General features: G+C 42.2%; 3 protein-coding genes and 1 long non-coding RNA gene across 5 annotated transcripts; 2 read left to right on the forward strand and 2 right to left on the reverse strand.

Annotated features, from left to right (window-relative positions):
• The first annotated feature begins 3,829 nt into the window (after positions 1–3,829).
• On the forward strand, positions 3,830–15,567 carry LOC310661187. Its single transcript, XR_014503824.1, has 2 exons — positions 3,830–4,395; positions 8,501–15,567. It is a non-coding gene; the product is annotated as an uncharacterized lncRNA (long non-coding RNA).
• Positions 15,568–19,549: 3,982 nt separating this feature from the next.
• Positions 19,550–84,418, forward strand: IGF2BP3 (insulin like growth factor 2 mRNA binding protein 3). 2 transcript variants are annotated; one of them, XM_083404963.1, is made up of 15 exons: positions 19,550–20,951; positions 22,821–22,881; positions 49,191–49,239; positions 61,012–61,063; positions 61,164–61,227; positions 66,378–66,662; positions 68,486–68,620; positions 69,734–69,856; positions 73,292–73,427; positions 74,085–74,168; positions 78,042–78,161; positions 79,327–79,401; positions 80,819–80,950; positions 81,073–81,186; positions 81,767–84,418. In XM_083404963.1, exons 1-15 carry the CDS (start codon positions 20,777–20,779, stop codon positions 81,866–81,868), a joined length of 1,707 nt encoding a protein of 568 aa, XP_083261089.1. In that variant the 5' UTR covers positions 19,550–20,776; the 3' UTR covers positions 81,869–84,418. The 2 variants fall into 2 exon arrangements, with proteins under 2 accessions (XP_083261089.1, XP_083261088.1); XM_083404962.1 differs by having other exon boundaries at positions 19,556–20,951; positions 74,085–74,216.
• A 2,168-nt stretch (positions 84,419–86,586) lies between these two features.
• On the reverse strand, positions 86,587–91,978 carry MALSU1 (mitochondrial assembly of ribosomal large subunit 1). The gene is made up of 4 exons (XM_083405208.1): positions 91,602–91,978; positions 89,353–89,531; positions 88,068–88,149; positions 86,587–86,909 (listed from the first exon to the last, which is right to left on the reverse strand). The coding sequence occupies exons 1-4, from the start codon at positions 91,864–91,866 to the stop codon at positions 86,752–86,754; spliced, it is 684 nt and encodes a 227-aa protein (XP_083261334.1). The 5' UTR covers positions 91,867–91,978; the 3' UTR covers positions 86,587–86,751.
• A 2,604-nt stretch (positions 91,979–94,582) lies between these two features.
• Positions 94,583–120,827, reverse strand: GPNMB (glycoprotein nmb). Its single transcript, XM_083404975.1, has 11 exons — positions 120,626–120,827; positions 109,461–109,613; positions 107,647–107,790; positions 106,697–106,879; positions 105,302–105,460; positions 104,737–105,045; positions 103,350–103,481; positions 101,071–101,173; positions 100,157–100,359; positions 98,959–99,052; positions 94,583–97,752 (listed from the first exon to the last, which is right to left on the reverse strand). The coding sequence occupies exons 1-11, from the start codon at positions 120,702–120,704 to the stop codon at positions 97,599–97,601; spliced, it is 1,713 nt and encodes a 570-aa protein (XP_083261101.1). The 5' UTR covers positions 120,705–120,827; the 3' UTR covers positions 94,583–97,598.
• Positions 120,828–131,432: the final 10,605 nt, after the last annotated feature.

The raw sequence follows: 131,432 nt of genomic DNA on the forward strand, positions 1-131,432 counted from the left end.
TCAGAATCCTTGTGCCCAAACACACGGAGTATTTGTTGAGCAGCGGGGCTGGCTCCAAAGAGGAATGGCTTGATTTTAAACACTTTCCACAGTTCTATTTTCTCTCTCTCTTGTGAGCTGTGTGAATTGTGTGATGGTGGTGATAATAATAATAATAATTTATTATTTATACCCCGCCCATCTGGCTGGGTTTCCCCAGCCACTCTGGGCGGCTTTCAACAGAACATTAAAAACAGAATAGAAATTCAAACATTAAAAACTTCCCTAAACAGGTATATAAAGCTTATATACTAGCTTTATATGATACGCATGAACAAAGCTGCTTTTCAGAAAACCATTGCTTGCATTTTGTAGCCTTGTATACTGGAGACTCAAGAGTCACCTAGTAGCATACGTGTTTATCTCCTTGATACCGTATATCAGCAATTTACAGTAACAAACCATATTTTGATCCACTCCAAGGGACCAGCAGCACCAGAGCAACAGAGAGCCAAGGGCAGTTCAGCAACACGCGAAAGAGCAGAGCAATACATAGTGGTAATAAGGAAGCAGATAGTTCTTGGCCACAACCCAAGTGGCAGCTAAAGCATCTCACTGGCATGATTTACATCAAAGCAGTTTTGAATGGGTAGCAAGCTGAAAACAGGTCTTTGGGGTTTTTTGCCTTGCAGACCCACTTTACACCCCAGACAACTCAGTCAGTAGAACAAGAGACTTAATCTCAAGTTTGTGGATTTGAGCCCCACGTTGGGCAAAAACATTCCTGCATTACTAGGGGTTGGGCTAGATGACCCTTGTGATCCCTTCCAATTGTACGATTCTTTTCATTCCAGTACAGTATCTGAATACCAGCTCAGTGCATACACATCACCAGAGTTTTAAATTGCAAACTATAAAAGGGCATGCAGTACTCAAACTGTAAATAAAACTCAGTACAGGCAAGCCCCTTATCAACCACTGTTATCTCTAGAAAGGCTGTGTCATATGGTACACATTTCCTACTTGGAAAGCACTTTGCAGGGAGGGAAAGCATCTACCATGACACATGCTGATTATCGGATGCAATGATAACGTATGTGCCTTTTTTGAGTTTGTAGTCACGTCGGACTGTGGTTGGCCCTGGCTTTCCAAGCATGCGTTTACTGTGAGCATGCATACTGTCACATGTGGGTGATTGGCACAGGTGATGATGCATCTGGAGGTTTCATTCTAAATCCTACGCAAGAAGCCTTCCAGCCCCTCGCAAGCTGCACAGAACAATAAGCCTTTTTAGTCCTGCAATTCAACAATTGATATCACTGTAGCGAGGGCAGTGGGGAAGTATGCATAGTCAACAAATAAAAAATGAAGCTGCTAATTATTTGGCTGCCTATATAGCGAGAGACCATTAGGAGGGAGCACAGCAGGGTGGCAAAATACAGGCTTTGGATTTACAAGGTCCTAGCTTCAATGCCCGCTATCGCTAGTTTAAAGGAAGAGATAGCAACTGGTTACGAGGAGCTGCTGGTAGTCAAATGAGATAGTAAGAATCTAGACCAGTAGTTTTAAACCAGTGTGCTGTGACACACTGGGGTGCCTCGAATGATGGTCAGGGGTGCTTCAGGCGACTCTTTCCCTCTATCTGATGCACTCGTCTGCCTCCCAAAGGCTTGTGTAGCTGTTCGTTGCAGCAGGCCTGGCTACAAGCTCCCCAGGTGAGTGTTGCCTCTGGGGCTGGCCAGGGGGTGCTTCCCAGGCCCCTGTGGGGCAGTGTGAGGAGACACCTCTTTGGGGGGCAAGGGGGCAGCTCAGAGATCAGGGGCTACAGCTGCGACTGCCCAGAGGACTCCTAAGGGGAGGGGAAAGAGCGGAGGGAATACTCCACAAAGCAGAGTGTTCGAAAAAGGGTGAGAGGCTGCCAGCTCTGCAGGCAAGGGGTGACGTGACTGGGCTCCTGAGTCCCACAGGGGTGCCTCAGAAAGAACGTACAGTGGTACCTCGGGTTACATACGCTTCAGGTTACAGACTCCGCTAACCCAGAAATAGTACCTCGGGTTAAGAACCTTGCTTCAGAATGAGAACAGAAATCATGCTCTGGCGGCGCGGCAGCAGCAGGAGGCCCCATTAGCTAAAGTGGTGCTTCAGGTTAAGAACAGTTTCAGGTTAAGAACGGACCTCTGGAACGAATTAAGGTACTTAACCCGAGGTACCACTATAGTTGTGTCAAGGGAACCATGGACTCAAAAAGGTTGAAAACCTCTGGTATAGACTGACAAATGATCTAACCGGCTTCCTATAGGAAAAGGAAATTGGGGAAAGGAAATCAAATTGTAGTGTGGCCAAAATACAGTTGCAAATAGGTGTACTTGATTAAAAAGTGAGAGAATTGGAAATAAAGCTTAAGTAAAGCTTATGGTTCTGCGAATGATTGTTGTGTTTACATGAGTAAAAAGCTGTTGTGAGTGGTCCACGTAGAGCCGATGAAAAGCAGTCCCAGAGAACCTAGTTTATGAACACACACAACATGAAATAAAGCAGAACAGTTAAGCAGCTGATTAGAGTAGCCAGCTTGGATTCAGTCGTTTTGCAGCTTAGTCAGTAGGAAGGGATCTATCATACATAATTAAATAATTCCGGCATTTCCAGGGATAGTTAAAAAAGGTAAAGGACCCCTGAGAGTTAAGCCCAGTCGCAAACGACTCTGGGGTTGCATACACAGAACATCAAATATTTGCACAAAGGATGGGTACCAAATTGGGCTTGAAGATTTGGCCTTTCCTCATGCTCTATGAGGGACGCGGGTGTGCCTAAGACTTGCAGATCGTATGGTCGGCGGTTCGAATCCCTGCGGCAGGGTGCGCTCCCGTCTTTCAGTCCCAGCTCCTGCCCACCTAGCAGTTCGAAAGCACCCCTAAGTGCAAGTAGATAAATAGGTACCGCTTTATAACGGGAAGGTAAACAGCATTTCCGTGTGCTGCGCTGGTGCTGGCTTGCCAGAGCAGCTTCGTCACGCTGGCCACGTGACCTGGAAGTGTCTGCGGACAGCGCTGGCTCCCGGCCTCTTGAGCGAGATGAGTGCACAACCCTAGAGTCAGACACGACTGGCCCGTATGGGCAGGGGTACCTTTACCATGCTCTAAAGGTGGGTCAGAATTAGGCAGCATGTGTGTTTGTGGAAGCTTCCACATCCAAGTCTGCTTGTTTATTTACTTGTTAAGACCATTTGTACCCAGTTCTTCCATTGCAGTACGGAGGGCAACTTAGAAAAAATTAAGTTTTAACAGAAATTGATTCAAATAGAACAGTGTTAAGACAGAGACAGATCAGTCCACAATCCAGAATGAGGCAGCTAGACTGGTGACTGGGAGTGGCCGCCGGGACCACATAACACCGGTTCTGAGAGATCTGCATTGGCTCCCAGTACGTTTCCGAGCACAATTCAAAGTGTTGGTGCTGACCTTTAAAGCCCTAAACTGCCTCGGTCCTGTATACCTGAAGGAGCGTCTCCACCCCCATCGTTCAGCCCGGACACTGAGATCGAGTACCGAGGGCCTTCTGGCGGTTCCCCCATTGCGAGAAGTGAGGTTACAGGGAACCAGAAAGAGGGCCTTCTCGGTAGTGGCGCCCACCCTGTGGAACACTTTCCCTTCAGATGTGAAGGAAATAAGCAGCTATCCTATCTTTAAAAGACATCTGAAGGCAGCCCTGTTCAGGGACGTTTTTAATATTTAACGCTGTACTGTTTTTAACACTTGATTGGGAGCCGCCCAGAGTGGCTGGGGAAACTCAGCCAGATGGGCGGGGTATAAATATTATTATTATTGTTGTTGTTGTTGTTATTATTACAAAAAACCCTCTCAAAATACTGTTTGTCTGGAGGAGAGATATCTGAGATGATAGGATCTCCATCCACTCTGCTGAGACACCAGCTCCATCAGGATCATCCCTTAACAGTCATCAAGAAGATGTTCCACTGGGCTTCAACAGAGGAAGAAACACAGCTGGAGGGTGTCCACTGGCTCAGCAGAGAGACTATTTGGCTCCTCTCTTCAATGGTTTCCATTCCTGGTCAGGAAGGCATATGAGGCCTCTCTGCCTTACCTAATTCAGCAGCTCTGGGTTTGGTCATTGCCTGGATGGGAGACTACCCAACAACCATATTTTGGTTGTCTTGGATTTCAGGATAGGTGGGCTATGAATGGAGAAATAAAGCATCCAGCTGGCTGCTATAATTATTTTGTAAATAAGAACTAGTGCCTGAGTTTTTTCCCTCTCTCCCAATCCTTGTTTTGTGATGTCTTTTAGATTGCAAGCCTGAGGGCAGGATCTGTCATTGTCATTTCTAAGCTGTTCTTGAGTCTCTTTTCAGCTGAAGACCAGGGTAAAATACCTTGGATATATACATATCTCAGCCTGGTGAGTAAAACCTTTGGAATAAAAAATGTTTTCAGTAGGTGACGGTCAGGAGAGATGGGGCCAAATTAACCCCATGGTAGGGAGAGCCAGTGTGGTGCAATTGCAAATCCCAAATCCATGATTTAGGTTTTATTAACTGTATATCACATCCCATTAAAAGGCCCAATGATTTATAATAGTCCCTCTACAACCATTGAGCCCCAGAAGAGCCTCCCCTTCAGATCTGAATGAGCCAGTAAATTCAGATGCTAACTAAGTACAAAATTAAGAATGTGACAAAACAATCAACAATGCTGAATATAAATCATGCATCCTCCATGTGCAGACTTTAAAACACCGCAGGGTATGTGATCTCGAGGTTTGTATAGGGAAGTCAACAAATGGATGCAAGAGCCCTATGCCTCTAATCCATGTTCCTGCCATGATGTTAACATAACTCTTCTCCCATTACATTTGGCAGGCCTGGGATTGTCAATCAACTCCTATGCAGCAGAAACAATGTCAAAATTCAGATTTAAGCCCATCTGTTCACACAGGCTGTGAACACGCCATACATTTACAGCACATTGTCTCCATTCAAAGACTCCTGTAGTTCGATTTTAAAGTCTTGCCACTAGTGCCCAAAAGTTCAAGAAATGCAAGTCCGAAGTGCTCTTAGATATGTGGAACTAGCAGGGCCAGTGCAAGACATTTTGCAGGCCACAGCAAAGGACAAAACGTTGACCCTCCCCAATTCCACATACAGAAAGCTGGATTGGCATTGAATAGGACTTCAATACTTGCTGCAGGTTAGCTCTCTCAAGGGTAGCTGGCTGATTTAAAGGAAGCAGGACAGCACAGGCGGCATGCACAATTCTAAGAACATAAGAGTCCTGCAGAATTAAGCCAATAGCCCATAAAGTTCAGCATCCTGTTTTCACAATAGCCACTTGGATCTGCCTATTGGATCTGTTCTCTGTTCTCCAAGGGGACTCAGGAGGAACAGCCAGGGAACAGCCACTAACTGCTGCACCCTCCCACTCCCGCTTGAGGTTATCTCCATATGCCTAACGGTAGGGCCAGCCCTAGGAACTATTTCTGCCATTTTCTCGGCATCAGTCCCATCTTTCTGTACCCCTCCCAGAAAGAACAACACGACAGGTAACCCTGCTGCACAATCCTAAGCCAAATTTTATAGGCAGCAGGCTTTCCAAATAATGGGCCTAGTGTCCATGCGCCAGACATCGATCCAAGTGGGGCTGTGGGACTCGGCCTCAAAGCAGCACCTGTTATACCCAGACCAGCTGTGGCGGGTCATGTTCGTGCGTAGCGCTTTGCCAGGATGCTTTTTGCACAGGTGCAAAAACAGGACTGACCATCCCAGCCTGTAAAGGGTGAATATGCAGCGCACAAAGGAGACAGACTTGGGGTAAGCTACTCTGTACGTCTGGTTGCCTGAGAAAGCCCTGGAAGGGGAGCCATCAGTGTCTTTTCTTCAGAGATGGTCTCATCTGCACCATATATCCAGAGCAAATGTTAATGCATGTGGCTTCCCACAAAGAATCCTGGGAACTGTAGCTCTGAAGGGTAAACCACAGTTCCCAGAATTCTTGCAGGGTGTGGATGAGACCCCAGAAAGATGAGTATCTCACAAAATCAACTACTGCTTGAGCTCATAATTTCACTTGTCTGGGTTGTTGTTGTTATTATAAAACGGCTGATGCAAAAATGTGTCCCACATTATTTACACAAGCTCCTGACCTAACCATTTTTTCAAATATGGGCACAGAGCTCTAGCTCTGAAGCAGTGAGACCTCTTCATCACCATTTATTATCTCTCTCCCATCTCCCTTCCCTTAAGCCCAGTCCTGGCTGCTGAAGCTTGATTGGGGGAGGGATGCAGGAAGAGCCTGGTCTGATGGAGAAGGACATTTGGCAGCTGTGTGGGGGATGGGAGGGCTAAGACAGCTGGGAGAGGGGTGGGGGAAGGGCAGATGGTATATCTGCATCCCCAGAGAGCCAGGCTTGCATATCTCTGAAGGTCTCCCCTCCCCACGGTGCATTATTATAAGGTTGCTCTTAGGTTACGAGGGTTAACATTCTCATCTCATCTCAAGAATAGTTTCTTCAAGCTGAAGTTCCATGGGATTAGTTTTATGGTGCATATATATATATATATATGTATATGCTGGTTTTGAAATTAGTTAACTACAAACACAGGTTTTTTGGGAGGGTCACTCACAGTTGATTTCCAATTCCAACAACAGTTATGTACAGCACAGCTCATGGAAGGAACGTCATTTTCTTCATAAGCAATGCCTTCAAACTGACAATTCAGCCAGAAGAACAACCCTTCAGAAACAAAGTGTTAAATCACAGCTGAAAATCTTACTCCTGCTTTTGGAAATTCAGTCTAGCCCAAGGCTCCACCGCGTGCTTCTAACGCTTTAAAGGCAACCTGTGCATCGTTCCATTCCAACAATTGTGTCATATTTTGGCTTTGCTGTTTCCATCCTATCAATTGCTGGCAGGGTGATGATTTCCATATCGATCCATATATATTTACCTGGTGCTATTCCCAAGTGTTTAAAGTGCTTCATATACATTTACTCAATGGTTCTGACAGTAACCTGAAAAGTAGGTCAAAATTATTATCTTCAAGGCACTGAATCTGAGACAATAGAGATTTCCTGATGCGACCAACTGACTTTCGTGGCTGCGATGAGATTTGAAATTGAGGCTGCATACGCACCCCACATCTAAAGCACCTTCCCCAAGTGAAAAAAAGGATCCTGGGAACTCTAGTTCCCCTCCCCCAGGAGCTACAATCCGCAGCACCCTTAACACTCTACAGTTGCCAGGATTCTTAGACGGTGCGGATGTGTACTTTAAATGTATGGTGTGTATGCAGCCTGAACATTTCTGGTTCACAGCTCACACGGTTAACAGCACAATATAGGGATACAGTCTTACACCAAGGTAAGTATTCAGGATTGACATGTAAATCCTCTTCACTGTAGGACTTGCACTGTTATGCTCCACAAGCTCTCTTTCTAAAAGATTTCAAATAAAACAGGTAAGTCATCAAAAAGATTACAGTACATCCGTTTTTATTTTTATCTACTGTGGGATATATATAGATATGGAATATATATATATTAGGAAGTGAAAAGGTCTGAATTCAGTTACTTTCCAGCTCTTTTTCTGCTTATTTCAAAATTGTGAATATGAACACACTACCAATTTTTTTGTTTGGGGATACCCAAAGGACTCCTGTCTTCTAAAGCCAACTTTTGCTACCATCCTTGGATTATCTCCTGGATTGGCCCTAAAACAGTTTAACCAGTTTTATAGGCTTGTAAATGTCATTAAGCATCTTGGATCTTAGCATCCACTGCAGATCTCAATTTAGCCTCTGTTCAGGGGTTGACCAAAGTAAATCTGGAACAGAAGGGGTTGTGGATTTTACACATAAGACATTACCGCCTGCAAATACTGTATAGCGTTTGTCTAATTGTAACAACATTAGCAATCTTGCATCTCTCTCACAAGTAGGTGAGCAGCGCCTTGGTTCCAATTATGTTACTTGTTAAGTGTGATATTGAGTTCCATGAAATATACTAAGAGTAAATTAAGTCCGCTGGATAGATAACCAACTTTGACTCTAGACCCAAATTAAAAAACATTCTGCATGGGTCCATTGTGTGAGGCCACAGACCAGGTACTGTATACAACCTCCCACTCCCCATTTCTAAAGTGGGAACAAGAGTGACCTATACCTACATCAAAGGGTTCTTCTGCAACAGATAGGAAAAGCACTTTATTTGTATCATGTCAAGTTACGAAACCTGTAAACCTGCATCTAGTTACTAGAACAGTCCATATGTCTCTGTACTGGGGGTCTGAAATTCAGCCTATGTAGACCAAAATTTCCACAATGCATATTTAGGGTGGCATTATTTCACGCACTTGCCCTAGCAGTGATCAAGTCCATCAGATATTAAAATGTAATAGCTTCTATTCCATTGTGCTGCTTTTTTTCTCCTTATGGAAGAAATGCGATTGCTTGTTTGGTGGAAACGGCTAAATTTACTCCTTGCTATAGTAAATATTTATTTCCATTCAGGTTTGCCATTATGCCATTACAGAAGCTGACAATGGCAGGTACTTAAGACGTAAACCGAGCTACTTCTCAAGATCAGCCTCTCTCCTCTGCTTACTTGTTATTACTGCAGGATTAACTTGCAGGTAGCGTTGCCACCGATTATTACGACTATGAATTCTCCAGGATCACTATGGAAACGTTTTTGGGCAATAGCCAACGTTTGTCATACTCAGACCACCCATTAAAATAAATACTGGGGAACTCCCTCCCCTTGAATATTAGACAGGCAGCCTCTCCTGTCTTTTCAACACCTCCTGAAGATGTACCTCCTTCAACAAGGCTTCTTTGCAGAGATCTTTTCCAGTCTGGATTTGTACTGAATTGTTTTTAAGATGTTCTTATTGTTTTATCACTTGTTTGCTGCTCTACATTTTGGAAGAGCAGGATATGAATTTAAACAAGTCCCATTTATTTCAGTGAGCATATTATCAAGTATAATGGTTGGCCATCGCCCTTTGTTATCTTGAGGAAATGAGCGAGGGTCGTGGACTTTTGACAATTTTCAGCTCGCCACAGTATCAGTCTTGAATATATATGCCACTAAATATAATTCAGTTCTAGTTCACTGGTGTTCTGTTTTAAACATTGCAACAGAAAGAGAACATTTCTTGTCCAGCTAGAAACATAACAATGGACACAGAAAAAGAAGATAATGTTGTAATAACTTTTGAGGAAAGGCATTACGCTGGTCTATTCAGCGGGGAAACTAACCAGGGACCATAAAACAGGGGTGGTTACCATCTATTTTGAGTGGTCTACTTTAAACAGATGTATATATTTAAAGCATTTTTTAAAATTTGAAATATTTATGTACTGTCCTTCATCTTACTAGAGTTCAGAGTAGTTTAGAATGGAAATAAATATGTAACAATGCACAACCAACGTTTTAAATATTCAAACCTAGAGAGCATACTCAGCATCTCTCAGTAGTTATGACATAACTAGTTTGTGTTAAATAGCCCTGAGCACTTGCTTTAAAGAATATGAGGACTGCCTTTTCCGGATCAAGGTCCACCGAATCCAACTCTTTGAAAGAATCCGAGTGACCAGCCGGCATTTGTGGACACTGAGTTCTCCTTACGCCTTCTATAAAACACCATCTTTATTGGGGCTAACAAAAATCTTTACAGGGCTTTCTCCATTACCACCATGACATTACTTCAGGCATAGCTTGACACTGCTTCCTCTCAGCAACACATTTTTCTCCCTTTTTTCTGATAGGAAAATGCAACATTTAGTTTGTGGAAGAGGTTTTGGTAACTCAAACAAACAAACAAACAAAAACTGGTGCTAAATAAGACATCAGTTTACCCTCCTGGTATACAAGCAGTTTGAACTGCAAGATCCTCAGAGGTTAGTACTGCTATCTGAACTTTTCAAATGTATGTTTGTCATTTTGTAAAGACCTTGGAGACAACTAAACGACAACAACAGCTTCACACAGGTTGCAAAAAAAACAACACAACCCAAACCCCCATGTGTTTATATATCTCTAATGCAGGATAAAACCTCATGCATCCGATGTACAAACAGGACTCTGGCTTATAGCATGACCATCTGTTAGCCCCCAAGGTGCCACAAGACTCTTGGTTGTTTAAGACAAATCACATTTCTCTACTCTTGCTAGTCTGCATTTTACATGACGAAGTCACTGCTTAATATTTACACCGCAGTTGTGTTCTACTTGGTGAAAGCCTCTTGGTTAAATTTCAGAAAAGTAGAACGTCTCCCAAGAACTATAAAAGTTGGATGTGAGATTGTCTATTTACAGAGATAATTCTATTTGTTCCAGTACCAATAATCTGCTATCCCCTGCCACCACTCCATCGCTATAAACACATGAGCTTTGAAAACTTGACATCACTAGTTCTCTCTGGCAAAGGAAAGTGAGGGAGAAAAAATAGATGGATAATTAAAGCTGTAAACTTTTTATGAGCTTTAAAGTTACATGGGAGGTAAATACCCAACATGTGCAACTTCCTCGGTTCTTCATACTGGTAAACACTTTAAACTTTGCCTGCTTCGGATTTAAATTCTCATTCTGAGCATTGCCCAGAAAAATTAGAGAAACCTATATTTGATTTAGAAGAAACCTATATTTGATTTAGAAGCAAAACTTTGCCTAGCACATTAAATGTGCACTTTTCAAGAATATTCTCACTGATTCCTCCCTAGCTAATAATTGATGCTTGTTTTGATTTAAAATAAAATAGTAAAGGTTTTCTAGTATACCCTTGCCCCCCACACCTCGTGTCTTACATGTACTCATACCTGAAGACTGCAATAGAAATTCCACTCAAAGGTTGAGCAATCCAAAACAGAAATGTTTTAACATTTCAGCCATCTGAAATTAATAGTTTTGTTTCTTTGTATTATCTCACCTGTCCTTCTCTTCTTAAGGCTGTAAATTGAAGTCTTGATGCACTTGCAATAAACAAATTTTATTGTAGCCTTTGTAACTTTTCCTCTTGGATATTTTAACTACTGGTTTTGATTAGTCTGGAGGGGGAGGGTTCTTTTTTCACCAGTTTCAAAATCATCATTTCAGACTTCCGTCATGGGAGAGGAATGATTCTGCACTGCCAGTGTGTGTAAGTGTGTGACATGTTTTAAGACTGAAGAATGCAGCAAAAAATGCCTGCACTCAATGTTAGATACCACCCATGTGGTATGCAAACAGGATTTTTTTGGGAACAAACTTAAATTGTACAAATAAAGAAAGCAGATCTTCCTCCCAGGGATTTCTCAAAAAGTGTATTATTATTATTATTTTTCCAATGCATATGCCAGAGTTTTAGAACAAGTTAGATGCAGCAGGTAAAGTGGATATTTACTTTCCCTTAACTGCTAGTAGGATACTCTTGTTTGCTCATAGGTTGCTGCTTTTCCACAGGTCTGATGCAACAAAACTTCAGTTTCCCTCTGCCCTCAGTGACCTCTATTGGGGAACTTTGTTAACCTGCATTCTCAGAAGTTACTACCCATGTGTGTGAGAGAGAGTATTCTTCTACAATGTCCAGCTCATAACAAATGAATGCGACCACTGCTTTGTCTAGGATAGTTGAAATTTAATTTAGCTAAATCAACTACAGTACTGAAACTTATTTTCCTGCAATGTTGTGTGTTGCTACTGCTGTTTCCAGCTGTAGGCTTACTGATATTGCACTAATAATTCTTTTTTTAAAAAAAATTAAAAGCTGTGGCATGCAGCAGTAGGATTTATTTCAATTAAAAAGGTTTTCATGAAATAGATACCAGTGCCAAGGAACCTATTACATTGCCCTATAGATAATAATCTACAACAAATTTAGAACCAAAAATTGGTTGATTTGGAAACAGACCTATTGGAGGGAGCATTCATCTGTGAAATCTATCACACTGAAGTGCTATAAGATGCTTGTCAAGAATGGAGTAGTCTGAAGCTCTAGGGAGTAAAAACTTACTGACTGAAAGATACCTCCCCAACTATTATTTTTCAGGGAGTTCAAATTACTTGGGCCTGAGTTACAGCCAAGTAATATTTTACAACATGTGATAACCTAAGTAAACTGATACCTATCTGCTTAACTCTTGAATTGCCAGGTTCAAGGTTAACAGAAATGTATAATCATTACGGTTTCCACCCCAAATCCCTTACTTACTTACTTACTTGGAAGTAAACCTCACTGAATACAATAGCACTGACTTCCAAGTAGACATGGTTGGGATTGCAGCTGAAATAATCTTCCTACCCATTATTTTTATACTACTTATTTTATGTTTTGTATATGAATTGCTTCAGAACTAGCAAATGAACTAGTGGGGATGACCAAATCACAGATTTACTAGGTAAAAATAATATACCTTATACTAAACTATTTTCAAGCACGTTTCCAGGTTCTAATTTCCAGGTTCAAATGATCAAATTGAGTAGAGAACTAAATAATAAGATTTAAATTCACAAATTGCTTTGTAATTTTGCAAAGTATAAACACAGCAGCTTATAATGACGACTGAATTCATCTGACAATGTATTTAGTATAGTATTTCATGAGAGAATGTGTAGAAATGTCTGGCTACAAAAACAGATATAACACAAAAGAACCTCTTTGCTTCATATATATCAATATATTCCTGACTATCATATAGTGGTTTGGATCCACACTAAGGATCCAATCTGATACACACCAACCTAGGAGAAAGTTCCACTGGCCACATGGAACATACTTCTGAGTAGGTATGCAAAGGATTTTGCTGTAAATTAGTTGTAGCTAATTCCCAATAGGGTAGTCAGGTAAACAAAACAAAACAAAACGGCTCCTATACCTTTAATAGTTATCAAGAAGAGGGAACATCATCAGGTGTAGCTTCTATACAACTATAAAATATATTAGAGTCTTGTCCTCTTTTTTTTAACTGACCACCTTGGCTCCACTGAAATAAATGGGACTTAGTCATGACCAACTGTTCACATTAATTCAACAGCACAATCATATGCATTTCTACTCAGAAGTAAGCACTACTAAATTCAGTGGGACTTACTGAAGAGTTTATAGGATTGCATCCCTACTCTGGATCCAGATTAATGGCACAATCTTAACCATGTATGCTCAGAAGTCAGTCCTTCTGAATTCAGGGCTGTTTTACTCCCAGGTATGTGGGTTTGGTGTTGCTGCCTAAGTGGATCTTAGTCTTTTAAAGTCTTCAGTCCTAGATATACTTATTTGCAAGCATATCTCACAGAAATCAGTGGTTCTTGCTTCCAAGTAAATAAGCTTTGGGCTGCAAGAGAAAATGCCAGCATAACAAATATTAGCAAATTGTGCAACTATAAATTATTACTAAACTTCATCATTCAAGGTATTTTGTCGTTCTTATGAAATGTTTTAGAAAGGAATGTAATAGTGTTAAACTATTTTGAAATTTTAACAGAATTACTAGTATTACCTGAGTATTGCTTTGGAAACATAAGGAAGGAATCCATTTTATGCTTCTTATTCCTGAAATGTAAAAATATTTGCCGCAGGTATGTTGATTCTAAGAAAAGTGAAGCAACTGAGATGCAAACACTAAAAGTAGTTTATGAATCTAGAACAAATCCTAGCAAGTTATTAAACAAACATTTAGGCTGAATCCCCAACACATACTTACTTGGGAATAAGCCTCACTAAACACAGTGCACATAATTATATTTCACAGATGCAGTCCTAAAATTACTCACATAAAACCAGTCAATGGTATTCACTCCCATTTTTTAAAGACTGGTAGTGAGACTGTCCATCAGCTACTTATGATGCTGAATGATGTATGGAATATCAAAATAATTTAATAATAATGATTAACTACAGGGGGATTTCATACTTTGAATTAAAGCCATTGAAATCAATGAGACTTACTCCCAGTTAAACAAGAATAGGACTACAGTTTATATAATCCACCCCCTTTGCAAAACTTTTATTTTATTCAAATGATAATCAAAATCTTAAACTAAGTGAGATTAACCCAGGCATCTGGAGTGTCTGCAGCACCTATGAAAATATTAGTGGGGTGGCATTCTTAATTCACAAACACCCATCTAAATCCTACACATATTAAAAGCTATACAAAACAATTACTATTCTCATATATTTGCTGATCATCTTAATTCTTCAGAATCTAGGCTTTACATAAGTTTTACAGACACCTTGTCTACTGAAAATATAGTACAAGACATATTTTTGTTTCATACTGCAAACTGTTAACATACATTTTGCTTCAAATTTCATATACATTTATGTCACATTGCTTAATCTTTCAGGACTATTTGTTTTTCGTTTGTAGCATGTGTGAATCCAATGCAGACATGCAAACAATATTTATTTCGAACATTTTTAGCCACTTAATTGCAAAACTCAGCAGTAAATCAGTGGACAAATTGTGGATATTATTGCATGTTGTGGCTTTCCAGCTAATAGAATACAATATTCTTTACACACTTGAAAATACTGTATTAGATTATACCAATTCCTATAAATTGCTTGCAATGTTATGTTAAAAACACAGATGCTAAGCTACAATAAACCATGTAAGCAGACAAGTTAGTAATTAATTTCTATAGTGAAAAAAAATCTGGTTGCTTCTGAATTTGTTATGCTAAGGAAATTAGTTACTCCCTTTATATAACTCCAGATTAAAATAATACATGGAACAGTAGAATGCAAACAAACATCCTATATATTAGATAACAAGTGCTAACTATTCCATTGAATTTACCATGTGTTATGTTTATTTTGACCCCAACTGGTAGCACTTAAGAACCAAGCTTGTCACCTCTCTTTCTGGCAGGTTCTCTGCATGGTCTTTTTCAATACTGTGAAGACTTCCCTGATGTAGACATGCATCCAAGGGATCTTTCACCTGCTCAATTGTTTCCTTCTCATGCAGCTATTTAAATCTACAGAAGCCCTGGCTGACAAGAAAGGTGCTAGCATGTACTGCATCATCAAGCTGCTGCAGAAATTTAGCAGCAGCACACTGCTGGAGGCAACTTTTAAGCTTCCACAGCTAACGATGAGACTCTTCTTTAAATACTAATTTTTTAAAAGACTGCTGAGTAGTTTTGCCTTCTTTCCTTAGATCCTCCAGAAAACTGCAGTGCACAGGAAGAAGGAGCCGTTCACCTCTCCTGAGCCTTTAAGTGGTCTGTTGTTATTCCTTAAAGTGTTACCAACAGGCACGTTTCATGGAAGACTCTGCACCTTTAAACATTTCAGCAACAAACAGTGCAGCTTCCATTCGATAAAGTGGCAACTGTCAGTGGGGAAAAAAGACAACCATTGTGGGCGTTTCCTCGTTGCATATTAGGCAATATCCCAGGCTCCCAAACGAGTTAAGGAAAGCCATAAACCGAGCTTATAACACAATTCCCTCCCCACCCAATTCGAATACTAAAAGCGATGTACAATTCGGAATACTTAAAATACCCAACGAACCATCCAAAATTGCAAGGCGAGGCTGCCAACTTGCAAAGTGTAGGGAGAAGCGGATCTCTGTGGAAACGCGCGTGGGGGGGGGGGAGCCTTGCCAAGCCAGAAGTTACAAGTTGAGGTGAAATGGCAAAGCCCCAAGGAGGATTCCTGGAGCAGCCATTATTGCAAGGCTGAGGGGAAGGAGGCAGGAGGGAACCGCAGGAAGCCCCTGGGCTGCGAAGGCGAGTTGCGCTTCCTCCTCTTTATTTCAAGGAGCCCCCTCAGCGCAGCCAGAGGGGGAAGGAGGAGGAGGAAGGGGAAGGGGAAGGGAAGCCGAGCCGCCCTTGGCGAACAAAAGAGGTTCCCCGAGCTGCAATGGCGCGAGGCGGCGAGCCTCCTTTTCGCGCCACAAAGACAAGCGCGGCCGCGACGGCCCAAGGAGCCCGTGAATGGAGAGAAAGGCGAGCGAATCAGGGAGCCGAGGGCGCCGGCGCAAACGAGGCCGAGCGCGCTGGTAGGTGCAGCCCTCGTCCAATCGGGAGCCGGCCTTGCTTCTCTCTACACACACACACAGCCGGGGAGTCTCATCCCGGAGCTCACGCGCGGCTTACTACGATTACTACGGCTACTCCCATGCAGCGCGCGCGCGCTTGTTGCTGAATTGCAAGCTCGTCCTGCGTGATCGAGGCTGGGGGGGCAGTGGGGGGGGCGGGGAGGGCGCTTCCTTCGCAGTTTCCACGGCGCTTGGATTGGAAAACCTAAGGCCAGCTAGAAGAATGATCCCCCCCCCCCTCTCACACACCTTTCTTTTTAAAGGTTACATATATTTTAGAGTTTTTCCCCCCATCCCCCAGCTGCGGGTGGGTGGGGAGGAGAGGATCTGCGCGGTTCATACGATTATGACACACAGCGCAGGGGCAAGAAACGTGTCTTAAAAAGGGTGTTTCGCGCATGAGTCAGCTGTGGGTATGTTCCGAGCCAATTAAATCTGTGTCCATGGCATGCGAGGGGAAGCAATGCGTTATGCCAAAGGCAAAGCGAGGGGCAGGATGGGGGTGGCAAAAAAACAACCACCCCAAACCGACGTACTGCAACGCTGATCAAGGGCACTTTTTCTTAAAAATGGAATAATGCTGCTGACAGGTTTGGGAGTTAGCTGCTTCTCCCCGAGGTGCAGCCATTTCAGACATCCAGACACTCCCCCCCCCCCCAAGCGCGTTGAAAAACAGGAGCTTTCTCGACACGCGCGCTCTCTCCCAACCCCCCAAAAAACAACAGTTATAGGCAGCTCAGCTATATTCCTAAAAGCAGGGTGAATGTTCTCCATATTGCTTGCAGAGAATCCCGGGAAACCCAATAGTAAAAAATAGGTCATAGTTCATTAGATCAGGCCCAGGACTTCAAAACAGAGTAGACAAACACACAGGCTTGCTTTTCTACAGCAAGTGTACCATTATTTAGTGTTTTTATCATTTTTTAATTGAACTACTGACAGCTTAGTCTTGGCTTTCATAGATAGCCTTTCAAAACCCTTTCCAATATTTCTACTTCCAATATTACACTTCTGCTCAGCGATAAACAACTTTTTGAAACCCATTGGCCGCTTGCCATGTGACCCCATGCAAGTCTACTCAGGAGTAAGTCCCATGGAATTCAGGGGGCTTAGTACCAACTGAATATAGCATTGCAGCCTTAATTAAAAGATAAATTCCTCATTTAGGCTACTGCAACAACAAAAATCAATTTATATTTAATCAAATTGGTTTGGTCATCCAAGAATGTTTAAGATATTTTTGGTTTCTGATCCTTTTTTTAAAAAATAAAAACCAAAGACCTACAGCAAGACCTATTAACTATTCATGCTACTTACAATATTAACCTCTTCAGTCTGTTCTGATAGAAAACATTTACCAGTTAATGCAATAGAAATCTTTGGATGTTTTTATTTTATTCCCAAGTAAAGTTAAATGAACACAGCTTATTACCAGGAAGCTCCCCAAATCAACCTAACTAATACATGATAGTCTTGGAAGTATTTTGAAATACTATAAAACTAGACCACTGCATTTTCAGCATTAAATGTATAGTTATCAAATAAATTGAAACAAATTAACTTGTAGTTAACAAAACATTAGTTTAATTTTTGCAAGTCAAGCTGAAATAATTTGCTTGCAGATTGGGCTCTTAATTTTCTCTTGACATCAGAAATGCTTTTTATATACTATCAGGATTTTAATTTTATAAAACTAGCCAGTCCTTGGTCTGCTTCTCTTTTACAAAAATGAATTCAATTATTTTAAAGAAAACATTTATGGAACAATCTGATTTATTTTTTTAGAAAAGTGGCAGATTCAAAACATGTTTGTTCCAATGTAGTAAATTCTGTTGAGCTCTGTGGAACCAATTCAGTGGAACACAATGCAACTTACATCTTTGAATAAGCTTTCTTACATTTCAGTTTAATTTAGTTATTTTTAAACTAGTGAATGTAAAATAGAAGAATGTTTAAGTCAAGCAAACAATTATACATTTATAGTAAGCTGTGTTCGTACTTCATATTCAAAGAAACATAAATGCAGTTTTTGCAGAATAATTGCAGACCAAAACTCCCAACTTAATTATTGGTAAAATGAATTCTAGAAAAACCCATATTCAAAGACTTCCCCCTTTTTTATTCACAAATATTGTATCAGAGACTCAGAAACAATTGTACCAAATTATACACTTCAACACTGAACGAAGAAAGGTTAGATTTCTGAACAATGATCTAAATTATAAGATTTTTCCATAAATTAGAACTTTTGTTCTAAATTAGAATTTTGTTCTATAACAAAGTCTAATTCATCTTGTCTAAATAAATTTATGAAATAATACCTGTTCATGAAAAAAGTTGCTTCGCTATAACAATTAGTTACAGGGGCTAGTTACAACTTTTACATGGTTTAAAATACTCTACATTTCTGCATCTTGTCATTCTATTGCAAGTACTATCCTGTTTTCCATTTGCAAAGCATACATACCAAAACATTTGATCACTACTTTTGTCTGACAAAAGCACAGCTCTAACAAAGGCATTCATTAATGATACTTTTGCAGATTAAAATTACTTTTGCTTACTTTATAGTTTTAGGACTGGAGTTAGTAAGTTATAGCAAAAACAACAACAACAACCCACCCCTATATTCTCACAAAAGTATAGTGAATGTGATTGTCACTATGTAACTAATAAAAGTACTTAACTGTTTACTATACCAATTATGACCCAATTCCTCCCTCCCCAGTCTATGCAGCATAAATGAACCCTTTTACTAAAGTGAATTCTTAAACAAAACCTACTGGATTCCTATATATTAAAACAGTGTTGGCTTTCATTTCCGTATCCTTTTCTTCATCTTCAGGCAACATTTTGTTTGCTCTGGAACAAGGCTCCTCACACTCTGACCCCTCCCCCCACAAACCCACCATTGTGCTTTACAAATGTTGAAAATTATGAATGGTTCCTTGAACCAAGAGGGGAGGGGGAGGGGAGAATGGGGGTAGGTGGGTGGATTTCTCTGTGTGCTATGGTAATCCGAGGGCTATGTTGTCCAATCATCCCCATATTTTTTTCTGGGCTAGAAAAACCACCATTAACTCGGTTTAAAAGAAAAAGGGGAAGGAAACAGCTTGGGGTGGAGGTGGGGAGGGAAGGAAAGGGGGGGGGAGGATGTGTCCGGAGTAGCACGCTCATCTCTGCCCCTGCGCACTCCCACTTTTTAATCACCCTCCAACTGGCCTCCACCCCCTTTGTCCTCTCCGATTCATAACGTTTGAGCGCTAGAACCGCTGCAGCCAACGCTCATCAAAACCGCCAGGAGCATTACTATGCAGGAAGGAAAAGCGGGTGGGTGGGGGTGGGGGGTAGGAGCTGTTTCAAGGAGACCCTCGCTTCTCCCTCCCTCCCTCCCTCCCTCGGCGAGACCCCTCGCTTTTTCTCTGGCGCGCAGCCAATGGCGAGCGAGGGCGCAGGCAGCGCCACCAAACACGAAATCGCAGACAAAAAAGTGGCAGTGGAGCACATGGGTCGCCCCGACGAGGAAAGCATTGTAAGGGGGGGGGGTCCCCCCTTCCCCAATCGAGCTCGCCGGTTCCCCTCGACCACGAGCTGCAGTTGGCACCCCGCGCTAAGCGGTGGCACTTTGCGCCAGGAAAGGCACCGAGTGGCCCTTTAAGGCTGCATTTGGCCTCCTTCCTTGTTCTATCTCGCCCCCCCCCCCCCTTAACCAACCAACCCTTTCCGATTGCGTTGCGAAACGTAGAGATAGTTCCCGCAGCCCTTGCTGTATAAGGTCGCTCCTTTGCCCCCTCCTCCTCCCGGCGAAGGATTTTTTTTATTTTTTGAACGTCGGAAGCGAAGCTTTTGATATGTGTGTTTGTGCGCGTGTGGAGCAACCAAACGCCGCCGCAGAAAGTAGTAAACAGGGGGAGGGGAGAGAGACCACGCGGTCCGGGCTCCGCGCCCATCCAACCTCCCAGTCTTAAAAACTTGTCCTGGACAGCCAAAGCCAACTTCGCTTCTCCCTCCTTTGTGTGTTATGCGAGCTTAAAACCTGCAGCTATCTAATTGAGGCGTTGGGATTCCTCACGTGAGAAGTTGATTTGTAGTTTGAACACGTGGCTCATTCAAAAAGCCGGAATATTCAAGTGATTTCTCTCTCTTTCTCTCTCTCTCCTCCCCTCTCCTCCTCCCACTCTGTTTTTTTTTCTCCCTTCCCTTCCTCCCTTTTTGGGAGGGGCGGTGCCTACATTCACGTATTGTAACATTTTCATACTCCGCCTGCTGCTGCCAAAGGGGCTTGGGGGCAAGACAAAAAAAGTAGTTTCTCTGCCCCCCATCTCTCCTCCCTTTCCTATCTTTTCTTTTTTTAAACCGCCATCCTAGTTCCAAAAGCGTCGTGATTTCCACTATCGGTTCGGATAACGTTGTGAACCTTCAGTATTCGGATTTGGTCACGGGCTTCTTTCCTTTTTTTTTTTAAACTGGTGTGTGTGTGAGAGAGAGAGGGAGTGAAAGAGGGAGAGAGGGGTGGGTGGGGGACGGACGGACGGATACAAGCTGCAGTTGTGTGTGTTTGTGTGTTTTTAAAGCCCCTTGGCATTTTTATTTTACTCCCTGGATCGTTTGAGGGGGCGTTTATATATATTTTTTGCATTATTGTTACAAGACGGCGCGTGGTGGTGGCGTCGTCGCCGTCGTCGTGGTTTTTTTTTATTTTTACAAAAACATTACTACTATTAAGCAGAGCTCTATTTTTTTAATTAAAACGAGAAGATGAACAAGCTGTACATCGGGAACCTGGGCGAAAACGTAAGCCCTCTGGAGCTAGAAAGTCTCTTTAAAGAGTCCAAGATCCCTTTCACCGGCCAGTTTCTCGTGAAGACGGGATACGCGTTCGTGGACTGCCCCGATGAGAACTGGGCTATGAAGGCCATCGAGGCACTTTCAGGTGGGTCCTTCTCCTCCTCCTCCTCTTCCTCCCACCGGCGTCTCTGCTTTTGGTCCCCATTATCCATCCTCCTTTCTTCCTAGGCGCCATCCTGCCCCTTCTCCTGCTCAGACCCCGAGCTATTACTCCTACCCACCCACCCACCCCTGGGGGGCCACTCGGCTGCCCGCAACGCTTTAAATCGAAATGACCGGCCGCGCAAGGATGCCCCGGTTTGTAGCCGAGGGCAGTTGCTCGGCCAGGCGTCGCCACGCTGGGTTGAACTGAATTTATTTCGGAGGGCTTCGGCGGCGTTATAATCTGGGGCCTTGAACGAGGGGGGGGGGTGAGGCTAAGGCTGCTGGTGCTGCTGGGCCGGCCTTCTGCTCTCCTCTTCTCCCCCACCCACCCCCATTTGCAACTCTTAGACGCGCAAACTGTTGGCTTTAAGAAAACCTCGCCCCCCTCACCCCTTCCCCTAATGGGGAGCGGGAATGGGGAGCGCGCAAGGCCGCTGCGCTTGGAAGAGCTTCTTTCCCCACATTCCTAGCATGAGTATATAATCTTAAAAAAATATTGGCGGAGAGGTGTGCGCGCGCGAGGTGAAAAGAGAGCTGCGTTTGCGGGAGGAGGAGGGGGTGGGGAGCGAGGCGCGCAAAAAACATCGCCCCTTCCGCGCGCGCGGGCGGGCACGCTCCCGTTCGCTCGCCTCAGACGCATGCCAGGGCCCAGCCAGCAACCGCCAGTCTCTCCCCCCACCGCCTTGCGAGGGGTTTCTCCGTTCGCCACAAGAGCACCTCACACGCGCGCACGCGAAAACCCTCGGCCTCCCCGCGCTCTGGCGGGAGATGCCGGAGGGCAGGTGGCGGGGGAGAAAAGTGAGGGGGGTTCCCCCCCCCCACAGACACCCCGCCAAGGGCAAACGCCCTCGGTCCGCGGCGCAAAGTCCCGCCAGCCTCCCTCTCAATTAGGTGCCCTCGCTCGGCTCCCTCTGAGCGAGGGCGCGCAATCTCCCGGCTTGCTCAAAGCCTTGGCGTGTTAACACGAGACGCCAAACTTTGGACGTGTAAACGGAAAGGCCCCCTGTTTTCCCGCTCCCCACGGCGCGCTTGGGAGAAGTCGAGGCCTGGAGGCCCGGCTAGGGTGCGCGCGCGCGCCTGCACCTTGGGGGTCATTTATTTCGCTTTCGCTTTGGGCTCTCGCGCCCCTGAGTAAAGCATGTCAGTTTTTCTTAGCTTCTCTTCTACATCCTGTTTTTGTGTGTGTGCGCGCGCGAAAGGCAGCTTGGCGGGCTGAACGAGGGAGGGTTGTTTGGTTGCTTGGGCGGGCTTGTTTGGGTCTTGGTTTTTGCTCTACTCCGCTTCATGGGGGGCGATGGGGGGGCGACTTTGGCCCAGCGGGTCGTGGTAGGAGGGGGCGTATGAAAAGAGCTTAAACGGGTGCATTTCCAGGGGAAAACGCGTGGGGAGCACACTCCTTTTTCACCCAAACCACCAGTTCCTGTTTCCTCGTGACGAGTTCTTAGAGGCCTGTTAATCTCATCAGGGGAGGCGTACATATATGCATGTGTGTGTATGTACAACTGAGTTTTAACACACTGGAGGATAGTAGAGGTTAAAAGAGAATAACTTCCTGCTTGAGAGTTGCCCTGAATACATTTTCAACCATTTCTCTCGGAACTGGCTCTACTGTACGCCAGGTTCTTGGCGTGTGGCTATTTATCATTCCCACCATGCTTCAGTTGCTGCCCTGTAACTTTTGGTGAGCAAACTCTATAACATGTTGCATTTGTGTTTCCTTTGCTGTTTTACATCATCATAAATTCATATCGGGAGTAGGGGTGGGAGAGCACCCAATTAATTCTAAAACCACTTGTGTTACTGTTTGTAGGTAAAGTTGAACTGCATGGTAAACTCATAGAGGTTGAACATTCAGTTCCCAAAAGACAAAGGTACGTAATGAATTTATTTTCTTTTATCCCCCCCCCCCCTTTGCGAATGGAAATCTTCATCATTCAGAAGAAACTGGAAGCAAGTTGATCTGATGTTTAGCAGCCTAAACATCAATTATTACTTTGTGATATTAAATCACTCATTAATTTGTGATATTCAGTAATGTTGTTCTTATATTAATGATGAATGCTGTCAGGTAACTGTGGCTTTAAAAGAAAGTTGAACAGTCATAGATGGTCAAGAGTAAAACATTTGAACAATTTCATATTGTAGTTAGGAAGTAGTGGAGCATTAAGAATCGGTGTGTTGAACCGTGATATAGACAAACTACAAACATCTTGCCCATCTCGTGTTTTTGTTGAAGTTTGTATAATATTTATGTAGAGAAAGTTTTATTTGAGTCTGTAACCCCACTTACCTTGGAGTAAGCCCCATTGAGTAGACATGATTAAGATTGCACTGCAAGCTGAGGTATTTCTTTATCACCAGATATTTCTGTATGGCAGTATGGGAGCCTTTTTTTTTTTTAATGCAAGGTACAGTTGATACATAGTTAACTTTTTCTGTTTTTTGTGAAAAGAATACTTTACACTGAGTAATACAGCTTCTCTGGGCCAGGTAGATACAAAGGTTGCTTGAATCTAAATCAAAAACTTTCCTGGAGTAGTTAAATCTGCTTTCATAAATGCATAGATTATGAAGCAATCTTTATTGTGCTGGTATCTCACATTTAACAGATGCTTCTTTAAAATCTTATTCTGTACCTAGGCAAGAATACAGTCCAGATGAAAAAGCTTTTCTTAAAGAGACAGGCATTTTTAGGCCTCTAAAATACTTGTTTGGAAGTGTTAGCTGCTGATTGTTATCATTTACTTTGTGGAATTAAAATATGCAAGGCTTATTGAACGTTGTATGAAAATTTACGTTGGAACCAGAAGAGATTTGTGGACAAATACAATTAGGAAGCAACCTCTGTTAATGTATTAAGGCATATTGTATCTATTGGCATGCATTCTGGTATGCTTAATACTTGTTTGGTTTACACACACTGTCTGCATTGAAAATGGGGTAATTCAACTTCTTTACTAGTAATATGTATCTGTTTACTTAAAGGATCAATTCTTTTGTGTACCCTAGCCATTTTATAAGTATTTTCAGTATAGTATAATGTAAGGTAGTAAAGTAATGGTTGTATGTGTAAATGGAAATCTTACCTTACTCCAGAAATACTTGTAATAGTAAATTTTAATTATGTTGTCTTGTTGCTGTGGTGTAGTAATGAAAATGTGATTTTAAAATATTCACTTCCTGATTCTTACTTTTTTCTTCCTTTCCTCCTTCTTGGTGTGCAGTTAAAAATGATGTGCATTAATGCTACAAGTAGCTTTGAAGAAACATGTGAAAATTTGTTTAAAGTAATTTTGTGATGCACAAAATTTTCTTTTTTAAGATTTTTGCTATATTTTCATCCTTAATAGAGTTTTATATAATGGAGATACAAATCTTTAATGAAATATACAGACACATGTGCTTTGTAGACTTAAGCATCTTTGATATGGAACCTAATTTAAAACATAGGCTGCAATTCTAGTTATGTTTTGGAATAATTCCCATTGAACTCAGTGAGACTTGCTTCATACTGAATCATGCATTGGACTGTAAAGTATAGTCTCTGTGTTTGTGTTTTATAGCCAACATCTCAAAAGTGTGCCATTCTTCCACTTTGCATCTAAGGAATGGACTTTCTGTGCCATGGAGCTATCTTGTGTAGTGTACAGATAAATAACTGTCGTAATGTCCTACCAAAAAAATACGAAGAAATAATGTTATTTACAGATGTTTCTCTGAGTTCATATAAGACTTCCAGATCAATTGATCTGTACATCATAAGATGTATCTAGGAATTTGCTGTTTTGGAACCCTAGGTTAAATTACTTCTTCACCCTTTCATTTCTTAAACTCTCTTCTTCCCTCCCTTTTTCATTTTAAACAGAGGGTGCATGCAGCTATTACCAGTGAGTCAGGGACTTTTGGTTGGATAAATGCTTCAGTTAGAATTAAGTAGTAGTTTGATACAGAATATGGTGAAGTCCCATAAAATATATTTATTAAAATGTATTGATATTTTTCAAAAAGTTCAAAGCAGTGCACAGTAGTATATTAATCTTTATCATTGAGCACTGCTGATATGAATGTTCTCATCTATCTGGTTATAGATCTACTTCTATAGAATATATAGTTCATGCTGTGTAGTTATAGATATTCTCCCTTCATTCATTTTGGTGAAATTGTGCACTAGGGGTAGACACGGGAATATTGTTAATCCATATCCTCTCATAATAGTGTCAGGAGCTCTTACAAAACTAAATTAAATTTGAAAGGCCAGTCTCTGTAAAGCTAGCCTGGTTTGTTATTTAAAGGGAGTTTTAAGGCTCAGCAGTTGCATTCCAGCAGTTTGGACTTTTAGATTGAAAGAGGACACACCCACACTCGCAAAAGCAACCTTTATACCTGCTGTGAAAGGCTGTTTAGGACTGTGGTGTTCTAGAATGGTCGTTGAGACAGGCAAATAGGCTATATTGTGATTGAGTTGGGGTAGAGGGAATGGTCTAGATTTTAGTTGAGAGCAGAGAGAGAGAGCTGTTTGTAATATGGCTCTAGCCAGAAGCTGATTTCTGTCTTACTATGGAAACCTCAAGGGAATATGAAAGGAATGTAAAATTTTTGCATTCATAACCTCGTGGATCATAGAAAACCTCCAGATACTTGAGGGAAGCTTGGATCACTTCATTCAAAACTTGGAAACGGCATTGTAACAATGCGGGCTGCTAGTCACGTGTTACGAAAAGAATGTGGAGTATTCTTAGCTGTGATCATCAGCTACCACAAATGTTTGGGGAAAAAATTATGCAAAACAAGATAGTACATGTATATTGGAAAACTTTTGTACAAGCCCTTTAGATACTCCCTAGCTTGCCACAAGAGCAGCTGTTATCTTGGTGGGGCAATATACATACTGGAAACTGATTATTCAAATAGCACTGATGTCATTTGTTGTGTGATGGATGGTTTAGCTTGGCAGGGAGGTGGGTGGGGATCTGATACTGGCCAGCTGGGGGCTGCATATTGAGTCAGTACTTGATAAGCTTGAGTCTTGTTAAATCCTTATAGATTTCGTATTTCTGACATTTATTCACTAAAACTAGAATCCGTATTGTACTGTTTCTGCTTCAAGGTTGGATGCCAACCCATTTTTGTATCACTTTTGTTTTCCCCTGTGGGTTTCAAAACAAAATTTCATGTTTCCCTAACCACATGGGAGTGATGGTTTGGTTTTCAGAAACTGAACCACAACATAAGGTTGGGCTGTGTTGTAATCAGGATTTCTCTTATTCATTGTGAATACCGTGCCAGGTGCAATATAGAATCTATGGAATCAGCAAATTTTAAAAGCAAAAACAGCTTAGCCTTTGGATAATTTGGTGCTGAAAGTATTTAGGCCAGGAAGAAGGCTGAGGATCCAGTGATGATTTGGGGTGAGGTGGGAGCTCAGGTAGCTATTACAGTTATTACATTGAGCAGATGTTGTGCTCTATGTTCCTCTTCGTGTCTTCCATGCAGCAACACATTATTTGCTTCTTGTGCTTCATTCTACATCTGCCTTCCTATCCTATACAAAACTGGTCTTTGCAAAGCATATGAAGTTTTGGTTAGAGTCACTTCAAGCAGGCAGGTTACAAAATTCAGCTTTATAGTTTCCAAATATTTGTTTATCAAAACGTGTATCCTTCCCTTTTGGGTGAGCTAACAAAATTTTTAAAAATATAAAAAGAACAATATAAATCATAACAGTTTAAAAACAAACATAAAAATATTATCTGCCACATATACCAAAAGCCTGTCAGAATAAAACAGTTTGTTTCTACATTAGTTATTAAAAAAATTATGTTAATACCTTAAAGATCTGTTAAAATGGCGTGTCCTAAAATGGGATGGGGAATTTATGACCCTCCAAATGTTGTTGGACTCCCAACAACCCAGCCCCCACATGGTTAGTGATCGGGAATGATGGGAGCTGTAGTACATCATCATCATCTGGATAGCCACAGGACTCTGGCCCCTGGTCTGGAGAAAGTACAAATCTTTTATAAAGTGTAATTTACAGTTTGCAGTCCTTCATATCAAAGAAAAAAAAAACCTTTAATGTCTGTGGCAGCATGATAATCTTACTGTATTTTGGGCAGAGTTCTAAGTAACGTTCAATATAAATTATACTAAACATCCATAGAAAGTATATGGCTGAAACTCTTCTGACAGTTCTTGTTAATTTCTACAGTGTGACCCTTCCAAAATGGAATGTAAGGTATGGTGCTGCTGGAAAATGTCTTTTCATCAATATGTTTTCATGTTAGTAGATAAGCTTGAGGATGCTTCAGTATGATTAAAAGAATAACCATGGGGAACCACATCTAACACCTTATACCGAAGCAGGATTGTCCATTTCTAAACCATCCCAATACATAGATTTGGTTAGTAACACACAGTCAGCATTTAAATTTGTTTCCTTCCAATGTAAGCCTTTTGTATATTAGTTTAGGAAACAACACTTCTGACCCTTGTTGCTCTTATTAATTGGTATCCCATTTGCACTTTTTCCTGATCAACAAAGCAACCCTAAGTTTGTATTCATATAATGTGAATCTGCCCCAGGCTCCTTTGAATGGAAGGGCAGGGTATAAATTTTATAAATTCAAATAAATAAATCTGTCCTCTTACTTGCCGTTGCTATTCTTCTAAAAATAGTGTTTGTAAAACCCAAATCCAGGCTTAATTACATGTCTGGGTTAGAATAGGATGCTTTTTCTGAGTAGTAGAAAATGCAATTATATTTTGTTCAGAATGAATGATATTATTTCAATAATTCCTTAAAGAACTGAAATGTGGCATTGCTGAACTATTTGACTGCGCTTTGCAAGTTATAATTCAGGAGGTGATCAGTGCTTTTCTCCCCTTAAAGCCATCAGAAACGGAGGGTGCAAGGATGTGCAGCTGCTAACTCTTGCAGCTTCTTTTCTACTTTGTGGCTATAAAGTCAGATGGCAGGGGAGGGACTGACGCAGTCTTTGGTTGTATATGTTGCTGTACTAGGCTTCCTTGCTAGGAATAAATGCCGGCATGCTGTGGCTGCCCACGAACTGGGCACACTCTGTTCCTGCCAGGTCTGAGGGAGACAGCACAGACATGGCAGCCACTGTGTAATGCTGTATTTCACCAGCTGGATTAACACAGATGAACATTCTACAACATATTCTGAGGGGGCCCTCAGGCCCTATAGTTAATACTTGTAGATAATTATTACTTAAATTTATTTGTTAAAATAGCTTTTCCAAAAAAAAAGTTTTCCAAATTGGTTTATGTAACAAAATACACAGGCGCCAAACAACAAAATTATAGAAATAACAGTATAAAAACAGACGCAGGGGATAAAATTGTTACAAAAGCCTTATGGAAGAAGTGTGCTTTTTCTTTTTTGATTGGGGAGAAAGGGTCTAATTAGGTTGTGATTACTTGGAAATCAGATCTCAGGGGCATTGTAGATAGAAGGCTGAGTAAAATAAGCGGTACAGTGTGGTGTGGCAGTGAAAAATTGCAAATTAACTTGTTAGGAATTGCTGGGTAAGGAGTTGAAGCTTTTAAGTACCTGTGACAAAACGTTATTGAAGGGGAGAAGAAGGTCAAGACAAAGAGGATGAAATTGCTTTCGTCCTTTTACCATCCCATTTTCCAACACTGCCCTGCTCAATAGGTAGCTCAGGTTCTCCTCTGGTTGAGCAAAGGAGTCAGAGTAGTGGCCTTTCAGTCCCTACAATGCCATTGTTGGCTGAATGTTGTATATGTGAGCTCTCTCACTCCTGACTAAGCCTCAAAGTCATCTTAGGGGTTTGTCTTGGAAATGAACATAGCAAAGCATGCTGCCGATCTCAAAACACTCAAAACAGTGGCATAGTTAATGAAGGGGAAGATCCGTTCTCATTCCCTTTCCCCTCTGGCAACCTCCCTATTAAACCCAACTCCAAGGGAAGCAAATTTTGTGATGTGTCACTTCCTGAAGCCAGCACACCTCCCCAACATCTTTACGTTTTGAGATGGAATGGTCCCTCTCGACTTTAAAGATATTCTTTGGCACCTTAGGAGGTGCCCATTTCATGGGGCCAATTTCATTTTACCTTGTGAGATTCCTGAAGTTGAAGAATAGGTTCACTCTGGTCATTTAAAGGAGTCTGTATGTGGTGAGGTGATAGGTTTGATGAGGTGCATATTCTCCAAGGCTGCACCTCTCTTTTGCCTCAGACACGAAGGCCTGCCAGTCTCAGCTACCCTTCAGCCTTGATTCCATAGCCTTTGATTTCCACGGCTCTTTGGGTACGCTAATGTGCAGGAACAGGAGCAATCTGCTGCCCTCCTCCTATGCCTGTTAGTGTCATGTATGTATGTATGTATGTATGTAACATGCCATTTCAGTAGTATAGGATGTGATGGTTGAACCTAGAATTCCGTGTGTGATTCAGTTTCTCCCCAATCAAAAAAGGAAGACCTGGGAAAAGTATAATAAACAAAATTACAAATGCTTCCCAGGCAAAGGAAGCTTAATTAATGCTACCTGTACCTCTTGGGTGCTGAGTTGAATAATATCGAGAAGAATCTTACTTTTGATCAGCGTTACATTTAGTTATATACTCATCCTCCGTGTTGATTGTTGTAATGTGGTGAACAGAGTCTACGGTATTTGTCCTCCTGTTTTTTAAAAAGTAAATCAGAATGCTCCAAAGCAAAAGTTGATACCTGAGTGTGGCTTCTCTAGATATTGTGGACCTACTTCAGGATTTCTGATATTTACTTCTAACTTGGATTGCAATCATTTAAATGGAACCCAAAGGTTCAGGTTGCTACAAGTAAAAAGTAAAGTGCTTGCAGAACAGGTATCACTAGTTGACTGAACTGGCTGTTTTCTTTAGAAGATACAGTTGTACCTTGGAAGTTGAACGAAATCCGTTCTGGAAGTCTGTTCGACTTCCAAAACGTTTGAAAACCAAATCACGGCTTCTGATTGGCTGCAGGAAGCTCCTGCAGCGAATCAGAAGATCCGTCGGATATTCGACTTCCAAAAATAGTTTGAACAGGCACTTCCGGATTTGTGACGTTTGGGAGCCAAAACGTTTGGGAACTAAGCTGTTCGAAAACCAAGATACGACTATTCTTCGTTTAATTAATCGATACATTGACTACTTTGAATGTGTACTGACTCTTGGACCTATGCACGTCTCTCTTTAATGGAGAAGTAACAAGTACCAAAGTTGCTCTAGTCAAATGTCTGCATTAATTAGCTGATCATGTACAGTTTGCATATTAAGAGTAGTCTGCCAAAGTGATTAGTCCCTGTTTGTCTGTGAATGGCAATGGACACATTTTCCTATATCTATTAGAAAAAGAAATAAAAGAAACCACAGGCACACAGGCTATTTTGGTGATTAATATTTCTGTGCTGGCTGAGTAAACTAACATTGTCTCAGTGGGATGGTTCATTTGAGATTCCTAATGTGAAGTTTTTGGAAATGCGAGTGCTAAACCTTATTGGAACTGGACAGATGTTCTTCAGTACTTTGAGGTCTAATCAGCACAAAGGAACACGGGACGCTCCATGTGAACATTTTCTAAGTATTATACCTGTGCATTTACATTTTGCTTGAACACTTCATCAAGAATTCCTCTTTAAAGAGAGTCTGGAGAGCCTGTGTTAGTGAATGCTTTTGATTATTATTCCTTCTCCATATAATTTGTTTCTCTCCTTGGTCAAATGAAACGTGCTTCATTTAATCCTGAATAAGGTGTTCCTCTTTCTCTGGCTGTGTGCAGACACAGGGGACTCTCAGAGAAATAATGATTTGCTGCTCGTAGTTTGTGCTCTTACTCTGTCGGTGCACTTTGAGTTTATCATCCTTCGGTAGTACACAATCATCAAATGTAGATGATTCTATAAATAGTCATTCTATAAATAGGCAGGAGTAGAAGAAAGTCACAAAAAAGCTAGTTTAAATTGTGTAGAAAAAAATTACAATATGTTTTGAGAGAAGCTTTCTGATGTTCCTTTTATAAGCCATACAAATGCTATTATTTTCCTGCATCTTTTAAATACGTGAAAGTTTAAAATACTTACATTAGAGCCCTTTAATTCTAGAAATCTAAAAGATGAGTCTGTTCATGGAGCTCAGTTCTTGCCTATCAGATGTGTCTGAAATGGCATTTACTTTACATAAGGAATATTTTGAAATGTTTAGTTTATATAGAAGATGTCATTAATTTTGGCTTAGATGTAGCATATTCATGTCTTGCTTCACACATGAAAGCACTTATCTATATATAAGAATTTCAGGGAAACTGCAAAATTTATCTAAACGTGTGATTTAATATTCTTGTTTTTACACTGTGTGTATGCCTGCCAGGCATAAGCGTGTATCTTTGAGTATCTGTGTGTGGTTATGTTTTTTATTTGCTTGGAAAAATGTATTAACTGCTTAATCAAATAGCTTTCTAAATGATGTACATAATAAAATTGTAGATAAAACACAGTTAAAATCCACAAACTGTTTTCAAATATATATACATAATTATAAAAAAGATAAAATCAGTTAAATTAAAAAAAATTAACATACTAAATCATGTGCTTGGATAGGCTTGCTGCAACTAAAAAAAATTTGGCAGGTGTGTAATGCAATGTAGTGAGGGCATCTTCTTAGTTCTATCCTGTGAACACACATAGGCCTTTGAACTGGGATTCGGTAAAGTGAATTGCTCCTCACTTTTTTTGAGATGCGTGAGATTAAAAACCTCATCAGTGCATGCTGGTTTAATTGCTTGTGGATGTGCCTAGAACTTTTCTATCTTGGAAGCAGTGTAGAGCTTGTCTACGCTGGAAGTAGAAGTGTATTGTCTCATGGATAAGAATTTTTAGCAAGCTTTTTAAAATTACAAGGTTGAGCACTGTTAAGAACTGTTAAGAAATCTGCAAAATGGCTTTTTGTTGACTGTATGCCCTTTTTCTTGATCAAATCTTTTGGAAACTGTCTAAGGAGCTTTTTAGTATAATAGCTGATTTGGTGTCTTTTCTGTGTTTGTGCTTTTTAAATTATGTACTGCTAAGTTGATATTAAGCAGTTCCAAAATTGTGGTGCATATGTAGTCCAATAAAATGGAAAAGTCACACTGGATAATGAAGGGGAAGTCACATTTTTAAAACTTTTGCCTATATATCGAAATCACTTTGCAGTCAGAAAACTAGCACTGCAGGGAATGAGCAGGATAGATCTTTTTTTCCAGTGGTGTTTTCACTTGCGGGAAGTTTTGAACATGAGAGAGCAGTAACCCCCCCCCCCCGAAGTTTGAATTGGTGTAGTCCATTGCAGCACAGAATCTACTGGGATCTACTGGTTGCATCTCAGAATGGGCTTCCAGTTTCCAGTGGTTTAACCATAGCAACAATAACAAATCTTTTTTTTTACTACTTTGGTAGTATAAACACTATACCTTTAAGGCACATTTGAGGCATATTTCCATCCACAAAGAATTCTGGATACTGGAGTTTGTAAGGGCTGCTGGGAATTTTAACTTTGTAAGGGGTAAGCTACAGTGCACAGAATTGTTTGTGCTTTAAAGGTATTCTGTGTGCGCAGCCTAGTGGGCTGCTGAAATCTAGGAAGCTTGAATTCTCAGCCTGAGCATGTTCTCAGAGCACCTTGTGTCATAATTCTGTATCTGCCTTCCTGAGCCACACTTCACAGCTCTAGTTAGTGGAAAAATGAAGTTCCTCTTGCAAGCCTTAAACCTGCCCACCCTATGTGTTGTCTTAGGACTCTACCAGAATCTGCTGCATTTAGATGCTGTCAGAATGCGACAGCAGCCACACCCTGGAAAACTGCTTTATCTGGCTTGCTAAACCAGGTGAAGGTAGCTGATGGGTCTCAATCCCTCAGTGAGTTAGGCTCTGGTGGATTGAGCAGAAAAGACCAGTAGTGGGTCCAACAGTCAAGAAGGTGGTTTCTGCACATGGCACCAGATGCATTTTGCACCTGGCTGTCAACCACTTGTGACCAAGTGAAGATGCACTTGTGCTAGGATGGCGTCTGAGGTCTCCACCATCTAGAGTTGCATGCCTGGGGATCCTTGGATCTTTCCTGTTTTCACACACTAACAACACATCCTGTTGAATTCTATTTGTAGTATTTTATCTGCACCATCAGAACGAACTTCAGGAACCAAAAAGTTGTGTTGAAAAATAAGATTTTCAAGCCATCTGGCCCCACACTGGCAACCAGACATTCTGTTTTGGTGACACTAATCCTGGTTTAAGGAGCTATTTGACACCTAGCATATATATCTGAGCTTCTAACACGGCTGGGAAGGTAGCCCATCTAAAACCTCTGCTGCCTTGTGGGATCGCTTCAGGGGAAGAAAAAACTAAGAAGTAAATCCTACTTAAATCTGCAGTTGAGTCCCTTGCACACCTCTTTCCAGAAACTCCTGCAGCCAAGCTGGGCTTTCCTTTGGACCACATCAGCGAGGCTGAGGGAGGCGGTGTTGTTGTCTGGGCAGTCCAGGACCTCCATACACACTGCCCAGGCTTGTGTCCCAGGAAGGTAACTTCAGTACTGCTAAGTCAATAGTTTGACCACCCCTGGAGGCACACTCCATTGTCTCTTGAGGCAGATGGATGCCTGCAACAGCAAGAGGCAAAGCCTCACTTCAACCAGTTGTCTGTAGCTTTTCTTCTTCCATTTCTTTGTTTGGCTTCTCTTTATGTATTGCTTCCCAAGTTGTATATATGGTAAATAAACCACTTTTTCCAGAATAAGAATCAGTGGTTGAGAAACCTTTTAAATTTGTGCTAATGTTAAGGAGGTGAATATGGTATGTATTGTATTACAATACATAAATTGGCTAAGAGATTGATGAAAGATTGAAATGTGTGTGTCTTTCAGCAGTAGGCAACTGGGGATCACCTGTGGAATTCAGCTAATGCTGGAAACTTTAGTGCAGTAAATGCATGCATGCAGTGGAAAGACTAATGTATCATCAGAACATTAATGCTATTGTTCTATCACCCCGTCATTGGCTAGAGAAACAGGGTGCACAGTTTCTTGGTGTGCTCTGCAGTCTTGGTTCTCTGTAGTAACACTGTCATTTGTATGCAAAACAGACTAGCTTTGACCATTTTGGGCTAGGAGAACTTAACAGTACTACACAGAGGAAACGGCTGAAATACTTGCAACTGATGCCTACTGTATTTAGCACCCCTAGCCTTCACATTTAGGCTAGCATTTGCACAGAGAGAAGTAGGCAAACAGTATTTTAATGAAAATATGTCATTATCCCATTTGCATTTTGTGTGTCCTTTTCCCTGTAAAGAAATTATCAAATATTGGCAGGGCCCTTTCAGTATGTTTGATGACAATTGAGGCAAGAGTGTTCAATTCTGAAAGAGCTATTCTCCCTCGCATCCCCAACACCAAAAATTGAAATTTTAGTAATTATGGTGTTCCCTGTGGTATTGAGTTAACATCCAGTTTTCAATAAATTGATTGTTATCCATTTCTTATTCCATCAAAACTCATTAGCTTTGCCATTTATTCTTTCTGTCAGGTAGCTCTAAAAAGTTACCTGAAGGTTTCACTGTTGTTCCTGTATATAATAGAAACAAAATAAATATTTAAATTCTACCCTTCAGATAGTTTAAAAGCGACAGACGACTCCAGTCATTCACATGCCCCAAATCTTTGTAGTTGTTATAATTATGTGTTTAAGGAAAGCACCATTTAATTTTTTTGCACTGCATCTCCATACAAATGATACCTTTTTAAAATTGGGCATTTCATGGTTTTAAATGGCAAAACAGCTTTTGGAATGTGCTTCTGTTTGATTTCAGTCAGCCTTCCAGTTATTGCAAAGTGCAAGCCAAGCTAAGGTTTTGGTGATAGTGACAATGCAGTTGCATTAAAGCGTAGTTTAATCTTATTTTTAAGGTATAGAGCCAGCACTAGTATCTTTACCTGGGTAACAAGAAAACTATACCTCTGTTAGAATACACATTTCATAGTATTTAATGTCCGTAGTTCAGATTTGTGCTTTCCCACCATAACTCTTTATATGAAACATTTTGGAAAGGGGATATTGCCACTTGGTGAAGAGCTTGCAGCGTTGCTTGTTTTTATGCTGTGTAAAGTTCTCAAAGTGTAGATTGCAGTTATCAGCTATGTTGGCCATAAATTGAGTGCCTTTCTTCCATCCAGCCCCCTAAAAATAGGTTAAAGAAACAAAGAAGCCCCAAATGGATAACATTCAGTTTCAGGATTGGGCCCCAAGAGGGTTCAATTGGGCTGGACATAAAAAGGTATTGAAATGGTTTTTGGGGAGCTTCACTATAAAAATGTAAGACAAAAATATATTGTTTTTTAGGTTTTGCTTATGGATAAAATTGTTCCTAATGTGTCTTCAAATTGTTTATCATTCCCCACCCCGATTTAGCCTGTTATCTGACTGAATGATTAGTGGCTGGTTATACCCCCATTGTGACAACATTCCTGGTGTAAAACAATACTATTTCTTCACACCCCACCCCCTGCAAATCTGTCAGCACAGTTCCTTCCAATTACATGGGCCTTAAAATGGGGTTGTCAGTAACTTGTGGAATTAAGCTAGGTACTGTTTGTTTTATAGCTTATGATCCTAGTAAAATTATTAGCTGTAATGCAGGTCAGTCATGAATAGATATCACAGAAAAAGCACCTTGGCAAAATACAACCAGATTTTAAATTAAAGCTCTTATGTATTCATCCTTTTTGAGGTTTTGTGTCTGCAAGCCCTTTTGATTTTGTATTTGATTCCTGTCCTTCTGGTTTGTAACTTGGTAAAGTACAGTGTCTAGTACTATTTGCATTCATTTTATTTTCCATATTTATAGAGCAACCAAACACTTTGGGTGGTTTGCAAGTAAAAATCAAAGCAATAAAATGTCCAGAAAAGCATTTACAGTTTTCAGGAGAAATCATTTGATTTCTCCCAATGTTTTGTGGCCAGTTGATCTGAAGTGGCTTACAAGTTAGAAGCCTCTCAAATTATATAGAAATAGGTCCAGGGTTTTTTGTGCAAGAGGTATTTATAATTATGGGGTGTTTGTGGGGGACGGGGGAGGAATTTGCTGTGGTAACTTTGTAGGTTCCAATTCAATAGCCTCATACATGCCCTAGGTTGTACTTCAGCATCCTTCTGCTTAAGCAGAATTGGGATTGGAGAGTTCTGATAAAATCATTACCTCTGATTACAAGCTTGTCCTTTCTCTTCCCTTCCTCCCTCTACTCTGGCATTTTCAGTGTATGGTAAACTTTACACTATTTTCATGTTTATCAGATACTTGTGTGCTGTGTTTTTTTGAGGGGTGTGATCTGAAGTGCCATGAAATGAAGTCCTTAATTTGGTATGGAGAACCTCAGACACATCCAGCTTTGCTGGATTCTTTGAATCCACTGCATGCCGGTACGAAATTAAATGTTTAATACCAACACTCTGAAGTGGGCGCAGAAACAACTGGAAATCAGTTTTTACACAAAGCATTGTCAATATATGACTGTATCAGCCAGTCCTTGTGGGCAATCTTGCCTCCTTCTCTTCAACGGGATGATGCTTCCAGACCACATCCCCATGTGCGGTACATTGCAGTAGACCAAATGGATAAGTGTAGCTAGGCTGTCTGTCCAATACAGTGGTACCTCTGGTTACGTACTTAATTCGTTCCGGAGGTCCATTCTTAACCTGAAACTGTTCTTAACCTGAAGCACCACTAGCTAATGGGGCCTCCTGCTGCAGTGGCATGATTTCTGTTCTCATCCTGAAGCAAAGTTCTTAACCCGAGGTACTATTTCTGGGTTAGCGGAGTCTGTAACCTGAAGCATATGTAACCCGAGGTATCGCTGTAGAGTTGTAGTTGGTATTCAGTCACAGAGCCCAGATCACCCTCAATACAATGGTACTTCGGGTTACAAACACTTCAGGTTACAAACTCCACTAACCCGGAACTAGTACCTTGGGTTGAGAACTTTGCCCCAGGATGAGAATGGAAATCGCGCGCTTGCGGCAGGAGGCCCCATTAACGAAAGCACGCCTCAGGTTAAGAACGGGTTCAGGTTAAGAACGGATCTCCGGATCCAATTAAGTTCATAGCTCAAGGTACCACTGTATATGAATCTGATAAATGATACTTGAAAGCAGTCACAAGTGTTTCAGAGAAGTAATATTTATTCAGATGAAACTGGTGATTTGTCCCATCAGCAGATATTGGCTCAGTATCCAAGGTAATCGGTTGTCATGGGGAGATAAAGAATTTGGGTTTCTCTTGGAGGTTTAATGTTGCCAGCCAGTATCTCTCAGCTCTGGTTCCTCATCTGTAAAATTGTAATAATAGCCTATATGTGGGGGCTCTTAACAGCTGCTGAGCTTACTCAGTTTATTTCCCCTATCCAGTCAGTGCAAGATGACAGTTGTCTGCTGCTGCTGCCCAAGGATAATGCTGGAAGCTGCTGGTCATTTGGGAAGTTGGGGCCTCGGTTTGATTTATTATCAAGCTATATTGCAGTTATTTTGGGGCATTTCATTGCATAGTCAAGACTACGCCTTAAATACATTAACTGAAATGGGAGATGTGTATGATATACTTTAAGGAATTATTCACAAGAGACACCATGTAAAAACTAATGCTTTAAAATTTACGCACTTTTTCCTGATATACTTTACATTAATTTTAAATTACTTGTAAACAATATACATTGAAATGTCAGATCTTGGCTCATAGTGCAGTTGCTGATGGTTTTCGGTTGATTCATTGAATCTCCCAACTAACCTACTCTGGGAATTTTAAAATTCTTAAGCATTAATGCTTACAGATGCAAACATTGTTCTGTCTTTATTGATGGAACAAATTTTACTTTTAGTGTTTGATTCTGTTGCTACTTATCTGCATGCACATGGAAACTTTCCAGCTTCCCGTACGCTCCATTGCATGAGGAGTTGGTGCTAAAAGGGGGAAAAATCCTCCATACGTACCATGCTCATATAAGTACTTTGCTTATGTCCATGCTTACACAAATGTCCTCTCTGTATCTGGCATTTGTTTGCAACCTAAGAATTAAATAGAGATAAATTGAACTCACATGTAAAAACTTAACAATAAGATATTGTCAAGAAATAATTACTATGCAAAAAGTGCATTAATAGAAATAATTTCTGTACCAAGTGGATTTAGATAAACTGAATAATAAGTGGTAAAGCTAATGGATGATGTTTTGAATATGATCCTTTAAGTGTAGCCTCTGACCTGGTTTTAAAGAGTAGTCCTGTGATTTGAAATATTGCCATCTGGCAGTTATATTAGGACAACCTTAATGACTCTCAAAATGAAATTGTTAATTTTGAAGATTTTGTTTTTGGTGTGTATTCTTGGGTAATGCTGGAAGCTTAAAGAAAAAATATAATAAAGCATTGCTTAAAATACTGCTTTTGTTTGCTAACGTAGATCTGCAAGGCATCTTTTGTATACCAGCTCTACAGGAATTGAAGCTACCGTCAATCATGTAGTCTATTAGGAATGTATAGTGATTGATAACTTAATGGTAAACTTCTATATGTGTAGTTCTTGAGTGCTGCATTTGTAATTTTCATTAAATGATAAAAATTCATTATATGATCTGCAAATTGGGAAGTGTCAGAAAGTTACCAGTTCATAGAAATATTTACTTAATTGACTATGCTTGTGTGCTGTTTGCAGTTAGGAAGCTGCTGTCCTAGCTTCCTAAGGACAGGGGAGTCCAGGGGAAAGGAATAGATAAAGGAAAGGTGAAGCATAAATAGCAGTGTTTCCTGGTTGATCAGACAAATGAATGTTCCCTGGACTTTTTATATGTGTTACCCAATTCAGCAACTGCTTGACCTGCTTAGCCTATTGCTAAGAGGTTTGCTGGATTTTATGTATTGAGATAGGTTAAATGATTGATTGCTGAGGAAATGAAATCCAAGGATTTTAACCAGCAGAGGAGCAAAAGAAGAAATAGGTCTTGGAAGAGGAGCAGGTTACCCCCTTCAGAAGAATACAGACATTTCCACAATCATGACCACCACTGCAAGAGGCAAGAGCTACTTTGATGGTTTTAAGCACAGGAGGGATCCATCTAGCAGCCTTTCTAGAGATTTTTATCATTCCTGTTGTGGCCCAGTTTTTAGGCATCTAGAAGAGCATGGTCATCATCCCCAAAGTCTCAATCTATTCCCAGTAAGTGTACCGAGTAATGGAGTGGCACCCCTGTCGATGCATTTCCCTTCTGAGCTAGATACTTCTATCATCCCTTAAAACTAGGAGAAGGATGAGTGGTAAGGGTTCATTAATGCACTTGCTGCTTGCAGGTCCACCTTTTAACATGGCATGTATAATGAGAGGAAGAATGCTCACACTTCCCTCAGCTCTGGCAAAGGGAGAAGTGGCACTGTTTTCTGAATGTCTGCAAGGTTTAATTTTATGGGAACAATCCCTTGCCTTTCCTACTCTTTCCAGCTGTGACCTCCTAGGGCACAGAAGTGGTCCTCTCTTCCTTTAAGGTAGATGTAAGCTTTTGGTTGGTTTAACACTTTCTCTGCAAAGTAGAATCAGACTAGTTGTCTGTAACCCTTTGTTACAGGGTTTTAGGCCACAAAGGAAAGTTCCCACCCAACACTTCCTTTCCCCTGAGCTAGGAGTGTTGGGGCTTGACGGTTGAGGCATTTGGATCCATCGTATCAAGAGAGGAGTAAGTGACAGTGGGAAGAGATGGGAAATCTCCTATGGTTGAGATAGGTTATAAAGGCACTTGGTATTGAAATTTGAAAAAGAGGCCCAGGAAAACTGTTGAATTGATAGTTTAACATAATCCCTGAACTAAAGTAGAGTTGTCTGTCTGTTTGTTGTAGTGCTTTGCACACTTTGGTGAAAAAGCAATCCGTATTTCTTAATTCTCACATATATGGTGGGGAAAATAGGATGTGAACCATTTTGCTGAAAATCAGAATTAAGAATGGAAGGAAGATGATGCAGTGTTGATAGATTACAATGTTTACCATAAACCATGTAAAGTTTTCTATCCCTTTTAAAGACTTGTTTCAGTTGTATTCCATTGTGCAAATTGGTAGGAAAATGCAAAGATATATTTAAGTACTTGGCACAAGAGTTGTAGCTGCTTTACTAAATCCTTTTGCTAAGTCACACTTGGGAATTATCAAATTATGAATGTAAGTTTTTATAGCCTAAGAAGTGTGAAGAACAGTTGGAAGTCCTTGTGCAATACTTTCAAGTACACATGTTGTACAGAAGTTAATTTTTGTAAGACATAGGACGACACTATTAAAAGCTTGACTCCTTACAAGCATGGGGAAGTTACAAGCAGCCTTCTTCAACCTGGTTTCCTCCAGAGTAAAAACGGTATTCAAAATATCTAGAGGGCACCAGGTTTAGAAATGCTGCTGTTCAATTTTCCTTCCATGTGTTGACCTCATTTTCACATCTAATTTTCATGAAGGAAGATACAACTTTTCTACTTGCATTTCATCTTGTATGGAATTGCTCCCCCCCTCCCCCATTGCTTGGTTTTACTATATAATAGTGTGGCTGGTATATTTTAGCTCTTAGCCAATATGGTTCAGAAGAAAAACATAGTTCCATGTACCCAAGGGAGGTTGTGGCTTTTGTTTTTCAAACATCAGGCCACCAGGCCACCTAGGAAGACACTTTTGAAATTGAACCAAAAGTGGTTGTTATGGGCAAGGGTCTACTTATTGAAAGGGGGAAAATCGCACTGGGCATGTTCCAAACCCTTGGACATGTCTAAAATAGCTCTTTTGATCTCAGCCATGTTCTAGTCATAATTCAGCATCCAAAATGGTTTGCATGTGCCCAGCAGTATGTCAGTTTTTGTTTTGCATGTTTCTGGAAAGTTGTCTTTCAGTGCAGTCTTATACTCCAGTGGTGGCTAATCTGTGGCCCTTCAGATGATGTTGGACTTGGTCTTCCATCATCCCTAGACAGCATTACCAGTGTCTGTAGTCCAGCTGAAGCCTTATTTACCTAGGGATCCATTAGCCACGCCATCCCCTGGACCTCGGAGGGAACAAAAGTACCAGGAAAGCAAAATCTTCTTTGGAGAAAAAGAGTTTATTGAGATCTGAGCACAGAGTCAAGGTCTGTACTCAGAGACAGCCTGCTGGTTAGTTCCTAGAAATACACTGGCTGTAAAGCAAGACACTTCAGCAGACTTTCTTATGTGGTGGACCCAAGGGGTGGTGCCAGCGACCTTCACAGCTGTGGGTGTGGAGAGCAGATGGGCCCTTCCAGCACGGCGGCAGTGGTGCCTGGGACCAGTCTCATCCACACCTCGTCACCTGGCTCAAACTGGTCATGCAAGAAGTTCGGGCCTGGGTTGAGAGAGAAAATCTCGAGAGAGAGAGACTGTACATAATTGTTCAATTCCACATCTTGAGCAGGGATAGGTGAAAGCATGCACACATAAGGAACCGGTCTCCCAAACATCACTTCAAAAGGGTGACAAGTGAATACGTTTCAATGGGAGGCTACAGACTCTAAGCAAAGCCAAGGGCAACATGGACACCCAATTAGACCCTGTTTCTTGGGTCAATGGTTTTTTTTCAAAGTCCTGTTCATCCTTTCCTCTTTTCCAGAACTTTGGGGCCTATATGCGGTACCCACCATCTTCCTTCTTCACTGGCAACAGTGGGGTGTTTCACTGTGATTGGCATTGTTTCAAGATTCCATGTTGAAGCAATCGCTTCAAATGCACCCACACTCCTTCAGCTGCCTGTCGTGGGATGGGGTATTGGTTTTTATCTTTCGCCCATAGTCCAGGGTCAACATCATGAGGCAGGCTAACAGGGAGGATTCCCTCCTCTTCTTTTACCATCATCAAGCACCAATGGTCTCTCAGGGGCATTTCTAAAGAAAACTCTCCTGCTGGTCCAGTTGTCATCATTACTTCCCCCATTGGTTGGAAGGAAATCTGGGCTTGTAATTTTGTTAACAAGTCTTGGCCCAATAAAGGAATGGGACACTCTGGTATATACAAAAAATTGTGCTGGACTACTTGGCCACCTAGGCAGCAGGTAACAGACTGCAAAAAAAACGGGGCCTTTTGTGATTTACCTGTGGCCCCAATTATATTAACCACTTGGTTTGTGGGTTTTGTTACAGGCACAGGTAAGACTGAGTGGGCAGCTCCCTTGTTCACCTTCTCCTACCTGTAATAAGGTAGCTAGGTTAAGGGCTGTGGTAACCTGAAACTTCAGGCGTGAATGTAATAACAGCATCTGGCACTTCCTCATTTTCGCTTGTGATAGGAAATAGGTGCCTTTCATGTCAAGTAAGGCTGGGACTGCATGTGGAGTCACACAGGTGGTGTCCTGTCCAAACGTGAATTTTATCTGCCTTCGTGAGTAGGGTGGCCACTGCCACAATCGCTTTCATACAGGGGGGGGGGCAATCTCTGTTCTGTTGGGGTTAGCTTCTCTGACAAGTATGCGACGGGTTGCTGCCAATTTTTCAGTTTCTGGCATAAGACTCCCTTGGCTACCCCCTGGTCTTCATCTATGAACAGCGTAAAAGGCTTCTTGGGGTTTGGATGCCAAGCACTGGGGCTTGTTGTCACTTTGAGATCCTGAAAAGCCTGCTGCTGTTCCCTGCCCCATATAAAAGGATCCTTCTCTATTCCCTAGTTGACTCATGCAGGGGCCAAGCAATGCTTCTGTAATTAGTAGTGAGTCCAGGAGATATTGTTCATCATCATAAGTGGGATTATAGGTTTAAAAAAAATCCCTTCAAACAATTTTACGATCTTTGCTGGATTCTCCTCAAAAGAGGGGTTCTGATTTCTCCAATTACAAACATCTGCACTTGAAAAGGGTATATGCTGGACCGTGTAGGTCTGTGGTGCCTTCGCTTGTTCAGCTGGGACAGGGGCTGGTGGATCATAAACCCTCTGAAGGGGCATTTCTCCAGTTGCCTGATCCTTCCTGGTTTTCTCATACTATCTGTGAGACATAACTCTCTTCGCCGCCTGTCCCCACTTACGTTGCCATCTCTTCCTCTTTTCAGGGGTGCAGCATTCTGCTGCCTCAACTAACAAGGGGCTTACATCCAACTTCTTCCTCAAATGGCTTTACAAACTCCTTTAGTCTCTTTTTCTGTCTTTCTGTCCACATTTTCTTTCCTTGATTCATATCATCTAGTGTCTTCCTAAACTCTTCGTTATCTTCCTCATCTTCCTCTTCTTCCGTCTCACTATCCTCCTTCGCAGGTCCTCCTCCCCCCTACACCAGCACCTCCCTGTGCTTCTTGATCTTGGCCTGGGGGGGGGGGGGTTTGGAGGGGCTGTTGGTGGAGTGTAAGGTGGTGGCTTAATCACTCCCCCTCCTCATCTTCTGGGTCTTCTAACACCAGAGGCTTCACTGTACAAATCCTGTTCTGTGTGTTGCTGTCACAGCAAGACTTTAGCCATGGTAGATTCTTTTCTTTACATTGGTCTTCCATGTAGAGATATAGGGGATCTGGTCTGGGTGGACATTTAATATATTTTGCCACAGGGGGTTGATTTGCCACAGGGGGTTGATTAATTGCAAATCAAAGCCACGCAGTTCTCTGGGTTGGCAAGTCCACCTCACATAAAGTTTTGAGTCTCTGTTTTTTCAATGTGAATCATCACTCTTCGTGGCTGTTTTCCAGTTATTAAAAAAGCATTCCAGAGGAATACATTGGCTTGCTCCAGACCCTATTTTTTTTTTTTTTTTTTTTTTTTTGTTTTTTTTCAGATACTCCCCTCCTAACTGGGTTTTCAAAATTCTCTCACACTTCACATGCTACAGTTTGTCAGAAAATGCACAACCCTACAATCGCTCGGCCAAGGGGCACTAAGCCTTGGCCCTCATTCAACAATTCATCCACTGGAGTATCTGACACACAACATGTCAACAAAACACTCAATTCCCTCTGCCCCATTCCCTTTCCCAAACCTTTACCAATTCCTTTCCTGGTGGCATTCTTACTGCCGGGCACTCTACTGCCAACTACCAGGTGAGGCTGATCAGGCCTCTGGCCCTTTCCCTCGGGCCCCTAGCCCTTTCCCTCGGGCTTACCTTTCTCCGCTGCGGACCTGTCCCCTCGGCGCCGTTCTGTCCTCTTGTTCTCCCTCAACTAGATGTCTCCGCTCCAGGACGGTGTGGCAATCTCCCCCTACAAACTGGCAGGGTGTGCACCGGAAATGCGAACGCCGATTGGAGCTGTTCACCTTGGTTGAGCCTGGCCCTCCGGTCCGTATTTGGGGAGGGGGCTGATCCCGGACGAGCCCCCAAAGAAATGAAGCCTTATTTACCTAGGGATCCATTAGCCACGCCATCCCCTGGACCTCGGAGGGAACAAAAGTACCAGGAAAGCAAAATCTTCTTTGGAGAAAAAGAGTTTATTGAGATCTGAGCACAGAGTCAAGGTCTGTACTCAGAGACAGCCTGCTGGTTAGTTCCTAGAAATACACTGGCTGTAAAGCAAGACACTTCAGCAGACTTTCTTATACCCCCAGACTTCCCCAATCGGCTAGCAAATATTGCTTGCTTAACACATTTTATTGCTTGCTAAACCTTCCTGTCTTTCTGCTAAGCCAAGCACTCCCTTCGTATCTCTTCTTATTCTTGCATTACTTAAAGCAGAAGTAAAGCAGGAAACATCTTGCTAGTGGTTTTTAGTTGACAGCAGTTTTTGGCTAGGCAGGAAACGACCTTCTGACCTGTAACTAACATCAGCAGTTTCAGATAGCTGGTTAGACAGGAAACGGCCTCCTGACCTGTCTGATTTAGACTTTTGCAAGCAACTGCAATTTTGGGCTGTTTTGACCATCCTAGCAGAGTGCAGGAATTTACTATGTGTAGATAATATTTGAGAGCAACAGAATAAAATATTGAGAGAAACCTTTCCCATCTCCCTTTACAGCAGCATAGAGAACTACAGGTTAGGCACTCCAGCTATACATGTCTACTCAATTAGCCTATTGAGTTCAGTGTGATTTACTGTAAAGGTGTAGACTGCTAACCTTTCTGGCCTCACAGATGCATTTGGGATATTAGGAGGACCTATGCCTCAGATCTGTTTTTGCACCATGGCAGTACTAAGCTGATCAGTGGTTTAATGGTTCAGCCAGTGGAGACAGATGTAATCTGTTATTTGATTGGGTGAAGGACAGTTTATGCAGTTTCAAGAGCATCCATTTTATGAGATCTGATATGATTGTGCATTTGCATCCTTTCTGACGCTCTGTCCTTCTCGTCCTGTGGTACTCCATTCCTGTCTCTCCACCCCTGCCCCTGTTGCTCCCTTCCCAGTCTTACCAGATCAGTCTTATTTTCTTCCTGCCCTCTCAGTCATTCTGCATTCAGATTTAGCTGCTCAGATGCCAGTCAGCGCCTTGATAAAGCAGTTATGGAAGAGGAAGTGGGAGAGAGCATCACTCTTCTAGCTTCCTCCTTCAACCTTATGTACAATATGAGCTACCTAATATTGAAACTAGAAGGCTAGTATAGAGGGTGGAAATTCTTAAAATAACCGTGTGAAATTTGTCCTAGCTGCTTTTGATTTTGGCATCTAAAAATACTTCTGTGGAAGAAAACTGCTATATTGTGTTTATTTTTGAAAGGACATTTACAACACTATCACATGTATGTTTATTGAGATCTAAATTCTACTGTGTGCTGTAGGGCTTGCTACCAAAAAGAGGTGTGAAGGCTCAGGAGGAAAAAAACAGCAGTGGGGAGGAGTACCTACCCCATGTTTTTTCTGAGACTTCTCCAACCTTTTCAATTGAAAAATTGGAAATTTATGGGGATTGCTGTTGTTGTTGTTTCAAAAAAAAGGAGAACCTGCTTGTTCTTTGGCAAGCAGGAATTATATTTATTGCCTTTTAAGAATAATGCACGATGCAAGCTCCCACTTGAATGGGTTTAAGTGGAAGCAATTCCTTCAGAAAGCAGGCTGGCATTCAGCAATGATGAGTTGGTTGGTGCTTATTGCTGGGATTGGCAGCACTCAGGAGTTCCCTATCAGGAGCTCCCAAGTGCAAGCCCCAATTTTGGCAGGGATCTTCTTTTTAGCAAGGAGAACTGCTGTTTTGCATGTGCTATATGAAGCTGTGCCTGAAAGGAAAGAAATAAAAGAATCAAGAGCACGTTTAGAATGTGTCCTGATGCTTTGCTATTGAAATTGGACCACCTGGCATCATGGTGACACCAGGTGATTGACAGGTGTGTCACTGTCAGGGGGGTGTATTGTGGATATTCGAACTGCCGACCTTCTGATCAGCAAGCCCTAGGCTCTGTGGTTTAGACCACAGCGCCACCCGCATCCCTACACACACACACACACACACACACACACACTACATATCTAATATGCGTTTGTGCACCTAGAGGGTACTGTTTTCATGAAAGGAGCAAACAGGGTGTTCTTGCTTGTGAATTGCTGCTTGCCTTCCTTTGGTGGCCATTTGATCTAGTGGCTTCTACTTTTTAAGTGTCTATTTTTTGCTACTTCTCAGACAGCAAAAAACTAAGATGCATGTGCCTCAGTACATAGGGTGCATCTACTCTCCGTTATTAAGTATATGTATTCACAATTATACTCATAAAGAACCCAATGAATGTATACTTTTGAGGTCCTGTGCACACTTGCCTGGTGATAAGCTGAATTAAACAGAGTGTATCTTACTTCTGAGATGTTAGGTGTTCAGTGCTGATACTGGGGATAGTGGACTACCAGTAGTTATGAAAACTTCACCTCTCGAACACAACCTTTTACCCTCTCAACTAGCATGTTTCCTCAGTAACACATTATATTGCCCAAATTTTTAGCTTTTGATTGCCTCTTTGTGGGCATGCCTTATACACTGTTAAGCATTGGCACAATGGCTTTGATGGAGGATTTACTATTATTATTTAAAATCATAATAGCACGAGTAAAGATATTGGATTCATTTAAAAGCAGTGGGTTTGGACTGCATCTTGTCTGCTGTCACACAGTCCATAAAACTAAATTGCTTGTGGTCAAGTTAGACATGAAATGTTTTAAAGCAAAATTAGAAGGAAGGTCCAAAAAGGATACCAAATAGTTAATGATGAAACTTCATTATGAAAGTTAAAACCTCTTTTGTAGGAAAGGAGAATTTATTCCATAGCATATCAAGCAGTAGTGCATGCATTTCCCTATGCTCATTTATGTAAGGCTGCTAGAATTTATGTTTAGGATTATTGCTATATCTTTTAAGGGGTATAGACCTTGGAACAGGAAATAATGACATTGAAAGCAAAGCATATCTAGAACTGAACACATCTGTTAGGAAATTCTCCTTTCAGCAATTCTTGCCCAAGCGAAATTTCTGTTGGGTTGTATGTAGTGGACAAAGCTACTACTGCATCCCTGCAATATAACAAACTAGAATCAAATATTTTTTTAAATAAAACTTTTCCAGGTTGTTCATTTATAGCAGCCCTCCCAACTGAGTGCCCCCAGATGCTGTTGGACACAACTGTCATCCCTGATTACTGGCCATGCTGATGGGAGGTGTAGTTTGAAAAGGCTGGATGTATAGCAATTCACCTAATGCAATTTCCTGATGCACCTTAAACACTAGCATTCATTGTACCATATAACCTTTCATTGGTTTACATTCCTTTTCATTAGTGTAATCCATGAAAACCTGGGCCATAATTAATGTCTTAGTCTTCAAGGTGCCACAAGATTTTAGTTGTTTTCACCTAAATCCAGTTGATGAGTGAGCAGTTCTTACGTAACATTAAACCACAATTTAAAATATAAAGTATGATTTAATGTTCACAAGAGCTTTGCTTCCACCACATTTCTGACTGTGCCACACAGGGAGGGAAGCAAGTGAACCCTAAACAAATCAAGAGTCTTGTAGGTCCTGTGGGCTCATCGTTTGTTTCTCTCCAAAGAAACAATGAGAAGTCAACATGTTACGAGTGATAAGCATTTCATGGCCACAAGGCTTTGACTTGTTTCCTTTCTCTCGTGTGGCATAGTCGAGAGTGAGGGAAGAGTGAATTGCTCATGCACATTGACCATAGTTTATTTTGTATGTGTTGTATACGATGAAGTCTTACTCATTTAAGTCAGTGGATATGACAAACTCATTGAATTCAGTGGTTCTACTCTTAGTATGACTTAGTTGGTTTAACTTTTTGTGAACCACACCAACGTAACATTTGCAGTATAATCCTATGTCTGTCTGTTTAGAATTAAGTCTCGTTGATCTCAGTGGGACTTATTACTGAGTATGTGTATAGGGCTGTTGCCTTGATTATATTTATTGCATTCTATTTTTTTGTCTATCTCAAGAAATCTCATTAATTGTGAATTTTCTGAGTTCTTGTATGAATAGCCTTTCTAGCTTTGAGGAAGTACATACGCTTCCCATGTGGTGTACAGAACCTTTTTTATCTGTACATTGCTGAAGATTCCAAGGTTATGTAGCATTCTGGGTGTGCATTTATTCTTCTTCAGGTGAAAAGGATTGAGAGGTGAAGAGACAAAAGGTTTGGCTATCATTCCATTCCGGATGCCACTGGGCCTTGTTTATACTATTACAAAGCAAATGCTTTCATTGCAAGATAGATGAGTGAGGGCCAATATATCTTTGAAACAAAGGTGACAGTACAACAGCTAGTCAAGATTTCAGAAGCATGGAATGTTAGGAATTCAAGTGCTAATTAAACTGACCATGGTTTTAGAATTTACATATTCTTTCTTTCTCTCATGCACCATTTTGTGAAGTTTCAAATTTGGGGGTAGTTTTTACAAGTCTAAAAATAATGCCACCATATTTAAACAGTATGATAGGAGACACAATATTCTTGAAGCAAAGATGTTTCATGTGTTAAGAAATGCTTCAATGTGCCAAGAAAATACTGTGAAGAGGAGCGTTTTTTTTAGTAGTATCTCTTCAGTTGACTCTTACTGGTGAGCATAAGGTATATAATTATTTGTAGGCATACAATGAAATTATTTTGTGATAATTGCTTCTTACTATAGAACTCATTTTGACCTAGTAATTTTCAGAGATGTGTTATGGAGTGTGCATTTTTTGTGTTTAAATAACAGGCTCTCTCTCTCCATCCCCAGGAGTCGAAAACTTCAAATCAGAAATATCCCGCCACACTTGCAGTGGGAGGTAGGCATTCATCTTTGTTTTCAACCTGTTTTAAGAGGATAATTTGGTGCTTTTTTTTTCACCTTTTGCCTCTTTCGCCCTCTCCCTTGTTTTCTCACTCCTTTTTCTTGGTCTTCTAACACATGCAAATTGTTGGCAAGAGCAATTTTGTTCTTTGAAGGATAATTTGCAAAACTGAATAACGGAACCTTCCAAATATTTCTTAACACCTGCCGTTAATGTTAAGCAGTTGGAGATATATTTCAGGGTTCTACAGTACATTTTCAGGTGACTGGCAATTTCCTGATTCATTTTATGTCTCAAAAAGCTGATCTGAGCCTCTCTTCTCTGTATAAACATTAACATTTTAGCAACTTTTAGAAATAAAAACTCTCTAGCTTTTTCTTGTAATTCTTCTGCCACTAGTTATTTCCATAGCAGCACATCATAATTTCAGAAGCTCTATGATAACTAGGTAACAGAATATAGATTATTGTAAAAACGTGTCTTTTTATTTGTGCCTCTTAACCTTTATATGCCGGGGATGCGGGTGGTGCTGTGGTCTAAATCACAGAGCCTAGGGCTTGCCGATCAGAAGCTTGGCAGTTCAAATCCCCGCGATGGGGTGAGCTCCCGTTGCTCGGTCCCAGCTCCAGCCAACCTAGCAGTTCGAAAGCACATCAAAGTGCAAGTAGATAAATAGGTACCGCTCTGGCGGGAAGGTAAACGGCATTTCCGTGCGCTGCTCTGGTTGACCAGAAGCAGCTTAGTCATGCTGGCCACAGGACCCGGAAAGCTGTCTGCGGACAAAACGCCGGCTCCCTCAGCCAGTAAAGCGAGATGAGCGCCACAACCCCAGAGTCGTCAATGACTAGACTTAACAGTCAGGGGTCCCCTTACCTTTTTTAACCTCAATATAGTTAGATATAAGCAAGCCCCTTACGGCTGCAATTTGATGACACACACATGAATTGTATAAACAACTGATCAAGCAGAGGTTTGGTGTAGAGAAGATGCTCAAGAACTGGCAATATTTTTAGTGAATATATGTATATGTATATTAACTTACCAACTTTTGTGCCACTCTTTAGTATAATATTTCCAAGATGACTTTTAACATAAAAGGGGAAAAAATGCTTCAGTGAATTAACAGAACATTTCTCAACAATAAAACAGCAGATAAAATAACAGGATTAAAACAACTTGTAAAAATTTTAAAGTCCTGGGGAAATAAAAAGGTCTTTGCTTGATGCAAGAAGGATATTGAAAGAGATATAACACAAACCCCCACAAACCCCCCAAGAATTTGCATGTGGGGTGCCACAACTATAAAAGCCCTTTCCTTAGCCACTACCTGTGTGGCAACTTCCCTCAGTAATGATGGGAGAGATGTAATGTGACTGGATTTCTTTTAGTGTTTTTAAAATGTACACTCTCTCTGTCAGAAAACTTGAAAGGTCTGTTATTATCTCTTAATAACAAGCAGCAAGGTATGACAGTTATGTGAAAGGAGAATTTGTCCTCACCCAGAGAATCAAAGTAAGGATGAGGCACTTTCAGAATAAAACTAGAATTTTATTTACATACAGATGATGAGGGTTATATCTTAATAATTACTCTAATAGGCACAACATAGGGACGCGAGTGGCGCTGTGGGCTAAACCACAGAGCCTAGAGCTCCTGTTGTTCGGTCCCAGCTTCTGCCAACCTAGCAGTTCGAAAGCATGTCAAAGTGCAAGTAGATAAATAGGTACCGCTCTGGTGGGAAGTTAAGCGGCGTTTCCATGCGCTGCTCTGGTTCGCCAGAAGCGGCTTAGTCACGCTGGCCACATGACCCAGAAGCTGTCTGCGGACAAACGCCAGCTCCCTCGGCCTATAGAGCGAGATGAGCACCGCAACCCCAGAGTCATCTGCGACTGGACCTAATGGTCAGGGGTACCTTTACCTTTACTTTTACCTTTAATAGGCACAACACTTTGTTTCAGATGCATGTTCTTTACAGAGATAGCTAAAAATATCCTTAAAATTATCACTTTAAAGCTGTCTCTGAATTGACTAATGACTCTTAGAACTTCTTGTAGGATCTTTGTCTTACCCTCAGGGATACAATCTGGGTTGCCCTGTCTAGCTAATCCCTAATTCAGCCCTAACAAGGCTCAAAACAGATCCCTAAATAGGCACTTACCAAGTCCTAACTAACTGACAAACAAGCCCTATTTGAATGTTTAATGGTTCAAACTTTAGCTCACTATTCTCTCCTGATTGGTTTCTGGGCCACCAGGAGGCTGACCCAATGTCTCTCTGTTATGACAACCTGCCTCACCTTAGAGAGCAAGATCTCCTGGAACAGGCAGGGTTATGTCGGAAAAGGCTTTGTCACTGACACCTCTTGGCTTTCTAGGCTGGATCTGTGAGCATTCCCCAGACTGCAGAAATGATCCTTTGGCTGGGGCAGGGTGGTGGTGTTGGTGGTACTTACAACCCTGTCTGAATACAGTGAACACTACTAACCGAACCAACTGCCCACTAACTGTAGTCACCATTTTGAATGCACAGAAAGAAGAAAGCATATCTGTTCCCTTCTGGGGTTACCAGCAGCTAAATCTCAAATTAAATTCATAGTATAAAACAAGGATGTTCAATCTTACTTAGTAGTGATCCACATTTTGTAGGGTTTTCTACAAGTTTATTCAAAACATTGTCTCTTTAAAAAAGATATTTTGAGGCATCCAGTTTGTACTGTACTAAGAAGGACTTATTTGAAGGAGTGCCTGCAGTCCCTATCGTAACCTGCCTGCACATTGAGATCAGCCTCAGAGGCCCTGCTTATGATCCTGCCTGGCAGGCATGAGAGATGGGGCCTTTTCTGTGGTGGTTTCCATGTTGTGGAACTCTCTTCCCTCAGATCTGCATGATCTCTGCACTGTGGGTTTTTAAAACGGTGTATAAAAACTAATATATATTTTTTAAAATGTCTTTTATTAAAAAAAGTTTTTGCAGAGCTATCTTTTGTTAGTTCCTGTACTGTTTGAATTGGCATTTTAATGACTCTGTGATGTTGCCTTTGTTAATTTGGATTATTTTAGATCACTGTATTTATAGCATTGTAAGCGGTTTTCAGTGGGCTATGCCCCCAAAGGCAGCATGTGGATTACTTCATAAGTAAATAGAGAAAATAAACCACCTTTGCTATGGTTCTTTGTGGTAATTGGCAGGGATGGGGCAGTTGCTTGCTGTGGTTAACATGTGCAGTTACTAAACGTTTGTATCTGATATTTCTAACACAAGGTTGCCATATAGGGTCAGCTTGGCTTGGTTGTGACATTTGGTTAAACCTTGATGCCCTTGGTGGAGGAGGTCTAGAATTTCTTGCCTTGTAGATTGTGGTTCAGAAAAACCAAAAATAAAATACATTTCCATTTTGTTATTAGGCCTTCCAATTCACTTACTTGTCCATGGTCAGGAAAGTACTTTCTAGTCATCTCTGACACATTGCTAAGGTATTTGATCTGATATAGTATAAAAAGTTGTGAAGTTCTGGAGCACCATGAATAGTTGTTTTGATTTAGTGAAACTGACTTACAGATGGTAATAGAGAAGCATGTACAGCACAAATGTAAGCCTTAACCTCCTTCTCTAACTTGTGTTTACTTACATTGTGTGGCAAAGTATCTGCTGTGAGGAGCTCTTTTCCAGGAACATACTGTGCTACTGGGTTGAATCATTCTTCTTAGAAGATGTTGGCATCATAATTGTACTTGGTTCAAATAATTTGTTTTCATCAAGGTCACCAAAGGTTTATAGCCTGTGATGAGTCATGTCCCTTTATCCTTTCCAGCTTCATTTTCACCTTGCGTGGAGTAAGGGATTGAGGATCCCACAGAGTGTTTGTACACAGCATGGTTTGTCATAAGGGCTTAAAACAATGTCCATAAGATCGGCTTTTAGGAGTGTAGATTAGTGTTGCCAAAACATTCAGTTTACTCCCATTGTTTTCAGCAGTTCATTCTAGCAGTTACTCCACAACTTAGTAGATTGTTTTTTGTTTCTAGGTTATGACCTTGTATCACATGTATATTGAACACAAAAATCCCCTGCTGATAGCTTCTTTGTGTGGTATCCCAATAATAGTAGTAGTAGTAGTAGTAATAGTAGTAGTAGTAGTAGTATTTTAAAAATTGTACCCCCACCCATCTGACTGGATTGCCCCAGACGTTCTGGGCAGCTTCCAACATATATAACAATGTAAGAGATTGTAGGTGATCTCTTCCTTGTGCGTGTCTGAAGGGTTCTGAAATCCTATGTACATATTCTGATGTCTGCTCTTGAATTTATTTTTAAATAAGTTGTTATACCAACAATAGGTAGGTTTGTTCTTCAAGGATAGTGCCTTTATCAAATATGATGCCTTAGAAAAACCTGACACACTACTGCTATGATCACCAATACCAATGCAGTTTAGAGATTAGATTATCAGACTAGCACATGGGAGTAGGCGTAGGGTTAGGGGTACAGTCACAGGTACACTTGCTCAGCCGGTGCTCGAAATTCCCCAAGTGCGTTTTGCTACTGGCGTGGATCCAATTGCAACCAAGTGGAGATTTCTGGGCGCCCAGTTAGCAACTGACCTCTCCATCGAGCCAGCTGACTCACGCACAGTCCTCCATCACCACATCAAGGAAATAAGGGCAGAGCTGAGTACAGATATATTTGACAGTGCTGCAACCTTTCCACAGGCCACCCAAATGGAACTAACGAACCACAGTTTAAAAACCTCTGCCTTAATCCATAGTTAATACCATTTCCATTTCCACTGTGCATGTTTCTCCTTCTTGCATGCTGGGACAAGTGAATTGTTGAAAGAGCAGGCTACAGTCAAGCAATATAGTTGAGACCATAGAATTGCAGTGTTGGAAGGGACCTAAGGGTCATCTGGTCCAACTCCCTGGTGAATAGACATTCTGGTGTGGTGACTGTAATCTAGATTTAAGATGCCATTTTGTGCCCAGTTTGTATATATATGAGTTTCTAACACTGCTTGTTCTGGGCCTTGGAGGGCCAAGCTAGCCAGAGGGCCACTTCAAGGGCCTGCCAGACTTATGCTATCATGCCAAAAATGCCCCGTATCTCCCATACGCTCCCAGCCTCATACCATGATTTAACAAGGTTAGAAAGTAATATAAAAAATAGCTATATTTGTGGCATAAAGCTATACATTGCATACAAAGCTGGTGCAATATCTATAAAGAGCTCAAACATTTTAAAGCTTTCCTCCCAAAGGAAGGGAACCTTTGACTCAAACCCTTAATTTCTGCAGACAAAGTACAAGAATAATGGAATGACAGATTTCATTAAGTCAACAGCAGATTTCTGCTCTTAATTTTCATCAGCCCCATACTTACCACATCACACTACAGTGCTTCAGTCTTGCCATCGATTCCCCACTTCTTGGTTATAATTCAAGCTTTCCTTCCAACTATTCAGTCCCTTTCATATTCCTTCCTGTGCCACCATGCCAGCCCCCCCTCTCAGTCCCCAGTATTATGTAGTTCTGACATGTTGCCAAGCTCACTGAACTTCTCATTCTGCCTAATGCGCACAGCAGTAGAAGGAAAATTGTTTGATGGTATATATGTCAAGACTCCTGGATAAGGGGCAAATCCAGATGCAATGGCGTAATGATAATGGAAGTGCAGTGAAATACCTGATATTGAAATTAATGGTGTGAGAGGAGATATATGACTTTTGAGAGTGAATGGGAAATGGACATGGAAGATTGTTGTACATACAAATCAGATCTGATTTTTTAAAAAAAAATCTGTTCATTATACTTATGCCATAAACAAGATGATTAAGAAATGCCAAAGTTTTTTTAAAAAATAGTTTTTATTAAAGATTTCATGAACTACAAAGAACTTTCAATTTCTTTCTCTTTTTTTGATCAGATTATAAAGTATTTTGGTATGTTCAATGTAAAATGTAAAACAATATGTTTCTAAAGGTAGGGGAAGAGGGGTTTTCACGTCGGTGTCAATTCTGTATATTTGTTGGTTTATATTGGCGATGAGAGAAGATTTGGAGGGGGGCAGGGCATGTTTGTTTGCCTTTAATTGCCTTTGATTAACCGTAGTGAGATTTGTATGTGTTTGCGGAAGGGGGTATGGAATATTGGGTCAAGTTAACCATATTGATCAGTATGCTGCTGGAAGATCCCTGCTATTACTGTTGTCAGTTTGAGCCATACAGGGGTGAATGTGTCATCTTTCTTCTGTCCTCATGTCAGTTTTAGTCTGTTGGTTAACTTTTCTAACAAGGCCATTTCCCATACAATTGGTACCAGTGGTCCATGCTTACTCCAGACAAGTCACTTCAGTGTCTTAACTATGATGTTTCTGGCTGCTGAGAGTAGGTGGGTTATAGATCTTTATGGTGCAAGTGAGCATTATTGTCTTGGAAAATATTTAATAGGGCCAATTCTGGGGTAGGTTCTCATAAGTGTTTAGTTGTGTTACATACTTTTTGTTGGACTGCTCTCCAAAAGGGTTGGATTTGGGGAAGTTGCCACCACATGTGGAGGCATGTGCCTGTATAAGTACAGCCTCTCCAGCATTTTGGTAAGCTTTCTGGATGTATTACAGTGGTACCTCCGGTTACGCCTCGCGCTGTTGCCATGCGACTTCCGCTCGCATCCTGGGGCAAAGTTCGCAACAAGGGGATCTACTTCTGGGTTAGCGGAGCTCATAACCCGCCGCGTTCGCAAGGAGGATGGTACGTAACACGAGGTTCCACTGTAATTTCAATTTCCTCGGTGTCAGATGCTATTGTTAAGTTTCAAAACAAGTTTCCTTCTTTTGGCTGAGATTTGACTTAGCCAGGATTGATGTGAATATTTTGTACTCCTGATTTATCAGTGAGATCGGGCAATATAATTCTACTTTGAGGCTATGTTTGAGTGCTTTTGGGATAGAGACTATTTTGGAGGAGGTCCAGGTTTTTGGGATGGGGGGTCCTTATAGGATGTCAATAAATAGGTGAGTCATGTAGGGCACCAGACTTACCATGATTTTTTTTATAGAATTCTGCTGTGAAGCCATCTGGGCCTGGGGTTTCAGATTTTTGAGGAGCATCTCTTAATTCCTCTGAAGTGATAGGACTGTCCATGAATTCGCATTGCTCTGCGGTTAAAAGTGGCATGGATAGTCCTGCTAAAACGGTTTTGATTTCTTACTCATACAGGTTCTGGGAAGAGTATAGATTAGAGTTAAATTCCACAAATTCTGAAGTTATTTCTTTGGAGGATAATGTTGTGTTTCATCTTTTTTAGTAATGCAGTGTAGTCTTGTTTTAAGTGATTTTTCCCCCCTGCACCTGTTTGCTAATAGTCTGGAGTTTTTCCCTCCATACTTGTAAAATTGTTGTTTTGAGTATAGAATGTTGATCATTGTTTTATTAATTTCTAGTGAGTCAATCTCCCTTCCTTTTTGTTCTATGAATTTATGGAGTTTTTAAAACTCCTGCTTGTTTGTATTGTGTTGAAAGAGCTGTGATGTCTTATTCAAGTTTGCTAATTTCTGAGGTTTGTTTTTTGAGTGATGCTTTCTCTTTTATGCAAGCTCCTCTAGCGACTGCTTTCGTTGCGTCCCAGAGAAGGGGGCTTGTTAAGTTGTCTGCATTATTTTCCTTGAAATAGATTTGAAGAGTTTTCATGAGACTTTCTCTAGTTACTAGGTTTGTGGTTAGGATAGGGCTAAAGGACCATGATGGAGTGGTTTGTGTTCCCTCTCCTAATTTAGGGGTAGTTTCCACAGGGTGTGGTCTGTTACCTTGATTTTACCAATGTTTGTTGTTTCAACCAAGGGGATCAGGCTTTATGTGAGCAGAATGCTATCCAGTCTGAACGTTGTGCCGTGGCACCTGGACTGGAATGTGTGACTGGTGTCTCCTGGGTTTTTTTCACCCCAGATGTCCTGTAGGCCTCCATTTTTTAGCATTTTTTAATGATTTCCAGGTGGAAATCCTGCCACCCTCTCACATAAGTTGGAGCTTGTTAAGTAAACGGTAAGAATGAAACCTTGGTAAAAACCTTGATTGTTGCTTGGCCTCCAGGATGCTCATTATCCTAGCACAAAAAATTCAGGAAGGGACTGGTATAGTGGATTACAGCTGTCCCATTCCTAGCTTATGTGCATTTGAATCCTACTGAAGACTGAGCTTGTGTGTGCTGAGTGTAAGATTGAACCATTGTTTTTGAATAAGCTGATCACTCTTAGGCACTCTCTATTCACTGCCAGAGCTGACGAGTAAGCAAACTAGTCTTAGCGTTCTTCTGTGGATAACAAGCATTGCACCTCTTTAATTTGTGCAGCAGAGTAAAAAGCTAGTTCGTAAAAGAACTAACAAATTTAAGAAAGGCTTATTTCACTTACCTCTTGTTCTTCCTCCAGGGAGCTTGGGGCCGTGTATGTGATTCTCCACTAACCAAGTTCATCCTCTCAGCACCCATGTGATGTAGGTTAGGTTATGAAGTAGTTCACAGACTGAACAGGAATTTGAACCCAGATCTGTCTGATCCTAGCCTGAGCCACAATTTGGCTATTCCTGCACTGTTCACTATTTCATAATCCTTCTATCATATTAATTTCAAATGCATATCCCAAATGCTATTTTCAGTTTCTCAGAAGGAAAGCCAGATGCATTCTAGATAAAGTCCAAATTGAGCAGGTCTGGGGAGGGGACTTTACTAACTTCTGCTCCAGTGGTTTTCCTGAACCAGTACGCTGCCACCATTTAATATCACTTACACTCTTTGCTGTCTTAACTTACCAATACAAAGCCAATCAGAACTAGGTACTATATTTAACAAAGATATTAAAAGTTTTATTTAATACAGGATTATATATTGCACAGGTTTGTGTGGGTACTTTAATATAGTACTGTCTCTTTAAATGGGTCTATCTATCTATCTATCTATCTTACTTATTAATTTCTATCCCGCCCTTCCTCCCAAAGGACCCCAGGTAAACACATTGATAACTTGTTACTGTCGCTTTAAATGCCAACAGCTTATTTTGCACTACTGTTACTAAACTAAGAGAGGAACCAGTCATTATGAAAGCTCCTCTGCTAGACTGCTCTTGTATTTACTGCACCCCATTTAAGCCCCACCAACACATTTGAGAGCCCTATTTCAAACCCTACTTGACCTATTGAATCGAAGGTCTGTTATTGCTGTCCTGTCCTGAACTCTTTTCTCTGCCTCTCCTGCCAGACACCAGTGCCTAGTATTCCATACTGCCTCTCACTTCTGCTCTTCATAGACAGGTTATCTTATCATCATCCATGCCAAGTGATTCAGCTACCCTAGTAAGTCTTAGGCTACCTAGTCGCTCTGCCTTCCTTTCAGGTCTTCTTCCTTCTTCCTCTGTTCTTCTCCTTGGTTGTTGTCATCTTCTTCTGCATTCACCACAGAGGCCAACCATCAAACGACCCTGACTGAGTAGCACCCAGCCATATATTCATATATTCATTTTTTCTGCCTCCCAACCCCCCCGGTCTAGCCCCAGCCAGTCACAATAAGAATTATGAGCCGCAACCACCAAGATACTATGCATACTTTCTATCCTCCTTTTGCATACTGAGGGTTCTGTTTCCAGCCCCTACTCAACTATCACTTAAGGCCCCTCAGTGAGAGATGAACCAAAGTTCACCTTACCAGACTTCCCCCATCAAACATATTGCAACATACATTGCAATACGAATGACACAATATCCATTAAAAGCAGTTCATTAAATTGGTTTCATTTACAAGGTCTAAAAGGCGTAGGGGGATTGTGGTGTTACCTCCAGTCCTGCTACTGCTGTATACTAGCCCTCCCTTAAGAAGAAAGGTGCAGCTTCAACAAAAATCTGGAAGTTTGTGCTCCCACAACTATAATGGCATCCTGTGTAGGCAGCTTTTCTCCAGCCAGTATCTCCTTTTGTATAAAGACCAGTTCTATATACATCAAAACTTTTATCTATCCTATTCATGAAAAATCTGGTTTGATGCAGATATCAACTAGTGGGCCAGCTACGCATTTCATGTTGAGCATACTCCCTGTGCAGCAAGAAAACTGCTAGCACATTTGCAAAGTTAAGTAGGGTCCGGTATGGTTTCACATTTGATGAGGAGCCACGTCTTGCAGTTCCTGCATTGCAGGGGGTTGGACTAGATGACCCTCTGAGCCCCTTCCAACTCTGCAATTCTGTGATTCTGCTAGTTCAGTAAAATGTATTTTTCCAAACTTCCATTTTTGCCTACCAAGTTGCTACATGTGAGAGTCTTTTTCCTTCTTTTTCCTGACATAACTACCACTTTCTATCATCACTAGTTTTCCATTAAATTACAAATATGCACTAAGTACGTTTGGATGTTCTTATTCCATTACCCCCATTTCTAGACTTTAGTTCTGTGGTCTAGCATTAAATTTTAAGAATGCCAGTGTAAAAATGTGTAGGTTTGCCTTTTAAACAAGCTGTTAAAAATGTTCCAAGTATTGTTTCATCAGTGTAGCTTGAAAGCATAGTTTTGCTTATGGTATTCCTTTTAAATATTAGTCTATATTGTAGTTTTTAAAGCCTTTATTGATTTTCATGTATTCAGTTGACCCTGTGCTATAGTTTTAAGTTGCTCAGCTGACAACCATGCTCATAACACCTTGGCAAAAACTGTGTGAATAAGATCACTCCATGTGTGTGATAACTCGATATAGATATGTATGAGAATGAATGAGAAAACTGGGTTTGAATTGAAACACTTCAAATATTAACTCCCCTAGAGTTTTGGTGTAGCATAGTACTGTTTATAACACAGTCAAGGGTTGGCTTTTAGAGTCTGATGAATGAAAGTCCACAGTGTAAGACTGCAGCTTTTTGTGTGCAAGAAAGAGGCATCTGTGTTATAACAAGAGGAGGAGACCCAATGTAGACAAAGCCAGAGTTCCTTCATAAAAAAGGAATGAATTATTTTCTAGCTGGAGTAAATATTTATACAAACAAACTTTTCTTTTCAGCTGCTCATCAGGATTGCTATCGCACTACCAACTTGGCTAGAAAATTGGTTTTCGTTGCCCAACACGGCTGCACGTGGTGATAGGGAGGCGGATGAGGAGTTCAGACAAAACTGGCTTGTCTCAAAGTAGAGCGAGAGGATTTGGCTGTTTGAAATAAAATGTAAAGTGATTGGGGGGGGGGGGGGATATGTCCAAATCAAGCAGGAAGCAGGAGCTAGATAGTATGAAAAGTGTGTAAGGAAACTCAAGCGTATAAAGAATCTAGAATGCAAGATCTAATTTTAATTAATGCTGAAGGGGTTTCTAATGCATTCATATACATGTTGCTTGAGGCGTGGTGGTTTTTCATGGCATGGCCCTCTCTTGGTGGCATGCTTATTATTTGGTTTGTTTTCATGTGATGGTGTTGTAATTTGGCCTTGCAGTTTTCCTACTTGTCCGACATGAGCAAGGGTGTAATCTTCTTGTCTAGATTCCCCCCCTCCCCATTCATAGCTATGGAGAACTGACTGACTTGCTGTAAATGCTAGTTTTCACAATAGGTTTGTTGTATGCATTCATTTTGTTGCTAGTCCTTGAGCTATACTTGGAGTTCAAATAGAAAACACAAGATGGAGAAACTTTCAGGGGAAAGCCATACCCAATAGTTTTGTAAAAAGCAAACATAATTTGGGGTTTCTTACAGGCTCTTTTCACATACAGCTACCATAGAAACTAATTTTAATGTGCTCCTTTTTCACAGGTGCTAGACGGATTGTTAGCACAGTATGGAACAGTGGAGAACTGTGAGCAAGGTAACACTAAAGTCAGACAATTAAAGAAAAAATTAAGGGATGTAAGCATAAAATTACCCCCCCCCAAATATAACCCTTTTCCTTTTCTTTCTTTTTCTAGTGAATACGGAGACAGAGACTGCAGTAGTTAATGTAACATATGGCAATAAGGATCAGGCCAGACAGTAAGTGTTTATTTACTTGGATTTTATATCTGAGACTTACATCAGACTAAACGTGGCTAGGATTATACTATAAGATTCAATTCTATGGACTAAAATTCAAAATTGTGGGCTAATGTAATTAGCCCTTGTCTGATTGAATGGCAGTTCCATTGAAGCTGATAGAAATCTTAATTGGCGTTTGTGGAAAATGCCATAAAAGTTTGTGCAACGTATATGTAAAAATACAATTCATATCTCTGGTTTGACATAAGTCTTCTAGTCCAGTATTTTTCTTACCTTTTGGAGGATTAAGTCTGTTCCTAATTTCTAGTTAATATATCCGAGGATTTCAGAATTGGATGTAATGTAAGCTTGTTACATCGTCTGAGCATTCATAGTATTCTGTTTTGTTCTGAGGGGTCAGGGAGAGGGTATTAACATTTATCAGTGGCTTTACAGCATGTCTGATGAAATATACATTATGATATAAAACTTCTGCCGTCACCCAAAATGGTCTGCCTTTAACCTTGGCTCTTAAACGCTAGCTCAAGCAAAATTTTGAAGTATTCTGCAAAATGATCAGGGTTCAAAATTTGCTAGGTCTCCTGCAGAAGCAAATTCCATAGTAGTAGGCAGCCACTGGGAGCAATATTTACATGCCCTTGCTTTTTAAATAGCCTCTCTGTAAGTAAAGTCAAGAGAGTGCTTTTAAAGGTCACAGTGGCACATAAGTGAGGAAGAAGTCTCTGAGATATGCAGGATCAAAGGTTTTATAAGGATAAAACATCAGTTTTATTTATGCCCAGATGCTTGAGCTCTAGTGTAATGTGTTTTGGTTTGTAGTGCATTGTCTAGCCTCTGCAGCAACGGTACAGTTGTCGAGACTCATGAGCAGGTCACAACAAAAGGGAGAGTTGATAAAAAGATACACCGGTCACAGTTGAAGATAATTTTCTAGCCCAACATGCTACAACATCTCACACCTTCAAAGCTGCATAGCCAGAGATGACTGGACAGCATCAATGTTCAGAGTATTATTACTCCCATTCTCACTATGAACATTTGATTTGATGTGCTTAGTTGTAGCCTTGCCTAGATCCAATGTACTGAGCTATATAAATGGTCAGATCCAGAGTCCTGTGAACAAGGCTAAATTTGAAACTCAATAATCACTGGCTTAGTTTGATTTAGTGACCTGGTAGGAACTGCTGCTTCTCAGTGATGATAGCACTAGAGTGGACCCACCTTTTTATTTGTGACAAGGCAAGTTGGGTCTTCTGCCCTGTATTTGTATCCAAGGCAGCTGTCTACCAGTTCCATCTGCTTCCTACCTGCCTGCGCACTGTCTCACCAGAATGGTGCATGCTCTGGTTATCTCCTGCTTGGATTACTGCAATGCACTCTACATGGGGCTTCCTTTGAAGGTGACTCAGAAACTACAACTAATCCTGAATGTGGCAGCTAGACTGGAGACTGGGACTGGCTGGCAGGACCATATAACAACCCCCCTCAGCAGCAGATTTTAAAATTCCTGCTCTATATTCCACCAATCTGCTATGTTAAATTGGATGCAGAGAAAGTACCTTCTCATATGGACACTTTGGATAGAATTCTGCATCCTGTGAGCATAATTATTCTCTTTTTCCCCACCCCTCACTTTCACATGAACTTCGTAAAAACAAAAAGAAGTTAAAAGATACAGTGATAGTCTGTCTCTTTCAAAACTTGCACTGTCTTGAATATCTTGTTTACTGTGCTGTTCCTTTGAAATAAGCTGCTCTTGACAGTTGTTCCATCCTCCCACCTGTTGTGTAACATCCTCTAGGAAAATGTATAGCTGCATTGCTGTGGAATGCAAGCTTTAAACTGAAGCAGGAGTCATAAAATACCTAAACTACACTCTCACTGTCCTGTTAAACCACTACAAAAGAATTAAAATGAGATCCATTGGAAAACTGAGAAGGAATTCAAGAACTGTTCTGTTAGTTTCATGTAAGAATGTTACAAAGGCGATACTGAGACTAGTTGTGTGTGTGGAGAAAAGCACCCCATCTCCCATGAGATCTGTTCTGGATCATATACCATGAAGGGACTTGTTGAATGCTACAAATTGGTCAGTACTAACCAACTGACAGCTTAATGCGCCTTTATGCAATATTGCAATTAGCTATTTACGTGATTGCTTGTGGGGAAGTAGCACTTGCCTCTAGGCAACCAGGTGCAGCCCCACAGCAGGTGTGTGTGAGCAGCAAAAGAGGCAGAGAGTGAGTTTGCCAAGTCTGGTTGGCTCCTTGCCCTGCCTGGAGAAAGCGAGTAAGGGTGCTATTCGCTGCTGTGTCTAAAAACTCTAATCTGTAACTGACTGCTTTTTATTATATACAAGACATCACTTCATTCCCCATTGACTTATTTAAAAGTGAGTACATCCTGATACATTAAAAGGGCAAATTATTGAGGCATGTGTTTTGGCTGATATCCGTGTGTGTGTGTGTGTGTGTGTGTGTGTGTGTGCAAGCAACATTTTTGCATTCCCTCAGGCAAAAGTGATAATAGAATCATCAAATTGCAGAGTTGGAAGGGACCCTGATGGTCCTCTAGCCCAACCTCCTGCAGTGCAGGAATCTCAATTAGACCATACATAACAGGTGGTCAACCTCTGTTTGAAAACCTCCAGTAAAGGAGAGCCCACCACCTTGGACATAATCTCCAGCACAAAATCCAGTATTTGAATCCCATTGATTTCAGTGGAAGTCAAACATGCATTCAGTTTTCCAGTTTTAATAAATGGGTCTTTAAAAGAATTTAACTGTGGCTGAATCGTGCACTTAGTTGTTCATCAATCTGCGTTGCAGAAGAACCAGCCAGATTGAAATAAACCAACTTTCTGAAGGACTTCAATTTGAAACTCAGATCTATATAGAACAGGGGTCGGCAACCGAGGGCCCATGGGCCACAAGCGGCCCGGGGGGTGGTTTAACTGGCACACAAGCAGCCCTTGAACCGAGCTGCCTGCTTGGTGACTCCCCGCACACTGCACTAAACCAGCACGGTGCAGGGACTTGCTTCCACGGCGACGGAAATCTCATCTGCGCAGGCGCAGACACCTGAAATCGCATCTGCACAGATGCCGAGAATTGCGGGTGCTTGTGCGATCTGGCCCACAGAAGGATCTCCACTGGAGTCAACTGGCCCAGGCGAGGTAAACCTTGCCGACCCCAGTATAGATAAGCAGCACTTTCTCTTCCATCAGCTTTGCTGGAATTCTGTAAACATGTATTTCAATCCGCTTAGCACTAGCAAGTCATTTATGGGGCCACTGGTCTCAAAAGGCAGAAAATATGAGTTCTGGCCATGAGGAGATAAAAACAAACCATTCTACATTCCAAAGTATGTTAATAATAAAACATAAGTAGTGATATATTCGTTGGAACATAGGATGCTGCCTAATCCCAGGTCTGATCGTTCAGCAGCATAGCTCCACTTGGGATGTTCTGCAAAGCATGTGCTCTACCACTGAACATTCATCCTTCCTATATGTTGGGAAAGCATTCTAGAGTTTCTCCTGTATGACCATGGGAATACATGAAAGAGTGGTATGCAGTCAACAATCCCTTCTTGCAAGGTTCTTCATGCTTACAGAATTGATTTTGAAGCACTGAAGCTTAGTCCAACATTGCCCACTTCAGGCCGTGACAAAAATCCCACTATTGAACAAGGCTTTTAAATTATTTGCTAAGGTACTTGAAGTCTGCCCCAGCCCTCTTCTTTTTGTACTCTGTGTATGGTGAATAGTGACAGAAGACGTGACCAGGTGGCAATTGTAAGACATCTTTTTGAAAGTCTAAATATAATGGTGCTTACTTCTGAATGAATAGGATTGCACTGTCTAAAATGTCACCTTTTTTGCTGACCTTTAGGGATAGGGAAAATAAGACGACCAAACAATTCCCCTTTCCCCAAAAACATAAGAATTTTGAGAACAGTTAAACAGTTAAATCTTTCATCATAGCTCTTATATTTGTTCATGTTAAAATTCTATTATAATGCATGCTACTCAGGAGCAGCTCAGTTGCTATGGAAACTTTTAACTTCCCTTAATTTCCTGAAATTAATACTGTTGGTCATTTGTGTTTTTAGAGATGTTTGTTGCTATTTGCTTTCAAGTACTCCATACAGTTGTACTTTAAAGTAACTCAGTACGTCTAACCAGAAAGGATTTGGCCATGCCTTTTCCTACATTGAGATTGGATCTTTTTCTACACCAAGGTAATGTTTATCCAATGCTCATTTTAGAGCCCCAGCCTTATTCAGTTTCCCATCCCTACGAGTGTGCCAAACACTGTATAAAACTGAGCTGTCAGTTGTTCACTCACATACAAAAGATTGTGTGGTGTGATAAAAGTCAGAGTTCAGTTTCCAACTGAAACCTCTTTTTCATCTCTATACCTCACTTCTTCTGAAGACCAGATCACACTCATGTGTTTCAAAGAGGATTTTACTCATTTGCTTAGGTGGTTAAGTACTACTTCAGAATTTTACCATAATTACTTACAATATGATGGTAAAGGAGTTGTTTTCATGTATGTTTACTTCTAACACCTTTTTTACAGTTGTAGGGAAAGCAACTCACACTTGTCACGCACGTAAATGTGACAGATTTTAGCAGGAACCACAGAGAAAGAACTGTATTTAAGCAGGAGGGAAGGGGGCTTCCATTAGCATGCCTGAATTGATTCCCGAAGGAATTGTTCCCCAGTACTTAAAGGCTTGTGTGCTTTATGGGCTTGTGAAAGTTAGCAGAACCAATATAAGCCATAGTGCAAATTATGAAATTTGGTAATTAGGCCGTGCCACTTGACCCCAGGTGTCCCGATATTTTGAGGTCCTTGTTTCACAGTATGGGAAATCATAGGATTGTTAAATAAATAATGAAAAGAACAAATACTATTTCATGGTTCAAGTGCTTGTTTCTTGTTTCAAGGGCATTATTATGTTTTACATGATGGTGAATAAAATACTAGAGCTCTCCCTACAAGCTTACAGTTTAAAACTGTAGGAATGATCTCTGTGGTATGGGTCTGTTACTTGTGAGTGAAAATGCCTAACATAATGATATCTTGTTCTGCCAGCTCCCACTTACAAAATCTTCCCTTCCTTGCAAACCTGTACAGAGCAATAGAAAAACTGAACGGATTCCAGCTTGAAAACTACTCACTGAAAGTTGCATATATTCCTGATGAAATGGCAGCGCAGCCACCTCCTCAACAGCATCCACAGGGGAGACGTGGATTTGGGCAGAGGGGTCCTCCCAGGCAAGGTTCGCCTGGCGCAGGTACAAGGCAAAAACCACAGTCTGATGTTCCACTACGGATGCTGGTTCCTACCCAGTTTGTAGGAGCTATTATTGGAAAAGAAGGAGCCACCATAAGGAACATCACAAAGCAGACACAGTCAAAGTAAGTTGTCCCATTACATCTTTCTAGGGTTTTTTAAGTTAATGGTTGCTGAGGTTTTCGTAATAAAATAGTTCAATACAGTGGTACCTCTGGATGCGAACGGGATCCATTCCGGAGCCCCGTTCGCATCCTGAGTAGAACGTAACACGTGTCTGTGTGGGTTGTGTTTCGCCGCTTCTGCATATGCGCGTGACGTCATTTTGAACATCTGTGCAAGCAGCGAAACCCGGAAGTAACGCGTTCCGTTACTTCTGGGTCACCACGGAGCATAACCTGAAGCATATTTAACCCGAGGTATGACTGTAGTTTAACAATTGGGGGTTGGTAATATATAGGAAGAGAAGAACTCTTTTCTGTTGGATCTTGTTCAGCAGGTCATGTGAGCAAGGATTCTGGTCCTGAGCAGGCATGCCTCAGTACTATTGTTGTGAACTTTTGCTTTATGGTATATTACCAAATTTGAGGAACTAGATCAGCACTGGGAATATTTCATGCTGATGCTATGAGTCCTGAGGCCTCGGGTAATGAAAGTGAAACAGAACTGGCATGTGAAATAAGATCAATGTTATATAGCAGCAGGGATGGGCAACATGAAGCCTGCCTTGTACTCTTGCCCTTTATGTCCAAGTTGTTAGCATTGCTAATTTTTGTGGTCAGGGCCAGTGTGTGAAAGCCAAGTACTACTTGCTTTGGCCATTTTCCGTGGAGAGATATCACTACATTATTATCCGCTCAGTATTTTTATGTCTTCACCTGGCCGTTATGTTACAAATGTGACCAAGCCAAACGTTGCATTACATTCAGATACCTTTTTAAACTAGGTTGTTTTTAAAATCATTTAATATAACTGCTTGGTTTTTTGCAAAATAATTTATTTTGCTCCACCCTCAGTCGCTAGTATCACTTTCTCATCCTGGTTTCAGTTTTCGGTTTAGTGACTACCTACTGTTAGTGGTAATTGTTGTATGTTGAGCCATACTTAAAATGTGAATTGAAGGAGGGAGGGAGGGATTTTCACGGACAAGGCAGGAGAAGAGGGGAGGAGCATGCCAAGCCTGTAGGGTAGGTCCAGTGTCTTATCTGGGCCAGTGTGGATCAGTAATGGATTCTCATTAAAACTTAGTCAAGGGATTCTATCCAAAGAAATCAAGACTTTGTATTTCAGCTCAGTGCAGACTTTAATTTATATAGCCATGTTAGTGCTCTAGGGTTATTTCAGAACTTCTAAGTAAGACATTCAACTGAATTGGAGGATTTGTAGTAGAGCAGTGGTACAAGTAGTGAAATGAATGACAAGCAACTGAGCAAAGTTTGACATGTCTTGTCACTTGCAACAGAGAAAGAGCTTGGGGGTAGTGGTTTATAGGAAGGCATAACAAGATGCGGACAGTTCCTTGATATAATATATTAGTGGAACTGCCCAAACTGCCCATGAAGTTAACAGTTTGAGCAATGTGTTGCTTTGTCCAGTTTTATTGTAGTGAGAATTTTTATAGAATTTTGCTGGATACTCAAACTTTAAAGAGAATGACTTTCTTCAGAGTTGATGCTGTAAGAAATGTGTACAGAAATTGTTTTTTGCATGCATGCACAGCTGATGATGGATGACCACTCTTTTTTGTATTACAATGAACATGATAGATGCTTTTTTTTTGGTATGAATGAGGATGCATATCCACATCTGGAACCATCAGCTGTTGCATGCAACCTGAACGGTATCAAGGCCCAAAAGTTCATAGGCAATTTTATCTACCAAAGCAGAACTCAATACTGCTCTCTCAAGACTGAATGCACAATTTTTACTACTTTTTCTTTCTTTTCAGAATTGATATTCATCGTAAAGAAAATGCAGGGGCCGCTGAAAAACCAATTACGATCCATTCTACTCCAGAAGGGTGCTCAACCGCTTGTAAAATTATCATGGAGATAATGCAGAAGGAAGCGCAAGATACTAAATTGTGAGTAAAGAATGTTTTTATTAAGAGGTCATTGGGTTTTTTAGTAGTCCGTCTGAAGTAGATAAATGACAGTTTGTAAGAATGGAACTGAAAAGTGAACCCATAGGAATGTCAGGTCTTGATCCTTGTGCTATGTTTATGTGTAATATAATTATAAAATAGCAGAAGACAACTGGTGAGCAATTCTGAAGCAGAAAAGTAAGAGGTTTTTGTTTGTTACACCTTTCAGCACCTTTTTGTGCAATTAAAAGAAAATGTAAGAGGATGGGTGGTAGCTTACATTTCAGATAAATTCCTGACATTTGATGGTAAGGAATGATACTCCTGAACCAGGCATACAGGCTTCCATAGTGAGCCATTCCCAGGCCACCTAGCAAAGGTTAGGTAAATAATGTCTGAAAAGCCGGATAACGAGTAGCAGAAGTAATTGTTATGGTATTCAAACCTAACATGCAGCAAATGAAAGACAAATATCCTTTGTGAAAGAAACCTATGGGAGAAGGGCAGCCTTCTCTCTTCCCACACTTCATGCCTGTTTTTCTTCACTTGTAAGCTGGAAGAGGGGAATGCACCTGAGTTCTTGCTTAAGCTATGTTTGTATCGAGTTGAAACTAAAGCAGCAAATGCCATTACGGCTGTTGACAAACTCATTCTCCTCTTCCTCTCACCCCACCCTCAAACTGGTGTCCAAGAATGCCTGTGGCTGTTGGGTAGAAAAGAAGACTGAGCTTTCTTTGGTAATTGAGAATACATGAAGTGTAACAGATGCAGCCTGCTCTGTTTTCTACCCAGAGATGGAAGGAATCTGCGTCTAATAGGTGTGAAGGAATCCCGCTCAAGGGTCATGGAAATGGCAGAAAAGTTCCTTCTGTAAAACAGCCTTTTCCATTAGTTATTCCTATGGATTAAGCAGAACAATTAATTACACTTGAGGAAATCAAGCAGGTTTTTTCTTGACTTAGAGGAATTTATCATGACAGTTTAAGAGTCTCCTGATTACATGGTTAACTGTCTGAGCCCTGAGTCATTGGAGAATGACTCAACTTTTTGATTTGTTACTGATAGTGAATTATGTGACTCTTGAGTTCATGCAATTCTCTGGACTGCTTACAGTACAGAAGAAATTCCCTTGAAGATACTAGCACATAACAATTTTGTTGGCCGCCTCATTGGCAAAGAAGGAAGGAATCTGAAGAAAATCGAGCAGGATACAGACACTAAGATCACAATATCCCCGTAAGTATTCAATTCTTGCTAAATGGTATATCTTAGTTTTTTAAAAGTGCTATCACTTTTTAAGAGCTTCCTCCCCAAGTTTCAGCCACAGCTAATACAAATTTAACAGGTCCATAAATCAACAACCAAATCCACTTTTTACTGAGGATAGGATGAAACCTTTTCTAGGAAGCCATATGATGACCTGGCAACTTTAAATGGTGTTTTTATCAGAACCAGTTTAATGACCAGGGAGGTTTCCTGAAAGCTAGTGTCCCTGTGTTGAAAGCATTGCTAATTCCAGTAAATATATTTGGCTGTGCATAGAAATTACTTACTAGTTGTCTTCAGTATGTTGCATCCTTTTGTGTGTGTGTTTATAGTAATTTTTATTTGCGTGTTTTACATATTTCGTATGTTACGTCCTTTGGGTTCCCTTGTCTACAAACACTGTCATAAAAAATATCTATTTAGGCACAACCACCACCGCCCCCAATCTGCCCCATGGCACTGATCCAGAGGGCATCAGGTTGACCTGACTTGGGAACCACCACCCCAGATCTAGTCCAAAATAAGTTTGGGGCCAGGGCCACTGTTTAAATAGGGTTTCAGAACTTGTGGTCTGTCTTAATAAAGGTGTTTAAGAGTCTTGGAATTCACAGGAATGGTACAAGAGCCCCAACAGGGATCAGATCTGTTGAGACCCAAAGGAGCAATAGTAGTATCCCCTGGGGAGAAGGTTATACAATGAAATCTTACTGACCATTGGAAGTTATCAATGGGCCTTCTAAACATCCTTCTCCACGGACTGGTTCTCTTGACGCTAGGCAGCTACTAAAATATGAATAAGGAATATCTTCAGTTTCGCAGAAGGGGGGTCCCTTTTTCTGCCTTGCTTACTGTCCACAGACTTCTTTCATGGAGGTTGCACCTGTCACTCTCACCCATATGCCCATTGTCCTTGGAAGCTGACAATCCTCAGAAGTTTTGTTCCAGGCTGCAGTGACTTTGCTCAAACAATCCCTGCGTCTTGTCAATTCTGCAAGATCTTTGTGTTTTCTACACAGACAGATCTGCCTGTCATTCATGTAGGATATCTGTGTTTCTCAATAGCTTTGTGTCTCCTGCTTTTTATCCCAGTCCTTGGGAGAACAATTCGCATGTTTTGCATGCTTGTAGAGTGATCTGGATCTGGTGCCTTTACTTGGATTCTCCTTGGAAAGAGAACAGAATACCTTCAGAAGACAGAAGGGCAGCTTGATCACTCATCTTAGCTTGTTGTTCTTGTGAAACGTTTCCCAGCGACCGCTAGGGGCTTTTGGTTTGCTGCTCTTATTTCCTTGACTGTGGTACCACCTGGAGCTCAAGCCAGCCTTCCTCAGGAGTCTTTGGGGAGAACACGTCTTTTGTCCCCACTGTTCTCTCCACATTTTTCTCCCGTGTTTTCCTTTTTGGAGATGCTAGTTGATACAAGAAATATTTTCATAGGACTTGTCTCTGGAGAGAAGTAGCACTGTTCAGTGAGTCCAGCCCTCCATTCTAGTGTCTTGAAAGGTTGCTTTAATTGCTTTAAAGCCCTGCTTCTGTGGAGGTCAGGCAATAATGCATTTTGACCATTGCATCAGCAAATAAGAGCATCCTTACTTTTTTCGGGCAGGGATTTTCCTACTATGTGGGAATCTTAAAGCTTTTGCTTTACGGCAGTGATGGCCAAACTTGGCCCTCCAGCTGTTTTGGGACTACAATTCCCATCATCCCTAGCTAACAGGACCAGTGGTCAGGGATGATGGGAATTGTAGTTCCAAAACAGCTGGAGGGCCAAGTTTGGCTGTCACTGCTTTATGGGAAATACCCCCAAAAAGTTTACCAGGTCACATCCTATAAATTTATTGTACTGTTCTGCTGTAGTTGAAATATCCCTTGGGTCAGTTCTGTTTTAATAATTGACAATACGCTTGGGAAAATGGGGTGCCAGGTGATGTGATTTGGAGCCTTTTGCTTTATAGGACAGGAAAGGTAATTTTATCTTGGTGTCTTGCGGTCGAAGATTGTTAACAAATGTTTATGAATTAGATACATTTCATTTCTGTCTGAACTATATACGTTTTGTTGGATTTTTGTTGCTGTTTGCCAAGTTTATGGCTGGTAGCAATACAAATGAAATGAACTGTGAAGTCCTTTTCATCTGTAGCAAATTGAATTTAACACATATATCTTAAACAAAAATGCAAATCATTGTGCAACACTAAGACACAAATCACAACAAATTATGTTGTGTGTTTGATGTACTTGTATGCAACAATGTGTTCTTCGCTAAACAGTAAACTGATTTGAGAAGTGAGTGTCATTTAACATACATATGGGTATCTTTAAACTAGCAAAGACTGAAAGCTCGGACTCCTTCCTCGCCTCCTGGGGCTAGAAGGATTCTTGGCTCAGCTATTTCTCTTTGGCTAGCCGGACTCCACCTTATGGTCAAGGCAGGAACAAACGCTTTGGAAGTAGGTTGATGCTGCCATGATGCTGTGATTTGCTTCCTGCCTCCATTGAATTCAGGCATGGTTGCTGTTGCCTCTTGTATGTTCTCCTCGGACTAGTTATTCTCAACGTACTTTCTATCTTGTGCCTCCATCGTTTCAACTTGTGTTTTCTTCCTCTGTCTGCCTCGGCTTTGTCTGTGATGTGTGTGTAATAGTAATATACTTTTATTCCTGGTGTCCACCCACCATTTTAGTGCCCATTTCCACCACCATTTTGTTGCATCTGCCATTTCATTCCACCCCCTCGAAACAAAAATACACACTTTTCATCCTCCTTTCAACCATTTAACTGTTATTTAAGCTCTTCTCCATTTTCTTTGGCTGAAATTCAAGGAAGGGAATAGACAGGAGTGCCTTTTTCAATTCTTTTCTGAGTGGAGATGGGGAAAGTGCCCCTTTAAATCTGAACAGTATATCTGCTTGCAATCCATGGGTGGTTTTTTGTATGCTTGTATGTATGTATGTATGTATGTATATATGTATGTATGTTTTGCTGCCTTATTAGAGACACCTCAGCAGGGCAGGTATAGAAAAGTAGGCAGGCAGATTATTCCCATTAGATTGCTGCACAGGAGAAGGCTCCTTCTTTGAGCCATCTAGTTCTGCTTACTTGGCGTGTTGCTCGGCCAAATGTGGTTCTTGAAGGAGGCTGTGCCTGCTCCAACAACTAGTAGTTTGGTAAGGCCCAGCTATAATGTCTGAAGGAGTGCTGGCTTGCAGGCAGTCTTGGCCATGGGATCTCACAAGCAACAGTTTCAGGGACTACCTCTCCCTGGGGCTTCAGCAGCTAGGATAATTCGGTTGTGCACATTCCACAGAGTGCATTTCTGAAGTTTTCAAGGTATAATTACTTTCTGTTTCAGCTTTAAATACAAACCATTACATGCATAGCAGTTGACTGCTTTCTGTTTTGTAGATTACAGGACTTGACGCTCTATAATCCAGAAAGGACCATTACAGTTAAAGGCAGTATTGAAACATGTGCCAAGGCTGAGGAAGAAATAATGAAGAAAATCAGGGAGTCGTATGAAAATGATATAGCTGCTATGAATGTAAGTTGATTTCTAATTTGGGGGTTGGGAGGCGAGTAAGTTAGTCATTTATTTGATTTCCTCCCAATAAATATATTGTATCTTTTTTACTTCAGTGGAGGAAAGCATGCAGGCTGATACCCAACCATCAGCTTCATAAAGAGAGAGACTGATGCATATGTTTGTCCCTTCAGATGGAAAACCAGTCTAGTTCAGTACACACACACATCAAACCCATCATCCCTGGCCATTTGCTGCATTTGCTTGGGTTGATGAGTGTCAGAGTCCAACAGTATGGGGCCACCATACTGTTGTAGGGTGCTTCTGGGAAATGTTTCATTACATTTGTTGAATTAATATGAGTTTGTTATTGGCCGTGCTGCATGCATTTCACAGTGATTGCTTAATCTGACTTGCAATCCTGCCATAGCACCATAAGGTGCATTTTATTTAAACCTCTTTTTTTGGCTAACACAGTGGTTCATAGAGTCAAAGTACAATTGCTTCTAGCAGAATAGTGACATCTGCCCTACTTCACGTTGAACATTTAAAAAATGATACAGGATTTTGACACTTGTTGTTTGCCAAATTGAATGTCTCTGAGTTAAAACATTTTGAAATTTGAGCAAGAGCACGTTATTAAGAGGGAGTGGCTAATCATCTCCTGTATCATTGCAGCTTCAAGCACATTTAATTCCAGGATTAAATCTGAATGCCTTGGGTCTCTTCCCACCTTCTTCTTCAGGGATACCACCTCCCACAGTAGGTGTTGCTTCAGCTGCTGCTGCCTCTTCATATCCTCCATTTGGGGTAATTATATATCTTCCTTTATTGCAGGCACTTGGTTATAGATCTCTTCATGTTTTGAATCACTAGTACCTATAGGTGAGAATTGGGCTTATCATTAGATTGTAACAGGGAGCTAGGTTGTACCTCACCATGTGTTCTGATCCAAGATTCCGTTGAGCAGTATACAAACAAGAAGGAATGAAAATTATTGTAACAGACATCATATGTAGGTGACTCACCTTTTGTATTTTTGCATGATAAGGGCATGTCCAGCCATGTACCCCATGGATCAGACATTAGTGTTGAATCCTGAGGTTGGTGTATGTGATTCCTTTCCCTATGCATCTCGTTAAGCAAGGCAAATGATACAGGACTGCACATCCCTCTAGTGTGCAGTGTATTAAGTAATGTGTAAATGAAACACAATAGGGAGTAGTAAGGGGAAGTGAATAACTAAAGCACCATTAACAGAATTAGCCAAGTCTTTGGACAGCATTGACACATTTGCATGTTTGGGAAATTGGCAATCTGCCCCTTGTGAATGGGGTTGCATTCCCTCTGAAGGAACAAGTGCATCACTTTCAGGTACTCCTGGGTACATCTTTCTCACTAGAGGCCTCAGTGTCCTCTTTGGCTAGGAGTGCCTTTTACCAGCTTCATACCAGCCTGACCACTTTAGTCCAGGTGTTAGTAATCTGAAGGCTGGATTACTTTAATGCACTCTATCTGGGGCTGGTTTGTAAGTTCCAGCTGGTGCAGAATGCAACAACCAGATTGCTGATGGGAGCCTCTGGTCAAGAAAATGTGACACGATTGTTAAAACAGCTGCCCATCTACTACCAAGCCCAGGTTCAAAGTTCCTGTATTAATTTACAAAGCTCTGATAAACTTAGGATCAGGATAGCTCAGGGACTGCCAGAGCCCTGATATCCCAGCTGGATCATGGAGATCATCTGCAGGAGTGTCAATGGTCTTTCCCCGACTTGGTGAGGTTCATTTGATAATGAGAAACCGAGCCTTTAATGTCATCAGCCCAGGTCTGTGAAATACTCTGCCAATAGAGATTCAGCAGATACCTTCTGTGCCAACGCCTGCTGAAAACTTTTCTATTCTGTCATGCCTTTGCAGGCAATTAAGAGTACATCCTACCACCGTGGTTTACTGATATTAATATTTTTATAAACCGCTCATACATGCGATTATAGGCCGCCTTTTGGGCATAGCCATTCCAACCATCAGCTTACATAATCCAAAAATACACTAGAAACAAGAAAATTCAGATATTATAAGAGCAACATATTTATTTATTTTTAGGCCACTTAATTGAAACTTTAATGCAACAGCAACATGGATTCTATAATAGAGGAGGGAAGATAAACAATGCAGAGAGAAGCCCTGTGTTCTTCCGTACATCCGTTGTTGGTGTACAGTGAAATAATTAAAACACCTCAAAAGTTACATTAGAGCACACTACATGGTGGTGTGAGGTAACAGAAAGGGATGGAACTACTAATATCATTGGCAGTACAGAAGAGAAGCTAATTGGGGCATTGAGTTTATTCCCCAAAGACATCCTTTCTAAAGTCGCTTTGATGGGAGGACAGCAACCGGCATGGGAAGAGGGCCTGTCCTCTGGGCTGGAAAGGGAGTCTCCAATTTCATACCATAGGAGGCAAAGTCTCAGTGCTCACTCCCAAAACAACTCCTGCCTTTGACATAAGAGGCTGGTTCCAGCTAGACTGTGTTCTAGTGAGCTTGCCAAAAGATGACAGGCACATTTAAGAAAAGAAGAAAACTGGAGCGAGGCAGAAGAGGGAGCCATCTAAAGATGTTGTCTAGAACTATGCAGATAATTTCAGCGTACCTGATTTTGTCCATTCATGGGAATGAGGGGCAAAATAGAAATGTGCCAAAATATAGGGGGAAAGGGGAAAAGTTTTGAAGTGTTAGGTGTAGCTTGCCATAGTAATTACTAAGACAAGGGAGGAAGCTTTTCCCTGCCCCCCAGCTCAAACAAAGTGTTGCATGCCAGCCCCCTCCAAACCACATTCCACTTCTGGGTCATGATTCCATGGAAATTCTGGGTCTGGAATCCTGGAAGTGGAATACATCGCAGAGGCTTGGAAGGAGATGGTGTGTGATATTTTTCTTTAAAAAGAGGAGATACAAATGCCCCATCTTGTTTAAATATAAACCATCCCCATCTCAGCCCTAGAAGGTATTTTGAAGGAAAGCCACCACCATCCTGAAAACCTCTGAGAAATGTTAACCCAGAAATCACCCTGGGGGCACAAATGGTCACTCAAAAGAGGGGTGATTTTCAGGACAGTGTTCATGTTGCCACTCAAAATGCTGTGCAGACAAGTATTAACTGTAGCTTAGGCATCTAGAAATTTGCATGTCCTGGAAGGCATATTAGTCCGCACTGTAATCTCTCCGGAAGCTTTTCTTTTACAATGACAGTCAACATCACATAATATCAAACAAGCTGAGCTATTAATGGGTGGTCTGGGCCTATTGTGATAGTTCTTCTCCCCTGCCCCCAGCAGTTGTCTCATTTTTGCTTCAGTCCTATTGGCACTCACTATTAGAATTGGCTATTGGAGGAGCTTAGACCAAAAAGTTTCCACTAGTGCATAAGTATGCATATGGTGACATATATGACAGGGAAGCGTGTGGTGTTTGATCCAAAGCTTTTATTCCTCCACAGGAACCTTTGGAGCTAACAAATTGTGAAATTCTTTTAGCTATGCTTAACATAACTGATTATTTTATATGTGTTTACTTGCAATATTGTTTGTACTGCTTTCAATACGTGAATCAGAGCCTACACTAGTGCTCTAAGTTCTGTCACCACCAAGAAGTTCATGTTTGGTTTTGTTCCCTGGATTTTCTTTGTGTGCTTTGGTTTTCTGTTTTTAAATATAGCTGAAGCATAATACGTCTGCATAATCTGACTTCGGTAAAGATAATGAACTCATTTTATAAGATTTACTTCAGGATGTATTGGACATAGTAACTGAGTGCAGAGGGATATCTCTTACAATAAATGACTGGGAAAACAATTTGTTTTGTGCTACATATGGCTTTTCAATAGAGGTAATAATGGAATTGTGTATTAACAGAAAGATGTCAACCCAATATGTCAGACATTGTAAATCATTATGTATTAAATAGCAGAACACCTTAATCAACCAGTTATTCTTTATAAATCAGTCCATGGGGTCACGAAGAGTCGGACACGACTAAATGGCTAAACAAAACAAAAGATAGACAGATATACAACAATGAAGTCCTTTTTTAATGTTATGGGATTGCTGCCAAGAGAATCCAGGTGCTGCACGCAAGAGACTTCATTAGTAATAATAAAACATTTTTATTTATACGCCACCCTACCGACAGGGTTGCCCCAGCTACTCTGGGCAGCTTCCAATAAATTTAAACATCAAACAGAGTAAAATATCAGACATTAAAAACTTTCCTATATAGGGCTGCTTTCAGAAGTCTTTTAAAAGTCAGATAGTAGTTTATTTCCTTGACATCTGGTTGTAACCTTAAAGTTTGCCGCTGATCATGTAATGCAATTTTTTTGCTACGTTATGTTTGTTCCAAACCTCTTGTGAGTAGTTCTTAAAACACAAAAATCTAGAGTTGCATATTTAGAAACCTGGTGGATTTAATCTTTCAAGTAGAATGAATTTCTTCGTTGTTAGAAAATGGCTACTCAGCCACACATGGTGGTTGGAAATAAGGCGTATCTGTTTGCTTTCGGTTGGCAACTACAGCTTGATTGCTACCGTTCAGATGGTTCATTGCCTGACCTTTCCCCCCACTTACCTATTCCAGCAACAGCCAGAGTCTGAGACTGTTCATCTGTTCATCCCAGCCTTGGCAGTGGGTGCCATTATTGGCAAGCAGGGGCAACACATCAAACAACTTTCTCGTTTTGCAGGTGCATCTATTAAGGTAATATTAAACTGATCAACTTCGAATATCCCCAATCTTTATAACTGTCAGCAAGTTTCTGCAAGTTTGCTCTGTTTCTGCGTCTACCTTAGACACCCTGCTTTGACTGTAAAGCAGTAAATGGTACTCTCTCCTTCAGAGACAAGATAATTGCAAACATGTTTCTAGAAGTTCTTTGAGGGGTGAAATATAAGCTGTAAAAAACAAACCTGCCACCTTGGTGGGCTTGACTTTTTGTTCTTTAAGATGGTTAGACCTTTGGGCCATGTTTTTTAATTGAAGCTTATTTTGCCATAATGTACAGAGCTGAAAATGAGATTTTCGTTAACAAACATGAAAGCAATTTAACTGTTGGGGGTTTCATGTTGCTTCAAATGTTTTTAGTTCAAAATAAGACGACGTATAGTTCGCCTGAGAGGTGATTACAGTTTGGAAAAGCCACTCTCTAGAATTAAGGCTGCAACCCTTATTACCTGGGTGTAAGTCTTGTTGAAATCAGTGGAGTTTACTTTTGCATGGGCAAGTATAGTATTGTGCTATAAATACAGTTCATTATCAACAATTCTGAGTATGCCTTGATGGTTGATCCAACATAGCAGAGGGTATGTGGGTAGGACTTGCATTCACCTTTCTTGTTTTGAAGTGGGGATAAGAGGTTATTGGTTAGAATTTTTCTCTGTTACTGTTCAAAGGACTTTTTCAGTGATTGTGTCATACAGTGTATCTGACTAGTGATCTTACCTCTTCATACATCATTCTCCCTGTCTCTCTCTTCCTGCTCCACCCCCCAATTCTGCTGGCACTACTGAAATTTTCCATGATCTCACCTCTCAGCTTTATCCAGCTCCATTTTTTAGGAAAGTGGTATGGCTTAGCCTATAATCACAAATACATGGATGGAGTAGTAAGATTGACTGACATCAGGAGCACATTATTTCCCTTTTTAAAAGCAATCACCAGTGGATTTGTACCCTCATATAAGGGTTCACAATTTGTAGGAAAACATTAACACTAATATCCATGCTTAATGTTGCCAGTGCGTTTGTACCGGAACAGCAAGATGGTGGTGGTTTTCATTTAAAAACAACACCACCCTATTATTCATCTCATTGAGTAGTGAGGAGAGGGCATCCAAGAAGTTCCTAATCTGTCACTTCTTTTCTAGATTGCACCTGCTGAAGGACCAGATGCAAAGCTAAGAATGGTGATAATCACTGGACCACCAGAGGCACAGTTCAAGGTATAGTGTTCAGCAACTATTTGGCTCTTGTGCTTTCTTGACTTTCATTAATAGTTTTAAGACAAAACATGCATAGTCAAGAGAAGGTGAAAATCCTTCTGCCTCGTTAATTGAGTAAGTTGCTTATGTGTGATGTTCCATTTGTTGTTTAGTTGTTTAGTCGTGTCCAACTCTTCGTGACCCCATGGACCAGAGCATGCCAGGCACTCTTCTCTTCCACTACCTCCCACATTTTGGTCAGACTCATGTTGGTAGCTTCAAGAACACTGTCCAACCATCTCGTCCTGTCGTCCCCTTCTCCTTGGGCCCTCAATCTTTCCCAACATCAGGGTCTTTTCCAGGGAGTCTTCTCTTCTTATGAGGTGGCCAAAGTATTGGAGCCTCAGCTTCAGGATCTGTCCTTCCAGTGAGCACTCAGGGGTGATTTCCATAAGAATGGATAGGTTTGATCTTATTGCAGTCCATGGGACTCTCAGGAGTCTCCTCCAGCACCATAATTCAAAAGCATCAATTCTTCGGCGATCAGCCTTCTTTATGGTCCAGCTCTCACTTCCACACATCACTAGTAGGAAAACCATAGCTTTAACTATACAGACCTTTGTCGGCAAGGTGATGGCTCTGCTTTTTAAGATGCTGTCTAGGTTTGTCCATTGCTTTTCTTCCAAGAAGAAGGCGTCTTTTAATTTTGTGACTGCTGTCACCATCTGCAGTGATCGTGGAGCCCAAGAAAGTAAAATCTCTCACTGTCTCCATTTCTTCCCCTTCTGTTTGCCAGGAGGTGATGGGACCAGTGGCCATGATCTTAGTTTTTTTGATGTTGAGTTTCAGACCATATTTTGCGCTCTCCTCTTTCACCCTCATTAAAAGATTCTTTAATTCCTCCTTACTTTCTGCCATCATGTTAAGCATAAAAGCGTACACCTGTTAACATTTTTAAATGTAGGTAGAAGAAACTGTGGCGACTGTTTTAAATGCAGCCAATCAGCAAAATCATGGTAGTGTTATTTGCAGTCCTCAGTTCAAATTGCTCCTTCGCAGAAACAGTGCTTCCATGTCTCTCTGCACTGAGCTTCCATAACTGCAAATGCAATGCTCCTGGTGTGGTTTACGGGTTTTCTTTTTCTTTCTCCTAATAGTTACTTCCACCTTCTTCTAGTCACCCCCAGAAGCTTGTACATTCTCATCCTGATGTCATTTGTGTCAGGTGCCAAAATGTAAAATGATTGTATGAATTTATCAAAAACTGTAATTTAATTTTTTTGAACATAATATTCAGATTTGTTTCTACCATTATGCCTATTGCTGATAACATGGAATTAGAAAGGAAATGTAATCTTTTCTGTAGCTTCATGGGGTTGGTATGTAGGGCTGAATTTAGTGGCAGACTGATTTGATTGGCATATATTTTATTTTAAAGGCCCAAGGAAGAATCTATGGGAAACTTAAGGAGGAAAATTTCTTTGGACCTAAGGAAGAAGTGAAACTTGAAGCTCATATAAAAGTGCCATCCTATGCTGCTGGTAGAGTTATTGGTAAAGGAGGCAAAACGGCAAGTAGCTGACGAAAAGTTGACTAATAAACCAATTACTTTTTTAAAAAAAACAGCAACCCCAATTTATATTATAAAACATGGTACAGCAGTGCAGTGATTGTACAATTTGTTTTACACAGGTAAATGAGCTTCAGAATTTGACAAGTGCCGAAGTTGTAGTTCCACGTGACCAGACACCAGATGAAAATGATCAGGTGGTTGTGAAAATTACTGGCCATTTCTATGCATGCCAGGTAGGTGTAAACAGAGACCTTCGATTTTTTTCAGTGATGTACCCCAAAGATGAGAATAGAAATTTACTTAAAAATGAGCTGGCATGAAATTTCCCCTTGAACCCATTGAAATGTCACCATTACCTTTGTAGTCCTGACAAGAAAACAAGGGGGAAATATTGTTACTAGTTCAACTATCAGTAAATACTGGATTATTTTAAATTGTGGGATTCTGTCCTGTCCCCTTGCTTGCTGTCTTTTGGTGAGCAGCAGAAACTCATTTTTACACATTTGGTTCTGTATAAGTTAATGATTTTTATGTGGCTGGTTTTATATATGTACTGGTATACTTAATTTGCTGTTGAGAGAGAACATTTTAATGGTTTAATCATTGTAGCAGCATTTTTCAGGGACCAAATGTGCTATCTGCTGTGCACAGTTATAATTGCAGTCTTCTTTATTTTGAAGGTATTTACAGTCGCAAATGCATTTGAATAACATAATGGGAGGGGGGGAGGAGAAAAAGAGATGAGAAAGCAAGCGGTACAAAAGTTAACCTAACATGACAAGTGATGGTTGGAATTTTGTTAACTCTCTGCAGCTTGCCCAGCGAAAAATTCAGGAAATTCTGGCTCAGGTAAGAAGGCAGCAGCAGCAACAAAAAACAGCGCAGAGTGGACAGCCACAGCAGAGACGGAAATAAAGGTTTAGGAAAAGACCCTTCGGAGACAGATGCCAGACCAAAGAGAGAGACTGTAACGGACAGGTTCTGGGCACCTGTTGGAATGATATGCAGATGTTTCACAAAGCCAGTCACTTGTTTGAGGACCAGGCCACAGTTGGCATGCTGTCTCTGAGAATGTATTCTTTAGGCTCTCTTACTTTTGAAACCCAGCTTTAAACTTAAGGACCCCTTCACTTCCCTTTTGTTCTATTCCTCACAGTTTAACATAAACTTGTTAGTCTTCTTTTATTGTTCTTGCTATTCCCCAGCAATTTTAGAACTTGGTTTAATGAAGCTTTCTCTTTTGAGTTCCACTGATTTAACAAGAAAAGGCATTGCTCTTCTAGGTCCATTTGTAAAAGAAGAAAAGACAATTGGAGGGTGGGGTTTGGGGAGGGAGGGCGGGGTTTAGAACAAGGGCATTGACAACGAGGTTACGTGTTACTCCCAATGTTAACCAAGTGGCATTTCTTTTAAACATTTGGTTGCATTTTTACATAACACTGCCATGTATAAACTAAGGGAAGTGTTCATTGGTGTTGGCCAGGGCATGAAAAGATAAATATGCATTTTACTAAACTACCTCAGGCATTTAATACCTCAAATAAGAAATTGTTCCTTTTTTTGCTTCTTCTTTTTTCCTTTTTTTTTTCCTTTTTGGTATTTTGTATACTTTATAAAGCTAATAGTTCTTAAGCGTTTTATTTTTTTAAAAAAAGAAAAATTTGATCAGCCAATAGTCAGGAGCACTACTACAGAGTTTATTGAGCGGGGGAAGGGAAAGAAATATAGTAGATTGCTTCTAACTGCTGGCTGACAGGAGTGAGATGGAAAAATAGAGTCTTTGATTATATCTGAGGGTGTCAACACAATCATTTGGGGTGGGGGTGGGTAGGGAATCAGTGAATGTTCAAACGATACTTAAACAAACGCCAACATTCTGATAGCAGCAATGCCGTTATTTTTTTCTTTTACGATGGGATGAAAAAGTTTTTGATGGTACTTTTGTTGGGAACAGAACAAGGAAGTGATGGCAAGAGGCTGGGGCTTGGGGGTAAATTTTAGAAGGTCTTTTGGAGACTGGACGTGTTTTTTTCCTTTTTGTACTTGATTGAATGCATGAACCCTTTGTGCCTTTGACCATCACAACCTACCTACTAACGCTACACCTAAACATTTGCAGCCCATTTGTACTTCGCCAGTTCTGTTTCAGAGAGCAAGCTTCATCTTCAGTTTGGTAGGATTCTTTATCTGCTGGAGCAGTTTAGAGGTGTGGATTCTCTGCACCTCCAGCAGATAGCTCCGTACCATTTTCAGTTACCATAATATTGGGTGGGGGGAGGAGGAGGAATCGGAACGCTGTTTGATCTCATTTAAAGGTATTGAAAGGCTAAGTTTACATATCCAGCCGCTACTAAGGGCCACACTAAGCCACTTCGAAGGTTTTTTTAAAAATAAAATAAAATAAAAAGAATACAACCTCAGGCTTGGCTAATGAAATAAGATAACAGCAAGATTTATGCACATTCTGCAACTGACCACAAAAAAGGAGGAAGAAAACTTATCAAAAGGCAGGGATCGCAGGAAATTTACCAAATTTATTTTTGATTTCAGAATGTAATTTGAATCATGATTGTGGTAATATGCATTCGAGTTTCTACAATAAACTTCAGTCTACCTCAGTTTTAACAATGTGGCAACACATGGTGCATAAAGACTGCTGTGTGCGTACGCGCCTGCCCGTGTACACGAGCCTTGCTATTACCTCGGACCCTTTTGTTTGTGATGTTTCTGTGCATGAGAGGATTGGAACTGCTACGCTGCACTGAGTTGAGGGGCACAATTAGCAAAAACAAAAAAAAAGTTTGTTTCACCATTTTGTTGATCTACCTCTTAGATTGATATTAAAATAGAGGCATTTCTTCATAGAATAGATCATTTTCCCAAAGATCGTTGTTGTACAGGTTAGATAACTTTTGAAAAATGATCTCTCTCTCTCTCTTTTTTTTTTACTGGATCTTTTCTTTACTAATTGGTTTAAAAAACACAAATCTTTGTTGTAGTTTAGCAGAAGGGAAAAATGAAAGTTTCTTTTCTATTTTGGACAGTACTTAACCTAATCTTTAGGAGACTTTTCTTACAATGAATTTACAATTACTGAAGAATTGAGAGAAGGTCATAGTGTGAATTTTTGTTGTCTGAATTCAATATCCTTTTCTTAATATTGGGGAAAGATTGACTTGTTTTTCCATAACAGTTTTATTTTGCAAAATAAGTGCTGCATTTACATCTGCTGGTTTAAATATTGTAATTTTTCTTAAACTTCTAGGCTTTAGAATGGTAAAATCATGTCTTTTACTTTCAATTGAGACTTGGTAATTTGGAGTACTTGGAGATAGGTAGGAAGTGATTCTGTAAATGACTTCAGTATTCACAAAAGTATTGATCATTTCTCCTCTGTAATGTGCCCCCAATGCAGCTTCACTTGCCAGATGCCTCTGAATGGAATAAAGAGTTTAACTCCTATTATCAGACATATGTGACTGCTTTTGTGTTCCCTTCTTCCACAACATGGCAGTTAAATGATTTGTTGTTGAAATGAGATCTTAGCCTTATTTTGCAACCTTGCAGAAAAGGCACTGGTTGTTCTGTGTTATGGCATCCTTGCCTACCTTGGTTACCACTGAATAACTGCAAGCTTCTGAAATTTGCTTAGGGGATTTGGACTTGAAGAAAGCAGCTCAAACTGCCCACCAACCCAATACTCTCCATGTACAAGACCTTCAATATAAGCTTAAAACTTAGCAGTCGTAAGATAATGGGGATGAGTCCTCTTCCAGTGGCCTATGACAAGAAGGAACTGATTTTTAATGGCCGATGACATGCAGTATAATGGTGCACATGGAGACAGCTGCAATTTACTTGCATGCACAGGGTTTCCTGCAGTCATCAGTGTGCTGTGGGGCAGTAAAAACAACAAACGCCAAATTTATATGCTAAGTGCCACTGTTCAAATAAGTGTCAAGCATCAGAATGCAATTATTTAGACCAATAGCATGTCAACATCTAGAAGACAATGGTAGTTCTATCCCAATGTAAACTTGTTTCATATCATGTGCCACCTCATTAACAAGATACAAAGTAAGGCTGTAAAATGCTTGCTTGCTTTTAACTCTCTCCTAATGTTATATTTCTCTGAAAGATAATTTACAGCACACCTTGCACTTCCTTGAAAGTAGTATGTAAAGTATCCCATGCAGGGACAACTTGCACTTAGCCGACAGCAGCAATGGTGTAGAAATGAAAAACAAAGTCCCCAGTCCAATGGTAGAAATCAGAGCGGGGAGGGATGGGGGAGAGAGAACAGGACCCATTCTCTCATGACAAAGTAAAATATTTCAAAGCATTAAATTGATGTATTTCAAATGTTTAATGAACAGAAACATGCAAACCAGTAATGAGAGGACAGAACTACTGCAATATGTCTGCATGTTGCTGCATACTGATTTTTGAGTTAGTGATCCTTTAAAAAGCTAGAATAGATAATGACACCCACCCACCAAAATCAGTTCTTGGTAACAAATGCCACTTTAGGGTCTGCACTCTATAGTCTAATGGTCCGCACTCTTGGGTGGTGGTGGCTACCTAAGGACCACTTCCAAGTGTTGCCTTAACCCTCCATGGGTTACATGTCAGTAGTGCACATTGCCAAATATACATTTCTGCGTGCAGGGGGAGTCCTAGCCATCATAGTGCTGAGATGGAAGGAGAGGTTACATTGGTTGCAAGCCTTAATTGTCAAGAACTCAACTTCAATTTTAAAGTTCCAATTGCTTTATGAGCACTTTTTCTTGCGACAGTCATTTCACTTACATGCAATAATAGCTGTGTTCATTTCTTTTGACTGTTTTAATGAAATTAATGTTTGCCACATTTTTCTAGAATGGAATGGAGGACTTCACCAGTGTGCCTGGAAATTAGTCTTTCTGTGCAGAGAAAGCAATGAATCTAAGTTGTATTTGTAGCAACTCTGTGACGTTAGATCAGTCCATTCTTCCTTCCTGCCATAGATGAAATGAAGCAAGGTTTTATTGCTTAAAACCCGGTTGTCCACTCTTTCAAACAAGCCTTTATTCATCATGAATTTAAATTCACTATCCTAGAATGTTTTCTTCCAAGTTACCTTTAATTTGTTTCATCTATTGTATATACTGCTTATATTCAAAATATAGAGGCATTTATGCTTTCTTGAATTTTCCACGTTTCCATTTAAAGTGATGGCAGAGGAGGAAACTAGCTCTTATGTTAGTCTGAAAGCCTGTACTCATACTGGCTAGGACAGGCTTCCCTAACCTGCAGCCCTCCAGATGTTTTGGCCTACAACTCCCATGATCCCTAGCTAACAGGGACAGTGGTCAGGGATGGTGGGAATTGTAGTCCAAAACATCTGGAGGGCCAGGTTTGCCAGTGCCTGACCTATAGCAATAGGCAACATGGAACAGCATGCCCAGGTTAATGAATAAAACTCTGAAACCATTTTAGAATGACTGTACAGCAACCAACTTTTGTTCCACCAGCAGCTACTGGTAAGAAAGACCCAGATTCGGGGATGGGGTGGGGAATTATGACTAGGCTCTCAGAAGTCGATCTCTGCTTTATACCCACAACATAAACCAAGTTTCCTTTTTTATATGCCACAAATTCACTTGAGGAGTATTCTGTATGATTCTGTTTGCCACCAAAGTCTCCAGTTGAGGCTTCTGTCCTCTCTTCCTGCTGCATTTCCCAAGAACTGACACCCAAGTCTCAGCTGTGCGGTGTATTTCGTGCAGACCTGTTCTTTCCCCTACTTGGGAGGCCAATCACTGCTGTTCAGGAGTTAGCCCAATTATGAAATCATCAGGCAAGGATTCTGGCAGTATCTGTGCCAACTGATCATCGTAAGATCGGAGCGTCCACAGCTTTTCCAGTTCATAGATTTCGCGTGTCTCTGGCAACATGAAATGGATCACAATATTACCTGTGAGGATGAGAAGAGTCACAGTAAGCAACAGTGAATTTGGTCTATATGGTTCTCCTACAGATAAGTGTGTTTTGAGTTGGACATATCCCCACTAAAACTTCTAATCAACCCACCAGCTAAGCATCTCACCGGCTTGCTGTAATTGGGGATGAACTGATGTTAGAACTCCCTTTTCCCTGCCCTCTTTTGCACACGAGAAGAGCAATATAAAATCTTCCACTTAACCAAATCACAATTTCCTGTTACATGTAAACTCGAGAACCATTTTACTTAATTTAAAGCAGTTTAGTCCATAAGCTAAGAGGAAACTTGTCAAAAGTGGCAGCTGTTGGTATTCCTCCCCCAGTTACTTGCTTGCTCATCCCTGCTCCCCATGGACCTGGGTGGTGGTTGTAATGAACAAATCCAGCAGGTTATTGTCAACGGCCCCCCTGCATGTGAGCCCTTGGCAGGTGCCTGACCATACCAGCTCTCAACACTGGCCTGCTTTCAGTCTATGAACACACAAGGACTGGTGGAATGGGAAGAGGGGAGTGTAAGAACCTGAATCCTGCCACAACGTCCTCTTCCTCTACAGTTCCAAACTATAGTTTAAGATTGAATCAAGCCACCCCTTGAATTCATTTCCCCTTAAATAAGGGCAGGAAACAGACTTTTCCCTCCTACTGAAAAGGGATTTAAATGCTTTAATTCTCATTAAAGTAAACCGATATATTTTTGATCTTCAGGGGAAGGTATCATGCTTATGTAGCATATCTGTAGCAATGCAGCTTGGAAGGGTGTTTACTGCAGCTCAGGCTCTGAGTACTTTACAAAAGCCCAGAATACTACTGGGCACTGAGCTAAAATGTTTTCAGCCGCACATAGGCTGGGTTGAGACAGTAGTATACAACAATCCTGCAATGTAGTTCACTGCTACAGCACCAGAATTTAAGTACTTAGTATCCAAGCCAGAACAACTCGCAAAACTGGCACATGCCTTCTTTAGGGTCAGAAAGCAGGGTATTAATATCTGTGTTAACAAATTATGCACCACTGTATGTTTGGGTGCAAGAAGCCACTTCTATCCAAATGCATTCTGATAGTTTGTAGTTATACCCAGGACGTTCTCAAGCTCCGGTCTTACTCTTCATTACTAGAAACAAAATGATTTACCAAAATCTATGCAAATCCAATCTTCGCTATCTTTCCCTTCAATTACAACATGGGGATCCCAGTCTGTCCTCAAATGCTTGTACTGAAACAGAAAACAAGTCAGTGTAAAAAGTCACATTCATGGGCAAGAGACCTGTAGTTATTAAACCCATTAAATGGTTGCTGCCACTCACAAGTGTGGTATGCTATACATCGCCCTCATACAACATTGGCAGTAAACGAGACCTATGTCACAATTATTGTTTTAATGTTTGATGTTTTACTATGTTTTTACATATGCTGTAAGCCACCTAGAGTGGCTGGGGTAACCCAGCCAGATGAGCGGGGTATAAATAATAAAAAGCATCGTTTATTTTATTAGGTTATTTGGCTTCTGCCATTTTATTTCATTTATTATATTTCTGTGCTGCTTTTCACTCTCACAAGTCACAAAGTGGCATACATACAATAAATAAGAACATAGTAGAACATCACAATTGCAACATAAACTACATTAAATAATAAAACAACTACCTTCTACAAAACACTATTAACAAAACATAAAAAATAGATTAAACAGCACAACCACACAAAAAGTCATGTTATAAAATTTGCAAAGCATTACAACACTCATAACCCACAAAATATTAACATTAACAAGCAAAAACAAAACAAGCACTGCTGAATTCACGCTCGCCGCCCCCATGACCTGAACTGAGAAGACTACATCAAAACACAGTCACAGAATGGCCATGGTAGCAACTTCCTTCTGAAAGCTCCGAGGGCTGGAGGATAGGTCAAGACAGGTGGAACAAGCTCTTCCCTGATGGCCAGCATAGAGTCCCATTCCTCTCCTAGCTCCTCCTCTGGAAACAGTTCCCTTATGAAGGCTGGAGGGTGGGGAAAGGTAGGTGGAAAAAGCTCTTGCCTGGCCATTCCCTTGCTAGCCCTGAAAAGTAACTATTTGAGAGCAGCATGGTGCCACTTATGGCAAGGAGCTGCAGTCCAGCAACATGGTGAACCAGAGGTCCCCCATCTATGGGATAAATCGTGCCTTTTCCTCCAGCCTTTCCCATATTCCTCAAATTTCCTGTTGGGGCACCTTTTTTCCTGGAATCCCACTCTTGGTTGAAGCCAATTCATCTCCTTTGTAATTCAGAAATCTTTGGTATACTCAGGGCCTTATATTTTATTATCTACTATTTTCCCCCTAATGGGCAAATTTGCAAGTATACTTTGTATACACCCAGCCATAACTGTTAATAAGCTTCTCCAAGCTAAGAAGAGTGCAGAGTAGTTGACTTACCATTTTGACCAGGTACTGAGCCATGGCATGGAGGTGCCTGGGAGATGTCCCACTGACAATTATAAAATAATGGCTGTATTTCAGTTCTGGAGGCAACTCAATAACGCAAATGTCCTTGGCATTTTCTTGTCTCAGAAGCGATACCATGTGGTCGATGCTGAATACTGAAGAGACATGATCTGAAAGAGGCAACAGAATGATAAAAATGAAACAGTGTAGAAAAGAAAAAAAGAAAGACTATTGCAGGAATGCAAGGGGTGCAAGCATTCCTGGGGTTAGTTCCTTATTTGCAAACTATGGTTTACAAAGAGCGCCTCTGTTCACTCTGGACTAGGATTTTGGAATATGCCGTTCCACTATTTGGTTTGCCAAACTCAAACTGAATTATAATCTCCAACCCATTTCCATTCTGTGGCAATTTTTAAATTTGACACCAGTGTGTAAGAGAAACTTTCACAAGTGGCATCTCACACATGCTGCATGTTTTCTGTCTGGATGCAATTATGGTGCGTTCATACTACACACAAATACACACACAGTGGCTATGGCCCAGTTTAAACAAGATACTGAACACAGGGAATGCTGCATGGGAACACCACATAAATACCATTTTTCTTACTGCATATCACTTTTAAATGAGTCACATTTGAAGAAGAGAAAAGCAGCCAAGCACACCTGCCTTATCCTTTCAAACTGCATAAAAAATCCGGGGGGGGGGGGGATGTAGAAATCTCTGGAAAGAGTTAACTGCTTAATATTCTGAAGGGACTAATTGAGGTAATCAGTGAGGTGACCCAAATAATGAATAATCCCCAAAAGATTTTATTTACAATTTAGCTCAATGTGTTGTGTGTTACCAACAAGAGCAGTTGACGGTTCACTACTGAAACTAAGCAATTGAGATCCCTCATTGCCTGTGGGCAAAGGTACCCCAGGCTGAAAGCAAGAGACATGCTATTGTTTCACAGTTTAAACTTTCCCGCCACCCCTTGAAACTTGTGATTGCTTAAATTACAACTTTTTTGAATTTTATTCTGGAATGGAATTTGCCCTCTCAAGTTGCACTCCTGCTCTCAGTCCCTTCTCTTCCATTGTTAGACCAATGTCCCAGGTTACGTATACTACCCTCTTTCCTTCAAATAAATCTGGGTTGACTTGCTTCTATTCTAACAGAGGTTTAATAGACGGAAAGCAGCTTTTCATGAAATGGCGCTAAACCTAGTGTGGATCAAGCTACAGGTCCTGGTAATATACATCACCTTTGGGGTGTCAGCTAAAACTCAGTGCCCCCTGAGCTTGCAAGGATCTGAAAGCTCACTGAAGAGGAGGACCTTTTGAAAGCGAAGTCTGGTGAGCTATGATGCTTTTGGATCTGCTCTCTGGTGGCAGAGGAAAGCATCTCCTCCCTTGCCATTGGCCTTGCTGGCTGGGGCTTTTAGATGTGGTCCACAACGTCTGGAGGGCACCAAGTTGGACATGGCTCCTCTACTTGTACACAAGTATGGAAGCCGTTGGCCTCTCCTTCTGCACTAGCTATGGGGAGAACATTTGAAAATATTACATGCTTTGACCTATTTACTGTAGTTCTCTTGATTTTTTTAATGAGCTTGTGGTTTACATATATATATTCCTACAATAAAATTAAATATGCATAGTCTCTAGGGGTATTAATGGAGCATAGCCACCACTTCCCCGAAAAGGGTGGATATCAAAGGCTTTAGAACAGTGTCCCTCCAGATCTTTTCGGACTACAACTCCCATCAGGCCTGACCACTGGCTGGGGCTGATGGGGTTGGAGCTCAACAGCATCTGGAGGGCCATGCATGTTCTCCACCCGTGATGTAGCAGGAAGTCCACACTGCAGTTTCTACAAACTCTTCTTAGGGCAACAGCATCATGCTGCACTGCAAGGGGTTGGACTAGATGTCCCTCAGGTCCCCTTCCAACTCTATGAAAGGAGGACCCATCCGCATCGCACGTCGAAAAGCTTAGTAGAGTTGCCCCTTCAGAAGGCCAGTCGTTCTGGCCCTTGATCATAGGAGAACAGCTTGCACCGCCAAAACTAGCCGTGCTTCCAACGCACCGATGCCCACACGAACAGGCAGCGGCGCTCCAAGGTTTTTCCCGAGCTCTGCCTGGAGATTGCAGGGGCTGAATCCCGGGACCTTTCGCTCCCTGACCCTGCACCACCGCGCGAGGAGGTTACAGCTCTTCAAGGCCCACCTGCCTGCCCCGACCCCGCTACTTACCAGACGCACCCGCGGCCTCTCCGGCACCGGAGCCAATGCGCTGCTCTTGCCCGGCTGCCCCGTCTTCTTGCAAGCCGTGCTCCACCTCTGCATCCCGCAGCTCCGGGCTGCCCGCCGCGCTGAATCTCCGCAACCCCAGCGAGCCCGCGTACGACGGAACACGGGGAGCCGCCGCCTCACGCAACCCGCTGCTTCCTCCTCCTCCCGCGGCTTGCCAAGACCTCAGCCTCAGCAGCGCCCGCAAGCAGCGGCTGCTCCGCCACATGGTGGGCCGTCGGTTCCCGAGGAGGAGCCCCGACGTTCCGCGGATGGAACTTGCGAACACTCAACGTTCCAAATGGAATCTCTCCGGGAAACTCCCCCTCTCCTCGGCGCGCAGGCTGACGCGAGTGCCGACGCCGCTGCCGATTGGCCGCGCGCTTCTTCACGTGAAAGCTGGGGGGCGGTGAGCGCAGGCGCACAAGCTTTTCGGGAAGCCACTCCAGGAGTAGCGGGGGTGAGACTGAGCTTTCGGAGCGCTTTTCTTTCGCCACGGCGCGGCGCGCTCCTTCCCGAGAACCTGCACCGTTTTCGCCCTGCCCTGGAGACTGTGGAACAGTTGATGGAAAACACAAGCCAGCTAAGAAAGTTTGGTGGCTGCCCTGAAGACCAACGATGTAGCTGATGAAATGGACTTCAGCCCACAAAACTTTGTGCCCTCATCAACTTGCTGGTCTTAATGGGGCTTAACGAGACTCTCGGCTTAGCCTTGGAAATCGAGGATTTTTAAAAAATTATTTTATTTTAAATGCAAAATCATAACAAAAATTACAAACATTGAATCCAAAATAATACTATACAAACAAAAAAGGAAAACAGAACATACAAAAAAAGAAAACAAAACAAAAAAATACATCTACAAATAAAACCATATCATCATTCTAATCTAGTCAATACATACATATACACATATTGACTTCCTTCCTTTGTTCTAAGGCCTCAAAATTTTTACTCTTACTGTATTGTTGTGTCTAATGTAGATTACTTCCATCTTTGTACTTTTTTACACGATTTTTCTTTTTCTTTAACCCTGTAAAGCATCATTCATTACATACCAATATGCTTACTCCAGAACAATGTTTTTTCATATACTCTTTAGCACATCCCCATTCTTTTAATAATTTATGAAATCAAGTTTCTTAAGGCTCTTAATCTCAGGGTCGTGAGTTAGAGCTCCAACTCTAATTCTGTGATTTTCAGGTGAAGGAAGTGGACTCCTTGCAAGCCATAAAATCAGGCTGCACAAAGAGTGCAGATATCTCATTCTAAGTACTGGAACCACTACCTGGCCGGGTACCCTAAGGACCAACTTTTTCCATTCGTTCCTTCTGATAATCTCCAGTCATCATCCAATACCTTGCTCTAAAATGTGAGAGGAGCCCTGCTGGATATAGCCCAGCATCCTGAGCTCACAGTGGCCAACATAATGCTTATGGGAAGCCTGAGAGTAGGACATGAGCACAAGGGCCATGTTTTTATTGTGTAGCACGCACCTATATACAACTAAGTCACATGTTCAAGGCTGAGGTGTTAACTGGTCATAATGGAATAAGGAATAAAGTAATAAAACCCAGGTGCACAATTTTTGAAAATCCAAAAGAGGAAATTTCCATTTTGCAGAGCACTATTTTCAAGCTTAAATTTTCCATAAAGAACTTTAGATACATGATAATTTTACGATGCTAACACTGTATTGAGTTATGTCAACCCACACGCAACTCCCAGCGGAGGATAAAACCTCATAACAACTGATTCATTTCCAGTATCTTTAGAGGGGTAGCCCTCTTAAGCCTGCTGCAGCTCCAGCAACAATAAAGCTTGTGACATTTATTTTTACAATGTTTTATTGGTTTCTATGATAAAATGGCATTTATCAACTCCAATAAAAGCAGTAAGGTGTTCCATGCGTATATCAGTCATGTGGGGTGTGTGGAATTGAGCAGGGACATTGTTAAAGAACTGAATCATTGAATGCATTGCCAGGGCTTCAACTATCTGTGACATAGCGTGTCTATAAGTAAGTGTGAGCGATATGAGGTTCAATATTAACAGCACTCCTGTTTACACACAGCTGATATATGGGAATCAAAATCACCCTGATTCTTTTGGCCTCTAACAACACTTCTCTATTGTGTTAAATGCACAGAAGGAGCCAGATCCCAAACTTTCCCTTGCCATCCCCACCAGAGGATCATTCCAATGGGAAGCAACCTATGAACATGCAGTGAGCAGCATGGTAAGGTAAAGGGATGCCTGACCATTAGGTCCAGTCGTGGACGACTCTGGGGTTGCAGCGCTCATCTCGATTTATTGGCCGAGGGAGCCGGCACACAGCTTCCGGGTCATGTGGCCAGCATGACTAAGCCGCTTCTGGCGAACCAGAGCAGTGCACCGAGACGCCATTTACCTTCCCACCAGAGCGGTACCTATTTATCTACTTGCACTTGACGTGTTTTCGAACTGCTAGGTGGGCAGGAGCTGGGACCGAACAATGGGAGCTCACCCCATCGCGGGGATTCAAACCGCTGACCTTCTGATCAGCAAGTCCTAGGCTCTGTGGTTTAACCCACAGTGCCACCCGCGTCCCTGAGCAGCATGGTACCTTATGTTAATGGGTGGGGGAGAGTCAAGTGACAAAAAGGCTGGAGTAGGACTTGTGGCACCTGATACCAACATATCTCAGTTGGTAGAGAATAAGACTCTTAATCTCAGGGTTGTGAGTTCGAGCCCCACACTGGGCAAAAGATTCCTGCATTTGTAGCCCATGAAGAGGCCCTATGTAGAGAATAGAAGTCCTTTGATATGTATATTACTTCTTCCCCATTGAGGGGGGGGGAGCAAAAGAAGTCACAAAAGCAGATTGTCTTCAGACAGGGATTGATATAGAGCATTTTGGTCTTGGAAAATATAGCAAAGGACTTTAATAAAATCAGAACAATATATTAGATAAAATCAATACCTTTATTGAGAGTTGCAAGAGGAAAAGACAGAAAACATACATTTCTCTTTGCAAGGAACCTGTAAGATTTTGCAAGGATCTCCATAGACTAAAATATCAACAATACTACATTTCTAAGTCGTGCCAGGAAATGGTAGGTTATAAAAGACAGAACCCAAACTACAATAGTGTAGCTTTCTACTCCAACTTAACAGAGTTGCAATAAGTGGGGCAAATCATTCTTATTATTTCTTGTCTCAGACTGAAATAGTGATGTTTCAGTGTAAGGCAAGACACATTCAACTTACAATTTCTTCCATGACATTAAAACTATAATTTTTACACTTCCCCCTCTTCCTAGCCTTTTGTATAAAAGTATGTGCACTTCTACAAGATAGAAAAATAAAAGTTGATAATACTAATTCATACTTCCAAAGCTTTAAAATATACTTATCCTGTAACGCTTGTAGACCCATCATACTATATTAAGACTCCACACTTACCAGGGAGTATGCCCCATTTAACTAAGTGAGACTTCTGATCTGAGCAGACATACAGGAGTGCACTGTATGTGACATTTTAATTTCAGTGGGGCTACCTCTGTTTAGAACCACCATTGGGTCATGCAGACTTTACACAGCTAAACCGTCCTTTGCAATACTGAAGATTTATTGAACAACATTCAGGTAAACATTCGTCCAGCATTCCAGTTCCGTGCCATTAGTAATTTAGGAGCAGTAATACTTAACACTTCTGCATGCGTTATCTAGCTGCATTTTGAACAACAACCTTGTAAGCCACTATATTGCTTCAAGCTACTTAATGAGTTCATTGCAAAAGAGATGGTGCAAACTAGGGTCTTCCAGATTCACAGCTCAGTCTCTTGCCACTATGCTGCACCTACTAGTTAGTAAAAGATGTTCACACCAGTGTGGTGGCATACGAGTCATGTGCTGCAAAACAGCAGTTGTGTGGGATGAAAACAATAATGCACCATTGTTAACCTTAAATTGCCTGCATGACTATACTCTTAAGATCACATCACATCCACAGTGCCATGATAACTACACCGTTGTTAAAGTTACAGGAGAACTGTGCTTCTTTGCTTCTAGAGCTCACTGTGCCTATTCCTGCAGGGAAACCATTGCTATCAAAGAGGACTCTATCTTGCCTATATCATAAACACCACTGCAAAGATTAAACTGGTTGGGAACAGGTGCTGTGAGGCAGTGCAAAGTGATTGCCTCCAACTTTGGGTGCTATGGCCATGTTTTTAACACCTGGAAAAACTGTGAGATGGGAAAGGGAAGGGGGAAAGGACACATATTTTTGGTCCTCCTTTCTTCCTCCCTGTCCCATCTCAATGATTTACAGAGAAGAGGGGAAGCAGACAAAGGAATAAAGAAAAGGCTTTCCTCCTTCATTCTATCCTGAAGTTCCCAAATCCTTCAACAACCTTTGTGTGCTCCCTTCATCCCAATAGTTGAGATGAGGGCTTGGCCTCAGATATAAAATGTCTTCAGCAGCTCTGTGTGGACATGAGTGGAGCAAAGTATTCTACCCAATCTGCAGGATCAGGCAGATACGTAAGCAGCCAAATAACTGTGAATCAAAATAAAGCAGATTTATACTGAACAGATTTAATCAAAAGCCCTTTGTGCATTTTCCAGAAAGGCAGGCAGATAGTTCCACATAATTTTCTTTAGTGGAATAATCTGTAAGATGCAGAAAGTTCTGAAGCCAATCATATAAATTTATATAGTTGGCTTCAGAACTTCCTGCATTATAAATGGCATATTGCAAAACAGTATTTCATAAATCCTACTGTGCCTATTGTGCTACCCTCCTTGCTGTAGTTTTCAGCCAAATATATTGCTTATTTTCAAAGTCTGTGTATTTCCAGCATTGCTAAACTCAGATTATGTAGTACTAGAATCAACTTGTCCTGTGTGCTAGTGTGAGTTTTCCAGCTTGATGGATAGCATAACATAATTACTGCATAAAAGCAAGCAGCACCAGGGAAGCCTTGCTTTGTCCTCTGGTTTCAGACTGAAATCGTGCAAATATATCTTTGTGCTAGGGCGCATTTCTAAGAGAACCTCTCACACTTTCCACTAAGTGCTTTGCCATGAAACCACAGGGATTCAGGAAAGCTGTCTAGTAAAAAAACACACCATAGAGACGTGTAGGATCACTCCATGTCAACACCACATGGCATATTCTGCTGAGCAGAGAAGTGGGGACTAGTGTGGCCTAAAGACCTAGGAGCATGTAGACTACTCAAAAACAGTCCCACCCAAACACATCCCAAGGGAGCGGAGCCATGGATATTTCAGTGCACATTGCCTGCTGCTCCTTTGGGTGCAGAATGTAGATCCTGCTCTCATATAGTTCAAGTATAAGGAATATAGTAGGCAGAGGAAACAGAACCAAGAGTAGTCATGTAACTGCAAGTTGCTCAACTGGTGCAGAGTATATTGGGTATGTCTACTATACGTCCGAAGCCATTGGGTAAGTGATGCTACATCATTTCTTAGGTACCTATTATAATTTTCAAAGCAGCCACATTATCACTAATTAGGGAACTAGGGAAATTCCAATTCAACATCATGATCCTCTGCATGTTTACCCCAAAGCAAGCTCCCTCAAGTTTGGTGGGACTTGACTTGCTAGGATTTCAGCCTAAGCTCAAATTCTTTGGAGAAAATCTTTCTGCCAAGAAGACACTTAGCAATACTTAGGAGAAGTAACTAGTCTAGGAAACCGTATCAACCTTAAATGATTTATTAGCTAATATACCGCAGCAGATCCAAGAACATAAGCAAGCAAAATGTATGATCAATTTCTTCATGAGATGTCATTTTAACCTTCTAAGACAAGTCAACACAACACCAGCCATTCTATTGTACTGCAAGCTTACCACATAAATCCTGATTTTAACACTTAGGTATTCTTCCATTGAATGACAGTTCAATGCAAATCCCCAAATGCATACAAATATAAGTGATTATACTGAAGAGTTAAACAATTCCTGGCTTATTTTTCAGCAGAGGATGTTTCTCATTGTTTGCCGGGAAGAGGACAGCCTTGACATTGTTGAAATAAACACTCAGTCCTTCGTTACTGGCCTCGTCTCCAGTTTTTCTTTCAATAGGCTTGTATTCTTTATATCTCCTGGAAGGAATTTTCAAAATTAATTTACTGAAAAGTATTCCCTTGATGGTGCATTGCTATGCCAGTGGTGTAGCTGGGATGAGAACAAACAAAACAAGCCACTCCTGTACAAAATGTTGTTGCCCAGGTCAGTATTTTGAAAAATTCTATGGCATGTGCAAGAACTTATTGCCAGAGAAAAACTGGTAAGTGTGACTGTGTATAAAATGATCTATTTGATTCTTAGAAAGACTTGTGCTTCTCACCCATCAACAAACTACTCTGCAAATACTTTCCATAGGCTAAACCATGAAGGAGAAAATTTTTATTTGGTGTTGTTGTTCTGTAACCTTTTTTTTAAAAAAAAGCGATCCCATATGATGCAGTGGTCAGAGTGTCAGATTAGGACAAGGGGTGGAGGAGGGATTCATTTTGGTAATGCACACTTCTCAAAACAATGCATGAACCAAAGGCACACAATTTTGTGGGGGCACGAACCAGGCGCCCGCATGCAGGGATCCCCATCCCACCCTGCACGCTGCCAGGAGTCTCTGGGCCCTGGAGACTGGCCTGGCCTCGCCACCAGATCCCAGGCCCCCTTGCTGAATGGCCTTCCAGTCAGTGTCAAAGGGATTCACCCATCAAGGGCCATGTTGGCCAACCGGGCTCCCCCTAGCATAGGTGGGCAGGTGGCATTGTGAAGCTCCAGTATCAAGGGCTGGGCCATGCAGCAGGCTCTGTGAACCCTCTGCGCTCTGCCCCCACCCAGCATGCCCACCTGGAAGCATTGCTGGCACGGCAGGTTCTGTTCACCCTCTGCACTGTGCCCCTGCCCCCACACAGTGCACACATACACGTACACCCCAGGTGCCAACAAATACCACAATGCCACCAGAAAGTGGACCTCAGCTGCCAAGGTCAAGAAGAGAGTGTTGCCCACACCACAATGTATCCCTAATATGTTGTACCTTTATGCATTTTAAATGCAAGCTGCCATGGGATCCAATATTGGCTTTAGAGCAGGGTATAATTTATACATAGATAAAAGAAAATGAAATCAGTACTCTTGCAGGAATCTCCTTCCAAGGTAACACTGGTTTCTCCTCAGATCATATAACTGGGCAATCTGTATTGTCAATGTTCCTTATGAACATTGAAAATGGTGAGAGCGTTGGAGATTGTAAAATAAACAGACACTGTTTTTAAGGTCTGGGCCAAGCAACTTACTTGTAAAGGAAAAAAGAGGCGACGGCAACAAACGCCACCAAGAAACCGCAGGCGAGCAGAACTCCTTCTGCTGTCCTTGAAAATGACGCTGCAGCTTGAATGACAAAGTTAAAGGCCATAATGTTAGTTCACGCTCCTTAACTTGGAGGTCAGTACTCTTATAGCAGCCTTGGCTAACCTAGTGCCATGCAGATATTTTGGGCTACAACTACCATCAGCTTATCCAGCATGATGGTGCTGGCAGGGGCTGAGGGGATTTGTAGTTCAAAACATCTGGAAGGCAAAACCTTGACAAAGACTGCCTTACAGCATAAAATATCTACGCAGTCTACATGTGCCTGATGCTACCACTGACACTGGACATCATTACAGATGATGGGAACTGCTCCATTTGTTGGAATGGAGAAATGATGCCTGTCTTGTTCCAGAGCTGCCCAAATAATTTTGTGCACCCCTCCAAGTCACAGTACCTTAGTTCAGCCAAGTTGTAGGGAGCAGGTGGCGCTGTGGTCTAAACCACCGAGCCTCTTGGGCTTGCCGATCAGAAAGTCAGCAGTTCGAATCTGCGCAACGGGTGAGTTCCCGTTGCTCTGCCCCAGCTCCTGCCAACCTAGCAGTTCAAAAGCATACCAACGCGAGTAGATAAATAGGTACCGCTGCATCGGGAACGTAAACGGCATTTCCCTGTGCTCTGGCACTTGTCACGGTGTCCCGTGGCACCAGAAGCAGTTTCGTCATGCTGGCCACATGACCTGGAAAGCTGTCTGTGGACAAACGCCGGCTCCCTCAGCCTGAAGTGACATGAGCGCCACACCCCATAGTTGCCTTTGACTGGACTTAACTGTCCAGAGCTCCTTATTTTGGCCACTGAGGCTGAAGATCGCACAAGCACCTCTCTCTCCTTGGTTATATATTGACAATAATAATACATTAAATAACAAAGCATTTCCTGATCTTTCAGGCATCCACAGTTAGTTGCCTGAGGGGGCCACCTGACTAATGTTAGGGCCGGCCCTGCATGTGACACCAATCCTGCACTCTTGTCAATGCAACTGCACAGTCCTAATCTTGCTACCGCATGCCTCCATCCTGTCCTGACAACCAGCAGCTATAGGAGTGTTGGGAGACAGCTCCGCCACGCTTCATGAGCCACAAGGTGCTGACTGCAAATGAATGCAGATGTTCAGTCAGGACTCACCTCCATTGATGGATATCAAAGTACTTGTGAGAGCCAGGCTCGCTGCGTCACCCAGTGTAATGTTCACACAATAGGTTCCGGATTCGTTAAAGGTCCGTCTTATGGTCAGCAGGCACTCATCTATGTCAACAGGGTCACATGCCTCGCTCTGTAACACCTGGCAGGTGGGGTCAGCAATTATTGTGCAGGCATCTGTAGGAAGACTAGGGCGCGGAAAGAAAGAAAGATGGATGGATGAAATTATGGCCTTTCATCAGTTTTCATTTCGCAGACGTTTATCACATTTCTGTTCTGCTTTTCTGTGAAAGCTATGTTCAGATGGATTTATCTTAAAATATATATTTAAAACCAACACAACACAATAAAAAGCAGTAAAGTACAAAAATCAGGAACCAAATGAAAGCACCACCCAAAGGCTATCAAAACTCAGGAGTAAAAACCAGCGGCATTATTCGCCAAAGGCTAACAGAAAATAAAGGTCTTCTGTAATATGTAACAATTCACAAACCTTGGTGAACCAGCCTTTTTATAAATCCTGATGCAAGGTTTTTATGTGAGCAGGGACACTGTTAGTTGTTTTAAGAACTTGGAGCATGGGCTCCTGAAACAAATCTGTATAAAATTTGTACATACTAATTTATCCCTATATATGCCTCTGGGAGACTAAGATGGTGAGTGGGTCTCACCAACACTGCCCTATAAGCACAGAGGGAAAGAGGCCAGAGATCTGGGGACTATCACAAAAGACCCGGAACTTCTGCTCCGTGGACCATCCTCAGCAATACCACTTTATCATCAAGAAGCTCCGTGAGCTAAGATGAGTGCTGCTGCAACGGAACAACTTAAATGTCTGTAGTACTCCATGGTCTAAGTTTTACAAGAAGAAAATTATCAGAATTAATGAAAGCACTTACCTCCCTTGACAGGTTACCACAAAATCAACCATGGAGTTTTCAACCTGAGTAGTTGCTACCTGGACACTTGTCATTTGGATAATATTGACCCCAAGGATCCCCTCTGGCCGAAGAAACAAATTGGCAAAATGTCAGAATTTTTTGAGACAAGAACTTTGACAGCAAAAATAAAAAAAAATAAAAAACCCCATTTGGAAATGTAGAGAATGAATTGTTTTAGAATGATCTTAATTGGATCCGAAGGCTGCTTGCAAATGGAGCTCACCTAAATTTTGTCATAGTGGATACACAATTCAAAAGAGTGTGGAAATGCATTGCAACTTATTTCGTTTTGACCATTGTATTAGATTCCTGCTGTTCTTGAAATTAACATTTTCAAAGCACCTCAATTCTCCAGACACTTTGGGATGGTCCGCACCAGAGTTTACTGTGTGTTTGCAACTGTTTGTGTTCCCATTTTATTTGCATATTCCACATGGTACTACCCTCACAACACCAGTCTAGATGTTTTCCCCTTGTGAATTCAGGCTTACCATACAAGGATAATCCAATAAACTGTGGGAAATTGGGCTGCAAGGGCTCCACTTGGGGTCACAGACTATTTGTTCCAGTGTTTTGGAGTGGGCAGATCTATCATCAGTTTCTGCCGCTCCCCTTCGCACACCCACTAGTTCCTCCGTACATTAATTTCTTCCCCAGCTATGCTTGTAACTATTTCCAGAGTCCTCCTGAACTATATTTCCCCACCTGCAATCCCTTTGATTTGCAGAAAACCAGAAATCTGCACAGGCAAACCACATTAGAATTTTCTACGCTAGATATTGCAAAGTAAGTTATTCTGAAAAGTGGGTGCTGAGAATTTACAACTGCTTTAATATATTTCCTGGCTGATCTCTTCCACAGGATTTTCATAGCCATCTGTTTGGAATGGTAGCTTAAGCTTGCAGCCTTAAGCACTCCTAAATTAGATGCAAGTCCTGTTGGAACCAATGGCCTGTCAACAATATCATTGGAAGAAGGACTTCTTAGCCTGAGAAAACTACACCGCCAGAGAGGTGATGAGGAACAGCTGCATCAACGTCACAAAATGAAATAATAGCATTGCAGAGATGTTGGAGCAGCGGGTGTGTATAGGGGACACCCAAGAAAGGTGGGGAGACTTCACAGACCATCTCCTAACCAAGAAAAAACATTTACAGGTGAGTATGTTAAACCACAGAGCCTAAGACTTGCCGATCAGAAGGTCAGCAGTTCGAATCCCCGCGACAGGGTGAGCTCCCATTGCTCGGTCCCAGCTCCTGCCAACCTAGCAGTTCGAAAGCACGTCAAAGTGCAAGTAGATAAATAGGTACCACTCTGGCGGGAAGGTAAACAGTGTTTCCGTGCGCTGCTCTGGTTCACCAGAAGTGGCTTAGTCATGCTGGCCACATGACCCAGAAGCTGTACACCAGCTCCCTCGGCCAATAAAGCGAGATGACCGCTGCAACCCTAGAGTCAGTCACGACTGGACCTAATGGTCAGGGGTCCCTTTACCTTTTTATGTTTAGTAAAAGGTCAAAAGACATTACTTCATTGAGTTGGATTCAAAGATTCCCCCCTGTGAGTGGGATTTGTTGTTGGGCAGAAGGAATCTCTTCCTCAGGCCCTCCTGTTAGAAGAGGCCTCCTTCAATTCACAGAAGGGAATTTTTGGATCCAACCCACAATGTCTGCTGCATGCAACCTGACCATAGCTATCAACATTTCCCCCTTTTTAAGGGAAATTCCCTTATTCCGAATAGGATTCCTTGCAAGCAAAGGGAAAAGTTGACAGCTATGAACCGGCGTGCAAAAATAAGATCTTGTCAACAGTAGAGACTGGTCCATTAGGACAAAGGGGGCACTGCCCCACCAACCTCAGTCTGCCTTCAGCCAGACCTCACCTCCCTGGCTGTCCTGGCTGACACCTTCCTCCTCCTTAGTCTTAGTGTTGCTTTTGTATAACTCAGCAGGGAGGAGGATGGGGATAAAACCAGAATGGGTTGATTCTGCCTGTCCTTGGCTCTGGCTCCATCTACAGTTGGCCTCCTGGGCTTCTGCCCCGCCAGCTGCCACTAGTTGCCAGCTATTGATATTCTTTATTGGTACTCTTCTGAAATTTGTCTCTTGAGCAAAACGAAACAGCAGTCAGCCAGCAAGAGCAGCTTCAGAAAAGCCACTTTAATGACATGCACAAGTTCAAACGAATTCCCTTTATTACCTATCAAACCACATTATTTCCTTACAGATGTAGATGCATACCTGCAATGAAGAGAGATGCTTTATAAGGTCCAGATCGAGCAATATGGCATCCTTCGACAGGAGACTGTCCTGTTGGCACCTCTGTTAAACTATAGAAGCTGGGAGTTACATTCGAAGGCAGTGGGGTAGTTACTGAAACAATGGAAAGGGAAATGAGTTAATGTATTTGCACTTTTAGCAAAACATTTTGAGCATAACAAGCAGAATTTATCTGGAACACCTGCAAGTCTTGCACTCTTGCTTAGCTCCCATAAATTCCAATCGGATGTGTTATGGCCAGATATCAACTGGATTTGGGTATTTCACACAACTAAGCAAAGGCAAGTAAAACACTTATTACACCTAGCTTTTTTGGCCTTGGGAGTTGGATGACCGACAGAGTTTTTTTGTATATACCGTTTACTGAACAGAAAGAGTATGCCTTATCTAGAAGGTTTGTATGTATAACATAATCTCTATGGCGACGCTGATTTAATTATGCATTTATTATTCTATTTCTTGTGTACATTGCTTGATGTTGTGTAACCCACCTTGTGAGCTTATGTGATGGGCAGAATATACATTTTTAATAAATAACTAAATATTTGTCCTCTTGTCCTTTGCTTTTATGAATCCATTCTTTTACATATCTTATTACACCTTCTATTTATAATTCCTCCCCCAATATCTCTCTTGGTCCAGCTCGCCATACTTTAAAAAATCCTGAAAGTCTTACTTCTTCACATGTTTCCCCAGCTTTATTTCTTGCTGGTCCCTAGTTTTGCGTACACCCTCTCTTCCTCTTCTTTCTTCACTTCCATCTAGCCCCTGTAAACTTACAAGTCTGTAAACTTACAAGCAGAGAGCCAACGTGTTTAGAGTGTTGGTCTAGGACTAGGGAGACCCAGGTTCCAATCCCCACTAAGCCACAGAGTTCACTGGCTGATCTTGGGACATTTACTCTCACTCTCAGACTAATCTAGCTCAAGGGTTTCTTGTGTGGATAAAAAGCACCATGTGCACTGCCTTGAGCTCCTGGGAGGAAAGGTAGAAATTAATGCAGCAAAAGCAATACCATCATCATTATTTTATTTTATATTATTTTACTTTATTTTTGTAGCTCTGGTGCTGCATAATGTAGGGAGAGTGAAAGAAGCCACTTCAGTATTCTTACTACTATATATTAAAAGCATTTGTCCTAGGACACTGAAATGCTAATGGCCTACTTCAACTATTCCCTTCCAGCACTCCTGTAAGAAAGGGAATAGAAGTCAAACACCGTAAGTATGCCACAATTCTTTGTTAATCAGTATGCTCATTATTATCATGAAAGATTGTCTGGTCAACTATTCCATATAATGAACCCATTTGTTTTCTTTCAACATAGCCTGGAGCCATGGCCTCTTACCTGGTGGAAGAGGTGTTGGTGGAAGAGGTGTTGGTGGTCTACAAGGGGCAGGTATAAGAGCGTGGACAGACAAGTCAAGGCTGAAATTTCCCAGAAGTTTATATGTGTGCATCTGAACAGAACTGTTGGAAACAAATAAGCCGCTGCCATCTCCAAAATTCCAGCGGTAGGAAATAGCAGAGCGGTTCAGGTAGTGGCTAGGATCGTGAATCTGGACATCAAATGTAATAGGGATATCCTTGATGAAAATGTAGTCTGAGGCGTTGCGATCATTCTTCTGAGTCATGTTCACATAGAAAGGGATTTTATCTGCATAGAAAATGAAGTCAAGCAAAAGGATGAGATTGTGGTTGGACTCAAATAGGTAATCCCTGGGAACTGAAAAACCATAGAGGTAACAAAATTCGACGAAGCTCTCATATTTAGGAGAGGTCTTCACACAAACCAATGTTTGTTGTGGTATACAAAGTTCACTTGCACACAATATAATTAAAACACTCTTGTACTATGTTATTTAAACCATTCAGGTTTGCTTAGTTATTATTTATTTAACCTACCCACTTACCTGTTACGACATAAACAACATTTGCTGTGGCTACTGGTTGAAACGATCGATAATTTCGCCTATAAACTGATAATTCCATAATTTGATTGCCAAGTGTGATATTTGTTGTGTTGATGGACACCATAGCTGAAGAACCTCCCGTCGTTTGGTAATACTGGCCTGTGAAAAAGGGGAAATATGAAAAAAAGGATTATCACTGTGGAACTGGTCAGGCTTGCAATTTTTTTCCTTTTGAACATAGGCACCCATTTCACTCGAGTAGGTAAACACACTTATCCTTTCCCACAAGTTAGTAAATAAATCAATAAAACTTTCTGAAAACAGTTCTAAAAAGGGATTGCATTTGTTCCAATCATTATTACACAGAGGTCAGGGAAATGTATGTGGTGGTTTTGCCATTTTACCTCCACAGCTCTTTGGGATGAGATAGGGGAGAGATGATTAAACCAAGGTCACTCATTTAAGTTCATGACGGAGGGAGCATGAATTTGGCACAGGTTCCCTCCATCCAACATCAACGTTCTATCCACTTGCACTTAAAAGCCCAAGACAGTCTCACAGTGACTGTACAAACCTGAATAAACCAATACTGGCACTGACTACCAAGAGGTGCAGAATGGATGCTCCACCACTGAATTAGGATCCCTCCCCATTGTTTTCTGTTGCACAATCACTGCTCATATCATGGAAGGCATAAGAGGACATACCAGGGGGAGCTAGAAAATAACTTTATTATCTCTCACCAACAAGATCGAAACAGACGAGAAACAACCCTATTCTTATTCTTATTATTTAATAGGCAGATCACCTTACAAAATATAAACATCTTCCCAAGGCAGCATATACAATATGAAGGACACGTTTTAAACCTAAACATCAAAAGTTAAAAGAAAACAAAACAGAAAGAGCATTTCAAGCCAGCGATCCCACCTTAAATATGAAACTCCTATGGCCATTAAAATGCACAGTATCAAAACACTTCCTAATTACAAACACATATCATAATTGTATATATCCTGCTTTTCCAGAGTTGTTTAAATGCCTGCCATATTGAGCCGTTCTCCTATAAACTATAAATCCACTCAGGATAGACTGTATTTGAAAAAAGGTCTCTGACTTCCGAAATTCAGAAAAGTCAACAAAACAGCTTCTGTAGTCTGAACTGACTGTCCTCTCACATGAGGATCACATTATCTCATATAAGTCTTTCTTTATATGTAAAGAAGTTTATAAAGCATCTTAAGTGTCTTTTTTAAAAGCTAAATAATTATTGTTATGATTTTATTAGTAGCAACAAGTATTAATATTAGAAGTAACAAATACTCTTAGTAGCATCAAGTACTACTAATTATTAGTAATAACACGGTAAGCTAAAGGTGCATTTTTAGGACTGACCGAGAGTGTGAAACACATAGATGAAGTTTCTCCTTCTCCAGTCTTTGTGGCGAGGGAAAGGTCTGCCATCTGGAAACACATTGTGACTACTGTTATGAGAGCAATTCTGCCCGTCACAATCGTCAATCCACTGAGTCCAGTTGTAAACATACAGGTCGGGAAGATTTGCATAATCAGAAGAACCTTGAAGCAAAGGAAAGGAAAAATGAAAACAAGGCAACCTTTTCAGGAAAGTCAGTAAAGACTGAGGTGGAATCTAGACACATATAAAAACCGCTTTGAAAATGCTTTTTTTAAAAGCGTTTTTAAAAATACATTGAATTTTCCATAAGGCTCACCACCGCCACCTAGTGTCACATTGTATATTGCACTTAAAACACACTCAAAATGTTTTATCTGCTGCTGTGTAGCTGAACACAGCAGGCGTTATTTCTGAGTAAACATGCGTAGGACAGCACTGCACTTGTCTATGGACTAAAACAGCGACCTGGCATTTATATGAACTTGGATTTGTGGCTTGCAATGCCACAAAACTCCCATCAAACTTTTGTAAAGTAAATACAGTACTTCAAGGAAGCATCAGAATTATAACCAAGGAAATCTCATCTGTTATGAGCGGTGCGTCCCACAAGTCACTCCCAGCAAACATATCAGGTCAGCTATCCCACGTATCATGTAAGAAATTGAAAAAGGTGGAGAAGTAAAGAACTTTCCTGGTACATCAGGAATATGTCTGCCTATCACCAGGGTCTCCCATCCCACTGGAGTCAAAGCACAATGTCCGTAAATCTCAATGAGCCCCATAAGGACCACCACCAAGCCACAGAGGCTCTGTCGCTTTGCTTTTTTTGTACAGAATAGAATTTTTGAAAGTGTACAGATACAAGACGCAGGGCAAAGCCTGAGAACCATTCACACTCCTAGCATACGCAGGTACTTTCATTACTTGCCGTTGATGCAGTGTCGATCGTATATTATATTGCTGTCATTATCTTCTTTTTGACATCTGGGAAACTTGAGGATCACATTAAAAGACACATTGGATCCCACCAGAGCTGGACTGTCACTGGTCAGACTGGCCACAACCCTTCCCCCTGAGGAAGTCAAGATGCATTTGTTTATCGCTTCTGGTTATATCTCGCGTTTCATATAGGATTTCAAAGCAGCATGCAATGTTTTCTCCCTGCACCCCCTCTCCATTTTATCCTCATAGGCAACCCTGTACATTATGCAGGATATTTCCAAAACATTTCTTATTCATTGGTGATCTTCAAAACTACACTGTAACATGGAACAGACTCCCCCCCTTCTTCAGAATGTTATTTAATTGCATTAATTTATATTCAAATAAAGCAGCATAATGTCACAGGTTTAGAATTCAGTTGCACTGCAGTTTGTTTTGTTATGTTAATTGCCAGCCTCCAGTTATCTGTTATCTGCATGTAGGTGTCTTGCATTTATTGCGTCTTTTGCAATAATCAATTTTGCAGGTGTTAGTCTGAAACTATTGAGCAATATGATTTCAATATGCTCAGATAACTATTTTCCTAATAGCATTATTTAAAGACCTAAGGAACACTTACATCTCGTTATTCTCTTAATACCTCCAATGTCTCTGAATGGATTCAAAATGTTTGAATAATAGAACATGACCACCACATATAGATGCAGTCTGCTAATAATAACTGCAAACACAACATGTATATGTGAATGTATTGTTTTTATATTTTGCATGGCATCAAATTGTTGGGTTTTCTTAATATTGATGTGGTCGATGGTGCTACTCAGAGGTGTGTTTGTAATTATAACCTGCATGGGAGCACATCTGTGAGCTCTTGACAATTCAGCACACCTGTGGTATCTTAACAATTTAGCTAATTAGCAGGGGAAGTTTACCTGCTGCACCGAATGCAGCGATGTGGTAGGGTAATTGATTATTTGAAAACTGTATGTAAGTTGATCAAGTGGTGTAGTGTCTACTTTTATAGGAATACTGTTATGGAATGCTGTTGAGAAGGGGTGTTTTGCAGTTGTTTGATTATTGAAAAATAAAGTAAGCAAATATATTGCGGGCAAGTTTTTATTCCATCACCCCATGTCGCTGTGCAAACTCGGTTGGCGAAGAAGGTCCAACACAAATACCAGCAGTATAACAACTTATACTTTTATTTCAAATGAGAGTGGTAGAGTTTGCTCAGTCCCTCCCACAAAATTCAGTCTGATTCATTAATTGTCAGAGGTCTTTTTCATTTGTGCTCCCCTGTTCTAAAGTCGCTCCCTGGACAGATCTGTCAGCACTCAAGTCTGGCTCCTTTCAGAAATCAAGGTTGTAGCTTCATAAGGTGCTGAGAGTTGTTAGGAGATCCCAATTTCCCTCACAAAGCTACGATTCTCAGAGTTCCCTGTGAAGAGGCCTAGATTGTTAACCCACTGGGAATTCTAAAAAATATTCAGAAAATTAAAGAAAGCAATTGCATATGGCACCAAAAATGGATGGGGAAACACCACTATTAAGCTAAGAGACCAAATAATTCAGAAATGACAATAAATAATATTTTCACAAATACAAACAGGTTTTAAAGCCGAAAAGTTCTGAGGCGGCGTCCTATATTCCTAAGTGTTGGCATAAAAATAAGAGCCATTTTAAATGTTAAATGCAGAACAAAAATACCGTTCTGACCTTGTTCCTATTTGCAATGTGTCATCAACATTATTACATACTGACCCTGCATCTCATTGAGCCAACTGATCTTTCATGTTTTACCTTTCCAGCAGTCTTTCCATCTGGGATCTCCTTCTTCCCAATATGGGTAAAGCTTGTCATTCCAGTTGTTGTGATCGGAGGACCAGCTCCTTAGCCCCCTATGGAACTTGGCGTGAGAAGGTGCCCTTCCTCGACTCATCACATCTCGAAATTCTAAAACGAAGGGTTAACAAGGGAGAAAGTGTTAGCACAGTCCCTTTGACTTATTTGGCATACACTGAACTGCCAAGGCAAACCCCATAACAAAACATTGCAAAGAAAGCACATGTCTGAGCTATAACTCTCTGAGATTTTTCCTTTGCCTGTGGGACTTTTGTAAATGCAGAGGGGAATGAATGAACATTCTATAATGCTCATCTTTGCTTTCTCAAGAACATTCTTGTTATGTACTGATGTTCTCCCCCTGGGCCAACAGGGGGATACTGTAGATAGTTTTCACTCAGGTCCACGTCAGTTACTTTAGGCGGGAAACCCTGGGTTGTTGTTGATACAATGTTGACAGCCGGCTCCTATAAAAGCAGGCCGGCTGAGCTGTTTGCTGTTCAGTTCTGTCCAGCTACAATAAAGAGCTGCTCTGGAGAAATCACTGTGTCATCTACTATGTTCGCCCACAACTTAACACTGGCGACGAGGATGGGATCGATGGACATCAGAGCACAGCCAGATGCAGCCACCCTCTGAGCAGAGCTGAATCACTGAGCTGAATCACTGAGCGAAATCACTGAACAGAACCAATTCAGAGCTGACTGTTCTGGCTAGAGCTCGGTGTTCCATCCATCGCCCTTCACGCCGGCATCGGAACCATGGCTTCACTTGTGCCTCTACCGCCATTTGCGCCAGCCTCTGAATCATGGGACTCCTACCTCGCTCGATTCGACTGCTACCTCCAAGCCAACGAGCTGACGCAAGTATCACAGGAGCGTAAGCGGGGCCTATTCCTCAGCCTCTGTGGGCCTGAGGTGTTTGAGATGGCCCGAGCATTGGTTGCGCCTGAAGCAGTCCAGGCAACACCGTGGGACACGATCCAAGAGAAGCTCCGCAACCACTATGCACCAAAGCCGTCCAAGATTGCTGCCCGCCATGCGTTCTACCACCGGAACCAGGCAGAGGGGGAGTCAATCAACAACTACACCACCGCCCTGCGACAGGCTGCAATGCACTGCGAGTTCCGAGACTTAGACGATGCCCTGATGGATCGAATCGTCTGCGGGGTCCGGGACATGCATCTGCAACGGCGTCTCCTTGCCAAGCCAGACCTCACGCTACAGAAAGCCATTGAGGAGGCTGTGGCCTCAGAAGCTGCTGAACGCTCCGCCCAGGAGATCCGCAAGTCCAGCAGCCCGCGTCTTGCTAGGAAGCCAGTTCCAGTGCATCACGAAGAGGCCAGCAGTGATGAGGCATCCTCCAGTGAAGACGATGACGTGCACCAGACAAAGCGGGAGCGCAGGAAGTTCCAACAGAAGTCCAAGGGCCAACCGGAATGTGCCGGCTGCGGAGGCCACCATTCCCGTGCCAAGTGTCGATTCAGAGACGCCATCTGTAGGAAGTGTTCCAGAAGGGGCCACATCGCTAAGGTCTGCCGATCGGCTCCGTCTGACACGCCCCCTTCACCAACTCGCAAGTCCAAGTCTTCACTCCAGTCTGCCAAGGAAAGCTGTTTCGCTCTCACCAACTGTCGCTGCCCGTCTGGAACCACGATTGGCCAAACCTACTCGCCTACGCGACGCAAGCTGAACGTCACGGTGCTCATTGAAGGAGCTCCATGTGACATGGAGATCGACACCGGGTCTGCCCTGTCCATCGTGTCTTGGAGCACCATCAAAAGACTGGTACCCAGAGTGTCCAAAAGGCAACTTGACTCACCGCGTACACCTGAGAGACTACCAGGGAAACGACATTCCCGTGGTAGGCATTGGCCGGTTCCGGATCGCATTCAAGGATTTTTCGGGCCTGCTCCGGTTGGTGGTGGTCGAAGGCCAGCGGCCAAGCCTCCTAGGGCTAGACTGGTTTGATGCCCTCGGCCTGGAAGTCACCGGCATCAACTGCATCTCTAACGCAGAGACTGAGGGTCTGATCAAAGACTTTGCCGAGGTTTTTGACGGCACTTTGGGGCAATATACAGGTACGCCCATCTCCTTTAGCCTTGATCCACAAGTCGCCCCCATCAAGCTAAAGCCACGCCGGGTTCCCTTTGCTCTCAAGGCTAAGGTGGACGAACAACTGGACAAGCTGATCGCCCAAGGAGTTTTGGAGCCGGTTGACCACGCCAAGTGGGAAACCCCCATCGTCAAGCCAGACGGGTCGGTGAGAATCTGCGCTGACTACAAGTGCACGATCAACAAGGCACTTCAGCAGCACGCTTATCCGGTTCCTGTTGTCCAACACCTGCTGCATTCCCTGGGTGAAGGTAAGGTCTTCGCTAAGCTGGACCTTGCCCAAGCCTATCAACAACTGCCCGTCGATGATGCCACTGCTGAAGCCCAGACGATCGTCACCCACCGAGGGGCATTCCGTTGCCGCCGGTTGCAGTTCGGGGTGAGTGTGGCTCCTGGCATCTTCCAAAGCCTTATGGAGCGTCTCCTGCAAGGGCTTCCGGGCGTGGTACCATATTTTGATGACGTCTTGGTGTCCGCAGACTCACACCAGCAGCTGTTCGAGCGCCTCCGTGCCGTGCTGACCAGGTTCCAAGAGGCTGGGCTCAAGGTAAAGAGGGAGAAGTGCCAGATCGCCGTTCCACAGGTGGAGTTCCTGGGCTATCTTATCGACGCCTCCGGACTTCACCCGACCACATCCAAGATCCGCGCTATCCAGCAGGCCCCCATCCCAAAGAACAAGACGGAGTTGCAGGCGTTCCTGGGGCTGCTGAACTTTTATAACATGTTCCTGCCCCACAAAGCCACGGTGGCTGAGCCTCTTCACCGACTCCTCAGCACAAAGACGCCTTGGTCCTGGGGTCATCGGGAGATGGCGGCCTTCAATGCGGTCAAGGCTCTCCTTTCATCGGACAGTGTGCTGGTACAGTACAGTGAATCCAGGCCGCTGGTCCTTGCCTGCGATGCCTCACCTTTTGGCATCGGCGCTGTCCTTAGTCACCGTTTTCCAGACGGAAGAGAAGCACCGCTCGCCTACTTTTCCAGGACGCTATCTCAGACGGAACGGAATTACAGCCAGCTCGACAAGGAGGCACTGGCACTTGTGGCTGGAGTGAAGAGGTTCCATGAATACCTCTATGGCAGGACTTTTGACCTCATCACTGACCACAAGCCGCTCCTGGGCCTCCTCGCCGGTGATCGTCCAACTCCACCGGTCCTCTCGCCGCGCTTGCTGCGATGGACTGTTTTCCTGGCTGCCTACCACTACCGGCTCGTCCATCGCCCGGGGAAATCGATGGGCCATGCTGATGCCCTCAGCCGTTGCCCTCTTCCAGCATTTGTGGAAGACCCGGCTCCAGCTTCATCGCTCCTCCTGATTGAGGATCTTCCGGAAGCGCCTGTATCGGCTGCCACTGTGGCCTCCGCATCTGCCCAGGATCGCACCATCAGCCGTGTGCTCAACTGGGTGTGGAGGGGGTGGCCACAAGGGCCTTTTGCATCGGAGTTCCAGCCCTTCACAACCAGACAACATGAACTCTCGGCTCATCGCGGCTGTCTGCTGTGGGGAGACCGCGTCGTGATTCCCCAAAGACTCCGTCAACGCGTCCTGGAGGCTCTGCACGTTGGCCACCCGGGAATTGTCAAAATGAAGGCGTTGGCTCGGTGTTACGTCTGGTGGCCTAACATGGACGATGCCATCACTGCCTGGGTGTCCGCCTGTCAAGCGTGCCAAGAATCAAGGCCTGCACCACCGGCAGCTAAGGGACACACCTGGGAGACGCCAAAGACACCCTGGTCGAGGGTGCACATCGATCTGGCTGGCCCCTTTCATGGCCGGACCTTTATGGTAGTGGTAGACGCCTATTCCAAATGGCTGGAGGTGGCCCTGATGCCCTCCACCACTACCGAGGCCGTCATCCGGGTGCTGCGAGGACTCTTTGCGACGCATGGGTGTCCTGATGTCCTTGTCTCCGACAACGGACCGCAGTTCACGTCAGGCACTTTTGAGCGGTATCTTTTGGGACTGGGCATCCGCCATGCCCTAACGGCACCATTTCATCCATCCAGCAACGGGCAAGCGGAGAGAATGGTGCGCTCGGCAAAAGAGGCACTGGCGCGCCTGGACAGGGGAGACTGGCACGAGCGGGTCGCCGAATACTTGTTCGTGCAACACATCACCCCTCATGCGGCCACAGGGCGGAGTCCTGCTGAACTGCTTATGGGCCGCCGCCTCAGGTCACCGCTCGACCGGCTGCACCCGGACTTTGCTGTGGCTGAACTCCCAGGCTGTGCCAACGCACCACGGTCTTTTGTTCCAGGAAACCAGGTCTTTGCCCGGAACTATGTGGGGGACATTCCTTGGGTGCCAGCCACAGTAGTGGGAGTCACTGGACCTCGCTCGTACCAGGTGGCACTCGAAGACGGACGCTTGTGGCGCCGGCACATAGACCAGCTTAGGCGCAGGGTTGGGGACTTGGACACTACCGTGGTGCCCCCAACTGCGCTCGTGGCTCCAGAAGAGAAACTTACAGATGGCGAGGCTCCACCTACACCTCCCTCGCAAACTGCCAGCGTGGAGCCGAACCAAGCCGCTTCAGAGGGTCTGCCAGACTTACCACAGACTCAGACCACTCCACTTGCGGAGGCTCCATCCACAGCAGTGGATCCAGGGGATTTGGGTTCAACGCCACCTAGGGTCGCACCACACCCTCAGCAAGAATTGGGTGGCCCTCCGGACTTGGCTACCGGTCCCCGGCGGTCTGGCAGAGTTTCCAAGCGCCCAACTTATTTAAAGGACTATGTTGTTGGACATGTATCACTGTTGGTTTAAGTATGGGAAATGTAACCGATATGCTTTTTGTGCCTTATTGAACCATTACGTGTAGTGCTGTATATAAGGAAACCATTACGATTGTAACTAACGCCTTATCTCGGGGGGGAGGGGTGTTATGTACTGATGTTCTCCCCCTGGGCCAACAGGGGGATACTGTAGATAGTTTTCACTCAGGTCCACGTCAGTTACTTTAGGCGGGAAACCCTGGGTTGTTGTTGATACAATGTTGACAGCCGGCTCCTATAAAAGCAGGCCGGCTGAGCTGTTTGCTGTTCAGTTCTGTCCAGCTACAATAAAGAGCTGCTCTGGAGAAATCACTGTGTCATCTACTATGTTCGCCCACAACTTAACAATTCTACAAATGTTTTTTTGGGGTTGTAAATGAGTAACAGTTGCATGCAAACCAATTGCAGCTGGATGTTTGAAGGAACATTAAAAAATTATATTTAGAAGTTTAAAGAATGCATGTTTGACACGTGTCCATGTTTACATAACTGCGATGAGTGAAATCATAGGAAACACAACAACAGCTCACATTCATGGAATTGTAGAGTTGGAAGGGACGCTGAAGATCATTTAGTCCAGCCCCCTGCAATACAGGAATATGCAGCTGTCCCATATGGGGATTGAACCCACAACCTTGGTACTATCAGCACCATGACTGAACAAACTGAGCCATCAGGTTCTCATACCATGCCACAAACGCTCCTTGTAACCTTTGCTCGCAATGTAATGTTTACATGCGCCACAATCACAAAGTGGTGAGTTTGCAGGGGTACCAGTGCATATCTTCTGTTTTGGTTTCATTTTAAATTGTCATAAGCCCGTCTGAGTAGTGCATAGGTGCAAGAAGGATGGAACAGACCTTTCTGTGCAAAGAAATAAATAAAAAAATCTTTCTTCGTGTGAGCAGGGTTGGTAAAGAGTTGAGAAATCCTTTTCACATCCCTGCCACAGGTCTTTAAGGAATGACTTACCTGTCATGTTACTCGAGGTGGCTTAATTAATCAACAGCCTGCCTTAATTGTGTGTTGCAGTGGAGCAAGAACACACTTGTTAAAAGCAGAATCTGAGCCAGGAGCCAGGACATTTCTAAGGCTACATCTTGTGGAAGATCATAATCACGCATCATATGATGTGATTGCTGCATGTTCCTGCCTTCCGCTCAACTGCTTTGCATTTTCATTCAGGTTTCAAAAAGTTCCCATTATTGTAAAGGCTTTTGGTAGATGTTTTTAACTTCCAGAGCTTCTGATACAATGTGGTGCTAAACTTAAAATGTGGGAAGTTCTTACGACCTAGTGATTCTTTGGTTCTTCTAAATGGGGAATGGGGCACCTCTAGCATATGAGCCAATCTTGGCCCACCAATTTGGCCTGCAAGGACATTTCCCCTTGCCCACCCGTCAATCATCCGGTGTCACTGGGTGACATCACCTAATGGTCAAGGGGTAGAGTTGGTGCTGCTTTGCCAGTTCCTTCTGTTCGGGGAATGTGCTGATGGAGGAGCCCCCTGCAGAAAGCAGAATTGAAGTCTAAACTCATCAGCTGATGTGTGGGGAGTTGTGGACGGAACAGCTTCATCAGTACCTTTCCTTTGAGGAATGCAAAGGCGAAACAAATTCCCTACCAAATTGATTGATTGTGATAGGTTGGTGGGACCCCCAGCTGCCAAAGTTGGCCCATGGGGTGTGGGGGGAGATAAATATCTGTCCCACCAGGCCAAAAAACTTCCCCTGTGATAAAGGTTTAAACAAGCATGCGCCCCTGAAATCAATGGTGGTGACACACATCACTGATTTATTCGTGGAGACTTCACAAAATGTTTCTGCTTCATGTTGGTCCTTAAGGATTATATGCTATGATGTCCTATTCAGAGTAGACTTATTGAAATTAATGAACCTGTGTTAGTCATGTCTATTACTTTCAATGTGTCAACTCTGAGCAGGGCTAATTATTATTAAATACCTCCCTAAGGGCAGTCCAAAAGCAAGCCTTTTTGTGAGGGGTGTAGAATTTTGTGCTTACATTTTCCCCACTGAATTTCCACATATACGGTAACTTACCAAATCACTAGCTCAAGGCTGTCTGAACTCCACTTCTCCACCACTTCATAGAGACTGAGACTTCATTACAGCCCCCCCCCCCCACTTGAAAAATACATGAGTCAAATAATAGGATTTTTTACTTTACTGGTATAAAAATATCGCTTATTGTTAATCACATCATCTGGCCTAGTGGATGAATGCCATAGAAAAATTCCTTTAAAGATTGTGCTCATTTCTAGCGAACTTCAAGACACTTCGTACAGTGATCACATTTGTGTCAGCCTCAACAACAAGGAAAGAATGCCTATGACAGTTTTTTCCCCTTGTTATGAAAGAGCAAGAATAAATTGCTACCAGATGAAGAGAGACTTTGTTCATCAAAACAGCCAACATTACGGTGAATAGTTCAGAAAGAGTTGCAAGTTCTGACTCTATGCAATCCGTAACTCCAAATTATTTTCACCTGGAGCAATCGCCATTCCACTTGGTTTTGTATTCATAATCACTAATGTGGATTAGAATCACTTCCCCAACTGGAATGGTCGGGAATTTATTTATTCATTTATAATCATATTTTTACTTAGCTACCCTGGCTTTGACATCTCATTGGCAGCAATGTGCCAACTCACACCTGGCTCATGATTTACAGAGGTGTGGTGCCCCCCTACACCTTACAAGACCCCCAGGCCCAGGACTAAGAACTCCAGGCATGCATCCTGTGTGGCAGCCCCTAGTGAAATCCATAATTGGAGAACAGTCTGTGTCATACAAGAAGTCATGGCGGCCATGTTGGGCCATGAAAAGAAAGTAGGTCAAGCTCTAGTAGGCCAACCTTAAAATAGCATTTTAAAAAGTCCTACACAAGGTTTCAAGTTCTTTAGAATGCGACATCAGTCTAGATCAGGGGTCTGCAACCCGCGGCTCCGGAGCCGCATGTGGCTCTTTTACACCTTTTCCGCGGCTCTGGGGTGGATACTAGCGAGGGGAGGAGGCGCATTGTGCGGCCCGACACTCCCCACTGTGGTGGGCGCTGTACTGGCTGTGATGTCGCATGGGGGCGGTTGTTAATTTAAAGTTTATTTCTATGAGGAGGAGTAATTCTGAGGGGTCAAACAAAGAAATAATAAAAAAGGGACAAAAAAGTTATTTTTATAATGATGAGTTTTGTGGCTCCCAGTTTTTTTTCTTCGGAAACGGGTCCAAGTGGCTCTTTTTGTCTTAAAGGTTGCAGACCCCTGGTCTAGATGGTTGTATATATCAGTGTGTGGGCAAGAGAGGGAGAGAGAGAGGGAGGGAGGGAGGGAGGGAGGGAGGGAGAGAGAGAGAGAGAGAGAGAGAGAGAGAGAGAGAGAGAGAGAGAGAGAGAGATGTGGCTAAGGGTCTTAAGATGGAGAGTGGGAGGTAGCAGACACCCCAACTGTGTCAAGTGATCTTGAGCTTGCAACTCATAAGCCCAGCCCTTTGTGCTCTTTCCTGGAAGAAAGTCTGATTGATCTCATGATCGCAAAACTAAACAGTCCTAGAACTGAGGCTGGGCTGAGAACTGTTCTTGCTCTCCTGGACTTGCCTCTCTGCTCCAAGCATATGGGCTGCCTCAGCAAACTTAAGAGCTCTTTGTGCTCCCTCAACACAGCCCTGGTTCAGAGAGATAGGAATCATTTGGCGTTCAGGGTTTCAGAGGACACAGGAGGAGCATACAGATTTTGCAGAAGTTCTGAGCACATTCCTCCTGCACATCTGATGGTCAGACTAGGCGTGGCATTCAGCGTGCACAACCCATATGCACATTCACAATCCCCTCTTGGTCACCTTGGGGAAAGGGCTGTGGCTCAGTTGGAGAGCATCTGCTTTGCATGCAGAAGGTCCCAGGTTCAATCCCCAGCATCTTCAGGTAGGGCTGGGATAGGACCCAGTCTGAAACCCAAGAGAGCTGCTGCCAGTCAATGTAAACGACACTAAACTAGATGAGCCAATGGTCTGATCCAGTATCTGGAAGCTTCATATGTGGCTATGTAGTGGGGTTGTTTTTTTTTATCAATAGCAACCACAGGAGAGATCAACCCAGACTGGGACCATGGTGTGGACAGAGGGAGGATTGAACTCTGTCCTGGTCATGGTCCCAAGTTGAGATTCCCCCTTCCCCATGGCTTCTGTATGCCCCAGAAGAGAGCTGAATTGGTGTCACTGGCACCAATAAGACCTGCAGGGCACAGAGCACCCAGCTCGTGTCGATTTCCCAATATGCTCACACTGCACGCTTAAGAATACCCTAGGTTTTGAGAACAGAAAAGCAGCTTTATACTGAGTCAGACCACAGGCTCATCTAGCTCCGTACTGTCTACAGTGACTGGGTTTCAGACAGGGGATTCTCTCAGCCCTGCCTTGAGATCCCTGGGATCAAACCTGGGACCTGCATGCAGAGCAGATCCTCTACCACTGAACCCTTCTCCATATCCTGAGCTCCCCATGTGCAGAAAGAGGAAAACGATGTTTGCTCTTGCACCATGCAAAGCTGTATCTTGTTCCTATAGGCCCTGCATTCCACACGTCTGGTTTCATATTAAAACACTAAAGTGCAGATAAATCCCCAGTCTCTCTTATCAGGGCCAGACAAGCGATGAAATCAACTCTGAACATGAGAGGTGGGGTCGACAGAGAAGGAAATTTGAAGTCATATCCTCCCTGCGCTCCTATATTAACTATGGCTGTATTTTGTGTGCAGAGCTTGCTCAAATCTTTCTTCCACTCATCCATATCCCTAAGGGGCAAATGACATGTTAGGGACTAAGGCCCTAACAATTGTTTTAAAGCAGAAGTGGCAGAAGAGGGGGCTGCTCTGCTTTCTCCCCACTTCCAATTTCACAGATACAAAATTTGCTCCCCAAGAGATCCTCCCTACTCCAAGTTCAAAGTGTGTGCTTGCACCCTCACACATTGGGGCAGGGAAAACTGGAGTGGAAAAAGCAGTGCAACCCCTCTGCTATTTTAGCATTCTCCCCCTTTCTTTCTTTTTTTCATTTTTCAGAAGAATGCTGCTGGGGCATGACTTTACATAAGTGGTAACCCTTTGGGCAACCTTATAATATGCTGCTTAGAAATGATGGTATTAAGCAGCGTGCTTGGATAGCTCAGCTGGCTAAAGCATGGTGCTGATAATGCCAAGGTTGCAGGATCGATCCCCATATGGGACAGCTGCATATTCCTACATTGTCAGGGATTGGGATAGATGATCCTCAGGGTCCTTCCAATTCTACAATTTTATGATTCTGTAAATGCAAGCACGCACTTCTGTAAACTACATCAAGAATAAAACAAGTGGTTACATGTATGTAGTATGCAATCAGTCCCTAAGGGACAATCACCGAGTGAGGGGTCCACTGGAGCCCTGCTGGAAAAAAAGATGGCAACACCACCGTATCCTATGGAGGAGTCAAGAGAACCTTTGTGTCCCTCAATCTCTGTTGCTACAGGAGGCAGAGGGAGTTGGTATGCAGTGTATAGCTCTGCAACCAACCAAAATGCCATCACTTATCCAGTCCAGCAACGTTTGACGAAGTCTGGAGAGCACAGTTTCAGAAATAAAATCGTGCTCACGCCACATGCGGACTTCACACTCCATGTTAATTAATTCAGAAGGGTTAATTCCCCTCCTGTATTCCAAATTCAAAAGTATGAATCAGAACCCCTGCCCCCTGTAAGAAAGCATTGGAAAGGAAGGAGGAAATTCTCATTACCCAGAGTAATTGATTAAAAGTTAATAGAGGTTAAAAACAACAATTATTTTTTTAATTTATACCTCGCCCATCTGGCTGGGTTTCCCCAGCCACTCTAATCTGGACTAAGTGATCTTGAATATGGAATGCCATCGTTCAGTCCTATACTTACCCTCTCAGAAGTAACCACCCTGAGCTCATTGATACCCCCATATAGGTGGGTATAGCTCAGGTCCAGTGATGGTGAAAGCATCACCATCTTTTCTAAAACTCCATCTCTGCAAATGGGTGATGCCCCCATTCGCCCTGACCCTTGATCTTGCGCTGCTAGCATCTTGATCTGGATGCTTCAACTTCCCTCTGGGCTTCACTTGTTATTCCTACAGATCAACCTGTTCTTAAAGATGTAAGAACAGTGCTATTGCGAGTAATATTTTTGCTGTGCTAGGGAGCATAGAAAAGGGGAGCGAGGCACTCACGTCTGGTGGCCACAGCAGATTGAAAGCCTTCAGCCGCAAGCAGGTACCCAAGGAGGAAGAAGAGGCAGGCCCCCTTCATAACTGGAAATGCACAGCTGGACTCACAAGCACAGAACTTGCATGGATCAGCCTGCTGTTTCTCCAAACCTCTTCAGAACAGAACTGGGAATAAAGTTTGCCTGCTGCCCTCCTCCCTTCTGATTAAATTAAAGCCCCAGGGCTCATCATGTGATGGCATTAAGGAGAGATGCATGATTTTGTGTCTTTGGCTTTCCTTTCCCTCCCTCCAGCTCATGTGCTTATGACTCATGCCTCTCACTTTCTACATCCACTGGGATTTTTAACAGCTTTGCTTAGATGCAATGGCCTTTTGCCTCTCAGGCATTTCTGGAGCAATCTTGCACCTTTCACAGAGGGTGTAGCTGTTTATCTTACACCAAGTTGTTAATTCCTACAGATGTTCAGGGATGACCAGCTCCTGGTTCTTTGGATACCGTTTCTGCTCTCCAGATAGTGGTTAAAGGATCAGGAGTATATTTGCAAAGTTTTTTTTATATAATGGAATCAGTGCCACCTAGCAGCAAGAATTACTGGAGCTAATATACTTCAGGAATGTCCGAGGCATTATAGAAAAACTCCACCAAGAGGTCTAATGTCAAAATATAGTATTTCTCATTTTCTCCAACAAATTTATTTTCCTTCCATGTGACAAGGTGTACAGCTCCTTACGTAATATGAGAGGAGCCCTTAGGGAACGCACGAGAGGATACTTAGGTGCTACACTGCCTTGTTTACTACCAGAGAGCCACCATGAAGATGGCAAAAGAAACCCGCCACTGGGGTCACATATTACCACATGTGGTGGGAACGCCCTATTGTGGATTCATTCTTGGGTAAAGCCTTTGAGGCGATATTATGGAGCAAAATATTATTGTTTAATGGGCTCCAAACTGACTGTATCAGCCATGTTCCAGAAACTGAATGGAAGTCCAAGAAATGGGTCTTGTCGTCTGGGCAGCCCAATGTGGGGCTCAAACCCACAACCCTGAGATTTAGAGTCTCATGCTCTGCTGACTGAGCTATCCCACTTCAATGATCTTTATTGCTTCAGTACTGTGGCTTGTGAGCCCAGGACAGCTGTTATGTTGAATTACGTAATGTGTGAGAGTTGTTATAAATGATAAAAAAAAGATGCTGTAAGCATTTGAGGAAAAACTTTTATATTGACCAAGTTCTAAATCAAAGCATTAAATTGTGGGCCAGAGCCACTTTGCCATAACCATGTTTGTCTGCAAGCTCATAAATCTAAGCAAGACCCCGTGGCGTGTCAGTAAAAGTTGTGACACAGTGTCGTCACTTTGATCACAGTGATGCAGAATTAAGGGGTGGCAAACTTGTCTACCTTCTATGCAGCTTTTAAAGGTACAGGAAAGTCTTCACAAGCTAATCAGGATTATTTTGGTGTGGAAATATTGGGTTGGAGCTATTTTTTAAAAGATAGTGCGGTATCATACGCTCTGTATGGCTGGTAAATCTGGATGCATATTAAGGAGTGGCAGCTCACTGTGACCAACTCCTACACGTAGTTGACTCCACATTAAGAAACCTTCATTCAAGATTTAAAATGGCCTCCATACGACTGCTAGGGGCTCAGTCCTGCCCCACCAAATGTTATGACTGGAAAACACACCAGCCTGTTCTTATAGGCAGGTAGAGGCTATAGCTCCTCTTCTCCCAGAGACCTGTAAGCAAATTTCATATCAACATAGTACTCAGAAGCAGCTCAGACAACAAAAATGTCCATGCATAACTGATTGTTTGTCTGATTACACACAGAGATTTATATCTATATACTTTGAAGACTTGTCATGGGATAAATTCCAGAGTAGTGACTGTGTTAGATTGTTGCCGCAGAAGTCTGCATGTTGTCATATGATATAGCTCAAGCAACTTTGTGAACTGGAAAGTGTTTGTAGGTGTATGTAACTTCCCTTAAGCTCCTTGTCCCTCACCCTTTCTGCCATTCCTACCTGTGTTTTGTGTTAAGCAAAATAAAAAATTTAATAGAAGCATTAATGATGAGAACAAATTAATGGCAAAGACCCAAAGAACAATAAAATGAATTCCGTGCGCTCACAGGAAATCTAATCAAAGCACAGCGTCCCACACGCCTCATGGCAAGCCGCTTTCAAAAGTGACAGACATTTCAAAAGCAGTTTGGGATGTGACATGGAGATCAACTGCTCCAAAGAAAAAAGTTTATTTAAAACAAAACAAAACACTGGGTTCTAGCGCAAGCCCTTCCAAAATAAATGTGAGGGAGGTGGTTCATTATCAGCTCGCCCAATATATTTTTATTTACTTCAGAACCGCTTTGGAGAGCTCTAATTTGATTGAGGAAGTGATGCCCTCATACTTAAACCAAGCAGATTAACAGTTGAATCTTCAACACTGGCGATGACTCTGGATCCTACATCACATTTAAGGGCAGCAGGCTAACTCAGAGGGTGCTGGGTAGGTCACAAGCCGCACACTGATCTGTCCTTTAACACCTTGCTGTCAGTTCCTGTCCCCCAAGGATCTGCCACCTGAGGTAGCTGCCTCACCGTACCTAATGGCCAATGGGACAAGAATGGGAATGTCTGTTTTTTTCTGTGTGATATTAAACAATACACTCACAATATCATTCCTGTTCTCTCTATTCATTTGTAAACCAAAGAATAGCAAACTAAGTGACTTAGCCGTTTTCTAATCTTGAACATCAAATGTGATATGAAATTGCTAATTACATGGCGGCAACATGTGTAATGAGCTTGGTTACGCTGCTTCTAGTTATTGCAACTGACACAAAGACTATCATTCATTCACTTTTACAAAATGACTGTAAAAGCACTACTGTGGTGTCACAATAACATCTCACTTGTTTCATGGCACTCCATCATGATGGCATCTATTTGGCCATCTTAGATGGACTCAAATCTTCTGTGCTTTAAATTAGGGCTGCGATTTGAATATTCATAGTTGATTCCTCTACTGTATTGCTGTAAGCTGTCCAGAGTGGCTGGGGAAACCCAGCCGATGTATGGGTTATAATAAAATTATTATTATTACTAATAAAAAGTTTAGCTGATTTATCAGGAAGTTCTAACCTCAATGAGTTGGCATTAGCTGAGAGTTAAGGGCACATTTGTTTATTGGCTAAAGTTATTTTGCTCTGATGCATTATGTTAGGGAATACAAAATAAAATACTAGAGATGGCTTTTCCTTCTAATAATATGTGCTCTTTTTTGTCCATAATGCTGAATTTCATATCATATTTCCATGAAGATCCTGAAATTCTTGTTTCTTCATTACATTCATAGAGACATTTGCTTATTACCAGTGCCTCACCACTTTCAAATATTGTAAATAAGGCAGGCCCTGCCCTCGGGCTTTCAATCTAAAAAGCACAGCACAAAAGGAAAACAAGGTGTAGAAGGAAGAGGAAATGAACAAGTTCATCCACCAGCTGAAAATGTAACAGTTTTTCCAGGCTAGCTGGAATGCAACAGTTCAGCTAGTCTGAAAGAATGGCTGCCACTAGCTGACAGTTGAGGTTTCAGTACACACAGGGCATCTCTAAGAACAAAGGATGTTTTCTTGTCACATTGCTTCAAATAAACCTACGCCTTCTAAGTCTGTCATTCTAGAACTGCTGTCTTGAGGGAAATCTTAAAAAGAAAGGAAACCAATGAGCCTTAAACAACGTCCCTGAGTAATCAATCAAAACATTTTGAATCCCTTAATCCCACTATTAATCAGCTAAATATTGCAGAATTAAGGAAGTCTAGAAACACTTTGAGTGGCTAGCAGAGAAAGAGAAAAATAAAGAAAGCAAGTGCGTATATCTGGCAGTAATTTGTTTTTAAGTATTTAGTTAAAACATTTTTAGTCTTCTATTCATCAAAAGGCGGGGGGGGGGGACTCCCAGAGTGGGTTTCAAAAATCAGCAGTAAGACAGGGCCTGCCCTCAGGCTTTCAGTCTAAAAGACATGACATGAAAGGAAAAAGGTATTCGGAGGAAGGAGGAAAAAAGCAAACTTGGACACGAGGCTAAAGTTACAGTCTTTACAGATTAGCTGGAATCAAACAGTACACCAGTCCAATGGAATGGCTGCCTATAGCAATGCTGACATACTGTGATTTAATATTCTCAGTTGCCTTTTCCTGCATGTATTCAGAGTTTAAAACTTCAACCATTTTAATGATTATTTTTGCAATAAAAAATGGAAGAGGGGGTGTTTTTTAAAAATAAAACAAAACAAAAAACTCAGTACTTCAATACAAGTAATTAAGCCATCAATGCGAGACTCAAGGTCATGGGTTCGAGCCTCATGTAGGGCGAAAGATCCCTGTACTTGTGGTTGGTCCCTTCCAACTCTTCACTGATTCAAATTCTATATCCACTTACCTGGAAGTTAGTCCCATTGAATTCAGAGAGACTTATTTCTGAGTAGACATGTTATATGCTTGTGCTGTAGATGTACAGCTCAAAGGGGTGAAAACAGGGAAGGGGAATCGGTGCCCTTCCAGATGTTGTTGGACTCCAAGTCCCATGAGCCCCAGCCAGACTCTGCCCCCCCCCCCATGAGGTTGGGTGAAGCATCTCTCCCATCCCTCCTGTACCATCGCTTCCGTAGTGGGGGGTCAGGGGAAAGGAAGGCACATTCCTATTTTACCTCAGAGATGTTGCAAGATGTAGTCCAAAGATATCCAAAAGGACCACAGATTTCCCTCTCCTGCCTTAAAAAGGCAGAACAATTTTTTTAAAAAACCATTAAGGTCATTGGGATTTTTTCCACATCTGAAGCACATCTGGAAGAAAATGTCATGTGCAGTGAAATTTTTTTTTTTACAGGTTGTAAAACAGCTTGCGCAAAAAAACGACGCCACATCAGTGCCTGAATCCAAAATGCTCCCTGGGGGGTGCAGGAGCACATGAAGCCCCTCTGTGCGCAATGGCGTCCTCACTCACTTTCTTGAAAGGGGCAAATGCTCTTATCGTAGGGACCAGATCAAGAGCGCTGAACACACACAACTGTGGATTGAGGAAAAGGTTGTAAACACTAGACTGACAGAGGACTTGAAATTGGGGGGGGGGGGGATATGCATCGAACATTTTTATTTAGCCCCTGCTGCTTCTTTTTTTAAGGAGGCAGGATTTGACATTTTCCAGTAGACGAGAAAATTGTTGATTCCGTGGGCATTCTTGCTTGTGTGGAGAAAGTTGCAAGAGTTGCTATCTTGAAAAATTAGAGGAAGTACTGTCAGCAGACACGACAGTAGATCAAGGTCCCTCGTGCAATTTTCTGGAGATGTTTCAGCCCATGTCATGCATCTGAGGGCACTTGACAGCAGGCGTTTATAATGTGTACGTACTGTGGCTTTGAAAATAGGACAATTTGATCTTCTTTATCCAGATTATATGCTCTAGGGGTCTAGGGCATGCAGCTTTTGAGAACTACATATTATAACACCCTGGTCTCAAATGAAGTATGCCTTTTATTGATCATGCTGCATTGGGCTTCCTCATGTCAGTATCCAATCTACATGAAGTAATAGGGCTGAAATGAACTCCCAGAGTAGTCAGCACAAATAATCTGAACTGTGGTAGGAATTAGGGGGAGCCCAGCTCAGAGCATATGGGGGGGGGCACCATGCAGAGTTTGGACAACTGGGAAGTGGGCCTGGCCTTCAGTTATACCTGGCAACTATCTTAAATGAAGGGCTTATGGTAATGATTTATTTACTGTTTCCAAGATCAGAGGCAACATGCCTCTAGATACCTGTTGCATACCCTCCGACATTTCTCTGGTGAAAATATGCATGTCCTATTCAGTAATTAATAATAATAATAATAATAATAATAATAATAATAATAATAATTTTATTTATTTATATCCCTCCCATCTGACTGGGTTTCCCCAGCCACACTAGGCAGCTTCCAACATATATAAAAACATAATAAAACATTAAACACTTTAAAAAGTTTTCTCATACAAGGCTGCCTTTAGATGTCTTCTAAAGATTGCATAGTTACTTTTCTCCTTGACTTGGGGATCGCATAACTCCATACCCTCCAACACTCCATAATCAAATCAGAAACTAGGATGGCTTCTGTAAATCCAGAACTGTCACTGGAAAATAGGGAAACTTGGAGGGTCTACTGTTGCCGGGGACCAAGACTGTTGCACCTTGTTGGCCACCCTGGGAAACATGATAGACCAACAGGGCTCTTACATTTTACACTGAAATTTTCTAAGATTTCTGTGGCGTGCTTATCCTACATCTTTGTTAAGGCACAGGCATGGTTCAAATTGCATTGGTTTAACAGTATAAGGCACGCGCCTCATTTGACTTCTTCTGCAACCGTTTTCTATAGTGTAGACGCTACATCTACACAGCCAAGACTAAATAAAGCAGGAATGAAAAAAGGGCACATGTCCGGAGCATCAGACCCATTCTGCATAATCAGAAGCAATCTAATTACCTTGAGCACATGACAGAGCATATGCTGGAACCACATTTCATGTGATCTGCAAGAATAAAGCAAGAGGTTTTGCAGGGATGTGGCTAAAAGGCTGACAGGAAAACACTGAGTACACAAAGCAACAAGAGCACAGATACTAAATCTTCTTGAGCAACCCTTTTTAAAAAGTTCGCTGTAGAGCAAGAATGGGGAACATGTGGCCACCCAGATGTTGATGAATTCCAATTCCAGTTCCCATCAGCCCCGGTCCAACATCATCTGGCGGGTCACAGGTTCTCCATCCCTGCTCCAAAGTAATCGCAGTTGTAGGATCAACACCTCTAACTGGGATGTGGCAGTTTGCATGCAATATAAGAGCAATTTGGAAATCCAGTGGTACCTCGGGTTACATACGCTTCAGGTTGCAGACTCCGCTAACCCAGAAATAGTACCTTGGGTTAAGAACTTTGCTTCAGGATGAGAACAGAAATCGTGCTCTGGGAGTGCGGCAGCAGCAGGAGGCCCCATTAGCTAAAGTGGTGCTTCAGTTTAAGAACAGTTTCAGGTTAAGAACGGACCTCCGGAATGAATTAAGTACTTAACACGAGGTACCACTGTATGAAAGCTGGAAATTGAATATGGCATATTTCTAAGTTTGGGGCTGATGTCAGAGGCCTAACTGGGTTACCTGTTGAAGCCCACAGCCCTGCCCTTAAGTCCCCTGGCCCAGATTTTCTTCTTCTTTGCTGACATTGCCAATGGTTTGCTTATCTTCCTTCCAGTCAGCAGAATCTGAAGGGGGCTAGTTCACTGCACAAAAAGTTTCCAACATGGGGTTGGGCAAGTACGCTGATTGATGAGGGTTCCCATTCCTTAGTTGAGGAACCTTTGCGTGATCAACCAGCACTCTTCAGAATCAGCCAACTTCACCGTGACCTGGGAGCATAACCTGTACATGTGATAACCCCCTAGATACACACTTTCTGGAAGTTTTGTGATGAGCACCTGAACATAGGAAGCTGTCTTACATGGAGGACTCCTCCACAGTTCCACTGGTCCTGCCCCTTTCCCCTGATGAAACCTGCTGTTTAGCGCAGAATTGGAGCAAGAGTCGATCGGGTTTTCTCTGGATTGACTCCAATTTAGCACTAAAGAACACCTCTCTTCCTTGACATTTATTACTCAGTGAGGCCAGCACAGCTGCTAATATTTTAATCTATCTGGGTTTGTAACATTCTGCTAGTACGGCTGGGCTTACTCAAAAAGGACTAGGCTATGTTCCTGGAGGCGGGTGATGGTGATGAATGAGACAAGTCCATTCATTGTTCACATTCACTGACCAATTTCATTCTGGATTGCCTTTTAATGAAGTCTGAAGAATGGAAGGAAATGACGGTAGCAGGTAAGAGAATCCTTGTGACATGTGAGTCAAGGCTTGGGAATGCTAATTAACCCAGATTAATAAATGCCTTGGGCAGCCTGACCACATGGAACTAAAGTGGTCCTGGCAATGCCATCATTGGATTCTATTGCCAAACCTTCTGGAAAGAACTATTTTTATCATACAAACGGGCTAGGCCTGTCAAAGGACATATGCTGGTTGAGGCCAATAGCCCAACTAGTCCAGTATCCTGTTCTCACAGTGGCCAACCAGTTGCCTACGGGGAGCCTGAAATCAGGACCTGAGCTCAGCAGCATCAGTGGCCTTGCATTTACCCCATCTGTAAGCTTGCCATCATGGCACTGCCAATGTGCTACAACAGTGCTTAATGCACTTATGGAATCAGCTGCCACCACAAGCACCCCCCCCCCCCAAGTGTAAGCATTGCTTTGGCAAAGTCATAGATCTGGTTGCTGGACTCTAAGAAGCAGATAAACTTTCTGCTCCACAGTTATTTTGAAAAGCAATAGAGCACTAGAAGTATCTATTGCACACAGAGGGATAACAAGGGAGAATGAACTGTGGAAGGCAAACCTAATTGCTTTTATTGACAATTACTTTATGACCGAAGGGAACGGGGCAATTAGACTCCTCATGTCTGTAGTAAAGCATTTCTTGTAGCGTTTTGGATATCAACATTGAGAGGGGGTATTGATATCTAAATTAATGGCCCGAGTTTATAAATTGCCCTGTGCTTTTATTTCAAGAGGGAACGGCAGCTAAGTAGATCTGCAAAGGATAAAGAGATTAATTAATTACAGTATCGGTCTTTGGGGATTTCCAAAGCTTTTCTGTAAACATGCCTTCAGACAAAAAGGCCAGTTTGCTTAAGGCTATGCGGAGTTGGCAAGGAAGGGTGGACTCCTTCAAGAAAAGAAGATATAGGCATGCTCTCAAGGCAGCCTAGGGAACCATGAGCTGCATTCTTTTCTGGGCAACCTTCCAGGAACCAGAGGCCAGTGTGGACTGAGCAAGAAATGCATATGTTACTTTTGTACAGCAGACAAATTTCCACACACACGTACCTATCAGCCCTTAGATCAGAGCAGGAGAACCTTCAGCCCCTTGGACGTTGCTGAATTCCAGCTTCCATCATTTCTGACCATTGGACATGCCAGCTGAGAATGATGGGAGCTGGAGCCCAGCAACATGGGGAGAGCTCTGCGGCTTCCCTAGCCCTGCCTCCCTTAGATGTTCAGGACAGAAGCAGTGTGCCTGCTAAACTTCAAACCATTCTAAATTTGACCTACATTTGTGAAAAATCAGTGACTCTCACATTCCAAAATTCAAAGAAAGTAATGGTCGTGATCACATGAAACTAGTCTGAGACGTGAGGACACATAACAGTTTTTCACCTCATTCCTCCCCACTCCCCCCAACCGCAGTAGTTGAAAGCATAGTACTTCCTGTTATTCAGGGTGGCATACTGTGGGGTCATTATGGGATGCGAGTGGCACTGTGGTCTAAACCACTGAGCCTCTTGGGCTTGCCGACTGGAAGGTTGGCAGTTCGAAGCCCTGTGACAGGATGAGCTCCCGTTGCTCTGTCCCAGCGCCTGCCAACCTAGCAGTTCAAAAGCAAGCCAATGCAAGTAGATAAATAGCCATCTCTGTGGCAGGAAGGTAAACGGCATTTCCATGCGCTCTGGCTTCTGTCACGGTGTCCCGTTGTGCCAGAAGCGGTTCAGTCATCTTGGCCACATGACCTGGAAACCTATCTGTGGACAAACACCGGCTCTCTCGGCCTGAAAATGAGATGAGCGCAGCAACCCCAAAGTCATCTTTGGACTTAACCGTCCAGGGGTCCTTTACCTATTTACCTTTACTATGGGGTCATGCATTTATATTAAAGGGTCTCTAAACCAGCTGGATAGCTATCCATTAAATTTTCATTTTCAGTACAAAATTAATGCACAGAAATAAAAGACCTGCTCTCAACCTCTTTTAAAAAAATCATCAGTTTACATAATGTTTTCCCTTCATGCGAAAGTTACTGACCCTTTGCAACTACGCATTATTTACATTCACATGGGCAGGCAAAGCAGGGTGGCTGGTTATGCCCATGATTTTGGCAGCTTTTGCACACAGCTCAGCTATTGACGCTGGATGAAAAGGTAAGAGGTGGGGCACCATGTGCGAAGCAGAGCAGGGATCAGTTCAAATTGATTTGCTTGACGACGAGCCTCTCGTATGAAGTTCTAAGTGCAAAAGCGGTTGTGTGCACAGACAGGAGATGGCGTGGGGCTTAATCTTTACTATTGTCAATGACTAGCAATTCATTTAGTTGTTTTAGATATTTGTAATTCATCCTTCACCAAAAAGGTCCCAGAGCGGCAGACATTAAAATTAAAACCATCATTAACTACAAGTAAAATTGAAACAAAAATAATTCAGTGTCATAATCAAATTCAGTACTGATTTCCGTACCAAAATTTACCTGATGAGAAAGTGGTTTTTGTTGTCTGGGGCATCAGAATGACCAAACAAAGGCACACACTTGCAGTACGCATAAAATAAAATAAATGCATGAATCTGGAGTCCTTATAACTCACATAAAATGAGGGTAAGCCCAACTGCTATCAGGGAGGAAAGCTAGTTTATGCTATTGTTTGCTTCCTGTGTTTTGCTAAAACAGTCACACACAGAGGAAGGCTTTAGTAGACTAGGTGCTAAGAGGATATACTCAGAATTACAGTAAGGCAGAGCACTGTGGTAACAACTGGTCCCAGCGCCAAATCACAGCAGACAGATGTGCTCATTTAAATCAACCAATTATAGCTAGAAAAGCTAAGGCTGAGGACTACTGTGGTACTGAAGCTGTTGAGGCCAGATTATAGCAACAGAAGAGCAGGGAGGGG

This window comes from Podarcis tiliguerta, assembly GCF_965153285.1.
Source record: "Podarcis tiliguerta genome assembly, chromosome: 12".
Classification (NCBI taxonomy): domain Eukaryota; kingdom Metazoa; phylum Chordata; class Lepidosauria; order Squamata; family Lacertidae; genus Podarcis; species Podarcis tiliguerta.

What these genes read in the sequence shown, in the direction of transcription:
- IGF2BP3 (XM_083404962.1), top strand. Translation starts at nt 20,777, where the DNA reads ATGAACAAGCTGTACATCGGGAACCTGGGCGAAAACGTAAGCCCTCTG. An exon ending in CTTCATATCCTCCATTTGGG is followed by an intron (nt 74,217 to 78,041) that starts GTAATTATATAT and finishes TACCTATTCCAG; the next exon opens with CAACAGCCAGAGTCTGAGAC. An exon ending in CACCAGAGGCACAGTTCAAG is followed by an intron (nt 79,402 to 80,818) that starts GTATAGTGTTCA and finishes TTTATTTTAAAG; the next exon opens with GCCCAAGGAAGAATCTATGG.
- MALSU1 (XM_083405208.1), bottom strand. Translation starts at nt 91,866, where the DNA reads ATGTGGCGGAGCAGCCGCTGCTTGCGGGCGCTGCTGAGGCTGAGGTCT. An exon ending in CTCAGTACCTGGTCAAAATG is followed by an intron (nt 88,150 to 89,352) that starts GTAAGTCAACTA and finishes TTTCTGTTTCAG; the next exon opens with TACAAGCATTTGAGGACAGA. An exon ending in TTGGATTTGCATAGATTTTG is followed by an intron (nt 86,910 to 88,067) that starts GTAAATCATTTT and finishes TCATCCTCACAG; the next exon opens with GTAATATTGTGATCCATTTC.
- GPNMB (XM_083404975.1), bottom strand. Translation starts at nt 120,704, where the DNA reads ATGAAGGGGGCCTGCCTCTTCTTCCTCCTTGGGTACCTGCTTGCGGCT. An exon ending in ATGGAAAGACTGCTGGAAAG is followed by an intron (nt 107,791 to 109,460) that starts GTAAAACATGAA and finishes TGACTTCCTCAG; the next exon opens with GGGGAAGGGTTGTGGCCAGT. An exon ending in GCCTCTTTTTTCCTTTACAA is followed by an intron (nt 97,753 to 98,958) that starts GTAAGTTGCTTG and finishes AATTCCTTCCAG; the next exon opens with GAGATATAAAGAATACAAGC.